General features: G+C 45.0%; 1 protein-coding gene across 1 annotated transcript; it reads right to left on the bottom strand.

Annotated features, from left to right (window-relative positions):
* Window positions 1–19,670: 19,670 nt before the first annotated feature.
* On the bottom strand, window positions 19,671–98,835 carry ACE (angiotensin I converting enzyme). Its single transcript, XM_073683163.1, has 26 exons — window positions 98,642–98,835; window positions 98,302–98,569; window positions 90,736–90,903; window positions 74,743–74,836; window positions 73,118–73,261; window positions 69,922–70,113; window positions 69,377–69,474; window positions 69,115–69,287; window positions 68,768–68,991; window positions 67,894–68,038; window positions 59,286–59,387; window positions 58,519–58,641; window positions 57,774–57,985; window positions 45,709–45,845; window positions 44,848–45,006; window positions 44,425–44,509; window positions 30,607–30,750; window positions 29,569–29,760; window positions 29,234–29,331; window positions 27,694–27,863; window positions 23,527–23,750; window positions 21,784–21,928; window positions 21,500–21,598; window positions 20,794–20,916; window positions 20,483–20,664; window positions 19,671–20,181 (listed from the first exon to the last, which is right to left on the bottom strand). The coding sequence occupies exons 1-26, from the start codon at window positions 98,818–98,820 to the stop codon at window positions 19,973–19,975; spliced, it is 4,089 nt and encodes a 1,362-aa protein (XP_073539264.1). The 5' UTR covers window positions 98,821–98,835; the 3' UTR covers window positions 19,671–19,972.
* Between the last annotated feature and the right edge of the window lie 37,266 nt (window positions 98,836–136,101).

Here is a 136,101-nt window from a genome sequence, read left to right as displayed (position 1 = left end):
AGGAAGGCCGATGCTGTTTGAATTAAAGGTAGCTCTGCAAGTATTGCCTGTCTGGAGACCTTTTTATCTTTAAGCTGGTCTTCCAGCTGTTGAAGCCACACCATCAAGGACCTCGCCACACAGGTGCTAGCCACCGCTGGTTTTAGGCCACCTGCTGCCGCCTCCCACGTGTGGCGCAGGAAGGAGTCAGCTCTTTTATCCAGGGCATCTTTTAGGACGCCAGAGTCCTCCAAGGGCAGGGAAGATCTCTTTGATGACCTTGCCACAGTCCCGTCCACCTTGGGGATCTTATCCCAAGGTTCCGCATCCTTCTCTTCGAAGGGGTACCTTCTTTTGGAGAAGGAGGGTAAAGCCCCTGATCTCTCAGGTCTCCTCCACTCCCGGTCAATGAGGCCCTGAATCTTACTGTTCACCGGAAATGAGCGTCTCTTCCGCTCTCCCAAGCCCGCAAACATGATGTCCTCCCGGGATTTAGATGCTCTCTCTTCCTCCAGACCCATGGTTGATCTTACTGCCCTAACCAGTCTGTCTGTATTCTCAATGGGGAAGCAGGGTCTACCGCCCCCCGATGAGGAAGAGGACGATGAATCCCACTGCTCCTCGGACTGGGAGGAATCAGAGACGGAGGAAACCTCTCTACGGGGCCTTTTCTTCCCTCTAAGGAACCCCTTCAGGGACCCCTGAACTTCTGCATGTACTATGGACTTTAAATTTGCAGCAAAATCCTGGGAATTCTCAGCTATGGTTTTGGTCACACAGCCCTGGCAAAGTGGTTTCTGCCACTCTACTGAGAGAGAAGCTTGGCAAAGGGCACACATCCTATGCTTTTGCTTGGCACTACTCTTCTTAGGCTCCTAAAAAAAGGAAGCACATAAGAGACTTCCCGTTACTAATCAGTGACATTCACGAAGCTCACTCACCCTCGGAGGTCACAAACGGGTACCGGATTCGGAGGCTGTCGCGGAACTGATGATTCCATTCTGGATGGTCCCGAGGCGCTCGAAGCCTTACTCCTGCGGCTGCCACTACGATTACTCGAGCGGCTGTCTGTATACGATGCATCCCTCTGCTTCTGTTGCTGAGGTGGGGGGGTAAGCTGCTGCTCCTGGCTATCTGGATCAGCCATGTCTCAGAAGCGCACCACGCTTCCAGGAAAGCTCCCCCCCCTTAAATATAGGGCCATCCAGCCTCCTCCGGTCTGTGGGTCCTCCCCCTTCGCCAGGCCGGAGCTCCGTTGAAAAAAACCGGCCTGGGACGCTCCGATGGGCGCCGCCATCTTGGATCGGCGCCGCCTCCTGACGTCACCCAGCGCGCCGCTCCCAGCGTGCCCTGCGCCGTGACGTCAGGCGCGTCACACACGGAAGCGTTCCACACTGCAGGGGGAGGACGGCGCCGCGGTCTCCGGGAGGACAGAGCCTGCCTCACAGCGTGCTCCCCGCTCGGCGCAGAGACCCCAGGGGAAGCTGCGGACGGCGCTTCTGGGATACTGAACCCGGTGCACAGGCCAGTGCCCGCTCTTCCACACCGGGACAGCCCCAGGTAAGTCTTCTTTCTTCCAGACAGGTTCCCCATCAAGGACAGGAAACCAACTGAAGCGAGGGAGAGGTACCGCCCTTTTATTTCAGACGGTTTCCTGTCCTTGGTGGGGCGGATCCTCTCTCTCAAGGTGTGCTGTCATGGGGGAGGGGAAAATATGGAGCATACCAATAAGCAGGTTGTGGGGACCCAGTGCAGGGTAACATGCATACAACGAAATGCTCCACTTTACAAGAGCAGGCGAGGCTTTCTAGTGATCTTAGATAACCGCCCACAGTATTCTATCCCAGTAATGACACTATTCTTCCTAGGAGAGACGTGCAAGGGAGATAGCTTAGAGCAGATCATACATTATCTTGTCACTCGGGCTCTTGTACTGTGAAAAGAGAAAAAGAAACTGGCACTAAGCTCAGGTTCCTCCGACTTCTGTACTACACATGCAACAATGCTGCTACGAGATGATGTCAAACCTTACCAGAAAGTAGATTAGGTGCAGTTTGCCAATATAGTATGTAGTCTCAACCTTTTAGCAAGAGTGTTAACTTAAACCCCTTCACCCCCGAGCATGCTTTCACCTTCAGGACCAGGCCAAATTCTGAACAGTGTCACTATGTGGCTATGTGGTAATAACTCTGGAACACTTCAACAGATCCCAGTGATTGACACTTTTTCCGTGACATATTGTACTTCACGATAGTGGTAAATTTTGCGTTTGGGAAAATTTCACGTTTGGAAAAATATTGAAAATTTGTAATTCTTATGCCCTTAAACCAGAGAGTTCTGTCACAAAATAGTTATGCGGTAAATGATATCTATTTTACATCAGCATCATTTTTAGAACTTTTTTTTTGTAGTCAGGGAGTTAGAAGGGGTAAAAGTTGATCAGCAAGTTATTGAAAAGAAAAAAAAAAAAAAATTGGTTTTGTAAAGGACCACATCACATTTGAAGTGACTTTGGGGGGAGCCATATGACAAAAGTTACTTTTGGGGTAACACCATTCTAAAAACTGCACTTCTCAAACTGTATTCAAGAAGTTTATTAACCCTTCAAGTGCTTCACAGGAATTAATGCAATGTGGAAGGGAAAACAAACTTTTTTTTTTTTTTTAAAGAAAATTTTATTTAGCCCCAAATTTAATATTTTCTCAAGGGTAAAAAGGAGAGTACGCCAATACCCCATATGTAAGGAAAACTACTGTTTGGGCACAAGGCTGGAGTCAGAAATGAAGGAGTGACGTTTTGTAGCACAGACTTTGATACTGTGGTCTGCGGGTGTCATGTCATGTCTGGGGAGCTTCTGATGTACCTAAACAGTGGACACCCTCCACAAGTGACCCCATTTTGGAAAATAGACCACTCAAGGAATTTATCTAGGACATGGGGTGAGCACCTTTAAACCACAGACGCTTCACAGAGTTTTACAACATTGATCTGTGGAAATGAAAAAATATTATTTATATATACACTGCTCAAAAAAATAAAGGGAACTCTCAAACAACACATCCTAGATCTGAATGAATGAAATATTCTCATTGAATACTTTGTTCTGTACGAAGTTGAATGTGCGGACAACAAAATCACACAAAAATCATCAATGGAAATCAAATTTATTAACCAATGGAGGGCTGGATTTGGAGTCAACCCCAAAATTAAAGTGGAAAAACACACTACAGGCTGATCCAACTTTGATGTAATGTCCTTAAAACAAGTCAAAATGAGGCTCAGTATTGTGTGTGGCCTCCACGTGCCTGTATGACCTCCCTACAACGCCTGGGCATGCTCCTGATGAGGTTGCGGATGGTCTCCTGCGGGATCTCCTCCCAGACCTGGACTAAAGCATCCGCCAACTCCTGGACAGTCTGTGGTGCAACATGACGTTGGTGGATGGAGCGAGACATGATGTCCCAGATGTGCTCAATCGGATTCAGGTCTGGGAAATAGGAGGGCCAGTCCATAGCTTCAATGCCTTTGTAGCGCCCCGAGGGTTCGGCCGCTACAGGGGTATTGCACCTCTGCCAGAGATGTGATATTCCACTCCCGGGTAAGGATGGAGTATGGACCAGGGCTTCGTTAGCTGCATGCATCACACACACCCCCCATTTCCGGGGGACAGCTCAACGGTGCTCCCATTTATATAGTAATGCAGGCACGACAGACCATGTCCCTGGCTGGAGTGGGGAGGGGGGAGGAATACCCAGTGATGTAGGAGCAGTAGGGGACGGTTTCTGAGCATAGGTTCATTGGTTGCTGGTCACCTGAGCTCACACACTAGGGGGAGGTATATAAGGTGGGCACCATCTTAGTTCTGGGTTGAGTTCAGTGAGAGAAGGAGTTCAGCCAGAGAAGGCTGACAGGGAGCTGTGCCTCAGCCTGGGCCCAGCTCCACGAGGCAGGCCGAGGGTGAAGGCCGGAGCCAGAGGAGGAGAAAGGAACAGAAACAGAAAGGAACAGAAGAGGAAGAGAAGTACGCAAAGTGTAGAAGGGCTCAGGAACAAGAAGGCAGAAGGGACCCTAAGGACCCAGGAAATTACGGGTGACGGGTCAGGCAAGAAAAGGGTACCGGATCCCAAGTTGGTGGAGGCAAATAATCCTCAGCCAAGAACCGGAGGTCGTGATCATCACTTGGTGCGACCCCCTGCTAAACCTTGCTAGGAAGGCACCATATAGGATAGCGGGAAACGGGGCTCACGTTTGCCCACATAGATCCGTGGCAGCTGGACAAAAGCTTGGTCACTGGTGGGGCACGAGCCAGAGGAAGGATAGAAGGGAGTCCTGTGCCATACTCCGGAATTGCCTGGGGGTTGACAGAGCCCCTCACCTGGTGGACGCAGCATGGCTTGGGCAGTCACTACCTGTACAGAAGTGGCTTGGAGTATACAAACTGACTAAAAGACCCTGGACTGCAACATGTTGTCTTTGTGCTTCTTACTTCGCCAGCACTAACGGTACTGGGACTCCCTGCACCATCACCCCCACCTTCCACTACATTTCCCTGAGGCTACACTCTTCCCGTGGGGAGTTATACTAACTCAGCTGCACACACCATCAGCCTCAGGGGACTGCCTTGCAGCGGCGGTTCATAATAGCCGCAATCCACGGGTGGCGTAGTCGGACATTACTTAAAACATATAAAAGACTGCCATTAGTCTGATCACCCTGAGCCACGGGACCGGGTCGCCACTACTACTCCCAGCATTGCCCTGAACCCCGGTTCAGAGTGCCCCACGGCCCAGGGGGCGAGTCACCTTCATCTTGCGGGAACTGCTGACACACTCCAGCCACATGAGGTCTGGCATTGTCCTGCATTAGGAGGAACCCATGGCCAACCACACCAGCATATGGTCTCACAAGGGGTCTGAGGATCTCATCTCGGTACTTAATGGCAGGCATGCTACCTCTGGCGAGCACATGGAGGGCTGTGTGGCCCTCCAAAGAAATGCCACCCTACACCATTACTGACCCACTGCCATCCGGTCATGCTGAAGGATGTTGTAGGCAGCAGATCCCTCTCCACGGCATCTCCAGACTCTGTCACATGTGCTCAGTGTGAACCTGCTTTCATCTGTGAAGAGCACAGGGCGCCAGTGGCAACTTTGCCAATCCTGGTGTTCTGTGACAGATGCAAAGAGTCCTGCACGGTGTTGGGCTGTGAGCACAACCCCCATCTGTGGACGTCGGGCCCTCATTTTACCCTCATGGAGTCGGTTTCTAACAGTTTGTGCAGACATGCACATTTGTGGCCTGCTGGAGGTCATTTTGCAGGGCTCCGGCAGTGATCCTCCTGTTCCTCCTTGCACAAAGGTGGAGGTAGCGGTCCTGCTGCTGGGTTGTTGCCCTCCTACGGCCCCCTCCACGTATCCTGCTAGCGCCTCCAGCCTCTGGACACTACGCTGACAGAAACAGCAAACCTTCTTGCCACAGCTCGCATTGATGTGACATCCTGGATGAGCTGCACTACCTAAGCAACTTCTGTGGGTTGTAGAGTCCGTCTCATGCTACCACGAGTGTGAAAGCACAAGCAACATTCAAAAGTGACCAAAACATCAGCCAGAAAGCATTGGTACCGAGATGTGGTTTGTGGTCCCCACCTGCAGAACCACTCCTTTAGTGAGTGTGTCTTGATAATTGCCAATAATTTCCATCCATTGTATATTCCATTTGCACAACAGCATGTGAAATTGATTGTCAATCAGTGTTGCTTCCTAAGTGGACAGTTTGATTTACTTGTTGTTATATCCTGTTTAAGTGTTCCCTTTATTTTTTTTTTTGAGCAGTATTCTCTCTCTCTCTCTCTCTCTCTCATTGTAGGTGGGTTCTTATTACAGAAATGCAAAACATGTGGAAGCTAAATCTGGTTTAGGTACCCTGCGGCATTTGCTAGTGTAGACTTCGCTGGATTTCTTTTGCAGTTGGTGGAGGGGCGGGGACGAGGAGCAATTTCGCTTTTCCAGAGCCTTTGCTCTACCAGTAACAAGGAAGCCCCCTATATTTCCATTGATATATGACAGACCTGGGTGGGGGCGTTTTTTGGAAACATTTTACATAACATTTGGGATTCCATTTTTCACGCCGTTCCTCGTGCAGTATAAGGGATTAGACGACTTTATTCTTCGAGTCGATACAATAACAGCAATACCAGATTTATACAGGTTTTTTGCAAAAACACAATTGCCACATTTGAGCTTTAATTTTTCCATATTTCTGCCAACAATTTTGTGAGTGCTTGTTTTTATTGTTTTTAGTTTTTTTTTTTTTTTTTAATATTGATACCATTTACTGTCAACGGTTTGATTGTTTTCTATTCAGATTTTTGGGAGGCAGAATGAACAAAAACCAGCAATTCTGGAGCTGTTTCTTATGCTGTTCCACATGTAAAATTGATAAGGCAGCTTTATTCTTCAGGTCAGTACAAAGACACTGATGCTACATTTATATATTTTTATATTTTGGCACTTTTAAAACAAACTATTTTATAGAAAATATGTAACTTGCATAGCTGAGAGCTATAACCATTTTCCATTTTTTGTGGGACAAGATGAGGTTTTCAGAGATAAATTTACATTAGTCTTTTTGATCACATCTTATTTCACAGAATGATGAAAAAGTGTTTTTTGCCTAGTTTTTACGGCGGTCACTGAATAGGTTAACTAGTGTGACAGTTTTATAGGTCGGGCCGTTCCACACGCAGCGATACCAAATGTGTACTTTTTTTTTACATAAAAATACTTCATGGGTACAATATATATTTTTTTAAAAAAAATGATTTTTTTTTGTTAGTCCCTCTATGGGACTCCCACTTTCAGCAGCGCGACTGCTGTTATAAAGCATTGCAATGTATTGTCAGTGCTGCACTAACACAAGTTTTGGACCATGCTGTGCGCATTGTCTAAGGGGCTTGCTGTAGCCTGGTGACCCCGATATCTTCATGACAGCCTCAGGTCATCATAACAACCATCCATAAGTGCCACCTCTGCTTTTGAAATTGTCTTGGACACAAGTGAAGCATTGAGGGGTCTAGTGACCCACTTCAGCTACCATGACATCATTACCTGCGAACAGTGAGGCTACACACCCCAGCAGGCCCTTCTGCAACATCTGGCACCTTCCCAGTTGCCTACCACACATATATACTTCAAATGTTGTGAAGGGGTTAGATCTAAAAACTATACATATAAAAATGGAACTGAGAAAACTTAAGATTCCATGATTGGGATTGTGATTAGTAGATATCTCGGCACCAGGACTGGCGCTGCTCTCTGAAACACAAGCGCTGCTCTCCAAGATTCATGACAGCCGAGCACAGCTCTCTTCCAAGCCAAAACTACATAAAGAGTCTATTGACCTGAATGCTGCCAACACTTTCATTATTCATAGCCATAATTTACAAAGTACCTCAAATATGAGAATTTTCACAGTGCATTTTTGTCCTGTAGAATATAAAGAGTTTCCAAAAAAAGCCTTAAAATGTAAGGCATCACTGTTGGAATAATGTGTCTGTCCTCCAATTTCTCTGTACAGTGATGAACTTTGGACGCTGCAGCAGTGTAAAAAAAAAAAAAAAGCTTCTCCTCCGTTCAAACGCCCACTGTACGTAAAGTGAGGACATTTCGCTAAAATACTTCTTTTGTATATGTCACTTTATGAGAGTGAATAAATTAATCCAAAGACCCCATGCGCAGTGGTCTTGGGCAAAATCTTAAGCATTGCAGGTAGGTCTATCAATAATGATAAATAATGTCCATTGTTAGTAGTAGACATACCCAAAACACGTAGTCTCTGCTCAAGACAGCAGCACATATAATCTGAAAAAGGAAGGTTAACTATCAATTCAGTTTCAAAGTACAAAAAAAAAAAAAAAATTTGAAGTAGCCATGTGCAACTGCCATGAGCAGAACCCATTATTGATGGACACACCCAAAACACATGGGCTCTGCTCATGACGACACCCTGCTACAAGTGTTTTTAATAAGGAGTAGTGTTGAGCCACCCCCGTAGTGTTCGAGTTCGGTTCGGTTCGTCGAACACCCGTGTGTTCACCGAACTGTTCGTCGAACACCTTCGAACACCGTTAAAACCAATGGCAGGCAAACAAAAACACATAGAAACACATAGAAAACACCTTCAAAAGGTGTCCAAAAGCTGACAAACTGCTCAGAAGACACAACTAACACATGGAAAAGTGACAAGTACATATAGTCATGCGAAAAGAAAAGAGGTGGAGGAGTAAAAGGAGGGGGAGACACAGATATAGGCATGTCATGCCCTTCTAAAATCCAAAAAGTGAGAAGCCGACACGGCCAGTCCGTTCCTGCCTGTGCCACCTCTGTGTCGCCGGGTTTGTGCCAGAGCCGCGGTGGACCCTGACGGCCAGCCCCCCTATCCCAATACTGGTGCCTGTCCGCCGGTGGGTCGAGGCCCCCCCACGGTGGGGGGGGGGGGGGGGGGAGGAGTAACATCTGCAGAAGAAAGACCATCTTCCAGCCAAACTAAGATGTCGACTTCTTTTCATGGACAATGTGATACGATCCCATTCTTACGGACACGCCCATCGCTACAAATTCTAGATGAGGCACAAAAACAGCAGGTGCTTCAACGGATATCAAGTGCTCCTTCAAGTGGGCTCTCCATCACCTCAATTTCAACATCACAAATACTCCAGTCCTCAGAGGTGTCACCCCAATCGCACTTGCTTCCTCACAGCTCCCAAGTCTCCAGCTGCCCATCTGAGTATGGGGTAACACAGATGGCCGAGTCTGCCCAGCTGTTTACTCATACTATAGCCTGGGAAACTGAGGTCTGCTCCAGAGCTTCTGTTAATCCAGATGAGGAAATGATCTGATCCGATGCCCAGAATCTTTATAAGTTGGATCCAGGACCAGATGAAGAAGGTTCTGAGCATAATGTAGACCCTTGTTCCCAAACTGTAACTCCTGTTGGTGGAGACAATGATGAAGACGATGATGAGACTCAAATACCTGATTGGAGCGACAACTTGACTTTTCGGTCAGGGCAGGAAGAGGTTGGCTCCGAGGGCGACGGGTGTGATAACACACAGGGTGATGAGGACGAGGTTGGAGATCCCACTTACTGTCAACCCACAGTCAGACAGTCGATGAGGTCAGCAGAGGAGGTGGAGGAGGATGTGACTAGCCCTGGGGATGGGGATGACTCGGTACCCGGGCATTTGCCTGGCCTTGGGGATGTCGCGGTGGTCGGCTCCCTGGCCCGTACCCTGGGGTCTCTTTTTAAAAGGGTGGATAATTGTTAATTTTATAAGAGTTCATGACGCCACCTGTGGTATCTGGTGACAAGCACCAGCGCTGCAGCAGTCCACTGAGGCCAGTGATAAGGCAGCTCGATGGTATAGCTCCCCACAGGTGGAGCTAGGTCTCAGGGCAGCATATGCAGGGGGAATGCAGGACAGGCGAGACCCAGCTGGGTCAGAGCAAGAACGGGAACGGACACGGTAGTCACTTCAGTACCTTTTACTGGTGGAAATTCAGGCACATCCCGGAGCACTGTAGGGTGAAGGGTGCATATCAGGATCCTCCCCAATGAGCGGGTGTAGGGCCTCCTGTTTCTTGCCTCTGCGTAGTAAGTTTCTGACCTGCCTGGAGCTAGGCCTAACTTTGTCTCTGTCCTGCGCTGGCTGACCTTGTGGTAGGGCCTTCTCTTGGAGTTCACGCTCCCAGTATGCGGGGCCTAAGCGTCTCCTGGCTCTGTTACATATCAGCACCTTAGCGATCCTGGGACTTGTAGTTCTCCAGGGATTCCGGTTATGCCTTACTGGGTCATAGAGATACTGGTAAATCCTGTGTCCGGTAAATGCTTCGGGTGAGCTGGTTAAGCTCCTCTGCCCCTTATGTACTAACTCGCCACTCGCCTTCGGCCTACTCGGGCCCTCACTAGGCTATACACACTAACGGCAGCTTGCCGCGCTTCACTGATCTTACGGCACCGGCACACCTTAAGCTCTATCTGGGCTCCCTGAATCTAGCAAGCAGGAGCCTCGTGCTCCACTGCTGAACTATTAACTGCGTTCTCTAGACTAGACTGAGCTCCACTGCAGACTGACCTCTCTTAGGCTTCTCTACTGCAGGAACTCTTCAGAGGAACTGAACTGCCTAGCTCCACCTTCCCTATTTATATCCCTAACAGGCTCCCTCTGCTGGTCTGAGGTGGAAGGTGGAGATGTGTGAATGTTTATGGGGGCCTCTTGTGGAGGATTCCATCAATGCACTCTTGTAGGATCTGTGATACCAAGCGCAGCGGGGCATCACAGATGCTATTGACGACGAGGTTAGGTTGCGCCTTCCTGAACAGAGACGGAGTACTGGAAGCACGTCAACAACTGCATCCTCAACCACAACTCTGCCTCTGACCACAAGTCGTAGTGGCTCTTCAGGTCACATGGGCTCTAAGCCTTGCATAGCCTGGGCATTTATTCAGATCGATAAGGATGACCCAACTCGTGTTATCTGTAATATTTGTCAGCAAAAGCTAAGTAGAGGCCAAAAAATACATAGTTTGAGTACTTCATGCATGTACCGTCACATGTATATGAAGCATAAGTTGCAGTGGGAAGCTCACTGTGCTACAATGCGGCCTAGCCGGCTGGGCCAACCACCGTCTGCCCCATCTTGTGCATCCGCAGCCTCTTCATCCTCTGTGACTGGGGGCACAGCAGTCACACATGTTTTTGGACGCAGACCTGCCACCTCTTTACCCGCAACAGCCAGTGTGATTGGCAGGTCATCATTTCATTTGGAAGTGGAAACACCTGCTAGTGTTGAGCGCTCTCCGACATCGAGAGCACCACCTTTGGATCAAGGCAACCTAACATGTCCGCCTGCATCTTCCTCACAGACCGGCAGTTGCCGGGGACACCCTACTCAACACCGTCTAAGCACAACAGCCAGCCCTCGGTCCCTCAGATGTGGAAAAGTAAAAGACCATTTCCTCCTAGCCATGAGAAAGCTAAGAGGTTGAATTTCACCATCTGCAAGCTGTTGGCTACAGAAATGCTGCCTTTCCACCTGGAGGACACAGAGGATTTTCAAGACCTTATGTCAGTCACAGTGCCCCAGTACCAGATGCCCAGTCGGCACTACTTCTCAAAGAAAGGTGTGCCTGCGCTCCACTAGCATGTCGCACACAACATCACCGCTTCTTTGAGAAACTCTGTGTGTGACAGGGTGCACTTCACCACAGACACTTGGAAGAGAAGGCATGGACAGGGGCGTTACATGTCGCTGACTGGGCACTGGGTAACTATGGTGACAGCAGGACAAGGGGCTGCTGTCCAAGTCTTACCGTCCCCACGAGTTGTGCGTCAATCCTCTTTATCTCGAACTTCCTCCACTGCTTCTGCCTCCTCAACCTCCTCTCGGTCCTCCACCTGCACCCAAAGCCTGTCTGGTAATGCCACCTGCTTTCTAACTGCGCAGAAGGAATCCTGCACACCTCCTTACTATGCTGGCAGCAGGGCTCAACGCATCAGTGTTTACTTTGAAATGTCTGGGAAATGTGAGTCACACAGCTGAGGAGTTTTGGTCAGCTCTGGAGACCCAGTTTCATGAAAGGTTGTCTCCACTGGACCTGCAACCAGGGAAGGCCATGTGCGACAATGCTGCAAACCTGGGTGCGGCACTTCGCCGGGGCAATGTCACACACGTGCCTTGTATGGCTCACGTGTTGAACCTGGTTGTCCAGCAATTTTTAGCCCACTATCCCGGACTAGATGGCCTTCTGCAGAGTGCACGGTCGCTGTGTGCTCACTTCCGCCGTTCGCATCCCGCAGTTCAACGACTTACATCTCTACAGAAGTCGTTGGGCCTGCCAGTTCACCGGCTGAAATGCGATGTGCCGACACGGTGGAATTCAACTCTGCACATGTTGCAGCGACTGTGGCAGCACCGAAAAGCCCTGGTGCAATACGTTCTGACGTATAGCCTGGGCCAACAAGATCCAGAGGTGGGGCAAATCACGCTGGAGGAGTGGTCTCAGATCAGGGACCTATGCACCCTTCTGCACAGTCTTGAAATGGCGACGAAGATGTTTAGTGCTGACAATGCCATTATCAGCATGACTATTACGGTGATTTACATGCTGGAGCACATGTTAAACAGAATTCGGAGTCAGGTGGTGGGACAAGAGGAGGTGGAGGAAGTAGAGGAGGAGTCGTATGCGGAAGGGATAACATCTCCAAGGTCCAGACGGTTGGCAGCACCAAGGCGGCAGGCATGGGAGGGTGGGGGAGAGGGATTAACCAGGGCGCATGGTAGCAGCCAAACTGTTGAGGAAGGTGCAGGAGCCGAGGAAGAAGTGGAGGACGAACTGGCAATGGGCATGGAAGACTCATCAGATGAGGGAGACCTTGATCACATTTCTGTTGTGCGAGGTTGGAGGGAGAGGGCAGAGGAAGGAAGCATGATTCTTACCTCGCTACCAACACAACAAGGACTTGGTCCTTCTGGATGCGCAAGACACATGAGTGCCTTCTTGCTGCACTACCTGCAACATGACCCCCGGATTGTCAGAATTCGAAGTAATCCCGACTACTGGGTTGCCACACTCTTAGATCCCCGGTACAAAAGTATATTTGCCGAAATAATTCCTGCCATAAAAAGGTATTGACGAATGCAGGAGTATCTGTTGCAGAATCTTACATGTGCTTTTCCACAAAACACCAGTGGTGCACGTAGTGAATCTCACAGTTCTAACTTGCCAACGGTGGGACTGTCGAGTCTTCATCACTCAAACAGTAACAGTAACACAGTATCTGCTGGTAACAGCAATTTTGTGGAATCGTTTCACCACTTTTTTTAGACCATCCTTTGCAAGGCCACAGGAGACAAGAAGTCTGACACATAGTCAATGCCTAGAGAGGATGGTACAGGAGAATCTCCAAGTGAACATCGAAGCCATGTCTGTGTCACTGGACCCTTGCTCATTTTGGTATTCCAATCTTGAAAAATCGCCGGAGCTCGCCACTCACGCCTTGGAGATCTTGTCATGCCATGCAGCCAGCGTTCTCTCTGAACGTGTGTTCAGCGCTGCTGGTGGTGTGCTGACAGATAAGCGCACGTGGCTGTCCACTGAGAATGTAGACAGACTCACGTTCATAAAGATGATCAAATCATGGATCCGCAAGGACATTTCTACCCCTGTGTCATCCTTGGGAGACTAAAAGCTTGGGGATTTGGTAAAATCACCTCACCAACAGTTTTAAGCAACAGTGGGGCAATTGATGCCACTTAACCCTAGAACGCATGACCATAAAAATCTACACTTTCACATACCTGGGGCCCTTTAGGCCCGTGTGCAAATAACACGGAATAACTCAAACTCAAATGACAAACAACTATATACATGAAGAATACCTAGAGTTTCAAAATTCTAACTAAAGCAATCTTGCAGAAAATAGAAAACAATTAACTGGGCGGGCCTGCAAGGCCACAGGTATGCGTTCTAGGGTTAAGTGGTGTCTGTGCCATAATTTTGGGAGTCCCCTTGCTTTGTCTTACGTGACGTTGGCATCGTCAATTCCAGGTGGGTTGGGTCGCACCCCCCCCCCCCTTTTAACTGTAAGAAACTACATACACTATGGCTTGGGGTAACACAGATGGTTGAGTCTGAAGAGCTGTTTACTCAGAGGTCTGCTCCAAATCTTCAGTGTCTGCTAGTCAGCGTAGAATTTTTAACTGCATCTAGCCTAGGCAATACTTTGGGCGTAGTAGCCCAGCTGCGAAGCAAGCTGCACCGCCTGTGTATCTAATAAGAATTTTTAAATTAATCTAGCCTAGGCAGACTGTGGGGACCCCCAACCAAACCCAGATGCTCAGCCCCCCCTACCGCCCCCCTTTCATGGACAACCCAATAATGTAACTCTTACAACTGGATGGGTGAGGATCGGTCACAGCTTTATTAACTCTTTATACTCATTCCATTAGAAAGGCATTTTATTTCTAAAATAATTCAGCTTGTTGCAGCATGCCCTGGGTCCCCACTCCGGCAAGTTGGCCAACAAGTGTAACTCTCCAACATGTCCTTTCTATTTCCAGGCCACGGAGGATCCAGCGTACTCGTATGCAGGACTCTGACCCCCACCCATCACTCTTAACGCTTGTTCCACTCCGTCCTGGAGTCCTGACAGGAATATGTCCAGTCCAATATCTATTAAGTGAACGCCGTCGGGCCGTATGAGGCCTGCTTTATCTCCTTCCAGTTGTCGGTGTCGTATCACTACACCGCCTCTGTCTCTTCTAAATTTTGCCATCCGAATATTTATTACCCGCCTTGTCCATTCGATGGCCGTGATGTCTCGCGCACCTTGCCATACCGCTATCGGCACAATCTCTGACCATACTATAGCTAATTTTGTGAAAAATTCTCTGAAGCGCTCAGTGTCTAGTTTCATTATTGCCATTAGTTATGCGCTCTTGTGATGACCTAGGTTGTTTCCCCCGGCCTGTATAACTAAGATGACCGGACCTCTTGCCTCTCTCCCTACCTTGATTACCTCCATTAGTACCTGTGGCCATAGCAGGCCTCTAATACCTCTCCAGTTGAAATATGTGTTATGAAACTCTAATTTCCTCCCGCCTGGGCGGACTTTCGCCCTTTTTTGTGCCCAATATATATACGAGTGGCCTATCACTCACACTGTTGGCTTAGCGTCACCTGTAAAAGAAACAAACCACGTTAGGATAACAAGTCCGGTCTTATGCATCTCGCCAAACACGTGGATCGCCATCTCCCTATCCTCTGAACTTCTGTTTCTGACAGTCCTGCTCTTGCTGCTTCTGTGGCCGCACCTATGCGGAATGAGTGCGTCCCGTAATCTTTGGGGTGGTTCCCTGCCGATGTTATGCATTTATTAAATATAGCTTGGAACAGGTATCTTGATAATGGTGTTCCATCAATGTGTGATACGAAGAAATTATTTTGTGATCTGATGGTTAGATATGTTTTTACTATTGTTACCCGTCTCAGTGTACCGTTTGTGGGTTGTAGAAGTACCCAAGTACCCCTGCGCGCTGGAACCGTTTTCGATTGGTGTATGCGTACACGTATTGCATTATTGGCTATGACTACTTCCTGGTGTAATAAGCGTCCACTGGTGGTAATTTTGGATTGAGGGACTAATTCGCTTATACATAGCGCCCTGAAGAAGGCGATCACAAATGCAGTAGACATTAGTGTTGCTTCAAATTGTGAGTGTCATGTTAATGGTGTTAGGGATAAGATGTGAGAAATCAGTTTTAGTGACACGGGACGGGACGTCTACATTCCTGACTTGGCTGACCCCTTTTCCACCCTTTTATGGATTGTCTGATGATGAATCTTTGTCACATCTCCCCAATTCAGTAGTTGGAAGTGAAATGCTACTCCGGTCAGACACCGCTGCGCTGACGCCCCTGATATGCCCCTCATCATTAGCTGGTGGAGAAATTCTATGGTGACTTGTGATCTGGCTTGTTCACATTGGTCAACCCGTCTGCCTGCTACTAGTAGTGTCCACTCTTCCCATGCCTTACCGTATGCTTGCCACGTTGACGGGGCAACTGACGCTCTGATTAATGGCATCAACTATTCGCCACTAGATCCCATAGGGAGGGTGGGCAACTGTTGCCCGATGGGTGGGCGTTGTGGAAGAGCTCTGTGAAAATCTGCCAATTGAATTGTTATAAAGCGTTAGCAGCAGCTTTATACCCCTCAGCATAGTGGCTAGCGCGGACCCATACATTGTGTTTTCTAGCCTGCGTAGTAGGCCTAGCACTGGGAGAGACGATGATGCCATCTTATTAATGCAGTGCTCAAGGCTGGTGTTTTGTGTTATGAAGCGTATATTTTTGTTAGCCAGGCGCGCGCCCCATATTTCTATTGCTACCACTATTGGGAAAAATTATTTTCAGGGCTAGATGCAGCTAAAAATTATTATTAATTTCAAAGCTGGTGGAGCTTGGTATAGATGGCCTAATACAATGAGTCCCACACACAGCTAGAAGCCCAATATTTTTTCAGAGGTACTGTAGATGCAGATAAAAATTTTTAATTTGCAACCTGATGGAGGTCAGTATAGATGGACTAATACAACAAGTCCCACACACAGCTAGAAGCCCAATATTTTTTCAGAGCTAGATGCAGACAAAAAATTATTTTGAATTTGCAACCTGATGGAGGTCAGTATAGATGGACTAATAGAGAAAGTCCCACACACTGCTAGAAGGCCAAATATTTTTTCAGAGCTAGATGCAGAAAAAAATTATATTCAGTTTGCAACCTGATGGAGGTCAGTATAGATGGACTAATAGAGAAAGTCCCACACACTGCTAGAAGGCCAAATATTTTTTCAGAGCTAGATGCAGAAAAAAATTATATTCAGTTTGCAACCTGATGGAGGTCAGTATAGATGGACTAATAGCATCATTCTATGCCCAAAAGATTTTACTTCAATAGGTGCAGTAAAAAAATTGGTATTCTATACACAGGTGGTATATCTTGCAACACAGATAGGCTACTCCACTGACTAACACACTCTGCAATAGGCCAAAAAGGATTAGCTTTGCTAGATTCAGCCAAATGCTGTGAAAAAAACTTGCACAGACCTGCCTGGCAAAAACTGATAGGAACTGATGTAACCTAGTCCTGAAAAGGACTCCAATTACAATTCGTCTTTACTCCCACAATCTATTTAAGAGCACAGACCTGCCTGATAAAAGTCGTAGGAAATGCTGGAAAAGGACTGCAATCACAACTATTCCCTACTCCCAAGCTATCTGTAGATTTGTGCAAAAATTGGCTTGAAATTAACAAGGTATAGCGCACACAGCAACAGTGGTGCCGTCTAACACGCAGCTGCAGCAGTGAGAAAATGGTGGCGACGGGGAAAATGGCTTGGTCTTATAGGGCAAGGACATGTGACATACACTGCCAATGACATGCCCTTGCTTGTGTGAAAAAAAGCACTTCGCTCCGTGTGTGCGCTGCTGATAGGCTGACAGATTGCACCTCCCCACTGCAAATGCGGGAAAGAGAAAAAAAAAATGGAGATCTTCATTATTCCTGCAGAGATCCATCCCCTGCCCCTCCCCCCACCCCACTGTACACTCAAACTGCGTATTAACATTAATTTTCATCATTACTGAGAAAAAATCCAGTTATGATTTTGGTGCACGAACCGTTATCGAACATAACCTCGAACAGCTGAATTTTTCTCAAATTGTTCGTGTTCGCCGAACGGCTCGAACACCGCCCAAAACAGCTCAAATTTGAGATTGGCGAACAGTTCGAGTAGAACAACGCTCATCTCTAATAAGGAGTCGAGCACATGATGTAAAAATCTGTTGTTATTTTTTGAGTTCTTGCATCCATTACTACTCCTTGGTCCAGAAGCTTCTATGCACCAGCTACTGAGATCATTACACAAGCTGCTAGCCTACTGAGCCATGCCCCCCTCTGATTACTACTAGATATCTTTTCTGTGCTGCTGGAAAATTTAAGATATTGCTTTGAGTGGTGGGCAGCGCCCTCTACTGAATTGCCTGTTCGAAAAAAAAAACCTCAAAATTGTTTGCAACTAATATGTATGGCATGGGATTGCCTATCCTCGAGTTCAGAGTGGGTCATCAATATCATTGTAGTTGAAAACCCCTTTAAAACAAACAGCCTACTAGAATAATACTGTGTGACTAGAACCTTGAAAGTTACATCTATGCACTAACACTTTATGGGCATAAGTGTTTTCTATACAGCTTTTACCTTTCTATATAGACAGACTTGTGAAAGGCACAAAGAAGGAAAGTGTCCATATAACCAGCCTAATTGTGACTTGACCAACAGAAAACACATTGTAAATTGGGATCTGTGATGCAGAGTTACACACATTTTATACAGCTTAATAGTATATTTGCAGGGGTTTTCCAATGAGCCAAAAAAAATTGGCACCCAATGTGATAAAATAGGTTTATTTTATTCTCCCAGCCAATCGTTGTTTACTTGACTGCAATTGAAATAGTTTTGTGCCTACTGTAGCAAGTCACTGATCTCAGTTCTCTTGGCTACAGCACATTGGCACATGATAGCTACCAAGTAGGTAAAGGCTGGCGATGAGCATAGTGGTGGCAAAGGGATATAGTCGCTTTGAATAGGTTTAGTTTATCCCATTATCTGGCTTTGGCCAAATTTGTTGTCTTTAGAAAAAAAGTGAAAAAACCCAACAATTTAGACATATGCAATACTCGCTCCTTTGCTGAAGGAAATCAGGAGGTTCATCAAAAGTAAATATTTTATTATCGCCTTGCTGTAAGTAAACTTTTTGAATTAGGGCTAAACATTAAAAATAAATGTTGCCTTTGGTTTTGCACAACAAAGAACTAGAATGAAGGATGAAACCCATTCTGGGGTTACATTAGATTCCAATGAAATAGCAATGTTGACAAGACTGCACTGGACTGTATTGCACATGCATAAAAAGGTATCCTGATATTAAAGAAGCACTCCTCCCATAAACATTTGTATACTTATAATATAGTGGAATTATATTACACAGCATTGTGTACTTACAATTGCTCATTTTGCCTTTCTACCCAGCTTCTTTTCCATTAGGTCTGACATCACGTGATTAAAAACGGTCTTGCTGAATCCTTCCTTCTAAGCTCCATGAAAACAGGATGTCTCTTTTCCCTGCAAAAGTTCTTGGCAGGAGGGATCAGCTGGGTCAGGAGTTGAACATGATTGATAAATGCAGGGACAAGAGACTTCTTGTTTCTACATCGAGCAGAGAAAAGAAAAATGAGCAATTGTAAGTACACAGTGCTATATAATATGAGGACTGCAATATATTAAGAGGATCAACACTTAAATGGGAGAGCTTTAACTTTTTTCCAGGTCCAAAGTTTTACAAAATTTTGTGAAATAATGTTTTGAACCTGGGTTTAGCCATGTGAGAAAATCCAAATGTAACTATTGTTACCAAAGTGTACACAATCTTTGTTATTTGCCACTCTGAAATGCACGTACGCAAGAGAATGAAGATTAAAAGACACGAAAAACAAATTTTTGGCAAGTCCTGTGAATAATTGATTTGCTCATTTAGCTGAAGCATGTGTTTTAGATGGTAGCCTGGGAATTGGTGACAACGCTAGCAGCTGTCTGCTCATCATTACAGATCACTGGGATTGTTGGCCACTTGCTCCTACTGTGTTCTTAATAAGAGTTGGCACTGAACACTACCCCTGACCCAATTAAATGCCAGTGACACATTTCTAATATTACATTTAGAAACCCCCTCATGACAGAGTCCACTTCATCACTTGCAAGGTTCTCTCCATCAGATGTCTGGACAGATGGGTTCAGATCTCCCTCAGGCTGGACTCAGTCTTAAAAAGTTTACAAAAAAGGACCATGAAAGATGAATATAAGAAGCAGAATGCATTTCTAGATTCTCACTGAAGTAAAAAAAAAAATATATATAATGCAGAAAATACTGTAGCGATACAATAGAAGACATCATTTGTATGTACTGAACCATTATACCGAAGGCTTGAACTACAGGTTAAATATCTTGAATACTGTTGTAGCCAAATGAGAATGCAACTCATGTTGTAAATAATTTCAAGATGGCAAAAATATAAATTTTCACTTACAATATTTATTGCTCCCATTGATGGTGAAAAGATCCAACATGATCATAACCCCAATAGAATTAATTATACCCAGTTACCTCCCTTCCCATCAGCACCTGTGTAAGAGTTCATCCTCTAAGTTTTGGTTTTGAAGGCGCTAGTGGATTGATCTTTCAAGGATGAAGTTCTTTGCATAGTCAAGATTTCCCCTGATGGAATTCACACACTGAGTGTCCCCAAGTGTCAGAAGGCTGGCACTGGCCCTTCTACCAAAGAGAGGGCACTCTGCTAGTTGTAGGCGCTCAACGTTATTTTAGCTCCAGTTCAGAAGAGGATTTCTTTGCCCTACGTTTCACTTTTGAGAACTTGAAACCCAGCACAATGGTGGTGAGAAGCAGGACTATACCAAGTGCCAAGAGGACCCAGGCCCCTGCCGATGCTTGCCCACTGCTCAACGACATTCCCAAGAAGTCAACACTGGACGGCTTCAATGGTTCCTCAATGACCGTGTTCACAGCTGGAAGGAGGAAATCATAATTGTTGATTTATAATAAGGGAACCACTCTTATGATGGTTCAAAGTGGGATTATTGCCTTTACTGCAAACATGTTTCAATTTTCATTGTAAAATTATAACCACCCAATCAGCAGGAATTTTAGTTTTCTACAAATTGAGTCCTGGTAATGCAACATTACTTTTCCTGTGCACCCCAATTATGCCATAGTTTGTGTAGTGCCATATATAGTGGCCCAGATTATTATACATTTATGGACTGATGACACCCAGAAGAAGTTGGTCTCATTTTGCATCGTACTCACCTGGAGTCCAGCTGTAATCTGGCCATCCAAGTGTCTCAGAGTTGTTCTTATTTTCCTTTTCCAACCAAGTGATCAGTGGTTTAAAGTATTCCACAAGGGGCTCAGCGGACATGCTAGTATTCCCAGTGATTGCCAGCATGACTTCAGGCCAAGGTTTGCTATTACCCAACTTCATGGCATCTCTGCAAACAGGGAACATACAAGTAAAGTATGATCAAAAGGTTACAAGGAATACAGAATAGACTATATAACTTAGGTTGGGCTGGGTTTAGTCTATACATATGAAGAATAGACAAGCTGTAATTTCTCACCCAAGTAATTTTCCAGCATCCAATGATTGATAGATGTCACATTTATGAAGGGGTCCAGTCTGACGTGCAGCTGCACATAAAGCCTTGTGGAACTGGAACTGAATCACAAAACTGATAAAGTACCTTAAAAGCAAGAGAAATGTAGAGGTGTAAGGTTACAATATAAAAAGATAACGCAACAAGATCAGGACAGTTATGACATTTTTTCCCCTTTAAAAAAAACAAAAAAAAAAAAACTAAAAAAAGCTAAAATTGTTCTGCAGACAACGTTATTTGTCAAATACCAGAAACATTTGTAGAAAGTAACATTTCCATTTGACATTATATGCTTAAAGTGAAGATCGCAATTACATAAAGTATAATCTCATTTTAATGTAAAGTTTGTCAATTGAGATTGTGCATGTCAGTTTCTTGGCCACTTGTCATGCCTGATTTTGCATATTTGTTGCTGATTTTCTGCAAGAGATGCCACTTTACACCATAGTTTTTTGGAAAAAAAACAAAAACTATTAAATTGGTATTTGTCAATATATTAAGACAAGCTTTCACCAAAAAATGGTTCCCACCCATTTGTGAACTAGTAACGCCCATGCATATCATAGTTGATTTTTCCCCAATTAAAGGGCAGCTAGACAATAAATGTTTTCAGAGGCCCGAGTGTCAAGTACATTACATATCCATTACTTTCTGAAACTGGTCTAGTTACCGGATGTATGGAACATTGGCTGGAATGTGGAACTTTGCCCCAGGATCAAAATCCTCTTCAGATCTGGAAACTGGAGGACACACGCCTTGATATTTCAGTCTAGGAGTTAAAAAAAAATTCTATTAAATTTGTTGGACTCAAATCATTTTTATGTAAAAAGGTTTAAATTTCTTCAACATGAAAAAAAACCCCCACTAAAACACAAAAGTTATACAAGTCAATTATCCTTATTTGCTAATCATATAACAGCTTTTTAATAGAGCTCAAGTTATAAAAATACTGACCTGAGGTTCCACCATTGCTGGTTATACTCAGAATCTGGGAATCTTCCATCAAACACCTTCCAACGCCATTGATCCATCAGGTATCCAAAGGGCAGGAAGGCGATTTTGTCTAAAGCGATGCTCATAAGGTAATTGATGTCACTTTCTAAAAACAAAAACCTTTGCCAGTTAGATTAATCTCTCTAGTGAAGTGTAGATGAAGGTAAATGAAACTTGGGAGGCTGGTCCAAGTATGCATAAGCTTCAAGTTGGTCTTGGGCCAGGGTATTTGTGCAGAAGTATTGTCATCAGCACACTCACCTCATGCAGAACTGAACAGCGCCAGATGGGCCTTTTAATGCAATGTGTACAGTGGGCTCAGATTTTGATCTAGGAGAGAACTGTGGAGTGGTTTATAGCTGCACAGTTCTCCATACCATTCTACCCTACGCTGCACAATTCGTGCAGGGCAAAAGGGGAAGCTTATGATTTCTCTGGAAGCTGAACGTGATATACATGATACATCACTGGCATTTAAGAAGGCAAGCAAGATCAAGTATGAATACTTTTTCAAATAAAAAGTATAAAATAATGACATATTACAAGAAACTAGTATGTTAAAACTCAAGCCTTAACATCTATTGGTATATAGGTAGTATTGGTATTAAATTGGGTGGAAATAATGGTGAAGTGTGGGCCAAAAAAAAATAAATAAATAAATAAAATGTGCACTTAGTCTGATTGGGTGACTTCTACAAGTAAGAATAGAGGCAGGGTGATAAACACTTTAGAATATTTGAGGAGTGATTACTATAGGCTATCAATAGTTTTTTTTTTTTTTTTTTTTTTTTTTTTTAAATGGGAGGTATGACCACAATGGGAAGGGGGGGGGGGGGGGGGTGGGGAAGTTACTATCTTCTGCCCTTCTTGCACTAAAAAGTGTCAACATTAGTGACAAACACTTCCACTACCCGTCTTTTTGGAGTACGTAATGGGTAAACAAGCCCTCAAAAAAAAAAAAAAAAAAAAGGAAATGACAATTTTTTTTTAGGCACTTTGCAACAAAATTGCAATTTTCTCTAAAGGAGTCTTATAAATACTGAAAGCCAGTTTTATATAGCTGTTTAGAGAATACTCATCTCTTGGCTCGATTGGAGCATAGTTACAAAATGTCTCTTGCTGTGGACCCCTCTTGTTTTAAATGAACAACTTTGATTGTAATGGGCAATGTGTAATGCTACATTTCCCCTGTGGTGGCGCTGTAGGCTTCCCCAAGTTACAGTTGAACACTGAAGGTCAAATATAAATTAGTACAAAAAAGGACAATACTTTAAATAGGACAGGGTTTGGAAAGACAGATTAAAGGGGTATTCCCAACTCAAAGATCCTATCCCAATATGTAGTAGGTGTAATATTAGCAAATACCTACAATTAGAAATGTAGTATAGTATTTTTAATTTGCTATGTCTATTTCCTCATGTGCAGGCATTGAAGGACCTTATGTATCCATGGTTATGACCACTGATAAAGTGACAGCTAGCTGCTAGTGGTCGTAATCGTGGGAGACGGAGACTACTACATATTGGGATAGGATCTTGGAGATGGGAATACCCCTTTAAAGTAATCTGCAGAATTAGAACAAAGCCAGAACAATGAGATCTGATGAAGGTAAAATGGAGCTTCAAGGTATGACTGTCCAGGGCAGAACTTTAAAGACTAGATAAAGACAACAAAATAAAGCTACCACTCTGGTGCATTTCTTACCATCATTTTCTTCAAGTTTTTCTAAGAGGCCAATAGAGTGGAGATGTTTTGGTGTGGAAACAGACAGGGCCATTACGTCACCAATAGCCTCATGGAAGCCAGGATTTGCGCCTTCTCTAAAAGTAACTGGTTGATCCTTGTACTGTAGGAAATATTGAACATGTCCCATCTCGTGGTGTACGGTGATCAGGTCATCCATGTTAACCACTGTACATTGCTTAATTCTGAATGGAAGGCAAAAAGTTATTGATTTGGCCGGTGTACAATGCTCATCTACATTTCACTTTAAATTCTCATTTTACATTAGGAGTCTTATTTTTTTAGTTTCTTGAATATAAGTATGCTATGGATTTCCTGGGAATACATACATATATACCTATGCAAATCTTCCTATGAATGCTAGGAGTGCGAGATGACGACAATTGTACCAATTAGGTAGAGAGACCATCATTTCTAATTACTTATTCACAAGGAGCATTTGTCCACTTGTTTCACTGCGGGAAGTCTTTTACGTTTTATCTAGAACACGTATAAGATTGTCCTTAAGCCATCTATGAGGAATTTGTTCTACAATTATTAAAATCCTTTGCATGATGGGCAATGGGATGGCAGATCATTTATAATCAGCAGAGCTTGGTTAGCATTTATTCTGATTATTACATAGCAGCCACTTAACCCATAGGGTAATCCATGGGTTCAATATACGACTGTCACAGTAAATGAGACCAGTAGGTCCACAAGATTTGTATTTTGTGATCATCTTCCATTAGATTTTAGTACTGGCATTAATGTTTCACAATACAAACTACTAATTAAATACATCTTAGACCTGATTGTCTTTCAAAATGTATTGTGCAGTCAAAGGTTTAACTCATTCTGACGAATATTCAGTCTTCACTGTCCCTCCTCTCTTCTGGAATCTCTCACTGCTCAGTACAAGCTGCAGCTGTCAGGCTTGGTGGGCAATGATTGAATACTCCTGGAATCATGAGCTCACTCACGCTAAAGCTGGACATATTATACTTAGTATTTTGTATCAGGATTATGCAGTCTTTCTGACCTGGATTTTCAAAGTATACCGGTCCCATCAGTTTTAAGCGCCAACATATGCAGCTTTCCATCGTGAAATCTGTTGACAGATTTCTTGAAATTTGAACAGCTACAACAATTTGCAGGAAGGGGTTAAAGCTGTTTACCACAAGTAGGAGTTAAAAGTTCCAGGGATGGCATGGGCAGAGGAGTTGTACCTGCACCATCCACAGCATGAGCCAGCTGTAATATACAGCCAAGTTCCTGCTACATGTACTGGGAGCAGAGCTAGCTCAGATTCCAGTACTTTAAACCCCATCATGCCACTGTCTATAGTGATAGTGACATGTGAAAAACTTGACAGCGAGATCACTTCTTGTCAGCTCATCTGCACCCCTGTAGTAGGATCACAGGGTGCTGGGGGTTGTTACAGATGGGAACTAACGGCCAAACAATGGCCTCCATATCTACTATATACCTTAGAGGCACGGTCTAATAGCCTGCCAGGATTTGATTTAATGCACTACTCCATTCAGAGAATCAAGGAGATTAAATGTTCACACGTTTGTCAACTTCAAAATATCAGTGTTAATAAAGAGATAGATTTGGTATTGGCCAGATTGTATAAACCAACTCTGTAAAACCATATTCAATAATAATAATAATAATTAATAATAATAATCTCTTTTCAAAAAATGAAGCCAGAAGTGATCAAAAAGTCATATGCATGCCAAAATGGTACCAATAAAAACTGGATTGGTGTGCAAAAATAATTCCTACTTCAGTGCTAAACAGACAAATTTAAGAGAACCCCACATTAACATGATTTTCTTGTGCAAAGATTAGTAAGTGATAGAAAAAGAAACTAGCAATCACTAATCGTATCAACCCATAGAATAAAGTTAAGAGGTCAAGTATACTGCAGTGTTCAGTAAAACAAAATTCCAAAACCCACCAATTCCATATTTTCTCATACTAGTCCGATTGAAGTAGATCGCAGCATTACGGGGGCAAGGGGAGGTGTTCGCGATACTCACCTCTCCTGCGGCTTCCTGGATGTTGCCATGACAACATCTGGGTCACCAGACAGATACTTTGGTCATGGACAGTGCATGACCAAAGTATCTTCTTCATCTGCAGGGTTGATAGCCTGTATAGCACAGGGATAGTGCTCCATCCCTATGCTATACAGGCGATCAGAGTAAAAAAAGTGAAAGTCTCATAGTGGGGGGACGACGACGACCACACCCACACACACGTTTTGTAAATTTTGTTGGAAAAATGAGAAATCACTGGTGAGCTTTTAACCCTTATGGCTCCCTAATAAAAGGTTTGCAAAATTGTACTGATGTAAAGTAGACATGTGGGAAATAACGATTTTGTGTGACATCTGATTTAAGGGCATAAAAATTCAAATTTTGAAAATTGCTAATTTTTTGCCAAATTTCCATTTGTTTTTTTTCACAAATAAAATTTCTTCAATATCACAATCATGAAGTACAATATGTCATGAAAAAACAATCTCATAATCAGAGGGATCCATAGAAGCGTTCCAGAGCAATTACCTCAAAGTGACAGTGGTCAGAATTGTAAACATTGGCCTGGTCATTAACGTGCAAATCACCTTGGGGGGGGGGGGGGGGTGGTAAAGGATTTTTTTTTTTTTATAAAGTGTAAACAAATCTATGAAAAATCCCACTAGGGGCTGGTGCAGATGGACGTATTATCGACCACAGTGATCTGACAAAGCATCAGACCAGACCAATGTTCATCTATGGGCCCGAGCACGTCAGATTTTTCTCCTTTGAAAAAAGAAGATGTTTGCAGTTTGTCCACTTGTAGTGTGAATATAAAAATGAATATTTTGAGTCCATATTGAAACAGAATGCATTCAAACCAGCATTGGTCTGGTTATATATTCATAGATGAGGCTCACTGTTAAAGCCGTACTTGAGGTTTAGACACAATGTTCATAGTAACAAAATTGAGAACCGTTTACATATTGTCTGGAAGTTCAACTCTCAAATAGTGCTGTTTATTGTTTGTTATTGTAAAACATGCTTTTGAATTATGTGGGTTTATTGACCCCCATTGTATGATAGCCTGCATCTCTCATTCATCTTTGACCGAAGACTGGCCACTGGAGGTTTAAAGGTGAACTAGACTTACTAGTGTAGCTTCACAATATATAAGGGCAGAGAAATTACTGACACAGAAGCCAAAGTTGTATCTGCATTTGTGTGTAGTGTTGTATGTGATACCTGCCCATGCAGTGTTGTGATTTGTCCAGGGGTTCTGTCTTGGTGGTTGTATCTGATAATCCAGACAGATGATGTTTAAAAGCTCCTTGATGATGTCATGAGTATATGTATTTAACCTTTGTATGTTAACATATACAAAAGTGTACACAATATCGTAATATACTATTCCTTTAATTGTGTATTCGATCTTTTAAATTATAAATAAAATTGCGTTATATCGCAAGGGGTTGCCTTCTTTAAAGCCGTATCTGAACCTTAGTGTTAAAAACTTGGCAAAACACCTCCACTTCCATGTTAAAGGGGTCTGCCAGGCTTGCTTCATTAAGATTGTATTGGGGGGTGACCCAGCCCCCATACTAATCAGCTCCATTCAGCCGCTGATAACAGCAAAGCAGCACTGTGCCATTAACTGTGTAATGGCTGTTGCTGTGAACCACAGATCAGCTCCCATTTACATCAACAGCAGCTGATAATAGCCAATAGTGTGCATGGAGTTGTGCACTTTACATCTGATCGCCAATGGAGGCGATAACACTTGATTTAAGAGGGTGCTAGATGTTGGACCCCCCGCCAATACAATATTGATGGCCTATCTATATGACATGTCTTTAATATCAAAAGCCCCTTTAAACATTCTATAGGTAAGAAGTCAGGCTGGGTACGGATTGCAAGACGATAGCAGAAGTCAGAATACAAGGGATTGTCTACAGTCCGTAAACTGAGATATGCTGGATTATTATTCCATTTTAAGGATTAAATCTAAAAATATTAAATTATTCAATTAAGTTTGGAGAATATAATGCAGCCCCTTGGTCCTGGAAATTAAAGTAGTTAATCTTGTGAATGTATTGATTTTTAAAGCTCAACATGACAGTACCTGAAGTCTTTCCTGTTGTAGAAATCCCAAGCAGATGCGTGACATACTACTTCTCTGTCAGCAGGCTTCTCAATCATGGATTTTTGCCAAAATTCATCTGGCATGGGAATAAGACCCAGAGACTTAAAGAAATTATCTGATTCTTTAAACATCCTTTCAGCGTTCCATTTCTGGGAAAAATAAACAAACAACCTCATACATACACATGACAAAATGGTGACCAAACTATTTTCTGTAGTTCGGACATTGTTGTGCAGTCATTGCAGAATACTAGATTGTTACTTCTTGATGTCAGGGCTTATTTCAAGGAAAATCATTTAATTGTAATACAAAATCAGTATATGAATAGCACAGGAGGTTCAATGAAAACAGAGCGATCCAAGGGAAGTTTATTTCAGAACTTTATGCACCTATTACTATAACAGTGTATTTTCCTACCGGACTAGTGCCTTTTTGGCTAGACAGCACCTTATGTTCAGATAGAAAGACATTTCCTAAATAATTAGGTAGATACCGGAATTCATATGTATTTTGAAGATCTTGCATTTTTAGTATTTTCATAAGTCATAATATATTACATTTTACATATTTTCATACCTATACCTGGTCATTTATTTTGAACACATTTTATGCATCTATAAGTTTCAGGTATTTAACTGCTTATTAAAGAAATGTTGTGACAGGTCACTCTCCAACCCCACCTCCAACTACATGGTCTTTTTGCCTTTAAAATGTATTGCGTGAATTGGAAAGCATTCAAGTACAAAGTCATAATTGTCCTTTTGCAAGATGAATAAAACTATTAACCAAGGTCAGAAGTCTGTGAAACTGTCTTCAGGTCTCCTCACATGAACGCAACAGCTTCATATAGGCCTATGGAGACTGTTGAGTTGGGAGCAAGAGACCCATGGCTAGCCTGTACTTGAACCATTTTCATGGCTGTCTGAATTCAGCCTTATTTTGAGTAAGTTTTGAATGATCTTTCCAAGGCAAGTTAATCAACGAGTGGAACAGGCTACCACGAGAGGTGGAGAGTTCTCCTTCAATGGAAGTCTTCAGAGTCTGGACAGACATCTGCCTGAGATAGTTAGCGAATCCTCCATTGAGCAGGGGGCTAGACATGATGACCCTGGAGGTCCCTTCCAACTCTAAATATAGTTATAAAATCAAAGAATGTTACTCAAGCAAGGTTATTCATCTGCCAATTGTATACAAATTCATTGATTCTCTCCATAATTGCTCACTCATGCAGAGTAATGGGAAAGGAGGAATTGCAGCAGATATTTTATGTGCACAAATGGACACCCCTGTGTATAACATTAAAAGGCAAGCACTTTTCTTCAAAACTCAGTGCCAGTTTAACCCCTTAGGTACTGCAGTTTCTATTTACCTTTGCATCCAAGCAGTTCAACAGAGGAACAAGCCCTCTGTCACCACACAAACACCCCTCCCTTCTCCCATGCCAGAGGGCTTCATAGCCGAAGTCTGAAGGATAAAATCTTCAGCGAAATGGATTGCTTTATATTGTTAAATAACCTACCTGAGCTATCATTGCAGGGGTAGCATCAACTTGTGCAGCATTAGGATATGGGACAAGAAGATCATATATGTTGGACCAGGACTGTGCCCACATATTACCTATAAAATAACTATATTTAGGAAATTGCGATTGGCCAATAATTCAAATTCCATGCATACATTTGTTATGGAGAAGAGTTTTATAGGTTAGCACTGAAACCACTTAGCGATCCAAGACATTGTTACACTACAGATACTGCTCACAGGTCAATTGTTCTCATCTTAGAGGAGCAGCCCAAAAAGATGTTATAATACTTCAGAGAAGAATTAAAGAATTAAAATTATTCTTAATCTCACCAAGCAGATGGGCAGGAATAGGACCTTTCAGATTAATTTTCTTGTCTCCATATTCCTTGTAGAGAGCACGGCGGACATAGGCATGCAGTTCATGGTAGAGCGGCTGTAGCTCATGATAAAGCCTTTCAACATCACTCTCCAAAGTTGGGGTTTCGTACCAGGATCTCCAGTAGGCTCCATTGTCCGCATGATCTAGGAGAAGAGATAAATCAGGCAGTAAAAAGGGGCTATTTCACATGTAGAAAGAAACCAAACATTTTAGGGTGATATTTTCATACACAAGTTTGGTCTATTACTTCAAGGACTTTCCCCATGAAAAATGGTATCTTGGAACTCCAAAGCAGGACATCTCACAAAGCTGACATACATATGTAAGAGTCTGTCAGTTTGAGAAAATTATATGACATTTATGACCTGTGAGAGACTTCCGCTTCTGAGATCCAAGATAGCCACTGTGTAGGGTAGAGAAGAGATTCCTCTGCATTATGGAACAGCAGAAGTAAACCCCATCACAGCTTGTTCCTCAATGTGGAGCATAATACTCTGTATGAAGATCAGACTCCTGGCGATGAGAATTTGTTCCATCATGTTCCACAACGGTGTGAAGTAGAGTCAAGTTTGGGGGTAGCGGGGGAGGGGGGGGGGTTGGAGTTTCAGGTAAAAACAAAAAGACATCATTTAGTACAGCAGCTTTTAAAATCAAGTAAAAAAAAAAAATACTAATTAAAAACCTGCCACAGAAAATGAGAAAAACTGCTGCCAGTGATTAGAATAAATTAACACGGCTTCCTTCCATAGAACCAAATATGTGCCATCCATTTTACAACGCCTATAAAAGCATAAAGGCCTTGATTTTTAATTTAATTTTTTTTTTTTTTTAAATAAGAGAATGACCTGGGCCCTCAGACTTCATCCTGATCTCTACCTAGTGGTGAGTAGCCAAAATGATATAATTTATCTTCATGGCTGTGTAGACGCAACAGGGTTTTTGGCAATTTTACACACTTCGTTGTGTACATCCATTTTATGCAGTCTTACCGTTCAGTGTTGCCGCTTCGTTCCCAAGTTCCACATATCTAATGTACTTTCCACGCATTAGTTTGCCAGAAGCATCTCTCCAGCCTTTCCAGGCAAACAATAGTTCATCGTAGTCTCGTGATTTGGCCATTATTTCCGTTAGATCTTAGACACAAAAAAGGACATGAATGTCGAGCTCTAAATGTGGTGCATGGTTTTACCAATTTTTGAAGGCCGTATAGCTTTGTCCACTGGATTTGTTACAATTAGGAAATAGCACCCATAGCATTACCTCAAGTGTTATACATATGTACAGATGTAGCACAGATTCAATTAATAATCCTAACCAGACGTTGACCAACAACTTGTGTAATGTTTACTTATCTTGTCATAAAAATCACAGACAGCACAGAGTCATCCTTGTAGGGTAGGTGAAACCTGACCTTTTTAAAAATAAAAAAGTGCTATTTGCATGTTAAGCTGGCAACATCATAGAATGGTGGCTGCAGAGCTGAAATTGTTTTTTTAATTTTCTCATTTCCAACATTAGCTTGTAAAGTTCATATGCCAATTTCTATAACAATCAGGGGGGAGATTCTTCACTGGGGGAGTGAGGACTTTCTGGTTAGTGTACAACATATATATTTAACTATTTATTCACTGTGAAAAAAAAAAAATCTAAGGAACCCACAACCTGAAGGGTAAACATTAGTGTTGAGCGAGCACTAAAATGCTCGGGTGCTCGAAGCTCGGGCCGAGCTCGCCGTGATACTCGGGTGCTCGACCCGAGCAACGAGCCCAATGTTAGTCTATGGGAGCCTCGAGCATTTTTGCGGTGGCACCCCCGGCAGTCTTTTAAAAGCCTAACAAGTGCCCAAAACGATAGCGACAGTGCTCAAATGACATGGGGACAGCATGGGGATCGCTGTCAACAACGTGGTCAGAGGTATTAAGCCACTTTTACAGGCTCACAATAAAAATGTTCAAAAACAAAAGTGAAACTTTTTTCCTGTGAAATATGTTAAGGAACATCCTTTCCAGGGTAAAGACTTGTGTATAAGTTAAAATAAATGACCAAAAACAAAAATACTCCTCCACACCTTTGGCTATGTTCACAAGTAGCATTTTTTATGCATTTTTTGCACTTTTGTATTGCTTTCAACTATGACAAATGCATTCACCGGGAAATGTCATTTTAACATTTTACCACCTTATCTGGCCATGTGCTGTGTGACACATGCATAAAGTGCTGAAAAGACATGGGAACAGCATGGGGAAGACCCCTGGAAGCATCTCTGACTCCCAGGTCACTGTCTAAAAGTGTGCCCATCATAAGTGATCCTTGCCGCATCAGAAGATGCAGACTTGCAACTATCTCCATGCAAGTTCTAGTCCCAGGGCAGTGTTCAATTGTACCTCCCCCATTCCTTGCAATACAAGCGCAAGTATGCAGCCTGCCACCCACCCACCCCCAGGCTGCAATACCATACTGCTTGCTTGAACTTGAAATTGGGTCTTTTAGGCATGTGGAGGCGGAATCTGGCCACCACGTCATGGCTGTGTTGGCGGCCTGGAATCCATACTCAGTCCCCAGCCGCCCGGGTGTCCATACTCTGTCCCCAGCCGGCCGGGGGCAGCCGGGTGTCCATAAACGGTCCCCAGCCGCCCCTATTTCTCCTTGGAACATCCCCCCCCCCACACACACTTTTCTTAGCCTGGCCTGCTTTAGGCAGCATTGGACGAGCCCGTCAGAGAACCAGACTCCTCCGGTGGGCCCTGACTTCTCCATCGGTGGAGTTGAGAGTGCCAAGGTGAGGAGCATGATAATGATGACAGAAGTTAGCATCTGCTATGTTTTCTTTTAATGCAAGTGTAAGTGTGCAGCCTGCCACCCACCCACCCCCAGACTGCAATTCCATACTGCTAGCTTGCGCTTGAAATGGGGCCTTTTAGTTTGGAGGAGGCAGAAGCTGGCCACTACCTCATGGCTGCTTCGGCAGCGAAGTATCCATACTCAGTCCCCAGCCGCCTGGTGGCCGGGTGTCCCCGCTTGCTCCCCAGCCTCCAGGGGGTGGCCGGGTGTCCATACTCTGTCCCCAGCCACCCCTATTTGTCCCGGTAACCTTTCCCACACTTTTCTTAGCCTGGCCTGCTTTAGGGCAGCATTGGCCGAGCCCACCAGACTATCAGACTCCTCCGGTGGGCCCTGGCTTCTCCATCAGGGGAGTTGAGAGTGCCAAGGTGAGGAGCATGATGAGGATGATAGAAGTTAGCATCTGCTTTGTTTTGTTGTAATGCAAGCGCATGTATGTAGTAGCGGCTAGGCCTGAGGTGGTCAGCGTTTTGGTGCATATCCTACCTCCTCCGAGGATTGCTGGATGTTTTCCTGCTCCTATCCAAGTTCTATGACTCCCGTTAAAACAAAGCTTCAGGTGATAAATGATGGATGAGGTAGTGGCAAAGGAGAAAGCAGGAGGAACAGGGACCATTCACATCAATATCAGGCCAGTCAACCAGATATGTCTTGTAGCATATGTTTCTGTAACAAAAGGAGCGGTTCGGCTACACAGTTATAGGGCATACAGTGAGTGCAATGCCTACCAAAAATTTCAAGGCACTCCAATGCCCCTTGGAAATGACATGGAGGTCAGAGGGCGTTAACTAAACCTTTTTTTCCCCATTTATAGCAACTGGGTCTCCCGTGCACTGTTGGCCTAAGCAGTGAATGGAAGGCTTTCCAAAAATTATGAGGAACTGCAATGCCCCTTACAAGAGCCATGTGTGGCACCCCAGGGGTCTGGTCACCACAGTAATAGAGATATTACGTCGGAGAGCAAGTGGGAGGTTTCCTGGTCAGGATCCCTTAAACATGCAACATCCTCCTGCCCCAATCCTGGGAGGGGAGAATTCTGCCCTTATAAACTGGATCTGGGGCAGGGTTGAGTGAGTCAGAGAACAGAGAACAGTCAGTCAGAGTGAGAGCAAGGGAAAGTAAGAGCAAGGAGCTCTGTAGGAGCTAGGAGCTAAAGACCAGGGGCTGGAAGCTGAGCAGAACTTGTCCTGGCAGAAGACAATAGGAACCGGACACAGGAGTCCGAGGCTGTGAGGACTTTTATATCCAGCAGCAGAAACCAGCCGGCAGGGGATTTCAGGTCCTCTGGCCATAGAAGCCCGGAGGCTCAGTCACCAGCAAGGAACCAGCACAGCTGTCGTGGAGCGGAGGATAACAGAAGGCCCCAAGTCACCAGCCATACGGGTGAGCACTACACGGTACACTCAGGGACGTGGGCTACTTCTACCCGCTTACAGCAAGGTAGCCAGGAAGAGTGCAGACAGACAGGGAGGCCTACAACTCCACCTGGCCAGGGGAACTCCTGCTTGGTCACAGACTGACCAGGCCTCTTATGCTAGCCAGTACTCCCGGGAGGGTCTACCTTATCAGTAAAGACCCTGAACTGCTGCGCTCGTGCACCATCACCCCCATCATCCACACTCACTGCCCCGAGGCTATACTCCTCCCGTGGGGAGCTATCCCATTCTCTGCTGCGCACACAACACCAGCCTCAGCGGTCTGCCTCGCAGCGGTGGTACTCCCTGACCGCAATCCACGGGTGGCGCAGTCGGACAATTCACCTCAAAACCTAAGAAAGACTGCCACTGGTTTGACCAGCCTGAGCCACGGGACCGGGTCACCGCCACAGAGACTACAGACCCCAGAGACCCGGGTATCCCACACACGTGTACACACGGCCCAGGGGGCGCGTCACATGCAGTACAGCATATTACAAACATAAGTCCCATTATTGGGGAGTGGGTCTCCCATAGTATTTGCTTATGCCTTGCAAGCAAAAGCTGCCAAAAATTAGGACGGAGCAACTTGCAATGCTGGCACCCTGGTGGTTTAGTGGTGGTGGAGGCTGAGGATAAGGAGAAGAAGATTAAACAGCCGAAACGAGGAAGCGTATACCCATGTGTGGGTGTGAAGCGGTGCATGTGAATACACCTCCCGAAATAACACAGTGGATTTGACTTTATGTTACTCTGCTGTCATTTGGTGGTGATGAGAAGTCTGGCCCAATCCAGCCCTTGTTCATTTTGATAAGGGTCAGCTTGTCAGCATTGTCAGTTTACAGGCGAGTGCGCTTATCAGTTATAATTCCCCCAGCGGCACTAAAAACACGCTCCGATAACACGCTAGCAGCAGGGCAGGCCAGGACCTCCAAGGCGTACAGAGCGAGTTCATTCCAAGTGTCCAGCTTGGATACCCAATAATTAAAAGGCACAGAGGAATTACAGAGGATGCTGGTACGGTCGGCAAGGTACTCCCTCACCATCTTTTGAAACTTTCCACTCCTTGTGAGAGTACCCCACGCCTCAGGGCCTGTAAGCTGGGCGAGTGTCAGAAAACTGTCCCAGAACGTTGACAGTGTTCCCCTGCCTCTGCTGGATTGGAGTTGCATCTCTCTCGCCTGTAAGCCTTGGTTGGGCAACGAACTGTGACCTCTGCCGCTAGAGTGTTCAGATGGGAATTTTTTTTAAGAGTTCTGCAGCAAGGGCCTTCTGGTACTGCCCCATTTTTGTAGACCTCTCCACCTCAGGAATAAGAGAGTGAAAGTTCTCCTTGTAGCAGGGGTCTACAAGTGTCACCAACCAATAATGACTGTCACCCAACATTTTGACAATGCGAGGGTCACGGTTAAGGCAGCGTAACAAAGTCAGCCATGCGTGCCAGACTGGTAACGGGCAAGATTTCCGTGTCCTCACCAAGATGAGGACTGACCATGCTCTCCTCCTCCTCCCTGTCCTCAGGCCACCCAACGAACAGACGGTATGACACTTGTACAGATACTACCGTCTACAACGCATGACTACTACTCCTCCTCCTCTTGGGATGAGATGAGGCTGGGCTGTGTGTAATCGCCCGCTACGGCTTCTTGATCCATCTCATCATACTCTGGCTGCAATGCCTCCTCTTTAATTCTCTGCAGAGAGCGTTGCAAAAGACAGACAAGTGGGATGCTGACACTAATGATGGCGTCATCGCCACTCACCATCTTGGTGGCCTCCTCAAAGTTTGTCAGGATGGTACATATGTCAAACATCCAGGTCCACTCCTGAGGTCATGTGTGGAGTCTGACCTGAATATCGATGGCCTTGTTGCAGCTGGTACTCCACAACTGCTCTCTTCTGCTCCCACATGTTGCAAAGGATTTGTAACATGTGGAGGGTAGAGTTCCAACGTGTGGGGACATCACACACCAGTCGGTGTGCCGGAAGCTGCAAACGCTGCTGTAACACAGCAAGGGCGGCGGAAGCTGTAGCCGACTTGCGAAAATGAGCTGACAGGCGGTGTACTTTCACGAGCAGATCTGGCAACTCGGGGTACGATTTAAGAAACCGCTGAACCACGAGGTTAAGCACATGAGCCAGGCATGGTACGTATGTGATCTCACCTCGCCTCAGAGCCGCCACCAGGTTACGGCCATTGTCACACACGACCATGCCGGGATGTAGGTTCAGCGGTCTCAGCCACAGATCTGCCTGCTCTTTCACAGCTGTCCACAACTCACAAGCAGTGTGAGGTTTATCACCTAAGCTTACGAGTTTCAGCACAGCCTGTTGCCGCTTGGCGGAGGCAGTATTGCAATGCTTCCAGCTTGTAACTGATGTGGTGATATCTGAGATGGAGGCTGAACATGAGGAGGAGGAGGATGCGCAGGAGCTGTACACTGTGGGGCAACTGACTGACATAGGGCCCACAATCCTCGGTGTGGGGAGGATGTGTTCCGTCCCAAGGTCCAACTGGGTCCCGGCTTCCACTAGGATTACCCAGTGTGCCGTCAGAGAGCTGTACCGTCCCTGGCCACAAGCACTTGTCCACGTGTCCGTTGTCAGGTGGACTCTCCCAGTAACTGCGTTGTTGAGGGCACGGCAGATGCTTTGGGACACGTGCTTGTGTAGTGCGGGGATGGCACACCGGGCAAAATAGTGTCGGCTGGGGACCGAGTACCGAGGGACGGCCACCGCCATAAGATTGCGGAAGGATTCCGTCTCCACCAGCGTAAAAGGCAGCATTTCCAACGCAAGCAGTCATGAAATGTGCGAATTTAGGACTGTGGCCTGTGGGGCGTTAGCTGCGAATTTCCGCTTTCGTTCAAAGGTCTGGGATATGGACAATTGAACGCTGCGGTGGGACGTGGACGTTGATGCTGTTTCTCAAGAAACAGCCATAACAAGTGAAGACTGAGAGGAGGGGGCATCTTTACATGCAGTATGGACAGGGGATTGCCTTGCACACACAACAGGGGGTTCTATTGCACACACAACAGTGGAAGAAGCAGTGGTGACACCCGCTGACACTGGTCGTGGACCCTGGGTTTCGCCCCACAAAGTTGGGTGCTTTGCTGCCATGTGCCTGATCATGCTGGTGGTGGTCAGGCTGGTAGTTTTGTCACCCCTGCTGATGCTGGCATGGCAGGTGGAACATATGGCCTTTTTGGGGTTATCAGCAGAGTCTTTAAAAAAATTCCAGACTCTGGAAGACCTACCGCTTGTACTGGCAACGTCCCTCGTGTTGGTGTTACGGGGAACGGTTGCCTGCCTTCTGTCTGCGGCCACCACACTGCTTCTTCCTGCCTGTTGGGGTACTCTGCCTCCCTCCCCCTGTGTGCTGCTGGCCTCACTCTGCATGTCCTCCTTCCACGTTGGGTCAGTTACTAGATCATCCACCACCTCCTCCTCTTCCACTTGCGCACCACGATTCTCCTCCTCACTTCCTGGCAATTGTGTCTCGTCATCGTCCACCTCTTGTGACAGATTGCCAACGTCGACTTCCTGTGGCCGTGGCTGTTCAAATATTTGGGCATCGCAACATGGGATTTCCTCTTCCACCACTTCAAGCGTATCAGGCGAGGGGCCCAAATATGGAAATGGACCAGTGAACAGCTCTTCAGAGTGTCCAAGTGTGGGATCACTTGCTGTCTGACGACACTCGGCATGGTGGGAGGAAGGAGCATCAGGGTGAGGAGGAGTATGCGGTCGAGACTCACGGCTACCAAGTTGACCGTGTGGAAGACAGACCGAGGTGGTGGTGCCCAGGTAACTGGAAGTATTATCTGCTATCCAATTAATAACCTGTTCACACTGATCAGTTCTCAATACTGGTGTTGTTCTGTGCTTCCCTAGTAATTCGGTCAAGAAGTGGGAGCGAGAAGATGTGGCTGTTGGTTGTGGCACATTTTCACCTTGGCCACGGCCCCGTCCTCTGCACGAACCATCACCAGAACGTCCACTTCCACGTCCCTTGCCCATTGTAAATGAAGTAAAATGGCTAACACTTGCACTATCAATGGAAAAAGGGTAATAAAGAGTAGATTAGAACCATGGAAGAGGAAAACCAGTTATTGTTTACTGGGGGTATACCACACTTTTTTAAATAGAGATATTTGCGGCTGAACAGTGAGCAACACACTCAAACTGCTTTTTTTTTTTTTAGATACCAAAGGCCCAAAACTGGATAGTACAGCGATTTGACCCGTGGAACTGCGAAACCACACTGGGATGTTGGGCCTACACAAGACTATTTTCAACAGATATATTTTTGTGTCACAACAGTCAGGAGACACTACTGTTTTTCTTTACGGAAAATATACCAAAACCTGAATAGAGATTTTTTACCGTGGGATGGCAAAACCACAGCTATTGTTTACTGGGGTATACCACACTTTTTTAAATATATAGATTTGAGGCTGAACAGTGAGCGACAAACTTTTTTTTTTTTTTTTTTTTTAAGATACAAATGGCCCAAAATGGATAATACAGAGGTTTGAACCGTGGAAGTGCAAAACACTTCTGTTTCTCTAGCCTACACCAGACTATTTTCAACAGTTATATTTGTGTCTGAAAAATCAGAGACACGCTTTTTTTGGGGGGGGGGGGGGGGGGGGGGGGGGAAGAGACACACCAAAAGGTTAATAAGACAGGTATTTGTACAGTGTGAAGGAGGGAAAAAAAAAAAAAAAAAAAAAAAAAAAGGAGGATTTAGATGAAAAAGAAAAAAAAAAGGATTTTTCCTGGCCCCCGACACCTGGTGCCAAGTCCAGCAATTTCAGCAACAGGAGCACACAGGACTGTAATGCAGCGTTTCCTGGTATAACCACTGTGTCTCCTATACAGCCTGCCTGGTATCTGGGATGGATATTAGTCCTGAGAAGGACTGTTTGTTTGATCTGGCAGTCTTTACAGACCCTACACTAACTATTTCGCAGTTTATATCTCTCCATAAATCAGCAGCGCTGTCCCTACACTGTCTAATCCGGAGCGACTGTGTCCTAGATGGCGGCGCCCCGTTTTAAATACTCGAGGTGACGCTGTGCGGCCAGCCAATCACTGTAATGCCCACAACCAACATGGCTGCAGCATTACAGTGACTGGCAGGCAATTCCTGCATGTTTATTGGCTCTGTAAAGAGCGCCAAACATGCAGGGCGGAGACCCGAGCTTCCGCCCGAGTAACCCGGAAATGCTCGGTGCTCGCCGAACATCCCGAGTAGCGTGATGCTCGGGCGAGTACCGAGCAGTGTCGAGCAGGTTCGCTCAACACTAGTAAACATCTTAACGTGAGGGAATCTTAGAGTGCCGTCGTTGTTCCAAAAAAACACATTACTGGTAAGTAATATACACGTTTGTTACCATGACAGCACCATAGGAGAGAATTAGAGAATGTATGTGCATTAGGGAGGGACCACCGCCTGTAGAACCCTTCTACCAAACGCGAGTTCAGAGGAAGCAGATCCAGCCTGTAGTGATTATAAAGAGGTAGAGGGGGATGACCAAGTCGTGGCCTTACATATCTACTCGATGGATACTCCTGATCTTTCTGCCCAGCATGTTGCCATCGCTCTTGTACAGTGGGCTGTTATTTCTGATGCTGCTTTACCTGCCCCTAGGTAGGCCATCCTGATGGTTTGTTATCCACCTAGATAAAAATACTTGAGACTTTCAACTCTTTCCTAGGACCATGAAAGGAGATGAACAGAGCGCTATCCTTCCTCCAGGATTCTGTGGACACAAGATACTGCAAATGGCACCTTCTAACATCTAAAGTGTGAAATTTCTGTTCCTTTTTATTCCTAGGTTTAGGACAGAAGGAGGGCAAAGATTTGAGACCTATGAAATTTAGTCACTACTTTAGGTAAGAAGGCTGGGTCTGTATTTAAAAATTACTCTATCCTTTAGTATCCTAGTAAAGGGGAGATCCGCTGATCTGTATCTCACCTACTCTACGGGCAGATGTTAAAACCATGCTCCTGATGGCTCTAAGTATGATTATTTTTATCAACCCTGCAGAAAGGGTCTTGAAAGGAGCTTCTGTTGGGATTTAAACCTAGTGTTAAATGCTCTAAGGGGGAGCTCTTGCAACTGGGATAGGTTTAGCTCTAACGCATGCCTTGATGAACCTTGCCACCCACATTCTCAGCTAGCTCGCAGTTATAAAAGTGCCCCGAGGGCCAATACCTGAACCTTCAGGGTACTAACTGAAAGCCCCTGTTTCCATCCCTTCTGGAGGAACTCTAATACTGCTTTAAGGGGTACCTTTCCTACTGGAGAGGACCCTGTAGATGACAAATTTTCTCCAGGTCCTACCGTATATTTTAGTAATTGTTTTCTAATACCCAACAGGGTGGAAATCAAGCCTGAATAGAATCCCTTACCTTCTAACAATGGCTTCTCAAGTTCCAGGCTGTCAGATGCAAGCCTGTTACTTGGAGATGAAAAATGGGTCCTTGAGACAGGAGGTCTGGGATCTCCGGGAGGATCCAGGGCTCCGTGATAAACATCCTCCTTAGCCAGAAGAACCAAGGTCTCTTAGGCCAAAATGGGGATATCAGAAGCACCCTGGCTCTGTCTTGTCTGATTTTCAACATCACTGGCAGACAAACTGGAGGGAAGGCATATGTGAGACGGAAGTCCCAGTCGATCAGGAACTAGTCTACTGCATGGGAATCTTCCCTCGGGTTGAGCGAGAAAAACCTTCCCAGCTTCCTGTTTAGCCTGTTGCCAAAAAGATCCATTTCTGGATGGGCCCATCTGTCCACAATCTGTTCGAACACTGACATTTTCAGTGACCATTTCCCCTGTTGAAGAGGTCTGTGGCTCAAGTAGTCGGCTTTGGTATTGCACTTCCCCCTTGATGTGTAAGGCAGATAGAAACATCCTTTCAGGCTCTGCTAGGGAGAATATTTGAGCTGCAACTTGAATCAGGGATTTGGAGTGAGTACCCCCCTGATGATTTACATAAGCCACCGAAACCCAGTTGGAGTGTACCATCACCTAGTGACCCTGCAGGAGGGGCAGAAACCCATTCAGTGCATGTCGTACCACCAGAAGTTCCCACGTTCTTCCCTTGACCATGTACCCTGAATTATGTGGTTGTCCAGATGGGCCCCCCCACCCTCTGGGACTGGCATCTGTGGTGAATACTCTGGTGATATTGGAAACACACAGTACCCCCTCCTGATTTGAGCCTACTGCTAACCTGAGATAGATAGGAGAGCCTTCCAGATTCTGCATGGGAATCTGGAAGGATGTCTTAGAATGTCCCACTGTAGCTGTTGTGTATGGCCTTAGGCCCACTTTACCGCAGGAATGCGGGAGGTGAGGGAGCCGAGCAGGGACACTGCGTTCCTGAGGGTCAAAAGATTTTTGTATCCCCCCAGAAATTAGACCCACTAATTTAATTTTTTTTGATCCAGCAACCAACACTCCTGATGATCTGAAATCTAGTACAAGTCCTAAGAAAATTTTAGATTGAGGGTCTGATTTTGATTTCTCCAGGTTTAAACACTAGCCCAAGTTACTTAGTATGGGGCAAATGTCTTACTTGAACCTGGCAATGTTTGTATGAACTTCCAACTATGAGGAAGTAGTCCAGATAAGGAATTAATCTGTTCTCTTAGGTGGGCAATGACCTCAGCTATTAAATTTTGTGAACACCCGAGGTGCTACTGCCAATCCTAAGGGAAGGGCCATGTACTGGAAGTGCCTCCTGACCCTCAAATAGATACTGCCACCCCGAGGTACTTTTGGAAACTCGCAGGCATTGGGACATAATATGCGTCTTTTAAATCTAGTACCGCCAAATAGCAACCGGGAAACAGGTTTTATTGGTCAATTTTATTGACGCCATCTTGAATTTTGGAGTTTTCAAATATTTGTTTAGGTGTTTTAGATTTATTATATAGTCCTGTAGGAAGTGTTTTTTTTTTTATTAAAAAACAGGGGAGAATAGAATCCTTTCCCTTCCTGTTCCAGAGGTACCTCCAGAAGACTTAGGATTTCTGTCTCCAGTGCCAGCTGTTCCGATGGGAATTTTCTTGGAGTCAACATAAACCTGACCGGAGGTGGTTTTAGAAACTCTAGGGTCAGTCCTGATCTTATCAGTCCAAGTATCCAGACACTGGAGGATATTTTTTCCCAGGCTGGAAGGAAGAGGGAGAGCCTTCCCCCTGCCCCCACCCAGAATATCAAGTCATTTGGGTGGCCTCTTGGTATCCTGGGAGGGACCACAAAGAGGAACCCCCTTTGCTTCCTCGGGCCAATCTTCCCACTTGTCCTGCTCCCTAAAACATCCTCTTTCTAATGAATTTCTTCCTCCAAAAGGGATGCTTGAAGAAAAGAGGGCTTTGGGAAAGTCTCTTATCCCCACATTTTCAAGGATGTTATCTAGGGCAGAACTGAGTAGATATTCCCCTTCGCAAGGAAGAGAACATAATTTTGCCTTTGCTTTGCAAATCTCCAGGTCAACATTTTAACCATAAATCTGGCCGCTGCGCCTTTTATTACCGGGAGTGCCTCACTCTTCAGTTGATCTTCTAATTTACTTAACCAGACCACTAGAGATCTGGCTGTACATGTTGCCGCTATGGCAGGTTTTAAGGCCCTGGCTGCTGCCTCCCATGTCCCCTTCAGGAAGGTGTCAATTTTCTATCTAGGGGGTCTTTTAGCATCCCAGAGTCCTCAAAGGAAAGGGCTGACCTTGAGGCTTTCGATATCGCAACATCTAGTATGGGCGCTTTATCCCAAGAAGTTGCTCCCTCCTCAAAGGGGTACTTTCTCTTAAAGGCAGAAGGAAGGGGACCTTTCTTCTCTGGCTTCCCCCATTCCTTGTTAATGAGTTCCCGAACCCTTTTATTAACATGGAAGTTTTTAATGTTTGTTTAGGTCTAGAGTCCTGAACAGGTTATCTTGAATGGACTTTTGTTTTACGCTCGACCAGCTCCATGTTAGATCTTACAGCCTTCACTAGGTTATCTATCTCTTCCAGTGGGAAGCAATGGCCGGTTCCTGAAGCACTCTCGAGGAGGAAGAGCTTGCATCAGATTCCTGTATAGTTCTGTCCACTGACAATAGGGGTTCTTTACACCATGTAGATTTCTGAGTGGGATCTCATGTTTTCTACCTCTGACTTTATAAGGGACTGCAGGCTGGCCGGCGTTCCCCTTCTGGTACATGCCCCGGCAAGCATCTGAGCGCGACCTCTGGTTCACAGATGTGACTTCCGGATTCACGCTCCACGACCTCGCGCCGGGACGCTTGGCTGCTGGCCACCTTACTGTGAAGGCGCGGCAGCCCACGCTTCATCCAGCAGATGGAACCCCATCGGGCCCGGCATGGCTCTTAGTTTGCCCGGCGCTGCCTTGACAGAGGCTCTGACCTGCCGGAACTCCGACAGCCCAGGTCTGGGAATCTTTCGTCACCATATCCGGAGGCTTCCCCGTCAAGGATAGGAAACCACTGAGGAGAGGCGACGCCATTTTCATCTTGAAGGTTTCCTTTCCTTTAAGAGTGGATCCCCCCTCTCGTATGGTGCTGTCATGGTGACAGAAAAAAAAAGTTTGTGCTCTGCAGAGTCTGCATACAGCTGAATTTCAACCCCACAATATCAAAAGGTGGGCTACAAGGGCTTATTTGATCACATTAGCAAATGAAAAAATAGAGTGAAGGTATACTCATGCATACAGCACAATACAAGCAGTGCACAACACAGTTCTATGCCTTTGGGCCTGCTGTTTGTCGGAATTTCAGTAATTGCACAAGGAGAGGGAAAACAACAAAACAAAAAAAAAAAAACTACGTGCCGCTGATCTGACCTCATTTTACCGCTCACCAGCCCCCTCCACTCATCTAACATCCCCATCTCATCATACGCAAGCCCTATGCTAGCCAAACTGTTAAAAACGCTGTATTTGCCCCGCACCATGTTCCTGCACTTATTTGCCTACGGGACCAATTTTCCCGAATTTAAGTAAAAATGTTCGGCTTCCCGATCACTAATCCAAATGTGCCACATTCGTGCAGAATTTAACTTTTGAGATCGGATTTCGAACATATGCGCGCATCACTACTCCCCAAGTCACACACCTCACTTTCAGCAGTAAATACTCTCCAGTGAAAAATCTATGCCAACGTCCCCTTGATTATAGTGGAGATTAGCATATAAAACTTTAGATAAGCTCTCCAAAATGGAGATAAAAAGGGTCTTATTCAGCTTTGTTGCCACCCACCAAGCCAAGGTCTGCAACATGCCCCTTTATTCAAATATAATATATTATATACTGTAAAATGTTTACAGCACATTGATTGCACAAGGATGACAATGCGTGCTGCCTGTTATTTCTACAGACCCATAGACTTATGTCCATTTTTGTTCAGAATGTCCATGTCACTTGCACCATAGAAAAGTTTGGCATCTAATTTTTCACATAAGTGTTATGAATGAGGCTTTATAGTCAATTATCGTAGCTTATAAAGGGCAAATTACCACAACACACAATCTCACCTGGGTCAAGAGGCATACACTTGTCACCTTTGCATACTTTAGCCTTGCTATAGATGGTTTCCATATCTGAGACTATTTGGTTGTACTGAAATTACAAAAAAGGTTTATAAATCCAAACTAAAGCAGTTGTCCAGGACTACAATATTGTTGACCAGTCCTTAGAAGCAAATTGTGGGGATCTGACATCCAATTTAAGTGGCCAATATTTCTAAACCTCACTCAGTCGGAATAGATTTAAAAAGTGGATCTTTTCAGCCAACATGCATTGCAGGTGTGAGAAAACAAGGGTTCAAGCAAACAAATCAATCAGTAAACACTACAGGAAGACTTTGAAACTGATTTTTTTTTATTCTAGGCATCTTAAAAAAGGGGAGAACAAAAAGCAAAGAAAAAAAAAACCACTCGTGCAATAGCAGTGCTCACCTCTTTCTGCTTATCTTCTGTCAGAGCAGCCTTATCGATATCACTGAGCTTCCTCAGTAACCGCTGGGTTTCAGAGTCCGTGAAATCACTGAAATCAAAGTTGCGTGCCTGTCTTCCATAGTTCAAAGTATGATTAGACATTGCTAGGTTCTTTTCCAGCTGTAAACAAATAAAAGCAGTTACATCCTCCAAGCCTTTAGTTTAGCTTTCAAAAATTTATAGGAGGCCCCCCCCCCCCTTTAGTACAAAGTTTCAAATTCACTCAAACCCATAAACTTACATGATTGGATTCAAGCGGCCAGTATCCAGCACTTGCAGTAGGCTACTGAAGACTAGGTTGTATGGCTTTCAATACATAAAGGCCAAGGCAATAACCAAGTAGTGGACAAACTCTGAATTATTTAGACAACCTATTCTCAATGACTATATTCCCTCATGTAAGAATATGCCTGTATTCCCCTCATGTTCCATTCCAGCGAGGTCAGGTCTCCCGATGCTTGCGTGACATTATGTCATGTGAGCCCTGCAGTCAGTGGCCACCTCACGTCTTCCAGATGTCAGTTTCTTCAGAAGAAACTGACAGCTACTGCTGCTCTGACTTACTCCAGATGTCGGTAACATTTGTAGGAAGGGAGAGTGAAGCGACGCATTAGTGGCTGCAGGAGTTCAAGTGACAGGACACAACATTCCCAGGAGCCCTGATGTCACTGGAACCGGTAGATATTGCAGGTTGCCATTTTACATGGGGGAATATAGTAATTTAGAAGGAGGTTACCCAAGTAGTGGACAACCACTTCAAATAAATACTTAGTTACCCAATATGACGACATTTACAATCTACTATGCACCCCCCCTCCTCACCATAATTTGGTTGTTCTGTTCTGTGATGTCCGTGTTATAGGCCCATGAAGCTTCGGTGTAGGCATTCCACACCTCCTCTGCGGTACTGTTGTAAACACTTAGGAAATCTTCCGCTTCCCTCTCATTAGCATTTTTCTCTGAAAAGAGAAACCGATCTCAGGATATGTATCCAGAACTAGCGGCAGTTAACGTGTCAAATAAGATGTCAGAATGGTTTAGTTGGCCTTGACATTTGCTTACTATATTATACAAGGAAATCACAAAAATACATGGTTTTTGGATGACAGTTACCCAGCTGAGATTCATCTATACAATGTAGGTATTTGACACCTCCAGCTTTTGACATCCTATTAAAATCCAGACACATTAATATGGAGTTGGTCCCCACTTTGCAGATAACTGCATCCACTCTTCTGTGGAAGTGTTTAGAAGATTGGAGGAGTCTGCTAAAATTTTTGCCCATTTCATCCATAACATTTGAGGTCAGACGCCGAGACAGGCCCTCTTCTCCAACATCAGTCTATGTTGCAACTCATACCAAAGATTTTTGATGGGTTTGAGGTGTGGAAATTGACTGCAGGCACAACCATGCCTTTATGGACATTGCTTTGTGCACAAAGCAGTCATGCTGGAACAGAAAAGGACCTTCAAACTGTTCCTACAAAATTGGAAGATTCAATTGTCCAAAATGTCCTAGTATGCTGAAGCATTAAGGCTTCCTTCATTGGAACCACGTTGACTAGGCCAATCCTTTAGAGAGAAACCATATTCCTTCTCCAAACTTTACAGCTGGCACAGTGCAGTCCAACAAACTGTCAGAAGTGCAATTCAGCACACCACACGTTTTACCGGCTCCAGAGTCCAGTGATAGTGGCTTTATACCACCAGCTATGGAAACTCATGCCATAAAGGTCTTGGAGCACAGTTTGTGCTGATAACAGCAGAGGAGGTTTGGACTCTGAAGCTGACACTGCTGGCTGAGTAACTGCATTTATGCACCTGAACACTTGGTGATCATGTTCTGCAACTAAAGAATCTCCATTTTGTGACAGAGTCTTTTTACGATTCCTAAGTGCTTCCAAAATCAACTGAGTAGTATTAAAAAGAGGGAAGAATGTTCAGGAGATTTAAAAAGGAGACAAAGGGCATGGTTTTGTGGACAGGGAGACTTGCTTGAATTGTACTTGTTGAATGCTCCTAAACGTTGGCGTAAATATTTGGCAATCCAAGAATAAATTTGTTTACATTATTCCTTTTTGTGAAGCAGGATAAACTAATCAGAGTCGGTTCTACCCCTAAATGCTACCAATGAGGACTACAACTAGTGTCACAAAACATGTCCACAAAGCTACGTCGACTGGGGGTGGAAGGTGGGCCGGTAGTACAGTTACAGCATGGAAGTGGGCTGTGGTCAGTGAAAGACAGGTTGAAAGCATGTGCTATATTGCTGAAATGTAGCTAACAAGTCATGTGTTGCCTCAACAAGCTTTGTATATACACACACACTTTCCACCAGTGAAGTTCACTTTGTTTTTATAAAATTGACTGAATTCTTATTTGATAGTCATTTACATTTGGGATCCTGGTGTCATCTGAGGGTATATGGACTGAGCAAGAAACAATCAGCGAATTGCACCAACCCCCGCCCCCCCACCCCAGAGGAACCCATGTCACTGGTGCCTAGTCGCCACAGAACACCTGCGATCCTTCTAGTAACATGTTGATTCCCCTCCTTAGGCCTTAGCACACATGGGACACAGGTGTGAATGTCAGGTTTTTCCACTGACCATCTATAGGATCATTTACATCAAGGTATTTTGTTGCATAAAAAAAACAAAAAACAAACACGAAAAAAAAAAAAAGTTTAATGGTTTAAAGTCTAGCCGACAGTGAAAAATGGGCTGCATTTGGTGTGCCATTTCTTACCTTTGTGGTGTAAAAAAAAAAAAAAAAAAAAAAAAAAAGCCTTAGTTACTTACCGGTAACGGGATTTTTCGGAGCCCATGACAGCACCACGTGAGAGAGGATCCGCCCATCAAGGACAGGAAACCTACAGGTTAAAAAGGGCGGCCCTCTCTTTCCGCCTCAGTTTAGTTAACAGAGCATGAGAGTACCGCCAAGGTTAGTTATAACAAAACATAATCACATTAAGTACATTACTTTTCATCAATTTCCCGCAAGGGTGCACAAAAAGAAATCAACTCTACGGGAGTGCACAACACCAGTGAAGGGAGGGAATATACAGGTGCTGTCATGGGCTCCAAAAAAATCCCGTTACCGGTAAGTAACTAAGGCTTTATTCGGTCTCCCATGACAGCATCGCGTGAGAGAATTACAGAGACGAAGGAAGTTAGGGAGGGACCACAGCTTGAAGCACCCTTCTCCCGAAAGGGAGATCTGCAGAGCCACCCAGATCCAATCTATAGTGCCTATAGAAAGTAGAAGGAGAAGACCAAGTGGCAGCCTTACAAATTTCCTCAACGGAAAGCCCTGTCTTCTCCACCCAGCAGGTTGATACCGCTCTGGTAGAATGCGCCCTCAATCCCTCCGGTATCTCTTTATCCCCTGAGGAGTATGCGAGGGAAATGGCCTCCTTGATCCATCTAGCGATTGTAGCCTTTGAGGCCTTACAACCCTTTCTAGCCCCCTGATAGCAAATAGGGACTTATCCTTTCTAAATCCACGTGATACTTCTAAGTACTTTAGTACGCACCTCCTAACGTCTAAAGTGTGAAGCCTCTCCTCTTTTTGATTTTTGGGCGGGAAGCAAAAAGTCGGGAGAACTATCTCCTGGGTTCTATGGAATAGAGTGGCCACTTTAGGAAGAAAGGCCGGATCAGGTTTTAATATAATCCTATCGTCCAGAATTTGCGTAAATGGAGGGCATATTGAAAGGACCTGTAGGTCACTGACTCTCCTGGCTGAAGTTAGGGCTACTAACAGGACCATCTTTAGGAAAATAATTTTGGGGGAGACTAAATCTAGTGGCTCAGAAGGAGGACTGGTCAAGGCATCCAATACAAAAGTCAAATTCAAGGGAGACATCTTTACCTTGGTAATGGGTCTACACCTAAAGGAAGCTTTTATAAAACAGGCTATCCAATAGTTATCTGCAATACTGGAAGAAAATAAAGCCCCCCCAACGCCAACACCTGTACTTTCAAGGTACTGGTAGAGAGACCCAATTCTAAGCCCCGCTGCAGAAATTCCAGAATTTTCCCAATAGGGGGCCCCTCCTCCACCTTAACTTCTGCAAAGGACAGAAACTTCCTCACAGGTCCTGGCATAAATACGGGTGGTAACAGGTTTTCTGCTAGCCAGGAGAGTATTCACTACATTTGCAGGGAATCCTTTGTTGGTCAATAACACCCTCAAATTCCACACCGTCAAATGTAGACTCTGGGTTGGAGGATGGGAAAGTGGCCCCTGAGTGAGGAGGTCCGGAATCTCCAGAAGAACCCAGGGATCTGATATGGACATCTTCCGGAGACAAGGGAACCACGGTCTTTTGGGCCAAAAGGAGCATATGAGTATCACTCTGGCCCGGTCTGCCCTGATCTTTCTTATTACCGCTGGGAGCAGGATCATGGGAGGGAAGGCATATGCCAGAGGAAATCTCCAGGGAACCATGAAGGCATCCACTGCCATGGGTTCTTCTCTGGGGTCTAAGGAACAAAAATTTTGCACTTTCCGATTGGCTCTTGTTGCGAATAAGTCCAGTCGGAAGGCCCCACATTTCTACGATTCTGGAGAATATTCGCGTATTTAGGGACCACTCTCCCTCTTTTACGGAAGTACGGCTGAGGAAATCTGCTGTGATGTTTTCCTTCCCTTTTAGATGAGTAGCCGAAAGAGAGGGACAATGATCTTCGGCTTTCAGCAGAAGTGCGTTTGCTACCCTCATCAAGTTTCTTGAGCGGGTTCCCCCCTTGGTGGTTTATGTAAGCTACCGTGACTTGATTGTCCGAGAGTATACGGACATGCTGGCCCTGTAAATATATAAGGAACTCGTTGAACGCATGCTGCACCGCCAGAAGCTCCTTAACATTTGATGACAACTGTTGCTCACTGCTTGACCAGGTTCCCTGCACTAATCTCCCTTCAAAGTGAGCTCCCCAACCTGTAGCACTTGCATCAGTGGACAAGACTGCAGTTGGACTACATTCCCAGGGAACCCCTTTAGCAAGATTGTCTTGTCGCAACCACCAACGAAGGGACCTTATGGCACGAGGACCTAGCGAAGACTCACAGTCTAGATGCCCCTCTAAAGCTGCGTTATTGTACAACACATCCCACTGAAAAGCTCTTGAATGTAATTGTGACCAACGAACCGCAGGAAAAGTGGAGGTGAAGGTTCCCAATAGTGACATGGCCTTACGGAGTGACATAGAAGGTTTACGTATACATTGTGCTACCAACCCCCGGATTCTATCAATTTTTTCTTCTGGAAGACAACATAGCTGTTTCCTGGAATCTAATATGACCCCCAGATATTGTTGTACCTTGAGTGGAGATAGTCTAGACTTTTCTAAATTTAGAAACCACCCCAAGCTCTTTAAGACCAACATGGTCTCCCGCAGGTGGGTCTCGCACGGAACCAACGAGTTCCCCACTATCAGGAGATCATCCAGGTAAGGGATAATTAGAATGTCCCTTTCTCTTACATGTGCCATAACTTCCGCCATTACTTTAGTAAAAACTCGCGGGGCTATAGCTAAACCGAAGGGGAGTGCAGTGTATTGGAAGTGTTTAACCACCCCGTCAATTTCAATGGCCAGCCTCAAGTATTTCTGATAGTGACTATGAATTGGGATATGGTAATATTCATCTTTGAGATCGAGCACTACCATATAGCAGTGGGGAAAAAGTAACTTTATTACGGATTTTAAAGACTCCATTTTAAAGGTGTGTATTTTAAGGAAATTATTCAGGGATTTCAGATTTATGATTGTCCTGAAACTTCCATCCGGTTTCAGAACCAAGAAGAGCGGGGAGTAGAAACCAAGACCCTTTTCAGCCTCCGGAACCTCAATCAGGACGTGCTTTCTTATTAGGGTTTGTACTTCCGAAACGAGGGCAGCCTGGCGTTTTGGGGAAGAATTGGGCTGATTGTGTATCCCCTGGCTTCTGCTCAATTTTTGGAGACCGACCAAAGAGTAGACCTCTACCTTTTCGACCCCTTTCATCAGACTTGTCTTGTTCCCTGAAATATCTCTTCGTTCCGGAAGAGGAAATTTTCCGGAACGATCTCTTAAAGGAGGGTAGAGGTACTGGTGGAAACCCCCTCTTAGGGTCCCCAGCTTTCTCCAATAAGTCATCCATGGTCTGACCAAAGAGGTATTCTCCTTCGCATGGGATTGTGCACAGTCTGGATTTAGTCTGTAAATCCCCTGGCCAGCATTTAATCCACAAGGCTCGCCGAGCCACATTTGACAGTGCTGCTGATTTTGCAGCCAACCTTACCGAGTCCACAGATGCATCCGCAAGAAAAGCTGCCGCCCCCTGAACTAGTGGAAGGGAAGAAGTAATGTCTTTCCTAGAAGTCCCATCCTTCAACTGACTGTCTAGCTGTTCAAGCCACACCATCAGGGCTCTGGACGTGCAGGTAGCTGCTACTGTTGGTCTCAGTGCTCCCGCAGCTGTCATAGAATGGTAGAGTTGGAAGGGACCTCCTGGGTCATCTGGTCCAACCCCCTGCTCAAAGCAGGATTCACTAGATCATCTCGGACAGATGTCTGTCCAGCCTCTGTTTGAAGACGTCCATTGAAGGGGAACTCACCACCTCTCGTGGCAGCCTGTTCCACTCATTAATCACCCTAACTGTCAAAAAGTTTTTTCTAATATCTAATCTGTGTCTCCTCCCATTTAGTTTCATCCCATTGCTTCTAGTCTTTCCTTGTGCAAATGAGAATAAAGATGATCCTTCTACAATGTGACAGCCCTTGACATATTTGTAGACAGCTATTAAGTCTCCTCTCAGTCTTCTTTTTTGCAAGCTAAACATTCCCAAATCCTGCAACCGTTCCTCATAGGACATGGTTTGCAGACCAGTCACCATTCTGGTCGCTCTTCTCTGAACTTGCTCCAGTTTGTCTATGTCTTTTTTAAAATGTGGTGCCCAAAACTGTACACAGTATTCCAGATGAGGTCTGACCAAAGAGGAGTAAAGACCGATAATGACTTCACGTGATCTAGACTGTATGCTTCTGTTAATACATCCCAGAATTGTATTTGCCTTTTTTGCTGCTGCATCACACTGTTGACTCATGTTCAGTCTATGATCTATTAGTATACCTAAGTCTTTTTCACATGTACTGTTGCTTAGCTCTATTCCTCCCATTCTGTATATGCTTTTTTCATTTTTATTGCCCAGATGTAGTACTTTGCATTTTTCCCTGTTAAAAACCATTCTGTTGGTTGCTGCCCACTGCTCCAGTTTATTTAGGTCTTTTTGAATCCTCTCTCTCTCTTCTCTAGTATTAGCTATCCCTCCTAGCTTTGTGTCATCAGCAAATTTAATCAGTTTACCCTCAATTCCTTCATCTAAATAATTGATAAAGATGTTGAACAATACAGGTCCCAGGACGGAGCCCTGTGGTACCCCACTTGAGACATTCATCCAGCTGGATGTGAAGCCATTTACAACCACCCTTTGAGTCCGATCACTAAGCCAGTTATGAATCCACCTAACAGTTGCCTGGTCCATTGCATACTTGGTAATTTTTTCAATAAGGATGATGTGAGATACTTTGTCAAATGCTTTGCTGAAGTCAAGATATACTATATCTACAGCATTTCCCTGATCCACCCAGTCAGTGATTCTGTCATAGAAGGAAATTAAGTTAGTCTGACATGACTTGTTAGTTACAAACCCATGCTGACTCTGGTTAATCACTTCATTCTTATCCATGTACTTACATACATGTTGTTTAATAATTTGTTCAAAGATCTTTCCTGGTATAGAAGTCAGACTCACCGGCCTATAGTTCCCTGGGTCCACCTTCTTCCCCTTTTTGAAGATAGGAACAACATTTGCTCTTCTCCAGTCTTCTGGGACTTCTCCTGTTCTCCAAGAATTTTCAAAGATTATGGAGAGTGGTTCTAAAATTTCTTCTACGATCTCCTTCAGTACTCTGGGGTGTAATTCATCTGGACCTGGAGACTTGAACTCATTTATGTTAGCTAAATATTCCCTCACAATCTTTCTGTTTACAGATAACTTGGATTCCTCTATTCCTTTAAAAGGACAGTGAAGATCAGTTGATGTTACATTTTCTTTCTGAGAGAAAACAGATGCAAAATAGGAATTAAAAAGTTCGGCCTTCTCAACATCCTCTCTTACCATTTCTCCATTTTCATCCTGTAAAAATCCTATAGCATCTTTGACTTTTCTTTTACTTTTGACATACCCCCAAAATCCTTTATTGCTTTTGACATCTCTTGCAAGCCTTAATTCATTGTCAGCTTTAGCTAACCTGATACGTGCCCTGCAGGATCTGCAGACTGCATTATAATCTTCTTTAGATATGCCTCCCTCTTTCCATTTAATAAACATTTCTTTCTTTTTAGCATGTGTTTAAGTTCTGTGTTCATCCATCCTGGTTTCCTTAAATGCTTCCCATTCTTCCTACTTTTCGGGATTGTTAACGATTGTGCTTCGAGAATCTCATTTTTAAAAATTTCCCATCCTTCCTGGACATTTTTGTCCTTAAGGACATCCAGCCATTGGATCCCTCCTATTCTCTTTCTGAGTCTCTTAAAATCTGCCTTTCTAAAATCTAACCTTGAAGTTTGAGTCTTCACATGTCTTCCTCCTCTAGTTATCCAAAATTCTATAATAGCATGATCGCTGCCTCCTAGGGTCCCAGCCACCTTTACCTCCTCAACCATTTCCTCCCTGTTTATAAGGATTAGATCCAAAGTAGCAGATCCCCTTGTTTTCTCCCCTACCTTTTGGAAGATAAAGTTGTCAGCAAGAGAGGATAAGAATTTGCTTGACCTGTTAGCTTTACTTGAGAGAGATTCCCAACAAATGTCTGGATAGTTGAAATCTCCCATGACCACTACGTCATATTTTTTGGAGAACTTGGTCATTTGATACATAAAGAGTTCATCCATATCTTCAGCTTGCCCAGGTGGCCTGTAGTAAATGCCTACAATGGTGTCCTTTCCGTTGTTCTCTCCTTGTATTCTTACCCAGTTTCCACAGAACTCCCAGTCTCTGAAGCTTCCATCTCTGTGCAGATATACGCTTTTCTAACATACAATGCAACACCTCCTCCTCGTTTATCAAGTCTGTTTCTTGCAAATAAGTTGTATCCTTTTAGCCTTTTATTCCAATCATGTGTATCGTCCCACCAAGTTTCAGTGATTCCAATGACATCATATTCCTTTTCCTGCATTAGTAGTTCCAATTCTCCTTGTTTGTTGCCCATGCTTTGTGCATTTGTATAAAAACATTTTAGTTTGTGATTGGTTTCTCTTCCTCCCATATTTTTATTATTTAAATTGTTTTGTCTTTGTTCTTCCTTTCCACTTCCAGTAGCAGAGATCTCAATAGTATTTGTCAGCTGTATGGCTTTTTCTGGCCTTTTGCTTCCCTTCCCACATTGTTCTAGTTTAAAGCTCTTCTGATGAGTGTAGCAAGGCGACTTCCAAATACATGTTTTCCAGTCTTCGTAAGGTGCACCCCATCTCTAGCAAGTAGTCCATCGTATAGGTAATTCATTCCGTGATCCAGAAATCCAAATCCTTGTTGACGGCACCATCGACGTAGCCAGTTGTTCACCTGTAGAATCTTATTCCACCTCATTGTTCCATGGCCATCCACTGGGAGGATGGATGAGAAGACCACCTGCGCTCCCAATTCTTTCACTTTCTTGCCTAAGTCTTCAAAGTCACTGCAGATGGTTTCCAGGTCCTTTGTTGCGGTGTCATTTGTCCCCACATGTATTAGCAGGAATGGGTAGTGATCTGTAGGTCTGAAGAGTCTTGATATCCTGTCAGACACATCTTTAATTTTTGCTCCTGGAAGACAGCACATTTCTCTTGAGGTTATGTCTGGTCTGCAGATAGCGGCCTCTGTTCCTCTCAACAGGGAATCCCCCATGACCACCACTCTCCGTTTTTTCTTCACAACATTCTTCTTTCTCCATCCAGGAGGATTCTGAGGGCTTACAAGGTTATTCATTGCTGGCAAAGTCTTATCTTGCTGTATTTCTTCATGGTGCTCCTGCGAGAGAGCCTGGTACTGGTTCCTGAGCAGTATGGGTGCTGACTGCCTCTCGATCCTCCTGCTTCGGTGGGTCACATGCTTCCATTCCTCTGTTTCGTCAGGTGCAGTTCGAATTTCTTCTCTTTCTGAATCATGAAGAGATAATTCTGCTCTGTCTAAGAACTCTTCACCTTCCTTAATGATTTTCAAGGTAGTTAACCTCTCTTCTAGATTTCGCAACTTTTCCTCCAACAGGGACACAAGCTTGCATTTCTGGCATGTGAAGTTTGGCTTTTCCACTGGCAAGTCTGAACATGTAGCAGGATATGCAGCTCACCAAATGGCTCCTGGACTCTTCCATGTTCTTATTGTTAATGTTCTGAAAACAGTGAAAAAAGCTTAAAAAAAAAAGCGCGCGGTTTACCGATGTCCTCTTTTCAGCTCCAACAGCCAAAATCCAGTGTTCTTTGAGCTCGCGGAGACTCTTCACTTACCCCAAAATGCAGTGGGAATATGCAAATTATCTCCTCAGGACTCCTCCCCTGGGCTGTCTCCCATGCCCCTTTCAAGAAAGTATCAGCCCGTCTGTCTAAGGGGTCTCTCAATGCACCCATATCATTGAACGGGAGGGAAGTTCTTTTCGCTGCTTTGGTAACAGCAACATCCAGCTTGGGTGCTTTTAACCAGGAGGAACACCTAGCATCCTCAAATGGATATTTCCTTTTAAAAGCATGGAGGAACACTACCCTTCTTGTCAGGTTTCCTCCACTCCTTATCAATGAGGTGTTTCACCTTTGAATTTACCTGAAAGACCCTTCTTTTCTTTAGCCCCAGACCACCAAACATAACATCCTCAGCTGTTTTCTCTGCCCTCGTGTCCACTATCCCCATTGTAGATCGGACAGCTTTTACTAGGGCATCGACCTCCTTCAGGGGAAAGCACTGTCTATCTGGCTCACTATCAGAGGAAGAGAAGGCGGAGGAGGAGGCGACCCACAGTTCAGAGTCTGAACCCGGCTGGGTTTCTTGAGGAATATGCCCAGACTCTGAACCCTGCAATGCTTTGCCCATTTCTTCCCTTATTAAAGTTCTTAGGCCTAGGGAAAAATCTGGGGTTTCCTCCGACATCATTTTGCTAATACAAAGCTGGCATAACCTCTTGCTATATGAATCAGGGAGTGGACAGCTGCATAAGGCACATTCTCTGTGCTTGGATTTCGAGGAACATTTCTTGCTCTAAAATAAAGATAGATAGAAAGAAGGAGAAAATATTAGTAGAACTTTCACGAAGATTCCACTCACCCCACAGAGCCTTCGGTACCGTAGAAGCAGAGGAATCCAACATGCATGGCAAGGAATCACGCCGCATCGGACCGTCCTTCCTGCTCTTAGTGACAGCTCTTCTAGCTGAACGACCAGACCCTAGCCGGGAATGGCGCTGCGCCACTAGTTGTGAGGGCTCCCCAGAGGGCTGCTCCTGCAGCAGATATTGTTGCCTAGGTGACAGCTCTTGTGAAACTTCCATAATTACAGTGTAAGAATGGGCTGGGAAGCACCTCTGTATGTTACCAGACCCTTTATATACTGGCCATACACCGGTACCATGTGTGGGTGTGTGCTCTTTTTTTTTCCCCAGGAGGGCGTTACCTGCTCCTTGGTCTTCCTCCCCAGGTGGCCAGGTGGGTTCCAGGTGGGCTCCTCGTCGCCAGGACCTTAATCCCCCGGCGTTCAGCTGCTCGCGTGCAAAATTCAAACGAGCTCCGCCCCTTCCGGTGTCGTCACAGGGACTTCCTGCCCGGCGCACCAGAAGTCACGTCAGTAGGTCGCGCCTGTCACGTGCCCCTCCGGCGCGACCTGGATCTCCTGCAAATTGTAGCGGGGGGAGGAAGCCCGCTAGCGGCCCCACACCTGGCGGACATCTACCTCCCCGTGAGGTTATGTCGCGCCCGCCGCAACGCTCACGGAGGCGCCCCACTGAGCCCTACCGTGGCGTCTCCAGAGGACCGGGACGGACCGGCTCCAACCACCTGCTGTGGCCATCTCTGGGACAGGAGTCCATCTTCTGCAGGTAAGCCTGCGAGGTCTCCCATTATGGACAGGAAACCTAAACTGAGGCGGGAAGAGAGGGCCGCCCTTTTTAACCTGTAGGTTTCTGGTCCTTGATGGGCGGATCCTCTCTCTCACGGGGTGCTGTCATGGGAGACCGAATAAATTATATATTTATATTAAATACACTGCTCAAAAAAATAAAGGGAACACTCAAATAACACATCCTAGATCTGAATGAATGAAATAATCTCATTGAATACTTTGTTCTGTACAAAGTTGAATGTGCGGACAACAAAATCACAGAAAAATAATCAATGGAAATCAAATTTATTAACCAATGGAGGCCTGGATTTGGAGTCACCCCCAAAATTTAAGTGGAAAAACACACTACAGGCTGATCCAACTTTGATGTAATGTCCTTAAAACAAGTCAAAATGAGGCTCAGAATTGTGTGTGGCCTCCACGTGCCTGTATAACCTCCCTACAATGCCTGGGCATGCTCCTGAGGAGGTTGCGGATGTGTTATTTGAGTGTTCCCTTTATTTTTTTGAGCAGTGTATATATATTTATATTATATACATAGCGCACTGATGGCACCAAGTGCAGCGCACTTTTCACTGACTGTTAGACTTGAATCCTCCAGGTTTTTTCATGCAAAAGAAAAACAAATACACAGAATAGACAGATGAAAATTGATCCAACAGATGAAAGCTGTCCAGAACAGTTCAGCATTTTTTTTCCCTCTGTGTACAGAACATGCAGCACTTAAATTTCTACGTTAACGTTCCACGTGTGATCTTACCAATGTCTCCAGGATATCCATCAGGAATAGGGGGTGTCCATGCAAAATCTGGCCAGCCAAGTGTCTCGCCGTTCTTTGTGTTCTGTTCTATCAGCCATTCAGTGACCGGCTGGAAATATTCCAACAGTGGCCCAACACTCATTTTATCTGTGCCAGTCATTTCCTTGAGAATCTCCTGCCAAGGCTTAGACAAACCAGCACGGAGAACATCCCTAGTAATATAAAGCATCACTTTAAATCTTCCAGAATGTTTATGCAAGTTTTTTATTTTTTTATTTTTAATATATTTGCATTAGTGAGGATTTATAAGAAATTTGTTGCATGCGATGGAGAAAGTCCATGGAATAGTATTACTGGGTAAGGAGGTAATAAGTTAAGTCTACCTTTGACTCCCACTACTGCATTAAAAAATTATATAAGGAATGCCTTATGCAAGACCTTCAGCTATAGCTAGATTGGAGAGAGTGTTTTTTGCCATGTAGGGCCCAACCTGCCCATGCATTACATTGACTTATAGAAACTAATATTTTAGGTTCCCCATAGTGGTACTGCAGAAGAATTAAAGACTTGTTACCAAGCTTCCTAGCAAAGCTGATCTATGGCAGTCTGCAGCAGAACACGCTGTGATCAGGTTACCATCAAAACACCATTTTTTTTTTTTTTTAGGACTATCCAATTCTGATAACTAGGAAGCAGAATACAGGTATTGTGTATGCAAGCAGATAAATATGGACTTTAGACTCACCCAAGTAATTTGCCGGCGTCTGCAGACCTATAAATATCACATGTATGGAGAGCGCCAGTGTGTTTGGCTGCTCCACAGAGTGCCTTATGGAACTGGAACTGCAGCACAAAGCTTACAAAGTATCTGAAACACAAGATTAGACAAATGAGCTATTCAGCCAGAGTACAAGAAGATAAATCAAATTAGTTCTAGATTTGGTTGAAGGGGTTATGAAAGATTAACAGGTTGGCAATGATTTTTCAAACAAAAAAAGAAAAAAAGTGCGTGGTACTGCAGCTCATTTCAATAGAGCCAAGTTGGAATATCCGACAACCCATGGACAGATGTGGAACTGTTTCTAGAAGAAAACCTTTACTCAACTTGGGCTTTAGAGAGAACCTGTTATGTTGTACACAGTCCAATCTGGACAGCACAGTATAGAGAAGAAGCCAAGCAGAAAATTATATTTATTGGAAAAGATTCAGTAAAATGTATTTTATTCATTGAAATCTCTGGTGTTTGTATGGACTGGAGTCCAATGGGTGAATGACAGTTCTCTGGAACAACAACAACAGGGAACACTGTCCATCAGTCGGACTGCCCATTGGACCCCTGCGTACAAATCAAAGAATTTCAATAAATAAAATTAAAGTTTTACTGAAACTCTTCCCACAAAAACAAATTAGCTATCAATTTCAACATTACTTTCTTTTTAAAAATGGTTATTTATAAATTTCTCATACAACAGTTAGTAAAGTGTCAGAATTAAAAAGTACGCCATAAATCACCGAATATAAGGGGTGTTGCCTGGAATGTGATATTTTGCTCCAGCGTCAAACTGTTCTGTATCATCACGGGGTACTGGTGGACAGATTCCTTGATACCTTGTTCTGAAACACAACACATTACGTAATGGACACAATCAAATCTTCAACCCATTGCCTTTCAAGTTCATTAACGAAGAGCAATAACTTTTCAAAGGGTGTTTTTTAAAATTCACATAGAAAATGTCAAAAATACTCACTTCCTATTGATTTTAATGGAAAAACGCACATGTAAAAAAACATAACATGTCAACTTTTAAGGCATTGCTGCTTTAAAAATAAATACCCTCTAAATTTGGCTCTGGAATGATTTACAAGCAGAAGAGAAAAAAAGTGAAATGCATGCAAGGATTTAAAAGCTCCCAATGAAAGGCACAGTTAGAGGTGGTAGTGTTTACAACGGCCCCTTCAGACCGCCTCCACGTCACAAATGGCTTGCTTTTATCGTTACAGACTTCATGGTATTGTGGTTTTGTCCCAAAGTTAGATTAGGTTCGGTTATATGTTGGACAGTAAGTTTTCATATGCTTTTTTCTTTTGATTTATTTTTTTGTTGTTGGAAGTGAATATATAAAAGGGTAAAGAAAGGAGGAAGGGGAGCAATAGAATTGGAGTAATTTATGTTACACCTTACAGAGAAAACATTTAATAGAAAGAGGAACAACCACCCCAAAGGGTTCTTATTTTATGTGGGAATACATTACTAGCAGACATGCAATTCATACAGTGACCAGCAGATGGCTGTATACTAACATTTTTGAAGCAAAAGTTGAAGACTAGGCGTTTGATGTGACTGCATCATTAGGTTAGTGGATAACGCCTGTATACATGCAGCACCCATTGCAGAAAACCTTCATATAACAAAAAAGGACCATCTCCTGAACATTCTGTTTTAGTAACTACTTGTATTCTCAATGTGATAAATTCTAAAGCATGTTTTCAAAGAACTCTGTTCTGCAGTTCATCTATTCCTCCTAGAAATAAGTGGACAATCGGATGTTACCATTCCCATTGTCAAGAAGGTGTATCCCTCCACAGACTGATGAGTAGTGTTGAGCATTCCGATACTGTAATATCGGGTATCGGCATTCCGATACTTTTACAATATCGGATACCGGAATCGGAAGTTCCCATAATGCCTGCGCTCTGCAGTGTCTGTGAAGGATGACAAGTTGGATGGCAGCGCGATCCAGCCTGTCATCAGAATGCCATCCCAGCGGGGGAGAATTCTCCTGATTGTTTAAAAGCCGGCGGGCGGTATAAAGCCGGCGGGTGGTATAAAGCCGCCGGCTTTTAAACAATCACACAGCCCCATACTGCTTCCCCGCAGCCTCCCACCCCGATCCTCCACTCCCCTCGCCACCTCCCATCCCGATCGTAAGTTAGGACCGGGCGGGGAGCGCAGCTCCAAGGAGCGGGGAGTGAAGGACCCGGGCGGGGAAGCCGGCAGTGAAAAGACTTCACCGCCGGCTTTCCCGTTCTGTGCTGCGCTTTCCCGCCGGTTATTTCAAATGAACAGCTGAGGTATCAGGTGATGCCGATCAGCTGTTCATTTGAAGTCGCCGCGTTGCCCTCAGAGGGTTCATGTGAGTTCATGCTTGACTGCATGAACTCACATGAACTTTCCCACGGCCGCACAGGTCAGCCTCACCTCCCAGACCCGTCATGATTAGTGTGTGTGCGGGGTGTGTGTGCGGGGTGTGTGCGCGATGTTTGTGCGGGTGTGCGCGGTGTCTGTGCGATGTGTGCGGGTGTGTGCGGGGTGTGTGTGTGTGCGGGTGTGTGCGTGCAGGCAGACATAGGCCGATGTGACACTACTACTCCCATCGGCCTATGTCTGTCCCCCGTCCACTCCTGCCAGCAGGATCAGCTCGACGGGAGCAGTAGTTCCCATCAGACTGATCCTGCTATTTAAATTGCCCTACTGTGTCCCCAATAAATTTTAAATACATGTCATTGGTGGCCAGTGGTTACCTAAAAGAAATTAGTTTATACATTACCTGTCCCCGCCGATCGCCACCTAAAATAAAGTAAAAAATAAAAAACTACACCTATACTCACCAAGACACCTAATTCCCCGAAGCCATCGATCTCCTGTAATAAAATATAAAATAATAAACCACAACCTTATCCTTACCCCTCCGTAGCAGTCCACGAGTGTCCCACGAAGATCTCCAGTTCAGAGCAGCCACATAGAATGTGACCGCTCTGAACCGCTGCCGCCGCTAGAATGACGGGGCCGTAAGGGTTCACCGGAGTTCAGGCAGCGCTGCTCCGGTTAGCTCCTTTACGGCCCTGCTGTATCGTGAGAAATTCCCACGGTACAGCAGTGCCGTAAAGGAGGTCTCCGGAGCTGCGCTGCCTGAATGCACTCCGGTGACCTCAGTCAGTGGCTCCCGCTGCCGGGAGCGGACGTGTTCCCGGCAGCGCGAGCTTACAGCAGCCATGCACAGCTGTCACCATCTCCAGATGTGACAGCTGTGCATGGGAGATCAGCGCAGGAACGTGGACAGGTAACTATTATTTTTAGTAAACTAAGAATTAAATAAAATTGTGTGTTTTATTTCAAATAAATTATTTTTTTCTGGGTGTAGTGTGTTTTTTCTTTTTAACACTTTGTAGGTTAGTAATGGGGGTGTCTTATAGACGCCCATCATTACTAACCTGGGCTTCATGGCAGCTGGCGCTGACATGAACCCCACCACTATTACCCCCTGCCACTGCACCAGGGCAGCGTGGAAGAGCGAGGCTAAGTGCCAGAGTTGGCGCATCCTATGGATGCGCCATTTCTGGGGCGGCTGACGACTGGTGTTTCTAGCCTGGGAGGGGGCCAATATTCATGGCACCCTTCCTGGGCTATTAATATCAGCCCCCAGCTGTCTGCCTAGCCTTTGCTAGTTATTAAAATAGGGGGGACCCCACGTCATTTTTTTGGGGGGGGGGTCCCCCATTTTAATAGCTAGTAAAGGCTAGGTATTCAGCTGGGGGCCGATATTAGTAGCCTGGGAAGCTCCGTGGGTTTTACCCCCTTCCCAGGCTTCAAACATCTGCCCCAGCCGTCTGCTTAACCTCTGCTAGAGACTAAAATTATGGGGGATCCCACGCCATTTTTTTTTTTAAATAAATCCATTATTTTAACACTAAATGACATTTGAGGAGTTAATAAAGATGCAGTCCCTAAATTATTATTTATTTTTAAATTAATTTTTCCCAAAACTTTTGACGTGGGCTTCGCCATATTTTTGTATGCCAGCCAGGTACAGCATCCAGCTTCTATGAACGCGCCATTTTCCGGGGCGGCTGCGGACTGCAATTTTCAGCGGGGGGCAGAAAGCTTGGGCCTCCCTGCGCTGCAGATTCCATCCCCCAGCTGCCTAGTTGTACCTGGCTGGACACAAAAATAGGGAGAAGCTCCACGGTTTTTTTTTTTTTTTTTTAATTATTTCATGAAATTCATGGAATAATTAAGAAAAAAAAGGGCTTCCCTATATTGTTGTGTCCAACCAGGTACAAATAGGCAGCTGGTGGTTGGGGGCAGCCCGTTCCTGCCTGCTGTACCTGGCTGGACCCAAATATAGTGCAAAGCCCCACGTCAATTTTTTTTTAAATTATTTCAGGAAATTCATGAAATAATTAAAAAAAAAAAAAAAAAAAAAAATACGTGGGGCTTCGCCCTATTTTTGTGTCCAGCCAGGTACAACAAGGCAGCTGGGGGCTGGAATCCGCAGCGCAGGGAGGCCCAAGCTTTCTGGGCCCCACCCGCTGCAAATTGCAGTCCGCAGCCGCCCCGGAAAATGGCGCGTTCATAGAAGCGCCATCTTCTGGCGCTGTACCCAACTCATCCAGGGCCCTGGTGCGGTGGCTCACTGGGTAATAAAGGGGTTAAGGCCAGCTTGGCATTATTAGCTGGCCCTAAGCCCGAAATTCATGGGGTCACGCCAATATTAGACATGACCACCATGAATTTCTAGTAAAGTATTTAAAAAAAACACAAACACCCAGAAAAAAGTCCTTTAATTGAAATAAAGACACAATTCTTTATTGTACTAAATTAAACCATATTTACAGTCACGCCCATTCCAGCTGAAGCCAACGATCTCCTGCAATAAAAGTAAAATAATAAAGCAACCTCATCCTTACCTTTCCATGGTTCCCAGGACAGCTTCAGCTCTGCTACATCGAGATGACAGGCTGGACCGCAGCAGAACGCTGCCATCCAGCCTGTCATCCCGCAGACACTGAGAAGCGCAGGCATGCTTGCGCTCCTCAGTGTCTCGCTGTGACGGCATCCAGATGAGCCGAGGTCATGTCCAATGAACTCAGCTCACCTCATGCACGTCACTGACAGCGTGGGAAAATTCTCACGCTGAAGCGCTGAGTGCAGGAGAATTCTCCCACGCTGTCAGTGACGTACATGAGGTGAGCAGAGTTCATTGTCGGCTCATCTGGATGCCGTCACAGCCAGACACTGAGGAGTGGAAGTATGCCTGCGCTTCTCAGTGTCTGCGGGATGACAGGCTGGATGGCAGCGTTCTGCTGCGGTCCAGCCTGTCATCTCGATGTAGCAGAGCTGGAGCCGTCGTGGGAGCCATGGAAAGGTAAGGATGAGGTTGCTTTATTATTTTACTTTTATTGCAGGAGATCATTGGCTTCAGCTGGAATGGGCGTGGCGGTAAGTATGGTTTAATTTAGAACAATAAAGAATTGTGTGTTTATTTCAATTAAAGGACTTTTTTCTGGGTGTTTGTGTTTTTTTTAAATACTTTACTAGAAATTCATGGTGGTCATGTCTAATATTGGCGTGACCCCATGAATTTCGGGCTTAGGGCCAGCTGATAATGCCAAGCTGGCCTTAACCCCTTTATTACCCAGTGAGCCACCGCACCAGGGCCCTGGATGAGTTGGGTACAGCGCCAGAAGATGGCGCTTCTATGAACGCGCCATTTTCCGGGGCGGCTGTGGACTGCAATTTGCAGCGGGTGGGGCCCAGAAAGCTTGGGCCTCCCTGCGCTGCAGATTCCAGCCCCCAGCTGCCTAGTTGTACCTGGCTGGACACAAAAATAGGGCGAAGCTCCACGTTTTTTTTTTTTTTAAATTCATGAAATTCATGGAATAATTAAGAAAAAAAGGGCTTCCCTATATTGTTGTGTCCGGCTAGGTACAAATAGGCAGCTGGTGGTTGGGGGCAGCCTGTTCCTGCCTGCTGTACCTGACTGGACACAAATATAGGGCGAAGCCCCACATCAATTTTTTTTTAATTATTTCATGAATTTCCTGAAATGATTTAAAAAAAATTGACGTGGGGCTTCGCACTATATTTGTGTCCAGCCAGGTACAGCAGGCAGGAACGGGCTGCCCCCAACCACCAGCTGCCTATTTGTACCTGGTTGGACACAATATAGGGAAGCCCTTTTTTTCTTAATTATTCCATGAATTTCATGAAATAATTAAAAAAAAAAAAATACGTGAAGCTTCTCCCTATTTTTGTGTCCAGCCAGGTACAACTAGGCAGCTGGGGGATGGAATCTGCAGCGCAGGGAGGCCCAAGCTTTCTGCCCCCCCCCCCCCCCCCCGCCCCGCTGAAAATTGCAGTCCGCAGCCACCCCGGAAAATGGCGCGTTCATAGAAGCTGGATGCTGTACCTGGCTGGCATACAAAAATATGGCGAAGCCCACGTCAAAAGTTTTGGGAAAGATTAATTAAAAAATAAATAATAATTTAGGGACTGCATCTTTATTAACTCCTCAAATGTCATTTAGTGTTAAAATAAAGGATTTATTTTAAAAAAAATTGACGTGGGGCTTCGCCCTATATTTGTGTCCAGCCAGGTACAGCAGGCAGGAACAGGCTGCCCCCAACCACCAGCTGCCTATTTGTACCTGGTTGGACACAACAATATAGGGAAGCCCTTTTTTTCCTTAATTATTCCATGAAATAATTAAAAAAAAAAAAAAAAAAATGCGTGGGGCTTCGCCCTATTTTTGTGCCCAGCCAGATACAACTAGGCAACTGGGGGCTGGAATCCGCAGCGCAGGGAGGCCCAAGCTTTCTGGGCCACCCCCGCTGCAAATTGCAGTCCGCAGCCGCCCCAGAAAATGGCGCGTTCATAGAAGCGCCATCTTCTGGCGCTGTACCCAACTCATCCAGGGCCCTGGTGCGGTGGCTCACTGGGTAATAAAGGGGTTAAGGCCAGCTTGGCATTATCAGCTGGCCCTAAGCCCGAAATTCATGGGGTCACGCCAATATTAGACATGACCACCATGAATTTCTAGTAAAGTATTTAAAAAAACACAACACCCAGAAAAAAGTCCTTTAATTGAAATAAACACACAATTCTTTATTGTTCTAAATTAAACCATACTTACCATCACACCCATTCCAGCTGAAGCCAACGATCTCCTGCAATAAAAGTAAAATAAAGCAACATCATCCTTACCTTTCCATGGCTCCCACGACAGCTTCAGCTCTGCTACATCGAGATGACAGGCTGGACCGCAGCAGAACGCTGCCATCCATCCTGTCATCCCGCAGACACTGAGAAGCGCAGGCATACTTCCACTCCTCAGTGTCTGGCTGTGACGGCATCCAGATGAGCCGAGGTCATGTCCAATGAACTCAGCTCACCTCATGTACGTCACTGACAGCGTGGGAAAATTCTCCTGCACTCAGCACTTCAGCGTGAGAATTTTCCCACGCTGTCAGTGACGTGCATGAGGTGAGCTGAGTTCATTGGACATGACCTCACCTCATGTATGTCACTGACAGCGTGGGAGAATTCTCACGCTGAAGCGCTGAGTGCAGGAGAATTCTCCCACGCTGTCAGTGACGTGCATGAGGTGAGCTGAGTTCATTGGACATGAACTCGGCTCATCTGGATGACGTCACAGAGACACTAAGGAGCGCAAGCATGCCTGCGCTTCTCAGTGTCTGCGGGATGACAGGCTGGATGGCAGCGTTCTGCTGCGGTCCAGCCTGTCATCTCGATGTAGCAGAGCTGAAGCTGTCGTGGGAACCATGGAAAGGCAAGGATGAGGTTGCTTTATTATTTTACTTTTATTGCAGGAGATCGTTGGCTTCAGCTGGAATGGGCGTGATGGTAAGTATGGTTTAATTTAGAACAATAAAGAATTGTGTCTTTATTTCAATTAAAGGACTTTATTCTGGGTGTTTGTGTTTTCTTTTAACTTTGACTATGGGGTTAGTAATGGGGGTGTCTTATAGACGCCTCTCCATTACTAACCTGGGCTTGATGTCAGCTGGCATTATAAGCTGACATCAACCCCAACCCTATTACCCCCTGCCACCGCACCAGGGCAGCGTGGAAGAGCGAGGCTAAGTGCCAGAATTGGCACATCCTATGGATGCGCCATTTCTGGGGCGGCTGACGGCTGGTGTTTCTAGCCTGGGAGGGGGCCAATATTCATGGCACCCTTCCTGGGCTATTAATATCAGCCCCCAGCTGTCTGCCTAGCCTGTGCTAGCTATTAAGTTAGGGGGGACCCCACGTTATTTTTTTTGGGGGGGTTCCCCCATTTTAATAGCTAGTAAAGGCTAGGTATTCAGCTGGGGGCTGATATTAGTAGCCTGGGAAGCTCCGTGGGTATTACCCCCTTCCCAGGCTTCAAACATTTGCCCCAGCTGTCTGCTTAACCTCCGCTAGAGCCTAAAATTAAGGGGAACCCCACGCCAATTTTTTTTTAAATAAATCCTTTATTTTAAATGACAAGTACAGTAATCAACACTGTCACAGTACTTCATATATATGTGACTGACATGTTTCTATCTATCTAATCTATGTGTGATTCTCTATTCTTTCTATTCTAAATTGTCGGGTACAGATGCTGAATTGCCGGCCGGCTTTTTTAAAGAGACGGTGCACAAAAACACTAATATTTTTTTTTAATAAATCCTTTACACTAAATGACAAGTACAGTAATCAACACTGTCACTGTACTTCATATATATGTGACTGACATGTTTCTATCTATCTAATCTATGTGTGAAGCTCTATTCTTTCTGTTGTAAATTGTCGGGTACCGGTGTATGCCGCTGATGAATTGCCGGCTTTTCATGTCATTCTACATTATTCTTAGTTGTTTTCCTTCATGTAGAATTAACCTACAAGGAAAGAAAGGGTTTATTTTCATTCCGATATTTGTGTCCCATTGACTTGCATTGGTTTCCGGTATCGGAATCGGCGATATCCGATACTTTTTGGGTATCGGCCCGATCCAATCCGATACGATATTTCCTGATATCGGAAGGTATCGCTCAACACTACTGATGAGACCACTGATCGGAAAGTCCCAAAATGCGCATAGACAAACCCAACTACTGGTGGCATCAAGTTGTCACTTTGTAAATTACTAGGAGGAACAACTAAAAAAAAAAAGAATATATTTTGTTATTTCATGAAGACATTTACCAAAACAAACTTGTCAGCAGTGGTGGCCATTCCCCTTTAGCCTCCTTGTAATAAAAGTGAATTATTTTGAAGCTAAAACCCATTAAACCACTACACTGCAAATATTTATAGGAGAATAAAATACATAAAGTAATTGCTCAAATTTACCTTAGATTCCACCAGTCATAGTTGTATCGACTTGGAGAAGTGCGGCCATTGAATACATTCCACCTCCACTGGTCAATCAAGTATCCAAATGGCAGGAAAGCAATCTTCTCTAGAGCCATCTTAAGGAGATAATTAATATCACTTTCTGCAGAAGACATTTGAAGGGAAACAGTAGATAAAATTAGTTTAAAAAGGTAAGGGTCACAACCCCCCTCCCCAATGGTCTATTTAGAAGGGCCAATAATTGGGGGCCAGGACAAACATAGGAAGGCTAGTTTCTGAGTATCAGCCCATCTAAAGACAGACCGGCAAACACCTGATGAAAGAGCGAAATCTAATATCAGGTGCAATGATTTAAGCCGACAAGAGACCGTTCTTGACAGCACATCATCCAGTGTAACAGATGTGCTGCCGACAACATGAACAAATGATCATACAACAATTGTTCTTTGAGCATAGAAGGTTTCTCAGTTGGTCTAAATAGGCCAGTAAGTGACTGCAGATTGGCACGTATATAGCTAATTGGTAGCAGTTTAACAGCTGGGATGACCCCTCTAGACAGGTTTAATACCCTGCCTTCACAAGTGAAGAACACTTTAGGGACTATAGTTCCTTATTTGAAAGTTACTAAACATCATGTTACAAGAAAATTCAGACTATTGTCTAGGAGAAAATCTAATATGTCCATTGGATAACCAGTCTCCCTTGCATCTATTGAGTACGGGCAGATCCATAGACCATATATTTAATAGGATGCTCACAATGTGACGATTGGGGGCGTCATGAAAGTGAGGCCAACAAAACAAGCTGGATCTGCAGAGAAATATGGGAATTCTATGGCCAACTTAACCAGTATGCAATAAAGATAATGCACCTTTATCCTGCACGACATTGTCCAACAGTCCAATTTTCTGTAGGTGGGCTGGGGTGGACACCGAGAGGGAGAGCACATCTCCTATAGCCTCGTGGAAGCCTGGATTTGCACCGCGGCGCAAAGAGACTGGAAGGTCTTTATATTGCAAGTAATACTCCACGTGGCCCATTTCATGGTGGACCGTGAACAGCTGCTCCATAGTAACGGTGGTACACTGCTTTATCCTACAAGGCACAGAATCGTTAATTGGACAGCATACGCATTTCAGGTGGATATATGTTTGCAACCAAAAGTAACAGAAGATCTAAAAAAAATTGGGTTGTCACTAAGGTTTTAAAATAACCCACCTGAAATCTTTCCGGTTGTAAAAGTCCCATGCAGACGCATGACATACTACTTCTCGACCATCACTTGGCTTCTCCAACATGGACTTGCTCCAGAACTCTGGGGGCATTGGAAGGAGACCCAGCGATGTGAAGAATTCCTCAGAAACTTCAAACATATATGTTGCATTCCAGCCCTAATTAGAGAAGATGCAATAAGGAAGAGAGTCCATATATAAAAAAGGTCTAGAAATTGTGAAGGGTCCATACACAAGTCACTTCTTACCTGTGCAACCATAGTACTAGTGACATCTACATTGGTTTTGTCAGGGAAAGGAATCATCATATCGTAGATATTATTCCACTGCTGTGACCACATGTTACCTGCACAATAGAGAAATTTAGGATAAGCAACATGCAAGCTATAGAAAATCAGTTGATATTGCAAATGTGGCTTTTTAAATGCATATTGTAGGGGGCTATCTGAAGCAGCTCACTTCCTTAATGGAGGCGGTAGATCCAGATGACGTTTATGACTCCGAACACCTACAGAGATGAGTGCATGATCAACATGTTTTAGTGTCCTGCTCGTTAGGACACATGCACAAGTTTCAAACATAAAATATCATTTTGAAGTCTAACAAGTTCTTTGGTGCCTGCTCCATTAGTTTTGACATTTTAAGATCTAAAAAAGTATTAATCTGTGGATGAAGATCACATTGCTGGATCAGTACTATCCTTTTAGAGGCTCATCATACAACAGCTGCACTCTTACAATCACAACTAGAAGTTTCCAAACTTCTGTCAGTAAGGACTGGTGTATAGACTCACCCAGTAAGTGTGCAGGAATTGGCCCCTTCAGGTTAATGTACTTTTCTCCATATCGTTCATACAGTTTTCTGCGTACAAAGGCATGAAGGTTGAGGTACAGTGGCTCCAGCTGCTGGTACAATCCCTCTAGGTCTTCCTCAAAAGTGGACGAAGCATACCAAGATCGCCAATATTCTCCTGTGTCATGGTATCCTGTATAAAAAATTATAAATATATATATTCTACTCCGATAATACACATACACCTGTTGTATGTTCAGGTAACTGGTGTCCTGAGTTAAGGAGACAATGAATATTACTACATCTCTGCCATAACAAGGCCGAACAGGGATGTAGACTAGTGGGTGCAATGCCTGCAGTCATACAAGGACCCTGAAACCTAGAGGGGGGCCAAAAGGTTCCATTGACCCATAACACACATGGCCCTGTTGGAGATTTTGCTTTGGGGGTCCACAAATTTCAGGTTAGGCTACTGAGACAAAGGGTCTCCTGAATGGGCTTCTCCAGTGTGGATTACTGACAGTACACGTTCAAATTTGCACTACTATTGGGTTGCAGATTCCTCTATGCAATTAGGATATAGGCAGAAATATTTGTCTAGAACAATTTTCTGGGCAATTTAGTGCGCTAGTATAAAGATGCCAGCCATTCCACGTGAAGGTTCTTGGCCAACATTCCTGAGTTACCAACTTTAGGTAGGTTTGACTAGGAGGGGGGGGGGGGGGTCCATGGAGGAGGATGGAGTGGGGCTTGTTTTTGAAACTTTGCAGCAGGTTATTCTTTCGTCAGAACGTTGGCAACACTGGATGGACACTTAACATTTACATGCTCGGCTCCACAAGAGGGCAGAAGTTGTAAGAAATAAAGTGAAAGGATACAAAAGAAGCAGTGATCCAAAGAGCACTACTAGCAGCTTATGTGGGAGTCACAAAAAAAGAAAAAACCCAACAATACTGTATGCAGATGTACGAAACGGTCCTGATTAAAGTGTTACAGCATTCAGCACTGCACCATAGTGAGGGACTAATGAGAGGGGGGGGGGGGGGCAGTGACTGCAGTAGTAATAGCAGGACCACCCTGCATATATTGTAGAGCAGAAGGGCTGTTTGCAGCTGCTCCCAAGGCAAGAACAAAAGGAGACACACTGGAGCAGGCAAAGTACACCTGCCCAGGGAGAGGCCCAACAACGAACCCCATTACCAACATTCCTGTAACACCCCTCAAGGTCTCTAACTATACAGAGTGTGGACTGTGAGCAAAGGGCACAGTTCCACAAGTATTACAGGAGCGATGTATATAAGCGCTACTATTGTATTCCTACACAAACAAAAATAAATAAAAAAATAAAGACAGTTATGTCCAGGAGGACAGCATTAAAATGTATGCCGTCTTGCTACACTCATAGAATCTGAGAATGTTACTAGGATGCGTGTGCATGTGCAGTGTAAGATGTGCTCCTGATGGATATACTTATCTCAGCACCCTCGATACCTCCAGTGTAATAAAGCAGTGCTCATATTAAATTCTGCCATTACCTCTGAACAAAAAGAGGATTTTTTTGTTTCTTATTAGCAAAAGTGTATTGCAGAAATGTAATTCTATAATTCCTAACAAATTCCTTTTTATATTCCTAGGAAACTGGAGGACAGCTAGAATGTCCAATATTACTAACCGTAAGGGGAATTCTGCAGTTATGTTGTCAATATCAAAGACCAAATACCTGGGAATAAACCAAGCCCATGATGGTCCAGTAGTATACACTGCAAATTATGTGGAATGCAACAAAGTACAGGCTGATAAAGGATTAGGACAAAGTCCTAAACAAGTTACTAGTGAATAATTTCTCAAAATAACTGCAATTCGTTAGATGAGGCACGATACGGAGGTGTCCTTAGAGAATATGGCGTTCAGCCAAAAGCTCCCTGGAGTAATACATGCCATCTTTTTTAATAAGCATGGTGGATTTTTTTGAGCGGTCTGAGTTTTAAACTCCTCAAAGTGACCAACATGTCTAAGTGGAAAAGGGCAGGGAGCGGCTTAAAAAACCTCACAGAACACCAAATAAAAAATTATGTTTGTTTCAGGAAAGCCTTGAATGACCGTGTTGAGTACTAGCTCTGCAGGGTTTGATTAAAGGCACCTGCCTAGCTTTATCTTGAGCCAGGCCCTGTGTCAGTCTGTTGGGTGATGCTGACCAGAGTGGAGTGTGTTGGAGCTGGTGAGTGACCAGCAAATGTGAGCTGTATCTGGAAGGAAGAAAAGACCTCTTGTGTTGGCAGTGTCAGCTAGAAGCAGAGAGAAAGGGACTAATCTGGGTGGGTGAGACTGCACTGACATGCGCTTGCTGAAAGCACCATTTATTTGCAGTTCTACCTTTGTGCACGGATGAGGCAGTTTTATTTTGAATCCTTTGGAGTTTTATGAAAGCAATAAAACTGCATGTTTGGACCAAGCTGCATTACCTGTGTGAACACCATCTACTGCTGAGCGTGAATCCCTGCAACATTATAATACACAAACACTATTAGCCCAAGTAGTAAGCCAACTATTAAGAGGTTTACAGTGTGGCTCATGCTGAAATAAATCTGGTGTTAAATCAATTTGAAGATGCACATTTCAGACTGTATTTAAAGGGGTTCTCACTAACAAGTATTTTAATAAATAGATCTTGGAATAATAATTTCCACAATTAAAAGGTGCTTAAATAAAGTGTTCCTGTGCCGAGATAATCTTATAAAATGTGCCCCTGCTGTGTACTGTGTAATGGTTGTGTCTTGCCGTGTACGGAACATGGTCTCATCATTCCACATATGCTGGGCATCTCCACATCTCACAAGAAGAATTACTTGCGATCTAGTGCTGTAATGTCTGTATAGTCTTTTGCTTCCTCCCCTGCCCAGGAGCTCTGGTATGATCAGACCATGTTCCTGAACGGTAAGACACAGCCATTACACAGTAGGGATGCATTTATAAGATTCTCAGCACAGGAACATTTTATTTAAACATCTTTAATTGTGGAATTATTCCAAAACCTATTGATTAAACTGAACTTATGTTTAATTTGTGGTCACCATAAACTTAAAGGGGTTTTCCCACAAACAAAAGTGAATCTACCCCAATGTATGCATTTTTATAATAGCGCCAGGTCTGATCTTTTACAATGTTGAAGATTTGGCTCTGTACATTTCCTTACTCACCATCCAGATCATACGCCTTATTGCTGAGTTTCACAAACTCTGGGTATAGCGCCCGTAAGGGCTTTCCAGCAGAATTATGCCATCCCTCCCATGCATAAAGCAGCTTCTTGTAGCTCCTGGAAGTAGCCAGGATTTCAGTCAGATCTAAGACCAAAAATAATGGATAAAAAACAAAACAAAACACATTGGTAAAATTTTTCTTCAAAACAGGTTTTAATGCACTCAAGTCTTCAAAAATTAGTACAAGCCTTGTAAAGGTTGATGAAGACATACAAGAAGGTGGACACCTGCATTAAAGAGAACCTGTTAGCATGATTTTGTAATGTAAAGACATGGCTGTAACAGATTACACTGATACCTTTGATGAAGAAGTCCACTTTGTTCTGTAATCAGCATTTGACTTTTTCAACTAACTAGGTCTTTTCCCTGTCTGATTACCCAGCCCCTCTGATCTGTGAATGACAAGTCACTGCTGTGATTTGAAATAGTGGAGGCAGGCAGAGGGGCCAGGGGATCATAGACATGGAGAAGACCCAGTGTACAGTCTGGCCCCTGTGCACCAAAATCTAATTTGCAAAAAACTAAGTGGTGATTAAAGAGAAACCACAAGGCTGATTTCGTCAAAGGTATCAATGTAATCAGTCTTACAGCGCCATTAAAGTGCTGACAGGTTCTCCTTAAACCGTCTCAGAAACATTGTCATACATAAATTAGTCTAATTTTTTCCTTTTTAAACATTCCCATTGGCTGCACAGTTCAAGCTCTCATGTGGGCAAGAAGTGATGAACCACTTTAATACTCCCATTCTTGCACAGAATTCACTTTCAGCTTAAGTTTCAATGACTTCTTGCGTGGCCTAGTTTCAGACAGATAAGCATTCACCGTAGAATCAAGATGGGAAAGTACGTACAAGACATGCCCGCTGCTGCGAAATTAATTCACATGGATGTGCAAATAAATCACTTTGCTTGGCTACGCCAGTTGGACCTTTGAGTCCAGGTTTGCATTTGTGAATTTTGTTTTGCCTCAACTAGTTAAAACTTGTATATCAAGACAGCATCAGTTTTGGGGCTTTATCATGAATTTCTATTGTCAAATCAGAGCTGAATTAAAAAAAAAAAACAAAAACAGCATTTTTCCAAACTGGCTTCTTGAAGAGTCCAGTGCAACGATTGTTGCACCAGATGAATGCAACAGATACCATGGCAAATTATGGATCAGTTCTTGCAGTTTTCCTTAAGCGCATCACTGCCACACCAGAGAAGAAAAAATAAAAATCCACAGCCAGATAAATGGAAGGACCAACTTACTGATTTTGCTATGCAAATACTGCAAGTTTACATAGATCAAGAAAATACACTGAAATTTTGAATTTTAAGTTTGCAGCATAGTTAAGGTTGACCTGTCAAGTCAAAAGTAGCCAGATTTTGCTTTTGTTTCATCCTGCAGGTTCCCCGATAATTAGTCAGGGGAGCATCAGGAATAAAACCAGAGCAAAAACTGGCCACTTGACAAGTCTTCATAGCCAATCACCATACTACCTGCAGTCCACAGCGAATTGTACACTAGAAGCAGCAAAATATACATCAGATGGTTCACCTCTTACATTATAGAAGTGGTCCTACCTGGGTCTAGAGACCAGCAGTTTGTGGTTTGCCCCGGCGGACAGACTTTTGCTTTGGAGTAGATTTCTTCCATCTGGCTGAGAATGTTATTGGTCTATAATAAAATATCTATAGTTTAATACAAGCTAATGATACGCAGAATATGAAACTGGTCCAATGCAAGGTGAACCCATAGGTTGCTGTATCCAAGGACAACAGATTTTACTTTCTCTGCATACATTACAAAACATGGGAGATGCAAGGAGGTGCGACTTGTTGTGGAAAATAAGTTTTAGTTCATGTTTATTACAAGAGGAAAATCCATAAGAGATGAACGCCGATACTCAAGAATGGCCAATACACAGTGTACAGAGCAGAGGCATCTTGGCACTGTTTGCCTGCAGATCCCTTGGCAGTGGGAAATAGTCACCTGGTGCTGATATTTAGGTCATGTCCCCCAAGTATAGATCAGAATTTTAACCTGTGATAATCCCTTAATATATAAAAAAATAAAAAAGTAGTGTTTGTTAAGCAATTCAAACTACTGTATTTGTGACATCCCTCAATTTTGCCCATGAAGTAGATCTTTTAAGCAGTTCTGGACCACTCAGACTTCATCCATGCTAGTTTAGAAACCTAAAACAAGAAAATTTTAGAGTACATGTACCTTGAATTAAAAAAAAAAAAAAAAAAAGGTGCATGGGAGAAAATGACCTGGCCCTGAATTATGTAAAATGTCTTCTGAAAAAAAAAAATAAAAAAATTATATAATGCAGCATGGGATTAAGATCGTTCTCATACCTTTTCTCTGGTGTCAGTACAGGGCTGAGCAGACATGTTTGTGAACCTTCTCAATATGCATAGCATGTTTCTTCAATGTCTCCCTTCAGAAACCAAATATTTTATGACAAGGCTTCTAGTGGTTATGAGGACTATTGCTCAGCTGAGCACACTTCATGGACACAACCACAAATAGAAGGCACATTCAGACAGTCTAGGGCACAACAGCTTTGGTTTATCACTGGGACGAGACAACACTTCTAGTGTTCATAAATCCAAGCTGTTAGGTTTTTTTGCTTAAGAAGCAACGTCATGGTGCCAACAAGGTGAACCGCACCATTCTAGAGGCAAAGTATGGATGAGCTAGGACACTAGTTATCTGCAGTAACATGGTATTCATGCAGATTATGCTCATCAATGCTTCCATAAAACAGTCACGCAATGTACAGTCCATTGACAGTTTATCATGATACTGCTATAAAGTAAGTTCAAAGAATTAACTATCACTTAGCAGTGAAAAATAACACTGCTGAAAGACCCATTAGGAAAAAGGCAACTTTGTACATTAGATAGATTAATTTTCCAGATGAGCATTTGCTCAACACTTGAATCGTTCTACCGAACAAGCCACACAAATCTCAGTTGATAACCACTTACTGTAGCCCAAATAATGACCAGAGTATATTCTTTATTCAAATGTAAAATTCATAATATGGCACAGGCCTTCAAACGCAGATATAACCAGACCCAATAAGAGTGGTAGCCAGGACCATGGTATGTACAAGAAAGAATAGACCATGTACACCAAGAGTGCAGATGAACTAAAAAGTATCATACAAAGTGCCAACCCAGTATCAGAGGAAGCAGAAATAGAAAACGCAGAGCAAAATGCACACTGGAGGGCAGAAGGGAAGGGTCACTGGTAACAGAACCACAAGTGTCACCTATGTGTATACTACTTTAAAGGGCAGGTTCAAGATAAGCGCAACACACACACACACAGTCCAAGTGCCATCTGTGAAAGAGTGGGCCATACACAGACCAATGTTATTTAATAGGACAATGCAGATTACCATTTTCTTCTCCCTACTAATTGAATCTACGTTAAAAAACCTGGTGCTGCAGTTATGTCCATGTGTAGGATTATAACAACTTTCAGTCTATGGGTATGCAAAAAAAGAAAAAAAAAAAAAAAAAAGCCATAGGGAGACATCGTACAATTTTCTAATGTGAACTGCAACCCAAGATAAACACACTGTCTGTTGAATTTCAGCTGAGAGATGTCTGGCAGAGGCAGACTCCCACCTCCCCATTCCAAATACGGCCATCTTGCGATATACTGTAGAATGGGGCAGGGCAGCTAGCTGTTGGCCAAACATACGTTCAATTATCTATGGCATGGAGGCTTTATTTAGGACTTGCCCTAAAAATTACAGGTTTTAACTCTAATTTATGTCCACTTGGATCAGATCGGCTTTTAATTTCCTAAATTGAAAATCTACATCGTATTACAGCATTTGCAAAATTTTCTCCACATGTTGTAGAGAGATTGCCACAAGTTTCTGCAGATTTTCACATTAGTAAATCCAGGGCATATACACAGTCTGCACGATCTGAAGCAGATTTTTCAGCCGAGGATGATCTGCAGCATCTGACCTCGTAGGTATGCGACGCCCAGCTGTGCTTGGTATCACAAATACTAGAAGGGTGTATTGAAGGATTCCTCCACAAGAGGCCCCCCATAACCATTCACACATCTCCACCTTCCACCTCAGACCACCAGAGGGAGCCCGTTAAGGATATAAAAGGGAAGGTGGAGCCAGGCAGCAGCAAGTCTATTCAGGTTTAGCAGCGAGTCCAGTGCAGTCTGAGAAGAGTTACCTCAGAGGACAAAAGCCTGTTCCAGCTCCTGCAATTGCTAGCCTGCAGTGGAGCTTCCAGATCAAGACTGTAGCTCAGATAGGTGAGCTTCAGGTGTGCCGGCGCCATAAGATCGGTGAAGCGCGGCAAGCTGCCGTTGGTGTGAGTAGCCTATTGAGGGCTGGAGTAGGCTGAAGGAGAGTAGAGAGTTAGTTCATAGGGGGCAGAGGAGCTTAACTAGCTCACCCCGAAGAAGCAGTTACCGGACACCGGGTCCGAAGCTTACCGGGATCTCCATGACCCAGTAAGATAAACCGGAATCCCTGGAGAACTACAAGTCCCAGGATCGCTAAAGTGCTGATACGTACCAGAGCCAGGAGACACATAGGCCCCGTAGGTCGGGAGCGTGCACTCCAAGAGAAGGCCCTACCACAAGGTCAGCCAGCGCAGGACAGAGACAAAGTTAGGCCTAGCTCCAGGCAGGTCAGAAACTTACTACGCAGAGGCAAGAAACAGGAGGCCCAAAACCCGCTCATTGGGGAGGATCCGGACATACACCCTTCACCCTACAGTGCCTGAAATTCCATCAGTAAAAGGTACTGAAGTGACTATTGTGTCCGTCCCTGTTCTTGCTCTGACCCGGCTGAGTCTCTGTCCTGTATACCCCGTCCGTACCCTGCCCTGAGGCCTAGCTCCACCTGTGGGGAGCCACACCATCTAGCTGCCTTATCACCGGCCTCAGTGGACTGCACAGCGCTGGTGAATATCATCAGAAACCATAGGTGGCGTCACGAACTTTCATAAACTTGATATCTATCAACGCCTTTTTAAAGAGACCCCAGAGTATGGGCACGGGAGCCGACCACCGCGACCTCCTTAAGGCTAAAAGGCCCGGGTAACCGAGTCATTCCCCATCCCCTGGGCTAGTCATCTCTTCTGGCGTCACGAACAGGATCATGTGCCCGCTGCAACAACGCCGCGTTTTGCCCGTTGCCACCGGGTACTGTGCGCCTTTTTTCTGAACTGTGTACGTAAAGTTGTGGTGAAGGTAGCCGCCATTGTTGGGCAGGTGAGCGAGAAGGGCGTAACCGCGGGAAAATAAGGGGCGTACCTGCAAAAGAGCATGAAGTCTCGGACACGCCCCACACCTCGAAGTCAAATCAGGAAGCGCCAGGTCCTGTACAGAGCGTTCAGCGACGCTCCGACGTAGGACGCAAGGTCCTCAACACAACCGTCACCGGCGGAGCTGCGGCCTACCGGAAGAAAAATCAGAAGGTAGGCCATGGTTAACTAGGGGGGCGCTAAGATGTCCGTCGAACAGCAGAACGCCGACCTACCGGTCAACGTCCCTGAAGTTCAGCCCGGGCCCGATGATGAGCAGGCCGAAGCCGCCGCTCCACCGGCAGCGCCTGTAACACCTGTGATTCCCATGACTTTACCGTACATTCCTGGAGCAAAGTGGCTCCCCCAGTACAACGGCAAACCAGATACCCTGTCTGGATTCAAACGGAAGATATGTGGTATCCTGGACATGTACTCTATGACCAGCAAACAGAGCTGCCGTTGTATTATTAGGACAACTGACCCATGCTGCGGAGCAGGAAGTGGAAACCTGGTCAGCCGCAGACCAGTAGTCAGTGTCCGCAATATTCCAAAAACTACAGACTATTTGAGGGCCTTACTGAGGTGGACCTCCGAATGAGGTTCTACAGCTGCTCCCAACAACCAGAGGACAATGTTCGGGACTACGCCTGGCATCTCCAAGGGGCCCTGCGGGCTCTGAACCAGGTTAGTCCAACCAGCGTTGAGAATGAGAACAAAATGCTGAAGGAACAGTTTGTCCGGGGACTGAAGTCTCCAGAGGAGAGCAGGACTGTGCGTTGGTGGTCCCTGGATCATCCGGATGCCACCTTTGACAATCTTAAGGACATGGCTATAAAAGGACTGCAGCCCCTGGAAACAAATGCCATCCAACGTTACCAGGGTGGGGCTACTCCAGTGCCTGCTACACCCACCTTATCCCCAGTGGCTGCTGAAGTTAAAGTCCCAGCAACGTCCCCTAAAGAACTGGACAGTCTGCACTCTGAGGTGCGTCAGTTGAGCAAAACTCTGACCACCGTGCCGAGTGCTCTGCAGATGGAGCCCGAGGAAGGAGGGAAGATCCTGATAGCCGATAGCCCTGAGGATGTCCCCTGGGTGCACAGGAGGAGGAGGCCAACACCGCCCTCACCGAGGACCAGTGACCAGCGTCGTCCACCGAGGGACCAGACCTGCTACCGCTGCCACAAGACCGGACACCTCGCCCAGAAGTGTCCTTTAAACGAGAAAACCCTGGGTCCGAGGGCAGACACCCAGGAGTAGACTCACCAGGCCCATCAGACTGGTACAACAGGTTCGTCGGAGGAAGATCTTTCCTGTTCATTGTACTGGACGGGATCACTACGCATGCCCCGCTGGACACAGGATCTCAGGCAACCATCATGCCTGACGTTCTCTACAAGAGGTTCTGGTCCATGGACGACTTAGTCCGCCAGCTCCAAATTTGACTGTATATGCCTCAAATGGACTCCCCCTTAACCTACTCGGGGTTAAGAATGTGACTGTAAAGGTGGGGAGAGTGGAGCTGAAGGACCAGGGACTAATAGTAGAGACCAATCCTGATGACACTAATCCGTATATGGTACTTGGCACTAACATTGTTGGTAACCGTTTTGGAGAGGTTGTGTTCTTAATCCAACAGATCGCCGACACTGCCAAACCAGGACAGAGAAGGGCACTGCAAAGGGAGATCCGAGTCCTGATGTATCAACAGCAAGTAAGACTAAGACGGTGAAATCGGTAACGTGAGGGTAACAGACCCCATAACCATTGTCATCCCCCCAATGAGTGAATTGCTCATCTTGTGTAGAGCTGCCATAGGTCTTAGAGGACAGAGCTATCAGGTGGTAGTAGAACCCCTTTGCTCCGAGCATAGACCCACGCTCTTAACCGCCAGGGGAGTGTTAGATGTACGTAATGGGAGGGTGCCTGTCAGTCTTCTTAACCTAGGGGAAGATGAGGTCAAACTGCCATGTTATGCCACTGTTGCCAAATTACATGCTGTCAATAATAACTGCATCCATGAGGCGGAGTCCTTAACCTCACCAGATGAAGTAGAGGATAATGACCCTGCAACCCAGGTGGAGGATTGGTGTCAACAGCTCCATGTTGGGACAGACCCCACTCCTGCCCATCAAAAACAGGGTATACACCGGGTGGTTCAAGAGTACTCGCAGTTGTTCAGTAAACATCCACTAGACTTTGGGAGGATTAAGGGGGTTCAACATCATATCCCCACAGGCAACCATTCCCCAATCAAAGAACGTTATAGGCCTATATCCCCAGCTCACTACCAGAAGGCAAAAGAAATTCTTCATGACATGAGGAAGGCGGGAGTAATTAGGGATAGTTGTAGTCCCTGGGCGGCTCCCCTAGTGCTGGTTAGGAAAAAGGACGGGAGCAAGAGAATGTGTGTAGATTACTGTCAATTAAATCGCATTACACATAAAGATGCATACCCTTTACCACGCATAGAGAAGTCCCTAGCTGCCTTGAAGTCAGCAAATTACTTTTCCACCCTTGACCTCACTAGTGGATACTGGCAAGTAGCTGTGGAGGATCGGGAGAAGACAGCCTTCACCACCCCGATGGGACTCTGCGAGTTCAACAGCATGCCGTTTGGACTCTGCAATGCCCCCAGAACGTTCCAGAGATTGATGGAGTGCTGCCTGGGACACAGCAACTTCGAGACTGTTACTTTACCTGGATGACGTAGTTGTGTACTCCAGAACGTACGAGGACCACTTGAAACACCTGGCAGAAGTATTTGAGTCACTGTCCCAGTACGGGATGAAGTTGAAGCCCTCAAAGTGCCACCTGCTCAAGAAGAAGGTACAGTACCTGGGACACATTGTCAGTCCGGAAGGCGTTGCACCAGACCCGGAGAAAGTCACAGCCATCCAGAAGTGGCCGGAGCCGAAGAACCTCAAGGAGGTGCGTCAGTTCTTGGGACTAGTAGGATACTACCGGAGGTTCGTAAAGGACTACACAAAGAAAGCAGCTCCTCTGCAAGACCTCCTGGTAGGGCAGTCCCCCAAAGGCAAAAACCCTCCATTCCACTGGGGTAAGGAGCAAGCTGAGTAGTTTCAGGAGATGAAGGAGATCCTGACAGGTGAGGAGATCCTAGCCTACCCTGACTACAGCCAACTGTTCCTGCTGTATACGGATGCCAGCAACGAAGGCCTGGGCGCTGTCTTAAGTCAGAAGCAGAATGGGCAAGAGAAAGTCATCGCATACGCAAGCAGGAAGCTCCATCCGACTGAGAGGAACCCAGAGAACTATAGCCGCTTCAAGTTGGAGTTCCTGGCCTTGGTCTGGGCCATCGCTGAACGGTTCAAGCACTATCTAGCCTCCACTGATAACAACCCATTGACCCATCTTGAAACAGCTAAGTTGGGGGCTCTGGAACAACGATGGATGGCTCGGCTGTCAAATTACCAATTTACAATCAAATACCGGGCGGGCCGCAAGAACGCCAATGCCCTGTCTAGGATGCCTCACCAGTCAGACACAGAAGTGGATGACCTGGAAGAGATAGAGCTACCTGCCTTTCACCGGAGTGGGATGATCCATGAGCAACGAGCCTCCAGGAAGCAGCGTGGAAAGACGTTAAACCCCCTGCCTCACCACAGCTGGAAAGAGACCCAGGACAGTGACCCGGTTGTCAGCTGCATTAAACAGCTGATAACCCAAGAAGGTGCCTCCCTGGAGAAGGAAGAGTCTCTGCAAGCAAAGCAGCTGTGGAACGAGAGAAGCCGGCTGTTTATTTACCGTGAGAAGCTGTGCCGGAGGTACGTTAATCCAAGAACCCATGAGATGGTATGGCAGATAGTAGTCCCTAAGACAGACATCCAGATGGTATTAGAAGCTTACCACGATCAGGCGGGGCACTTTGGCTGGAAAAAGTTGGGAGACCCTGCTGAAGTGTCGATTCTACTGGGTAGTAATGCGTAGCTCCATTGAAAGGTGGTGCCAGGACTGTGGACCCTGCGGCCTAAGAAGGAAAGACTTCAGCAGCCAGAAGGCACCCCTGCAGCCCATCAAGACGACTTGGCCCCTGGAGATCGTGGCCCTGGACCATGTCAAGCTCTCCCCCAGCTGGTCAGGGTACTCCTATGCTCTGACCATGGTGGATCACTACTCACGTTTCTTGGTGGTCGCCCCCGTCAAAGACCTGGACGGCAGAGACAGCAGCAAAGACATTTCAAGCGTATTTCTGCAGACCCCATGGTTACCCTGAGCAGGTGCTGACGGACCAAGGCCCGGCCTTTGAGGCCAAGTTGTTCAAGGAGTTCTGCCATCTCTACGGGTGTAAAAAGATAAGAACTACACCTTACCACCCACAAACAAACAAACGGACTCTGTGAAAAGATGAACAACATCATCATTGACCTACTGAAGACCATACCACTTGAGGAGAGAAACCAGTGGATCTGTACAATCATATACCAGTCAGTTCCACCAATTGCACTCCGGCATATCTCATGCAGGCAAGGACAGGAAAGCTGCCCATGGATTTGGAGCTTCGTGTTGTTGAACCTGAAGCTGATATAACCACTGAAGACTGGGACAAGACCAGACAAGAGCAGTACAGAAGGGTACAAGCTTGTGTCAAGGACAGTCTTACTCGGGTGAGGGAAAAGCAGGAAATGCACTACAACAAAAACGCACCAGTAGAACCTTTCACACCTGGTGAAACAGTACTAAAGGAAAAGACGTAACCACAAACTTGATGACCAGTGGGAAAAAGACCCCTACACTGTGTTACCGTCAAGATTTGACAACAAAAAGACTTGTATAATCAGTCGAGATGGAGGAAAAACATCTACAACAGTGTCCAGGGACCACCTAAAATGGTGTCCAGATTTACTGAAATCCCAAGAAAAAGTGCCTCGCACAATCCAGGAAGAACCTAAAGAAGCGGTGATACACACTGACCTTGGAGACTTCCCAGCTGATTGGCCTCAGATAGGAGGTGCAGTAATCATTCCAGTACTCCAATTCTATGAACAACCAGAAAACCCTCCACAGCAAGTTGTACATGTAAGTGCTGCAGAAAAGCCAGCTCAAGAAGTATCCCCGGATGAAGGATCCCCGGCAGGAGCAGAGCAAGAGGGCCCAGCCAATGGTAGACTTGCCAGTCCAAGAGAGGTTAAGGCAGTTTTACAACATGCTTACACGTAGAACTGAGAGTAACTGAGGATACAGACACTGACACTCCACCAACCACAGCACTACGCAGATCAGTACGCAGCACGAGAGGTAAATCCCCTGCTAGGTACACTGAGTAAAGTAGCAAAATTTCAGAGAGTGTAGATAGTTACCCCTGAGGTATTGTATATTAACTTGAAATCTACTGCATAGTTGTATAATTTCATGCATGCTTATCAATTTGTGCTTTTTCCTATTAATTCTTTATGCCTACATAATGAACTTCGTGGCTGAGGACTGTGTGCAGCCCAAAAACTTTTAATTGTATATAATTGCGCTCGCTGGAGTGCCCTTTAGGTGACCTCAGAAGGAAAACCTGTCTGGAGTGGCTCTCTTGGAGGTCCAACTCGGGATATTCATGTCCTGCAGCCACCCCAGGGCCTACTTAGAGGGTTTAGGACAGGTCCCTCAAAACCACCAAAGTACTCTACCTGGTGAGATGGACATCCTTCTTGGGAACCTCACCACAAGAGACTTGGATTCTGAGGACACTCTGTATTAGTTTTATTATGTAACGTTTAAGATTTGTGCCTCCCATAAAGGGAAGATTGTTTTAGTATTGCTTATATTTCCTATTGTTACTGTTTTTTTATAAAATGTACTTCAGCCCGGGAGTGCCGAGCTTAACTAGGGGGGGAAATGTGACACCCAGCTGTGCTTGGCATCACAAATCCTAGAAGGGTGTATTGAAGGATTCCTCCACAAGAGGCCCCCCATAACCATTCACACATCTCCACCTTCCACCTCAGACCACCAGAGGGAGCCCGTTAAGGATATAAAAGGGAAGGTGGAGCCAGGCAGCAGCAAGTCTATTCAGGTTTAGCAGCGAGTCCAGTGCAGTCTGAGAAGAGTTACCTCAGAGGACAAAAGCCTGTTCCAGCTCCTGCAATTGCTAGCCTGCAGTGGAGCTTCCAGATCAAGACCGCAGCTCAGATAGGTGAGCTTTAGGTGTGCCGGCGCCATAAGATCGGTGAAGCGCGGCAAGCTGCCGTTAGTGTGAGTAGCCCATTGAGGGCTGGAGTAGGCTGAAGGCGAGTAGAGAGTTAGTTCATAGGGGGCAGAGGAGCTTAACTAGCTCACCCCGAAGAAGCAGTTACTGGACACCGGGTCCGAAGCTTACCGGGATCTCCATGACCCAGTAAGACAAACCGGAATCCCTGGAGAACTACAAGTCCCAGGATCGCTAAAGTGCTGATACGTACCAGAGCCAGGAGACACATAGGCCCCGTAGGTCGGGAGCGTGCACTCCAAGAGAAGGCCCTACCACAAGGTCAGCCAGCGCAGGACAGAGACAAAGTCAGGCCTAGCTCCAGGCAGGTCAGAAACTTACTATGCAGAGGCAAGAAACAGGAGGCCCAAAACCCGCTCATTGGGGAGGATCTGGACATACACCCTTCACCCTACAGTGCTCCAGGGAGTTCCTGAATTTCCATCAGTAAAAGATACTGAAGTGACTATTGTGTCCGTCCCTGTTCTTGCTCTGAACCAGCTGAGTCTCTGTCCTGTATACCCCATCCGTACCCTGCCCTGCCCTGAGGCCTAGCTCCACCTGTGGGGAGCCATACCATCTAGCTGCCTTATCACTGGCCTCAGTGGACTGCACAGCGCTGGTGAATATCATCAGAAACCATAGGTGGCGTCACGAACTTTTATAAACTTGATATCTATCAACGCCTTTTTAAAGAGAGACCCCAGAGTACGGGCCCCGGAGCCGACCACCGCGACCTCCTTAAGGCTAAAGGCCCGGGTAACCGAGTCATTCTCCTTCCCCTGGGCTAGTCAGGTGCACTAACAGCAGTCACATTTAGTTACACCTGCATCTCCCATCAGAAGTTTAATGGCGCTGTCTGAGAATGCACCATTATGCAATTTATTTTCCAGGACAAGGAAACATGATTATGTATGGATGGCAGGTGATTGCAGCCATATCTGAATTTTAGGAGTGCACGAAAGCAGACCATGCACACTATTGTTAATGGTCAAACATTAGTTCACAACATGCTCATTTGGATGATGTAGGAGACTTCCGAGAGCAGCTCATCTCAGCAGAACAAAGGATGCTCACACCTTGTGACACGCCCCCTGGGCCGTGGGGTACCCGGTGCCGGGCCGGAAAATGCTGGGGGATGTCAGTGGCGGTGACCTGGTGACCCAGGGCGGTCAGTAAAAAGGGGTTATCGATAGGGGATTTATAGCGATTGTATAAAGTTTGTGACGCCACCTGTGGTATGCTGCCTGGGGGAGCCACCGCTGCGGAGCAGGTCCTCTGGAGCTGATGTTACTGCAGCAGGGATGGTGTGGCTCTCCACAGGTAGAGCTTAGCTCCAGGGCAGTGTAGATGTTATAGGTTATGCTGGGTGTTGTAGTGCAGGGTTTGATGGCGCAGCAATGATCAGTCCACAACTTAATGGTGGTTTCCTCTTATCTTTACTGGTGGTGATTAGACAAGCCGGGACTAGGGTACTGGCTAGAAGTGGAAGTCCGGGCAGCCTGGAAGCAAGTAAAGAATCCTCCTTGCCAGGTGAAGTTGGAGGCCTTCCGTTTCCACTAAACATTTTGGTCCTGCTGCTTGTAGCTGTGCGGTGGCAGTCGTCCCTGGGTGCAACGTTTATGCTCACCCGTATGGCAGGCAGCTTGGGCCTTGCTGGTGCGTCGCTCCCACATGGCGGTGCTGGACCCTGCGGTGTTGCCGAGCCCCCGGGCGTCTGATGGGGCCAGGAGACCTGCAGTCTCCGGCCCTCCGGTTTCTGCGGCTGGGCCTTCAGTGCCCCGCAGCCTCGGATTCTGGCTCTTCTGTATCCCTCTGGGGTGAGCTGCCGCGCAGCTCCACTCCCCAGCTCCTCTCTCCTCGACATCCTGACTTCAACTCCTCACACTAAGTCTCACTAACCCCGCCTCCAGATCCCAGTTGCCAAGGAGAGGAACTCCCCTTGCTGGTCTGGAGCCAGGAAAGGGTTGCATGCCTAGTAAAACCTGATTAGGGGACCCCTGCTTGCTTCCAGGCATGGCATCACCTCTTGTGAGGGAGGCAATGCCACTGTGGCAACCGGACCCCTGGAGTGCCACACTTGCCTCACAGGTTGTCTGCTGTGAAGGAATAGAGAAGACCCCAAATTTGACTGTTGGCTGGATTTAGCCTTTTTTTTTTCCATCCAATGGGTGTTGACAAAAAAATTTCCAATTGTGCTTTTAACCCCTTAATGACTGCCAACACATCTTTTTACTGACCTGCAATACAAGACTAGCATTCCCCGACAGGTGACAATCCAGCAGCTGTCATGCTGCATCAGCCATGATCAGTGTTTGCAAAGACCATGACAGTTTTATTCCTTAGATGCTGCTGTCAATAGTGACTTAAGCATGTTAATGGTTATTGGGGTGCTAATGGAGCTGAAGAGGGAGCCCCTACACTCAGATCTTGATTGTGTGGTCCTGATGTTTGCCATGGAAGTTCACGGCCAAATAATGGCCGTGAGTCTGCCTGCTATGTGACCTGCTCAGAAGTTATCCAAATTGAGTTGGTAAAAATAGACTTCATTTCTCTCTCTTAATTCCAGAAAAGCACCTGAAGTTGTTAGAGCTACCAGAAAGCAATTTTGAATACATTGAGGGGTGCGGTTTTTGAAATATCACTTTTGGGTGGTTTCCAAAATATACAAGACCCCCAAAGTTACTTCAAAAGCTGAACCTATAAAAAAAAAAAAAAAAAAGTTTTTTCTTCAAGGAATTTTCCCAAAAAATTAACCCAATTTTAAAACCTTCTAAAATGTTAACATAAACATTTTACAAATGGTGCTGATGTAAAGTAGACATGAGGGAAGTGTTATTGGTGTCCTATGACTATCTGGATTAAAGGGATAAATCATTCAAAGTTTGAAAATCACCAATTTGAAATGTATCAAATTTCTGAATTTATAAACAAAAAACATACCTAAAATTTACCATTATTGTAAAGTATAAGGTGTCCAATCGATAGAATATGTTGAAGTGTTCCAAAGTTACTACTACTTAAAGTGACAGACATCTATAGCTATTCATTTTTTTTTTTTTTATTTTATTTTTTTTTTTAAATCTGACAACTTAGGGGGTTAATATACCCATATATTCTTTGGTGCCGGGTATATAGCTCAAATGTGAATATGTCAGTCGGCTGCAGCTACTGGAGTTTAAACTCATTAAATGCTTGAATCATTTCCCTCCGAAGGGCTCTGACAATTCCTGACATTTCTTACCATGCGCCTTATGTCTGTTCAAGGTCAGACATGAACCAACCTCACAATAACAGCCAATAATGGGAGGAATGAGGAATGGGGGCTGTTAAATGCCTGAATACTCAAGGAGCAGGCATTTTCTGTAATCCCTCCCTATTTCTAGAGAAGGCAAAGTAACTTGTATGGAATATTCTGCATTGTATAAATTGTTAAAGGCCATTAGGTACATGTGAGATATGGTTAAGGATAAAAACAGTTCTGTTAGCCACCAGAAATTAATGGTCCACTATTCTAATCATACAGGAGGTGGGTGGAAATCAGGAATTGTATTCTATTGATTGTTTAGGCAATCAGACACCCAGCGATATAATTGTGGGAAAATGCCTCTAAATGTTTATTCAAAGATTATTGGATGTGTTTAAAAATAATGTTCCTGTGCCGAGATAATCTTATAAATGTGCCCCTGCTGTGTACTGTATAATGGCTGTGTCTGACCATACCACATCTCCTGGCCAGAGGGGGTGATGCAAAAAGAGTATACAGACATTACAGCAGGGGATCACAGCTGATTCTGTGAGGCAAGACATTGCTTAAAATCAGGCTTAAATTTCTTACCTCACCAAAAGAATCAGCTGTGATCCCATACAGTAATGTCTGTACACCTTCCTTTCCTGCCCGGGAGATGTGGTATGATCAGACCATGTTCCTGTACGGTCAGACACAGCCAATGTACAGTACACAGCAGGGGCACATTTATAAGATTATCTCAGCACAGGAACATTTTATTTAACGCATCCAATTATTTTTATTCCAAGATCTATAGATTAAAATGTACTTTGTTGGAAAACCCCTTTAATATCCATCCTATGATTAGGTGTTACACTTAGTGGGAATTCTATTTAATAAAGTATGCATTGCACATATATTGGTGGCTAGCACATCTCTCCAACGCAACAGTCGTGCTACATTAGAGTGGCCATTCTACTGAACAGTCATTCTAAAGGGTATAGCTAGGAGAGAACAAAACTAAGTGAGCAGGGCAGATTGAGGCATTAATTGGTTGTCTAGTTTGGAAATCCATTTTCATGGAACAGGAAATTGTAACACTTGGGATCATTCTTGGGTCTTTGCAAGAAGATCTGATGTCAATTAATTAAGTCAAAAGTTTGAACTGGAGGGACGAACTCGGGTATCCATTATGCCACCTGGCAGATACTTCAGCTACTTAGAAATATCCCTTCCAAAAATTTTGGAGACTGTATAGCTCTAAATGTGAGACTTCAGCTTTCACAAGCAGATAGAATTAGCATTTTAAAGAACGCTCCTACAGTTGTTTGCAAACCACCCCCCCCCCTCCTATCTGGATGTGGGCAGTTTAATTTTCAGATGGCAGATTCAATATGGAGAGGTGAATCATGTAAAAATACGACACCTTAGGAAAACCACATTTAGACAAGTGTGAAGTTAACTTCACCTTGCATTTTAAGTTAAAAAAAAAAAAAAATTGAACCTACCCAATTCACATGGCTTATATTTACAAAATGTGTGATAGAAAAATTTTGCAAGTTTGGAGGCTGGACAACTGAATCCCCATTTCACATTTTCTAAAGTGGGGAGGGAAAAAAAAACCACCAAAAAAAAAAACAAAAAAACACAGTAATGATTTCCCCCCCCCCTTCAAAACTGAGAATGAAAGTGATGCAAGATCAAGGTGAATGGTCTTTGCTCTCCATGAAGGGTGATAAATGCCCTTTTCCATGCCATTTATACAACAATGGTGGAAACAAACATTAGGAGGTTTGAGAAATTCTTGTAACGGAGGCATCTTGGAATTCTGACAGACCTTTTCCATAAGTTTGTCTTGTCCAGGGGCTTTGGACTTGGTCATGAATGGTATTATACTCTTAATTGACCAATTATTTGCAATTGTTTTAGAAGAATAGTGGACACGTTTAAGACACTTTACATAGGTGGTCATAGTCAATCTTTTGCCCATTACGATAACCATCCGCTCCATCACGTAAAAGTTAAGATTTTGTATAAATTTGAGGGTGGGGGCATTTTGTGATCAACCTACTGTCAAACAGATCTATTCATTCAACTGACTTTTGTACATTAGAACATAACATTAGGGTATGTGTACACACAGTCTTACACTGGTAAACCCACCAAGTTGGCCAATAGGAAGGACAAGACAGCAGGTTTTTGTCCTGAAGCATCGTTAGCTTCCTATGCATTTGTACTTAACCCCTTGTTTTTTTGACAATTGAAAAGACTGCTAGCGTTTTCAGAAGCCAATACACTCAAAAAACATCCAGGCATGTTTTTGAACCTATGCTTTGACTTGTAAGTTATGGAGCATCTACTTAACAGAAACTGCCTGAAGAATGGTCAGGTCACATCTTTGGAAATATTAAGAGGTTAAAAAGGAAGCTCAAGAGACTTAACATTGACAGTTCTATGCAAAAACAACTTACTGTTCATTCTTTAGAGCACTTTTTGGTGGACTTCAAAAGCAGAACCACCTGAAAAACTAAGATACTTTGCACATGCTCTTCTAGTACATCCAGGAAACCCACATTTCACAGGTGGTTTGGGCAGAGGTGGTCATTTATCCTTCCTTACAGGCGTCTATGGACTACATCTATATTCTCACATATATTTGCATTGTGGCCGAATTGACAATCAGCACTATAGAGTATAAATAAGTAGGAAAAAAGACAAACTGAACAGGAAAATTAGAAGTGTTCATTTTAATACATTTTTTACCTTGCAAACATCTGAGTGAGGTAGTATTAGCAAGATGAATAGAAGTGTTTGATAGAGGATGGGGGGGGGGGGGGGGGGCACTCACCTGATTACGTTCACTTTCATTAAGGTTAGCAACACCCAGAGTCCAGATAGACTCGATTATTTTTTTCAGCTCCAGGTCTGTAAAGTTACTATAGGTTTCAAGGAAAAGTTCCTTGGCTTTTTTTCCCCAAACATAATTAAATTCCTGCTCTATACCCGCAGCTTCCACCTAAAACAAAGAAATATCAGATTATGTATTCAGAAGCCACTCACTCATCAGCTTTCTTCATGAGAAAAATTACAAAATACTGAAGCTTTCATGTACTCCTGCAATAGAGGAGATAGAAGGGTGGAAATCATAATATACTCATGAATATTCCAGATTGAAAACAGACAGTTCACTTATACACCCCATCCAAAACTAGTGGCGAGAGTTCTGTGGCCGATGTAGGTTCCTGAACCCCAGAATAAACAGATTTGCTGCAAATTTATTTTGGGTTTTCCAGTGCACGCTTTAGGATTCAACAGGAGCAAGAATAATATGGGCCCTTTGCAGTGCAATAGTTCAGAATGCACACACAAGTCCACCTGCTTCGGTGGTGAAAGTGGACCAGTTATAGTTCAACACAAAATAAAACTTTCATCTCAGTGGCCAGAGATATGGTGAAGAGGGTTGTCTTAGCTATTAAAATACTCCTGTCAGCTTGCCATCTAATACATAAACACTGCTCAAGTATATCCACCCAACTTACCAATATTGGGTTACCATCAAAGTTGTCCTGCTGTCCGTAGCAGGTGTTTCCTTGCCAAGCTTTGTGTCAGGTCACCAAAAAAAAAAAAAAAAACCCATGAAGTTGGGTGGCTTAGCTGTTGATTAATCTAGTCAGCCAACCCCCTTCATAAACATTATTCATGGCAACACCAGGCACTGGGGCAGCTCACTTGTCTCAAAAATGAATGAGGAAAGGCAGGTGTCGAAATCAGTGCAATACAATTTTGCGGTGCTTATTATACAAGTATTACAGGTTCTCCTTCCTCACAAGCTGCTCTGTCACAAAATGGCCACTGGCAGAGGAACATGTGATCACATCTGTCCATCAGTTTCCTCCAATTGAAAAACCATTGCAAAGGCTGGTGGTACCCCCCCCCCCCATAAATTGGATGAGGCTGCAAGGCAAAATGTCATCTCCTCCATCAGCCACCATGTTGAGAGGAGAGCTGTGCAGTCTGAGGAAGTAGAGGAACATGCAATACCAATATTATAAAAAAGGTGCCACAAAATCATGTCACCAACTTGTGAAGATCAGGCCAAAAACACAAAAAAAAAAACCGAGTGATGTGGTACAGTCACCAGGGGTTGTATCCTAAATTGCAAGTAATTAATGTTTCCCTGAGCTTTCGGATATTACATAAGGTCTGTTTAGACAGCCGCTATCTCAAAAGAAGAAATGGCCATGTTGATAAGGATGGTTATTTGTATAGCACAATGTGGAACATTTTTCACAAGTAGCACAAACAGAGGGGCTGGTGATGTTTGGCTTGGCATAGATAGAAGGTGCAATTTCATATCCTCCAAGGCTCTGGTATGAAGTACATAAACATAGCATTTCCAGAAATTCCATAAAGCTTTCTTGTGATCTTGTATTATATGTAAGGGGGCAAAAATCAGCCACTAGTGATTATTCTGTCCTCGTTCGTCAGCTTGTACAAAGCAGCATCAAATGTGTTGTATATAATTAAACTGAGACAGTTTAATCGTCTGAAATATGTATGTTTGTATGATGGTACAATTGGTTAGCACTTGAGGCCCCACTTCATTTTTTGTCCAGGGCCCTAGGATCTGCAGAGAACGGTGGTGGAAACTCACAAGGAGATTTTTGGAGTGGAGAGTCTTCAGGAAAAGGCCAAAACACATTAAACAAGCCACGTAGATTTATACTGGTCAGATACAAGATGGTCGAGACCAACTGTCCTGGGTTTAGGTGGCACAGTGCTAGATGACCTAGCTACACTGATGATCCAAATAAGAAAAGCTGACATTTTAAATATATTGAATGAAAGAATAAAAACAAAATATGGAAATGGAGTCTTCAGAGGACTCCAGCACCACCAATATGATTTAGCAGCCCTACAAGTCAATATTGACCCTTTAATGAGCCTTGCCACATAACTTGGTGTAAGAAGCCAAGCCAGGAACTCCATTTGCAGACAGGTTTTTCATGATGGTGCTAGAGTTCCTGTCTAGTGTTGGGCGAACATGCTTGGATAAGGCATTATCTGAGAATGCTAATGTGCCAACAGTGTCTTCGGCTTGCTCGAAAAATATGTTCGCGACGCTGCACGTCTCACGGCTGTTAGGCATCCCTGCATGTGTTATGGCTGTAACGGCCGTGATACATGCAGCCATGGCGACTAACATATTTAGAGCATGCCGAAGCCACTTCGCACACGAGCATGCTCAGCAAATGCCTTATCAGAGCACGTTTGCTCAACACCATTTGTCCTCCTCTTCCCTGAAGAAGCCATTCACATATTTAAATTACAAGATTGGCATTGCATGGCCTAGAAGTCTCCTTACACAGACTTTAAGTTCTCCACAAGGAGAAACATTAACAGGAGTCTGAAAATACAGCAAATTTTTTGTAGCGAAATAAAGTATAGGTATGGCCATAGCCTGAAAGCCCCTAAGCAAATTAGATTAAAGTCAACTGAACCCATTGGGTTTTCCTCACATGATGTAGAGGGTATGGCGGAAGGATTTTCACACTTTCAATTTCAACACTCAAGCCCCTTATTCCCCTGGAAGGTAAGCAGCTATCTGAGGTGATGGGCAGCAACTTTCTTCTTTCTCCCCATTGAAAACAGTAGAATGTAGTTAAGAGATTGATAGACTAGAGTTAGCCACAGGAGAGAAAAAAAAACAAAACCTTTCCCTGTAACAGAATATGCTAGCTGGAGTAATGATGACTGTTCCCTTTCATCAGTTTTCTAGATTTATATTTTTCTCAGCAAGTTTACTAAACAGTTTGACCCATGACATACAAAGAGACAAACTGTTAGCCCCAGGGCCTAAAATGAAAGTCACACACACACCAGGTTGGACGCAAAGTATAAATAACATTGGCTCCTTCACTATGGCATCCTGTTGTGCCAAATTTCTGTAACCAAAGCTTAGGAAAATCAAATGCAGACCAGGCATCCTTATTTCCTAGAGAGATTTTACATTCATTGGGGCTTAATTCGTTATCTCTGCCCACACAAGTCTTAGGCTATGGCCCCACTATCAGTATTCGGTCAGTATTTTTTTCTCAAGAGTAGGAGCCAAAACCAGGTGAGGAACAATCAGAGAAAAGGTATAATAGAAACAAGTCATCAATTCTGCATGTATCACCCACTCCTGACAAAATACCGATAGTGGGTCCATGGTCTTAAGATGTTGCTGGAGTACGATGTGCGGAATTCATCCTCAGCACGCCTCCCCAGAAAGGCTAGGCCAGTCTTAGCATTTCCAGAGTACAAAATAGCATTAAAACACTAAGGCGCAACATTTTTTGAGCTTTGCCTTGTGTAATCAGTTTGTGACTTTTCAAAAGTGTTTCATGGCAGTTTTCTGGTGAAAACCCGTTTAATGAATCGCCCTCATTGAGTTTCATTTTTCTGACGAAGTTATTGCGAAATGCGCATTGAGTCTTTGATGGGTGACTAAGCAACTCCATTATTTTCTATGCGTGATTCATTCATGCTCTTTGATTGAGGGACACTATTTACACTGCTATACATCAATGCTGATTATATGCACCTCTACCATAGTCACTTGACATATGTATGGCACAGTCTGATCAGTTATATTGTATCATTTTAACTACGTATTGTGGGGCTCCCTCAGCCTCTCACCCATCTTTGTATGCTGGATTTTGACAGAAAAACAAAAAACACAATAGAATTTAATATAGAATTACATTTTTATTAAAAAAAAGTATATAAAAGATAACTAGTCCTGGCATCTTCTCTTTAGGATTTGGGATTCATTAATCTGTCTACAATAAAGTCAGCAATTATAACACGTCAGCACAAAATGACTGCTCAAACCAAACAGGTGCACCCTTGGCAGAGCTAGATTGAAAATAAGTCTGTGGGAAGGTGCACTGTACTGTTTGGCCACACCAAGGGTGCACTTTATTTCAACAGTCATTTTATGCTGACAAACTACCTTTTAAAAAAAAAAAAAAAAAAAAACAAACACACACCAGTGTGAATGACAATAGGTCATCATGATCAATGATGTCTACATAAAGGAATATTAAATGGCAAGAAATACACATTGTGCCTTCCCACCACTTCCCAGGGGTGTTGTAAACTGATTAAGGCATGATCATCATGTCTAGGATGCAAAAGTACATTTTGTCAAAGAGAAGAGGGTTAAAGCATTCTTGCCCACAAATTAATCCTCCATATGCATCCTGGTTTCCTGTAAACATCTGTAATCCTGCCCCAGAGTCATAGCACTGTGCTGCGCTTTCTCCATCCAATTAGTGTTTAATCGCCGTTGCGTTCTGCTGATTACAGCTCTTCGCTCATTACGCAGGAAAATCAGCTCATTTTCAGATTTTTTTTCTCTTCCTGATGTTTATTTTTTCATGTTTGGTCCCATTTCTTGTACAGCTGGACGTACTATAGCATTTAACGCTTAATTGCCTTCTTTATCTATGATAGCTTTGGTCTTCCTGGCATTTGCGGAATGCCTATCAGCAATGTGCAGCTTATGGTTCCTTAATACAGGCCTTTCTCCCCTTCATTGATAGATTCTTCATAACTGGACACTTTACATGCAGCTGGGAAGGAGGGGGGGGGGGGGGGTTCGATCCCAGAAATGTGTAATGTTATGCATTAGGGCTTTTCCTGTAACTTTATATTATAAGACTCTACATTGATTTGTTCATCATGCAGAAAATTGTTCTTTATTTTTATTGTCTCGCCCCTTGGCACATTTCACTGCTAAAATGAGAATGGCAAAGAGAAGGATGGTCCTTTAGCTACTACATCACTAATAAAATACTGAATTTCTTTGTACACTGCCCCATAGAGAAATTCAAATTCCAATATTGCAAGTCCATAAGAGAAACATGTATTTCAGTACACAGCAGCATCCTTTAAACAAATCGTATAAAAAATAAGCAGCAAGTTTTGTTGGACGTTATGCTTATATTCTATGATATATTGATGCTGATATTGTCCTGGTCATGTATTTTTGTAATTAAAAGTTTAACATTTCAATATTACCCACCCCCCCCCCCTCAAAATTCAATCAGCAATATGGTCAGAGATTTTCCAGGATTCACTATTACACAAGTTCCACTTTTGCCTCAGTTTCTACTGTAAACCTCATTCTTTAGGCTGCAGATTCAGTTTTCTTAAAGGGAATCTGTCACCAGGTTTTTGTCACCCAAACCAAGAACAGCATAATGTAGAGAAGAAAAAAAAAAAAAAATCTGATCCCAGTGATGTGTCACTTATTGGGCTGCTTGCTGTACTTGTGATAAAAATCTGTTTAATCAGCAGGAGACCACCACTAGAGGACTAGTAAAACTGCTGCCATGTACTCCTCCCTATCACTCTGCCCCCACTATTGAAGTTTTCTGCCTATGCAGAGTATACACAGCTCATGAATATGGAAGACTATATGGCAGCAAGTTCACTAGTCCTCTAGTGTTAAAAAAAAAAAACAACAACAATGTTTTATCAGCAGGAAATTACCAAAATTGCAGCAAGCAGACCAGTTAGTGACATCTCTGGAATCAGGGTCTGTCGCTACATCATGCCACTCAGATGAGGTAGCAAAAACATGGTGATAGATTCCCCTTAAAAGATACCTTCTGGTTAAAAATGGTCACCATTCTTTAAATCCTCGTGATAAGCACAGTACATCCATTTTTTGACACGTGTTTTCTAAGGGTATGTTTACAGATCTGCTAGTGGATAATCCACACAATATTAGCAAAAAAAAAAAAAAAAGTCGTAAATTTCACCTGCTATACAGACTTCATATGTCCATTTATGCTTTGGGTTTTTAACAGTGGATGTCACAGTTGGCAAGTGCATCAAACTCTGCACTTCGTACATGTGATTGTACCCCTAGGACACTTCCCATTGAACCTTTCAACTGCTAAACTACCTGGAGCAGAAGATTTGATTGCAAAAAAGCAGCTACATTTGTGTCTAGGGTGAAATCCATGGTGATATCTGACGCATTAAGTAATTTTTACTTTACACGCCATGAGGCTGAAAATTCTTCAAGTCTAATCCACAATGATGGTACTGGTGATCCAGCAATTTTGCTGCAGAAAATATCCATTGGACAGTCCCCAACATGCGTCTGGGCTAAAATAATCCTGATTGTACCCAAAACCTGGCAACCTTACACATTAGGAAACTTAGGTGACGTTCACACATTCAGTATTTGTAAGCCAAAACCAGGAGTGGGTGAAAAATGTAGAAGTGGTGCAGGTTTTTCTATTATTCCACTCCTGATTTTGGCTTACAAATACTGATGTAAAATACTGAACGTGTGCACGTGTTTAAAGCGAGATTCAGCAAACCATCCAGTAAACACCAACCGTTCTTCTCAGTTTTGCTTTCTTTTTACACACAATGCGCTTTTACCAGAGGCAATTTTTCAATTCCCCTTTCTATTTACATGTTATTTTTGGCATCTTCCGACCCACTGTAAAACTGGATCATAGAGCCTGAAATTCAACCCTGCGGTTTGAGGAGGATGTGTGCATAATTCCTTGAAGCATAGTTAATCACAGCATGGATATTCTGATGTGGTGGGGGTCAGGCATTAAAATACTTCTGAGGGGGTTCTAGAACTACAGCACTAAACAAGCGTTGCATATTGACAAAAAAGGTATTTTTCATTTTGCTTTAATAATCTCCATATATAATAGCAGGTTAACAAACTCGTTCTGTTACTGGGAGATGAGGAAGAGGTGGAGGACTTCCAAGTCAGACCTTTATTTTTTACCCAACTCCCTCCCAAAATATTCACTGTACTTGCAATAAATATGGTTATTATATGGCTCCGGGAAATAGCTTCTGTATTTTCTACACAGCATTATTTTATGCCATGCTAAAGAGGAACCATGCATAAAGAGTGAATATTTTACAAGTCTTTAGTAAAAAAAAAAAAAAAAAAAATTGAAGAGTTGCTTTGGGTAAGGGGGGAATGGAGGAATCATTCTGTCATGATGCATACAGTAAATTCTTGCACTTTGGGATCCAGTGTAAAGCAAAATGGAATGGAAGAGCCAACGTCTGGAATTCTAGGGATTGGCACCTCATCAACATTGATCTAGGTTAGAACAGGATGAATGGATCTCATCAAAAAAATACACCAAAACTATTCTGGGAGGAACATCACCCTCACCCATTGTTAGGTGGGTGCCTATTGAGTTGAGTGGACTCCAGCTAAGCCCTTAGCTGGCACCATGTGTCTGCCCAGGTCTAATGAGAATGGTGCCACTACAGGGTTCAGCAGAGACTGGCAACTTCACAGCAGAATCTGACTAATCCTGTGATGGGCACAGTGGGGAGCCCCCAGCAGCTGGCATGCAGTGCTGCCCCTTACCTGCTTGGCAGAGTTGTAGTCCGTTAGGTTGGTGTTGTAGTTCCAGCTGGCTTCCACACTCATGTACAGCACTTGCTCCGCTGTATGGTTGAAATCACTGGCAAACAGTTGGGCAGCTGCTTCATCTGTCCCATAATTGTCTTTTGGCAGCCAGGCACTGTCCAGGGCTGAGGTGCAGCCCACCAGGAGCAGCCCCAAAAGAAGAGTCCTGATCATCTCCAGGCTCGGCCAGCCAGGTGGTCCCAGGTTCACCTTCATCCCCCTCCCCCTGTGGGTGAAGCAAGAGACACTGGTTACAAGGTATTTTATAAAGAAGGAGAAGCCAGCCCTCTGGTGCTACCTCCTGCCAGAGATAAGACGACACAGGCTGCCCCTCTCCATCCTAAAGAAGCAATGGCACACTTCACAGGGAGGAATCCAAAGTCCTTCACACACCTCAGCCACCTCCTGACAGACGCCGCTCCGTCTCCCCTCCCTCCTCACAAGGAGCAACATCTTAACTCCTTCTTGTGAGCTCATGTTCTGCAGGGGGAGCACACAGCGCTCTGCTACATCCTGACAGTGCCAGACAGCCTACAGGTTATTAGCACATATAGGACCTTTGTCCTTGTGACATGTCACCTTGTACATGTAGTCCATCAGTACAAGAGATCCTGTATAATCAGCTTGTACACAGCATTATAAAGGAAGCGTGTTCGTATATAACACAATAAATCAAAAACATACATCACAATTCCTATACAATACACCATGTACAAGGTGATTATAGCAAATCTCTTGTTTTAAAAAGTTATAATTTTTTTTATACAAGAGATTTGCTATAATCACCTTGTACATTGTGTATTGTATAGGAATTGTGATATTTAGAGATACACACACCTGTACCAGAGATCCTATGGGTGATATACATGTGTGTCAGTTACATGCATTAGTACCAGAGATGGAGCCTATGTATACTGTTAAGTGTACTAATCAACTTATATAATGCTTTGATAATATAGCACCATCATATTCTGCATTTGTGTCCCCATTGGGGCTCAATCTAGATTCCCTATCGGTAGGTCTTTGCATAAGAGGAAACCCACACAAACACTGGGAGAACATACAAACTCCTTGCAGATGCTGTCCTTGGTGGGATTTGATTCCAGGACCCCAGCACTGCAAAGCTATAGTGCTAACCATATAAGCTGATCTAATCACTACCAGACATCTCATACAAGTCACTATAATGTACAGGGCGACACATTATACACATACACCATCATAAATTCTATCTGGTACTCTACTGATGCATGTCAATGATGAAATCTGTTGTTTTCAAAATGCTTGCCATTGTGGGAATGGTTTAGGATTTCCAGATATTTTTCACCCTCCAGTTCATCTTTTGCAACTTTTCAATGATTCACAAAATTCATCTTAAAATTATTGTAACCACAACTCCATGGAGTGATTTTATGCAAGCCAGATATTTTGACATTAGCGAGAAGTGTGATTTTCTACACCAATTACCATTAACTTAATAAGCCTTTTTGACTTTGCACAAAATTTTCAACAGACAATGCTACAAAAGAAAGGGACTAAAAAAATAAAATAAAAACACCGGGACACTTTAACACACGTTGCAAATTATGAGTCAGTCAAAAACATCTGGAAGAAAGCAATGCCCACAGTGGCAAAAAAAAAAAAAAAAAAAAATGCAAACAATAGATTTTAAAGGGAGTCTGTCAGAATGACTGTTCAAAGCAAGTACAGGCGTTCTGTATACCATGGATGTGGCCAAGTATTTAAATGCACCTGCCCACCTACTTGTTTTCCATCCATCTCTGCCTTTTTCTGGCTCTATAAAGCCAGAGCAGTCAATCAAAATGGGGGGGGGGGGGGGGAATTGAAAATAGAGAGAAAACAAGTGGGAAGGTGCACTTAAATCTTTGGCCAAATCAAAGACTGGTGTGAACAGTCAGTCATTCTGTGCCGACCCCTCAAAATACACTCATCCAAGCCTTTTTCTCCTTAAACCCTGAACTATTACCACTGAGCCACACAGGAGCTCAGTCCATCCTGGCAATTTATTGGCAGTTAGAACTTTGCACCGCGCTGGAAATGCTGTTGTCAGACTGACAGTGGCATCTGATAGGTTAACTGCAGGTGGAGGGTCACTGCACTTGTGACTGTTATAGGCAGATGGCTGAATAATACAGCCATTATCTGCCTGGAAGGATGAAGGATCAGCTCATGAGCCAGCATCAAAGACATGGAGCTAACAATGGATGTACCAGTGTCCTAAGTTGGTAATAGTGAATGCAAGAGTCAGCCTTATTACACAGAGTTTTTTGTTTTTTTTTTAAAGTTGGCACATTAGCTTTGGGTCATCACACAGAACCAGGCACTAGAGTCTCTAATGATGTATAGGGGCCCAGCCATAACAAATTTAATAACCCTTGAATGCAGCCCAACTGCACTGAGGACCTTGTTCACATAGATTTGATTCCAAGCTACATTAAAATCAACATTCATGAAACTGACTAGATGTGATGTCAAATCAACGGCACTGGGGTCAAGCACAGCCACCCCTTTCTTTGGTATATTGATATTTCATTATTTTGGCTAGAGTAATTTGTAGGATACATGTACAGGGTGACAATAACCGTACCAGAGGACAGACACACACACACGTTGGTTTCCATGCCAGTTTCAAACAGCACCTCCAATTTTGGCAAAACTGTCGTGAAAATGTCAAAAGTCAGGAATTTTTTTGCCATCACGCTCTGTAAAAAAAATAAATAAAAATAATATAATATATATGCACGACTAAGCGTTTTGTGCCAGATGTCTGACAAACACTAATGAATCAGGGCCTACATGTACATGTTTAGTCAAAAGAATAAAAACATTCATTTCTAAAACAAACAACTTGCTGTTCATATATTCAGGCTTTCGAAAGATGCAGAGACCCCAGCTTCAGCAAAGTGCTCACGCTTTTGCACAAAAATATAAAAAAAACACTGTAAAAATTGCTAAAAAATGTTGCAACTGAGTCATGATAATGTCGGTCAGGTCAGCCGGAATGGCTGACCTGACCGATGGAGTTGCAGTGGCAGTGTTCCTTATGCCAGAAATATTACTCCAGTCCCTGACATTGAGTAATATTTCTGATGAGCGTTGCAAAATTCATTAAGTAGCATGCATATTCCTGCAATGTCGCTCATTAAAACTGGCTTAACAACGCCAACTTAATGAATGGAGGTTTAAGTGTTTAAGAGAAGTAACATGTACATATATCAGGCTTCCACTTGTAAGACAGTCAATAAGAGGGCTAAAGACACCAGGGCTTTTTTTTGTGCCACGTTTTTAACAGCTTTCACCACAAAAAAAAAACAAAAAAAAAAAAAACCTTCATTTTCTATTAGTAAAGGGAGTTTAGAAACAGGGGAAAAAAAATATTCTGTTATAAAAAAATATTTTTTTGATATAGCACAATGTTTAGCTTCTTTTAACTAGTCTTTAAAACGATGCCAAGACAACCTGTACATCCTCCAGGCATTTTCTGCAAGGAAAACATCAGATACAAGTCAATGGAATGACAATAAAGAGGAACAATTTTTTTTTTTTTTATTAGTTTATTTTTATTTTTTTTTTAAGCACTTCCGTTACAAAAACAGTCAGGCATCAGCCAAAACCACTAGCCGAAGATACTTTAACCCCTTTACAACCCAAGGTGATTTGCACATTAATGACCAGGCCAAATTTTTACAATTCTGACCACTGTCACTTTATGAGGTAATTACTCTGGAACGTTTCATCAGATCGCCCCGATTCTGAGACTGTTTTTTTCGTAACATATTGTACTTCATGATTGTGGTAAAAATTCTTCGATATCACTTGCGTTTGTGAAAAAAAAAACAGAAATTTGGCGAAAAATTTTAAATTTTCAAAATTTGAATTTTTATGCCCTTAAATCAGAGATATGTCACAAAATAATTAATAAACAACATTTCCTACATGTCTACTTTACATCAGCACAATTTTGGAACCAAATTTTTTTTATTGGGGAGCTATAAAAAGGGTTAAAAGTTGACCAGCGATTTCCCATTTTTCCAACAAAATTTACAAAACCTTTTTTTTTTTTTTTTTTTTGGGACCACATCATATTTAAAGTCATTTTGAGGGGTCTTTATGACAGAAAATACCCAAAGGTGACACCATTCTAAAAACTGCACCCCTCAAGGTGCTCAAAACCACATTCAATACGTTTATTAACCCTTCAGGTGCTTCACAGGAATTTTTGGAATGTGGAAGAAAACAATGAACATTTAACTTTTTTCACAAAAGTGTTACTTTAGACACAATTTTTTTTATTTTTGCAGGGGTAACAAAAAAAAAAAAAAAAAAATGGACCCCAAAATTTGTTGTGCAATTTCCCCTGGGCACGCAGATACCCCATATGTGGGGAAAAACCACTGTTTGGGTGCACGGTAGGGTTCGGAAGGGAAGGAGCGCCATTTGACTTTGATTGTAAAGTTTCCTTGCATAATTAGCAGATGTGCCTAAACAGTGGAAACCCCCCCCCCCCCACAAGTGACACCATTTTGGAAGCTAGACCCCTCAGGGAACTTATCTAGATGTGAGGTGAGCACCTTGAACCCCCAAGTCCTTTACAGAAGTTTATAACGGAGCCGTGAAAATTTAAAAAAAAAAAAATCAAAAAAAAAATCAAAACTTTCCACAAAAATTATGTTTTAGCCCCAATTTTTTTATTTTCACAAGGGTGAGGAGAAAATGGACCCCAAAAACTGTTGTGCAATTTCTCATGAGTACGCCAATACCCCATATGTGGGGAAAATACAGTGTTTGGGCGCACAGCAGAGTTCAGAAGGGAAGGAGCACTGTGTGACTTTTTGAACGCAAAATCAGCTGGAATCGAGAGCGGATGCCATGTCGCATTTGGAGAGCCCCTAATGTGCCTAAATAGTGGAAACCCCCCCACAAGTGACCCCATTTTGGAAACTACACCCCTCAAGGGGGGGAAAAAAAAAAAAATAAAAAAAAAAAAAAATAAAAAATCGCTCGTGCATGGCAGGTAATCCCGGCGAGGATTTTTTGGCCGCGAAGAATATGGGGCGGAGACTCGAGCACCCGCGATACTCAATGCATACCCGAGCACCCGATGCAAACTCAAGTAGCGAGCACTTGCGTTCAACACTAGCTGCCATATCGTCCCCCCCCCCCACCTTTTGAAAAAAACAAAACAAACCCTAACCCCCCAACCCCAGCCCTAGCGTTTATTTTTTACGCCGTTCCTAGTGCGGTATAAGTGATTAGACGACCTTATTCTTCAGGTCGGTGCGACTACAGAGATACCAGAATCATATCGGGTTTTTATGATTGATAGCCGTCACACACTAAAAGACGCATTTTGTAAAATCTATAGTTTTTGCATCGCCATATTTTGAGAGCTATAATTTTTTCCATATTTTAGCCGACAGTCATATGATTGCTTGTTTTTTGCGGGATGAGTTGACGTTTTTATTGGTGCCATTTTCAGGCACGTGACATTTTTTGATCGCTTTCTATTCCAGCTTTTGGGAGGCAGAATAAACAAAACAACAATTCAGGAATTGTTTTTTTTTTTTTAAATTTTTTATTCTACTCCACATGTGGTAAAATTGATAAGGTAGCTTTATTCTTCGGGTCAGTACATTTACAGCGGTACCACATTTATATTGTTTTTCTATGTTTTGGCGCTTTTACACAATAAAAGCCATTTTATAGAAAAATATTTTTTTGCATCGCTTTATTCTGAGAGCTATAACTTTTTGATTTTTTGGATGATGGAGCTGTATGGCAGCTTGTTTTTTGCGGGACAAGATGACGTTTTCAGCGGTACCATTTTTATTTATATTAGTCTTTTTGATCGCGTGTTATTCCATTTTTTGTTTGGCGGTATAATAAAGCATTGTTTTTTTTTTTGTTTTTTTTTTTTTACCGTGTTCACTGAAGGGGTTAACTAGTGGGACAATTTTATAGGTCAGGTTGTTCCGGACCTGTCGATACCAAATGTGTACTTTTATTGTTTGTTTTATTTCATAATATTTATTGATGGGTACATTATGTTTTTGGTGGATTTTTTATTTATTTATTTTTTTTCCTCTTTCTTTCACTGACAGTTTTTTTATTTTTATACTTTGTCCCACTATGGGACTTTCACTTTTTTTATTCGGATCGCCTGCATAGCACAGGGATGGAGAACCATCCCTGTGCTATGCAGGCTGTCACCACTGCACAGCGAGAAGATCGTTTGCTCATGTACTGTGCATTACCAAAAAAAAAAAAAAAAAAAATAAAAAAATCTTCCTGCTGTCTGGTGACCCGGATGTTGTCATGACGACATCGGGTAGTCAAGGCAACACCCGGGAAGCCGCGGCAGACAGCGCTGGAGGCCAGAAGAGGTGGTGAGTATACCGATCACCTCCCCTTAGCCAGCGCAATGCTGCGATCGACTTCGATCGCAGCATTGCGGGGGTTAATGTTCCGGGAGCGGTGCAGTATCGCTTCCTGCACATAGCCGACACCCAGTACTGACACCCGGCGGTGATCGCGCCCGCACAGCCTGTGTGCACGCACGATCGCCATGACGTCCTAATACGGGTCAGGCTCTTAAGTCCCAGGGCACAGACGCGTATTAGTACATCGTGGGCTTTAAAGGGGTTACGTTTTCAGGAAACTCCTTTTCTCTAGAGTTTTGGAGAGCTCTTTGAAAAATGGTCATTTTTAAACATCAGGAGAAAGAAAAAAAAAAAAAAAAAAAAAAAAAAAAAAAAAAGGGAGGTTCAAGAAGCTTGCTGGTCATTCAGTCTCTTGGGCATTTTTTTTTATTTTTTCCCCAAAACACCTGGTGGGAGAAAGGAAAGAGCTGGTCACACCTTTGGAGGCATCTCCTGAGGAATATGTTCCAGAGTAGCCACTGTAAAGTCAAAAAGTACTAGAAGAAACTTAAAACACCACCAAAAAGTTTCCAAAGAGGAAGGGTCTTCCACTTGAAGACACTATTTGCCACAATCCCATTTAAGCACATGAGAAATTCTGCCTCATTCACATGAGCTTTTCTCATACGGGTGCTATCTGCACAGATAGGACCACATACACATTACAATCCATGGGCACATCCACTTTTTTGCATAGAAGAAAATCAAGTGCTATACTGATGGTAAAAACAGATATTGACCAGGAATGGCTAAAAATCCAGGCTAGAAGACAGATGAAAGTGTGTTTTAGTTCAAATAAAAAAATAATAAATGTATGAGCCAGACTTTCCTAGTCCTTTCATTCTCTTACCTGCACTGGCTATATTGTTCATACATCTCTGTAGCCATTGAGAAAATGACAATGAATCTAGGAGGCTAGAGCCGTATGTGATCTTACAGGGGACTCATGTTCAGCATAATTAGGAACCTTGAACAAGAACAGACATCCTCATCTGTGTAGGCGTCACATTGATGACTATATATGAGCACCTGAAGGAGGTAATTAAATGAATTAACCTCTGCACTACCAAGATGAACTTCAGGGTCAAGTTCAGACAAAAAAAAACTGAGACGTTCATCTTTTATCCGAGTCATCGATCAAACTCACCAATGCAAGTTAATGGATCCCAGAAAAAAATCTGATAGTGCAGGAATGCCATCCATGTGTCATTGTTGTGCTGTCTGTATGTTACTGTTTAAGGCCACATTCACTTATTTAGTATTTGGTCAGTATTTTCCATCAGTATTTGTAAGCCAAAACCAGGAGTGGGTGATAAATACAGAAGTGCTGACGTGTTTCTATTATACTTTTCCTCTGATTGTTTCACTCCTGATTTTGGCTTACAAATCCTGAGGTAAAATGCTGACCACATACTGAACGTGTGCACGTGGCCTTACTGTTTCATCAGTGATTTTCATCAGAGTTTGGTCCATGTTTCAGCATTTTTTTCACTGATGAGAAAACAAAAGTTTCTCCACCTTCTTCACCTATCTGTCAATAAAAAATGGACACTACACGGATAGAACCTTAATTCTGTCAGATTTTTTCATGTACCCATAGACTTGTACTGAATTTTGTTCTGACACTTGGATCAATATCAGACATGTCTCTGCCATTTTGCATGGACCACTCGGTCTGAGGGAAGAAAATCTGACATGTGACCAGTACCATAGACTATCACAGGTACAAGTGCAATCCGTGAAAAAAACAGATAGCACTTGTACGTGAAAAACTGACATGTGAATGAGGCCTAAGGGCTGCTTCCGACCTCCATGTAAATCGGCCCAGTCATGGAACACAATGAACGGACTGGTTGTGGCTCTCCCAATCCGAACGCCACAGTCTCATAGACATTCATGAAGCTGTCAGTCATGAGTCAGGAGACTTGCAGCCAGTTTGTGCATCATGGTTTGTGGTCAGACCGACTTGCACAGACATGAAGCAGCCCTAAGAGGTCTTGGAGACTGGTGTAAAAGTCTGCCAGTTGTGTGTTGTTCAACCTATTCACACTTAGTCGCTGACCAATACCATATCTCTAACGCCACTGCCTAAAATCGTGTTCATCAGACGTGATCCGATATTACTGCCGTAATAATCGTGACTTTTTTTGGAGCGTGTCAAATATTATACTCCAGTTAAGTCTGCCAGTTGTGTGTTGTTCAAGTTGTTCAACCTATTCACACTTGGTCTCTGACCAATACCACATCTCTAACACCACTGCCTAAAATCGTGTTCAACAGATGTGATCCGACATTACTGCCATAATAATCGTGACTTTTTTTGGAGCGTGCCAGATATTACACTCCAGTTAAAGTCTGCCATTTGTGTTGTTCAACCTATTCACACTTGGTCGCTGACCAATACCACATCTATAAGGCCACTACCCAAAACCGTGGTCATCAGACGTGATCCGATATTACTGCAGTAATAATCGTCGCATCTTTTGGAGTGTGCCAAATATTACACTCCAGTTAAAATGGGCAAGGCGCGTGGCAAAGGACGGGGAAATGGACGTGATGCTGATGGTGCACACAGAGGCCGAGGCCATGGGCAAGATGAAACTCTGCCTGCTGAGGGAGCACAACAAACACTTGTCACACATGGTGTGGGAAAGACTAAGTGCAACACAAAGGGAATAGGGGAAGGGAGCCCAGACTCTAGGGAAAGGGGGAAGTGGAGACCTCCTAGGCTGATCTGATAATGTAGCACCCCAAGGGCTTGGCTGCTACAGGGGTATTGCACCTCAAACCAGAGGTGTGATATTCCTCTCCCGGGTAAGGATGGAGTGTGGACCAGGACTCAGTAAGCTGCATGCACCACACACACTCCATTTCCGAGGGACAGCTCAACGGTGCTCCCACTAGACAGAAGTGCAGGCACGACAGCATCTGTCCCTGGCTGGAGTGGGGAGGGGAAGGAAAACCCAGTGGTGTAGGAGCAGATAGGGGTGGGTCTCTGGGCATAGGTAGGAGCCCATTGGTTGCCAGTCACCTGGGCTCACACAGAGAGGGAGGTATATAAGGTGGGCACCTTCTTAGAAGTTCAGACAGTCAGAGGAGAGGAGTGAGAGAAGGAGTTCAGCCAGAGAGGGCTGACAGGGAGCTGTGGCTCAGTCTGGGCCCAGCTCCACGAGACAGGCCTGGAGTGGAGGCCAGAAACAGCAGAGAGAACAGGAACAGAAGAGAAAGGAAACAAGGAACAGAACATTAAGAAAGGCCCAGAGACACGAGAGAAGAAGGAACCCCATAGGCCCAGGAGATTGCGGGTGACTGGTTGGCAGAACAGGGTACCGGATCCCAAATTGGTGGAGGCGACTAATCCTCAGCCAAAGACCGGCGGTCGTGACTATATCTCGGTGCGACCCCTCACTACACCTACCAGGAAGGCACACCACATAGGGTCAGGGACGCAGAAATCAGCATACCAAGAGAAGGCCCGAGGCAACCGGACAAACGTAGAGTCACTGGTGGGGCACGGCCAGAGAAGGGAAGAGAAGGGAGCCCTGTGCCACGCTCTGGAATTGCCTGGGAGTTGGTCGAGCCCCTTGCCTGGTGGACGCAGCACGGCTTGGGCAGTCGCCGCCAGTGCCGAGGTGACTAGGACCAGTAAAGAACTGTGAGTAAAGCATTGGAAACTGCAACCACACGTCTCTGTGCTTCTTCGCCGCACCAGCACCACCAGTGCTGGGACGCTCGTGCACCATCACTCCCATCATCCGCACTAACTGCCCTGAGGCTATACTTCTCCCGTGGGGAGTCATCCCATACTTGGCTGTGCATACAACATCAGCCTCAGTGGGCTGCATTGCAGCGGCGGTCCCCACTGACCGCAATACACGGGTGGCGTAGTCGGACAATTATAATACTACTAAGTCTGCCACTGGTTTGACCACCCTGGGCACGGACCGGGTCATCGCCACGGAGACTACAACCCCCAGCGATCCGGCTCCGGGTATTTCCCGCATACACGTGCACGCACAACACAGGCCCAGGGGGCGAGTCAATATCACCTGGTCTCCCCTACCATCCCTATATTGGTTCTTCACCAATCGCCGCACAGGAACCTATCCCTGTATTTTCCTAGCGCTTGGCCCTAGATAAGGAAGGGGGGGTGAGCACTAGTCGATCCCCACTAACAACTAAAGACAACAAGGTAGACAGACATGGGGGAAAAATAACTTAGCTTGAGCCGACTACAGAGAGATAACACACACGTCCTCTTAGCACCAGAGAGGAAGTAAACAGACTCGCTCCAAGCATTCACAAGGAAACATGTGAATATCACCACCAATGCCCTACAGCAAAGTGATACTATTTAAACACCCAGGATAGTATGTCAATTAGAGCAGGAGGGAGGTAGTCGCTGGGTCCTAGAGTGAAACAGCTAAGAAGGTGTCTGTAATGCCAAACAAAGAGATCTTCTGCAACCAACTGCAGGGCGACTGTCTGTCACATCTGACACACCCATGACAACACCCATATCATGTCGAACTACTTTCCTGTCCCAATTTCTAGGGGGGCGTGGAACACAACTCTTGAAGCCAGAGCAGTATGAAAAGGTTGTTGGTTGGATAGCAGATAATGCTTCCAGTTAGTTTGCCACCACCACCACCCTGTCTTTCACACGGTCCAGTCTCTGTAGCCGTGAGTATGGACCATAAATTCCTCACCCTTATCCTCCTTCCTCCCACCATGCCGAGTGCCCGGAGACAAGTGATCCCACACTTGGACACTCCGAAGAGCTGTTCACTTTTCCATTTATAGATTTGGGCTTCTCTCCCGGCCCACTTCAAGCGGGGCAAGAGGAGATTGCATGTAGCGAAACCCAAATATTTGAGCAGCCACGGTCACACGAAAGCGATGGTGGGAAACTGGATTTACTGTTACAATAAGTGGATGTTGATGATGAGACACAATTGCCAGCAAGTCAGGAGCAGGCCCAGGGTGCGTACCTGGAAGACAAGGTGGAGGACGATGAAGTCACTGACCCAACCTGGCAAGGTGATATGCATAGCAAGGACAGCAGCACAGAGGGCAAGGGAGGCATAGCACCACAACAGGCAGGAACAAGCAGTGGGGTGGCCACAGATAGAAGACAGGCAACCGGTCCCCAGAGCACCAACACGAGGGAAGTTGCCAGTCCTACTGTTCTGTCTTCCAGAGTCTGGCTCTTTTTTAAAGACTGTCCAGATAACCCCAAAAAGGCCAATTGCAACCTCTGCCATGCCAGCATCAGCAGGGGCAGCAAAACTACCAGCCTGACCACCACCAGCATGCTCAGGCACATGACAGCAAAGCACCCGACTAGCTGGGCCGAACGCCAGGGTCCAGAAACAGTGTCTGCGGGTGACACCACTGCCTGTTCCGCTGTTGTGTGTGCACGCCAATCTCCTGTCCATGGTGCAGACGAAGATGCCTCCCGCCCTGCACCTGTCGTTGCACACTCGCAACCATCACCACTAGCAACCATGTTCTTGTCCACGCACAGCGCTCAGTTGTCCCTACCCCAGTCCTTTGAACACAAGCGCATATACGCAGCCAACCACCCACAGTCCACAGCGCTAAACTGCCACATTTCTAGATTGCTTTCACTTGAAATGTTGCCTTTTAGGCTAGTGGAGACAGAATCTTTCCGCAACCTCATGGCGGCGGCCGTTCCTTCGATACTCGGGCTCCACCCACCACTATTTCTCCCGGTGTGCTGTCCCGGCCTTACACAAGCAGATGTCCCAGAACATTACCCGTGCCCTCAACAACACAGTTACTGGAAAGGTGCACCTAACCACTGACACATGGACAAGTGCTTGTGGCCAAGAACGGTACCTCTCGCTGATGGCACACTGGGTTAATATAGTGGAAGCTGGGACCCAGTCAGACCCGGGGACGGAACACGTCCTCCCGACGCCGAGGATTGCGGGCCCTGGGTCAACCAGGGTTGCTCCTACATTCTACAGCTCCTTCACCTCCTCCTCCTCTTCAGCCTCCATCTCCAAAATGACCACATCAGTCAGAAGCTGGAAGCACTGCAGCACTGCCTCGGCCAAGTTGCAACAGGCTTTGCTGAAGCTAATTGTAACATACCTGGCGGCGTCCTTGCATGGTGGTCCATCTCCCACTGTGCAAGAGAGCGCACTTGATCTCCTGTCCAGAGTGTCTCTCTGGCTTCCCTCCATGCTGTCTGTTTGTGTCTGTCTCTGCTGCTTAAGGGCGGCGCCCGATCACTTCCTGCTTTTTGTACCTGCTGTGGGTCACACCCCTTGTGCGTCCTCAGCCTATTGCTGTCTGACACTTGGTATATAGCTCAGCAGCTCCCTTCTATCCCTGCCTGAGCATAGTGTTTTCCTTCAGTGTGTGCTTGCACTCTGAAGGTGCCAGGTCCCGTCTTTGTTCCTTGTCTGCCTTTCCTGGAGGCTGTATTTCCAGGCCTGTCTGAACTTAGTCCTGTATGTCTCCTGCTTTGCGGTATCAGCTCCCGTGTCTGAACTATGTCCTGTATGTCTCCTGCTTTGCGGTATTAGTTCCCGTGTCTGAACTAAGTCCTGTATGTCTCCTGCTTTGCGGTATCAGCTCCCGTGTCTGAACTGTGTCCTGTATGTCTCCTGCTTTGCGGTGTTAGTTCCCGTGTCTGAACTAGTCCTGTATGTCTCCTGCTTTTCGGTATTAGTTCCCGTGTCTGAACTGAGTCCTTTCTGTGTATCTTGTCTGTCCTGTCTGAACACGCTCCTAGCCTGTTCCTCCCGCCTTCTAGGGGCCGATTACCTAGACCCGCTCCTGTATTTTGTCTGTCCTGTCTGAACACGCTCCTAGCCTGTTCCTCCCGCCTTCTAGGGGCCGATTACCTAGACCCGCTCCTGTATTTTGTCTGTCCTGTCTGAACACGCTCCTAGCCTGTTCCTCCCGCCTTCTAGGGGCCGATTACCTAGACCCGCTCCTGTATTTTGTCTGTCCTGTCTGAACACGCTCCTTGCCTGTTCGTCCTGCCTCTCTGGGGGCAGTATTCCCAGACCCGCTCCTGTATCCCGCTGCAGTGTCGGTCCCCTCCGTACACTCAGTTCCAGTCTGAACTCTCTCCTATCCTTTACCTGTTTTTCCTCTATGTCCGTTCCCTTCCTTTTTCTGCAGAGTCTGAACTTGTACCTAACTCCTGCCTGTTGTCTCTGTACTCCCGTTTGTGAGTTTGTGGTCCACTCGCTACTTCACTGCAAGTACCCTGTGGGTGTCTGGCTCTGTCTTTCCCTTCCTGTCTGTTCCGTGTGTACAGAGTCCTGTCCTGCCCTGCTTCTGCCCGCTGCTCCGGCAGTCCTGTCCTGCCCTGCTTCTGCCCGCTGCTCCGGCAGTCCTGTCCTGCCCTGCTTCTGCCCGCTGCTCCGGCAGTCCTGTCCTGCCCTGCTTCTGCCCGCTGCTCCGGCAGTCCTGTCCTGCCCTGCTTCTGCCCGCTGCTCCGGCAGTCCTGTCCTGCCCTGCTTCTGCCCGCTGCTCCGGCAGTCCTGTCCTGCCCTGCTTCTGCCCGCTGCTCCGGCAGTCCTGTCCTGCCCTGCCTGTACCCCTCTGCCTGTGGTGTTCCTGGGTCCCAGTGTGTACTGGGCCCTATCCCGCCTGTGTTCCTGCCTGCTAGTGCCTTCCTGTCTGCACTCTAGCTGTGCTTGCCTGTACCCCCCTGCCTGCTTACCCGCCTGCCTGCATACCAGTCGTGCCTGCCTATACCCACCAGTCTGTGTGCCAGCCTACCAGTCTGTTCCTGTATTCCCCTGTGTGGGTCAACAGCCGTGTCCGGGGTCTGTCCTGGAGTAGCACCTGGTCCCTCTGCTCGGTTCCTCCTTGGTGCACTGGCGTCGTATGCCGTCGTGCGACCCTGGTCGGATCGGGTGAATACCTAGTTACGCCCCTCCAGGCATTCACTCTCCGGCACGGTCCAGTGGAATCACTACCAATCACACGCACACGCCGCTTAGCCCGGGCGTGTGCATAACAGCATGCTCAGGCCATGGTTCCCGTTGAGCCCCACGGCCTTCGCCCTCTGAGAAGTTTTCCAGCGAATATATGCATTAAAATAAATAAATAATTTTTTTTTCCCTTAGCTGAGTTCCAGGCGAATTACGCACCGTCCAGATGGATCTATCAGCTCTCGTTCCTGCGGATCCGCCACGTTACTATGGGGATCCAAGACAGTGTCGTGCATTTGTGGAGCAATGCATGCTACACTTTAAGGCCTACCCTCTTTATTTTCCTTCCGATTGGGCTAAAGTGGCCTTTATGATGTCTTACCTGGCGGGTGATGCCTTGGAATGGATCAACCCCCTATATGAAACACAGGATCCGATCCTCCGGGACCTAATGGCCTTCCTGGTGGCCTTTCTAATGGTCTTCGATGATCCTAACCCGGAGGCTCCTGCTGAAGCTTCACTTCCCAATATCCCGGAGCAGCCCCGATGGGTAATGTGTGTGGGTAGCGCAATAGTCCTCCAGCCCAATGAGACTACTGCCCACCCAGAATCCTCACAGGGTGACTACGCTTTCCGGAATACTTCTCTCAACCTCAAGAGGCAGTCCAGACGTGCTAGACTTAGAGGCAAGCCGTCACGCCAGGGTCTGTCCTCCCTAAGACCTCCTGACCCCAACCTTGAAGTCCCTACTGAAGCTTCATCTCCCTGTATCCCGGAGAAACCCCAATGGGTAATGTGCGTGGGTAGTGCACCAGTTCTCCTGCCCGAAGAGACTTCTGCCCATCCAGACTCCACACTGGAGAACTTCCTGCACCCAGCATCAGTTGCTTCTCTCTCTTTAACCGGTGTGCATGTCCAAGGATGCTCCAAAGCTGTGGTTACCTCTGAGTCTGTGCACCTCTACTACCTGGCGGAGGATCCCCTGTTGCCTCCTGAATCCTCCGGGATACCACTCGATGACAAATGGAGAGAGACTTCTCTACACCCGGTACTCAATACTTTGTCCGCTTCGTCCTGTGAGCCTGACAATGGGTACCCCAAAGTGGTAGTTACCTCCGAGTCTCTACACCCCTCCGACCAGGCGGAGGATCTCCAGTTGTCTCCTGAACCCTTCGGGGTGCTACCTGGTAGCGAAAGGACAGAGACTCTCCTATACTCTGTACCTGATACCTCGCTCGCTTCGTCCAGTGAGTCCAACCTAGTGTACTCCGAGGCAGAGGTTACTCCTGAGTCTCTACACCCCTCCGACCAGGCGGAGGACCTCCAGTTGTGTTCAGAATCCTTCGGGGTGCCACCTGGTGGTGAATGGACAGAGACTTTCCTATATCCTGTACCTGATACCTCGCTCGCTTCGTCCAGTGAGTCCAACCTAGTGTACTCCGAAGCAGAGGTTACTCCCGAGTCTCTACACCCCTCCGACCAGGCGGAGGACCTCCAGTTGTGTTCAGAACCCTTCGGGGTGCCACCTGGTGGTGAATGGACAGAGACTTTCCTATACTCGGTACCCGATACCTCGCCTGCTTCCTCCAGTGAGTCCGACCTAGTGTACTCTGAAGCAGTTGTTTTCTCTGAGCCTCTGCACTCTTCTGACCCGGCGGAGGACCTCCAGTTGTTTCCTGAATCCTCCGGGGTACCACCAGATAACAAAGAGACAGTGACTTTTCCTCATTATGTACCTGATAACCCGTCTATTTTTTCCCGTGTGCTTGACAAGATGTACCTCGAAGCAGAGATTACCCTCAAGTCTCTGTCCCCCTCCAACCCAGTGAACGACTGGTCCTCGAATTCCCTGCGGAAGATTCTGGCAGGCCTGAAGAAGAGGGGGCGTAAGGGGGGAGGTACTGTAACATACCTGGCGGCGTCCTTGCATGGTGGTCCATCTCCCACTGTGCAAGAGAGCGCACTTGATCTCCTGTCCAGAGTGTCTCTCTGGCTTCCCTCCATGCTGTCTGTTTGTGTCTGTCTCTGCTGCTTAAGGGCGGCGCCCGATCACTTCCTGCTTTTTGTACCTGCTGTGGGTCACACCCCTTGTGCGTCCTCAGCCTATTGCTGTCTGACACTTGGTATATAGCTCAGCAGCTCCCTTCTATCCCTGCCTGAGCATAGTGTTTTCCTTCAGTGTGTGCTTGCACTCTGAAGGTGCCAGGTCCCGTCTTTGTTCCTTGTCTGCCTTTCCTGGAGGCTGTATTTCCAGGCCTGTCTGAACTTAGTCCTGTATGTCTCCTGCTTTGCGGTATCAGCTCCCGTGTCTGAACTATGTCCTGTATGTCTCCTGCTTTGTGGTATTAGTTCCCGTGTCTGAACTAAGTCCTGTATGTCTCCTGCTTTGCGGTATCAGCTCCCGTGTCTGAACTGTGTCCTGTATGTCTCCTGCTTTGCGGTGTTAGTTCCCGTGTCTGAACTAGTCCTGTATGTCTCCTGCTTTTCGGTATTAGTTCCCGTGTCTGAACTGAGTCCTTTCTGTGTATCTTGTCTGTCCTGTCTGAACACGCTCCTAGCCTGTTCCTCCCGCCTTCTAGGGGCCGATTACCTAGACCCGCTCCTGTATTTTGTCTGTCCTGTCTGAACACGCTCCTAGCCTGTTCCTCCCGCCTTCTAGGGGCCGATTACCTAGACCCGCTCCTGTATTTTGTCTGTCCTGTCTGAACACGCTCCTAGCCTGTTCCTCCCGCCTTCTAGGGGCCGATTACCTAGACCCGCTCCTGTATTTTGTCTGTCCTGTCTGAACACGCTCCTTGCCTGTTCGTCCTGCCTCTCTGGGGGCAGTATTCCCAGACCCGCTCCTGTATCCCGCTGCAGTGTCGGTCCCCTCCGTACACTCAGTTCCAGTCTGAACTCTCTCCTATCCTTTACCTGTTTTTCCTCTATGTCCGTTCCCTTCCTTTTTCTGCAGAGTCTGAACTTGTACCTAACTCCTGCCTGTTGTCTCTGTACTCCCGTTTGTGAGTTTGTGGTCCACTCGCTACTTCACTGCAAGTACCCTGTGGGTGTCTGGCTCTGTCTTTCCCTTCCTGTCTGTTCCGTGTGTACAGAGTCCTGTCCTGCCCTGCTTCTGCCCGCTGCTCCGGCAGTCCTGTCCTGCCCTGCTTCTGCCCGCTGCTCCGGCAGTCCTGTCCTGCCCTGCTTCTGCCCGCTGCTCCGGCAGTCCTGTCCTGCCCTGCTTCTGCCCGCTGCTCCGGCAGTCCTGTCCTGCCCTGCTTCTGCCCGCTGCTCCGGCAGTCCTGTCCTGCCCTGCTTCTGCCCGCTGCTCCGGCAGTCCTGTCCTGCCCTGCTTCTGCCCGCTGCTCCGGCAGTCCTGTCCTGCCCTGCCTGTACCCCTCTGCCTGTGGTGTTCCTGGGTCCCAGTGTGTACTGGGCCCTATCCCGCCTGTGTTCCTGCCTGCTAGTGCCTTCCTGTCTGCACTCTAGCTGTGCTTGCCTGTACCCCCCTGCCTGCTTACCCGCCTGCCTGCATACCAGTCGTGCCTGCCTATACCCACCAGTCTGTGTGCCAGCCTACCAGTCTGTTCCTGTATTCCCCTGTGTGGGTCAACAGCCGTGTCCGGGGTCTGTCCTGGAGTAGCACCTGGTCCCTCTGCTCGGTTCCTCCTTGGTGCACTGGCGTCGTATGCCGTCGTGCGACCCTGGTCGGATCGGGTGAATACCTAGTTACGCCCCTCCAGGCATTCACTCTCCGGCACGGTCCAGTGGAATCACTACCAATCACACGCACACGCCGCTTAGCCCGGGCGTGTGCATAACACTAATATTCTTAGGACACAAACCGCACACCGCTGAGGAGTTGTTGGCAGCTGTAACAGAGCAGGCAGATATGTGGCTGGCACCGCTGAGCCTACAGCCAGGCATGGTCGTGTGTGACAATGGCAGGAACCTGGTGTGGGCTCTGAAGCTTGGCAGCCTCGCACAAGTACCATGCCTGGCCTATGTGCTCAACCTAGTGGTTCAGCAGCTTCTAAAAACCTACCCAGATCTGCCTGAGCTGCTTGTCAAAGTACGCTGCATGTCTGCCCATTTTAGAAAGTTACCTACAGCTTCCGCTGCCCTTGCCGTGCTTCAGCAGCATTTGCAGCTTCCAGCTCGCAGACTGGTGTGCGATGTCACCACGCGTTGGAACTCAACCTTGCATATCTTGGGAAAGATTTGTGAGCAGCAGAGGGCAGTTATTGAGTATCAGCTTCAACACACCCGTCGGAATTCAGGTCAGCCTCCACACATAAGAGCTGATGAGTGGGCATGGATGTCTGACACCTGTGCCGTCCTCCAAAACTTTGAGGACTTCATCAAGATGGTGAGCGGTGATGATGCCATAATTAGTGTCACCATCTCAAGTCTCAGTCTATTGAAACGCTCGCTGCTCACAATTAAAGAGGAGGCATTGCAGGCGGAGCACAATGAGATGGAGAAAGGAACTATGCAGGGTGATGCCACACAGCCCAGCCTCATCTCATCTCAACGCGGATTGGGTGATAATGAGGCGGAGGAAGAACAGGAGCTGTTTTCTTGCGGTACAGTCGGTACTACCCACACAACAGTCATACCGTCCGTTCAGTGTGGATGTCCTGAGGAGAGGGAGAACGAGGAGGATGATGAGGAGGAGAGCATGGACAGTCGTCCTCTTGGTCAGGACAGGGAAGTCTTGGCTGTTGGTAGTCTGGCACACATGGCTAACTTTATGTTCCTCTACCTTTCCCATGACCCTCGCGTTGTACGCATTTTGGGAAACAGTAATTACTGGTTGGTCACACTTCTAGACACACACTACAAGGAGAACTTTCTATCTTTCCTTCCCGTGGCAGAGAGGTCTAATAAAATGGTGCATTCCTTGTTGAGGAATTATTTTAAAAATCCCACCTGAAAATGCACACGGCAGAGGTCACAGTTCGTTGGACAACCAAGGAGTACAGGCGAGGGAGGCACAAATACGATTTAGCAGAGGCAGGGGAACACTGTCAAAGATTTGGGATAGTTTTCTCAGACCCTCCCAGCGCCCAGGCCCTGATGCATGGGGTACTGTGACAAGAAGGAAAAAGTTTTGGAAGATGCTGAAGGAGTACCTTGCAGACCGTACCAACGTCCTCCATGATTTCTCTGTGCCTTATAACTATTGGGTATCCAAGCTGGACACGTGGCATGAAGTGGCTCTCTATGCCTTGGAGGTCCTGACCTGCCCTGCCGCTAGCGTTTTGCCAGAGAGGGTTTTTAGTGCCGCCGGGGGCATTAGAACTGATGTAACTAATAGGCGTATCCACCTGTCAACTGAAAATGCTGACAGGCTGACTCTTATAACAATGAAAAAGGGCTGGATTGGGCCAGACTTCTCAATACCACTAATGATAGCAGCCAAACATAAAGTCAAATCCAGTGGGTTTTTTTGGGGGTGGGTCTATTTCCATGCACCGCTTCACACCCAGACATGGGTATCCGCTTCCTGATTTTGTCTATTTTCTGTTGTCCTCCTCCTTCTCCTCCTCATCCTCCACCACCATATCACCAGGGTGACCGTGATGCAACACCCACATAATTTTTTTAAGGATGTTTATGATGCCCGTAGGAAATTTTTTTAGAGGCATACCTCTAACATTCTGTATGTTATACAGCATGTTCATGTATACCCCCCAGGGGTAAATGTTTTTTAGCCCATGCACTTAGTGCATGGGCATTACCAGTGTAGGAGACCCACTCCTTAACAATGGTAACAATTTTTCAAAAGAGGACCTCCTCTACGTCTCTTCAAAGGGGTATTGGAGTGCGTTCAATTTTTTGGCAACCCTTGCAGTCACTGCATGGGCATTACCACTTTAGGAGACCCACTCTTTAATAATGGGAACAATTTTTTTTTAATGAGGACCCCCTCTACGTCTCTTCAAAGGGGTATTGGAGGGCATCCAATTTTTTGGCAGCCCTTGCAGTCACTGCATTGACATTACCACTATAAGAGTCCCACTCCTTAATAATGGGAACACTTTTTTAATGAGGCCCTCTGAAAGTGCAGCGCTGGCTGCTGCATCTGTGAAACAAGATGTCATAAGGGGGTGGAGACACCATCACCACCCCACTGCTTCTAGCACTGCTGTCAAGTTGTCATCAGGGGGCAGTGCTGGTGTCACTCACTGCTTCTATCACCACCTCCTGTGATATCTTATTTCACAGTTAGAAGAATGTTAGGCTGTTCAGATGACCACATGGGAAATGTTCCACATGGGAAAAAAAATCAAATGAAGCACTATTTTCTTATATATCGGATGATATGTGCGTGAAAGCAAAATCAGAGCCCATATAGATTAACCATATAGAATCTGATTCTTATGGATAAATTGCAATTCTTAACATATGAAACAGTATTTGGTCTTGTAAATTTTATTAATTGCTGATGAAAAAAATGCCATACAGATGAATAATCATAATTTTTTTCTATATGAAAATCAGACATTTTTGTATAAGTACTGTGAGCATAGGCTCCCAGAATTCTGGCGTAAAACAGTTTAATAAGTCACAAAATTTTTTCACAACTCGAAGTTGCGTAAAGATTTTGCGACTTTTTGCCATTTCTATGCCAGTTTCCCAAGCTCTGACATAAAATGGGCAGAGCATGAGTGGGATGTGGGCGTGACACCACTATTTGTCTAATTAATGATGAGCTGTAGGGTACCTTACACCACAAATCTTACTCCAGTCACTGACTGGAGTAAGATTTGCGGCAAGGCACACAGAAGCTTTTCAGATACTCCGGAAACATTAAAGAGTAAGCGTTGATTTAATTTTTATTTTATAAATCAATAATACTCTTGAAAATAAGAAACTTTTTAATATATCTTATCAGAGAAATCAGATATTTTCTCCTCCTGAACTGATTTTTCATTTATAAAATTCTCATTTCACAGGTAAAATCTGTATTCAGTGCAGACCGATAGTTACATTACTGAGATAGGAGATGACAGATAGTGCCGATAAGATTCTATGCAGATATGAGGGAGTAGGAGGCGGGAGGAGCTCTGCCGCCAGAGTCTCCCTCCTTCTTCTCCTCCTTCCTTTGTCATGGTATCTCATAAGTAGCACCTGCCCTCTTATATCTCAGTAATATCTCCAGTGAATACAGATTTTACCCATGAATTAAGAATTTTAAAAATCAAGGATCAGTTTAGAATCAAGAAAGAAGCGGATTTCTCCAAAAATATATATTACAAAGTTTATTTTAATGTGTACTATTGACTTATGAAATCAAAAGGAACACATCTGTTCCTTTTTAAGAACAATGCTGGACTTGATCTTTTTTGTTTTTTTCATATTTTTTATTTGATGGGTCTCGAAAAATGGCGACACGACCAAAAAATATTTTTTTTTTTAAATTTCTGATTTTTTTTCACCCCTAAAATAATAAAAAATCTTGGCATGTTAGATATCACCATAATCGTATTCATGAGGAGAATCATATTAGAAGGTCATTTTTACCACAAAATGTACACCGTAAAAAAATATATATTTTTCACAATTTCACCGCAGTTGGATTTTTTTTTCCCATTTTCCAGTACACTATATGGTAAAATGAATGGTGTCATTCAAAAGTACAACTAGTCCCATAAAAAAAGCCGTCATAAGTGGACAGAAAAATAAGAGTTATGGGAAGAAGAGGAGGAAAAAACGGAAACTTAAAAACGGAAATTGGCCGCAGCATGAAGGGGTTAAATAATTACAATTCAAGTTATACTGAATCTTTTCTCACAAAGCTATACGTCAATGTACTCCACTCCCCTTGCTCTATAACATGGTGCCTGCGGATTGGACTGCATTTCATGTTCACTTTAAGTCTTTTCATGTGGATTTTTATGGCTGAAAAATACACAAAAAAAACACTAATTGGACTGGATATTAAAATTTAAAAAAATCTGAAAAACTCTAATAATAATCTTTATATAGCACCAATATATTCTGCAGCACTTTACAATTTACAGACATTATCAGCATTGTCCCCATTGGGGCTCACAATCTAGATTCCCTATCAGTATGTCTTTGGAGTGTGGGAGGAAACTGGAGAACCCAGAGGAAACCCACACAAACACAGGGAGAACATACAAACTCCTTGCAGATGTTGTCCTTGGTGGGATTTGAACCCAGGACCCCAGAGCTCCAAGGCTGCAGTGCTAACCACTGAGCCACCATGATGCTCTAAACTCTATGCTCTAAAAAAAACAAAAAACGTGTGAACCTAGACTTACATCTGGCTGCACAAAAAAATGGTAAAAGGAAAATGTCATGAAAAGCACTGTGAATCCTGCCAGCACCAACAAAAACACAGTGAAAACCCCGTGTGTGAATCCAGCTTTTTGGATATTTCATCCTGGTTATTGATGTGTACAAAAGTGCATATGTCACACAGGATGTTTACGTGTGTGTTTCTACTTTTTACTCTGGTTTATGTTTTCTCATGTGTCTGCTTTTAATTAAATCATCTGACTGATATTTGTTCAGAACACAATTTCGAGACTCTCATTTGAGACTCATTATGGAAACTAATTTTTAGAAGACCTTGTAACAGGAATGTAGAAATAGAGTCGTTATAGTACAAGGAGCACAAGTGAGACACTCATTCAGGCAGATGTGTTCAGCAGTAAATGCTGCAAATTTTGCTACATTGTATCAGAAATTGTTGCATCTAGTTTTAAACCTATTTATTATGAGTTTTCCAGTGTGGCAGGGGGCATGACTTATGGGAAAGGGCAAGGCTTAATATCCAGCAATGTGCACCAAAAAAGTTGTACAAAGTATAAAAACCAACAGGTAAAATTAAACAAAAGTGTCTAATGGTGCCCGGAATTCATCCAGCATGTACCCATGTGCAACCTTTGGTACATTTTCAGATTTTCCAGTCTAAGTTACCCTGTCTGCGTATTTAACAGTATTCCTAAATATACTCCATTGTGATTTCATAGTTCAGAAGGTTCTTTTTTTCCAGAGACTATCATAGTCTTGGCAAAGCTGTATTTTTTACTAAAATGTTGTGACTTTGCTAAGATTATATAAAAAAAAAGTCAAAATAGACCATGAGAACTCATCAATTATTTAAAACATATTGTCAAATGGCTCTAATTCACGTAATCCAACTCCAACACGTTTCGAACTGTATAACAACTGTGAGAACAAGAACTTATCCAGTTCAAAACATGATGGAGTTGGAATATTGGAGTCAGAACCATTTGGCAATATATTTTAATTTTTGAGAAATGAAGAACACAGTTTTAAATGGAAGTGCTGGATACTTTTTCTTATCCAAGCTGCAAAGCTAATAGAATCCGCGCACCTACTAATAAAGTCTGTAGTACTGGCCCATGCAATCACCGTGTGTACGTATGTTTGCATGAGGCATTGCTTCTAGGGAAGAATAAGGGATTGTTCATATGCTGCGTTTTTCAAGGGTAAAAAATGCTGCACAATATAGTATCAGCAAAGCATTTTTTCAAAGCTGCAGCATGTCAATTCTTTCAGTGTTTTTGCAGTGTTTTAATTACCTTTTTAAATGAATGTGAAAAAAATGCAAATGCATTTAAAATTCACATATTTTCTGCAGTTTTTTCCCTGCCAATACCCTGGTTTTTGGTGCAGAAAAATCTGCTGCAAATATTCAACCAATTTTATCCAAAATGCTTCAAAAAATCTTCAAAACTGCATCAGAAAATGAAAAACTCCTTTAAAACCTCCCAAAAAGGAACATTTCCAGAAGCTATAATTCCAATGATATGTCACTAACTGGGCTGCTTGCTGTAGTTTTATCAGCAGGAGATTATCACTAGAGGACTATTAAACATGCTATCTTGTAGTCCTCCATATTCATGAGTTCTGTATAGCCCCGCCCCCACCACTCATTGGCAACTTTCAGAAAGCTGCCAATCAATGGTGTGGGTGGGGTAATACAGAGCTCAGCATTCAGAGAACTGGTAGACCTGCAGCAGAGAAAACAGTGATTTTTCTTAAAACTGCAGCAAGCAGCCCAGTAAGTGATATATCGCGGCAAGCAGGATCACAACATCATGCTGCTCTCAGTTGGGATAGCAAAAACCTAATAATGACAGATTCCTTTAAGTGTCAAGTTTGGAGCTGCTTTAAAGAAGGGACTAGTCCCTTCTTTTATTTCACAGCAAGGTTTTCAAAACCTGGGAGGAAAATAACTTGTAAGATCAGATTTTCCATTGAAGTGAATAGGGAGAGTAGTCAAAGAGTACTGTCAAATTCATGTAAAGTGACGGTGTTTCTTAAGCCAGAAATGTTTCTCCAGTCCCCGACTGGAGTAACTTTTCTAGCGAGGTGCACAGAGGTGAACAGTCACCATCGATAAAGTGCACCAAATTTATTAAGTGGTGTATGCCTCCTGATTAATTTTGCGCATCGTATTCCTTCATGCCCCTCATTAAGACTCGTGTAGGAAATGCCGCTCTTAATGAATCAGGCCCTCAGCGTATTGAAATCCATGACATGCCATGTGCGCATGTGACGTCGTTCTTTTATGATTAAAAAACATTTTTTGAGATTTTCTAGGAAATTACATTACAGTATCCCTCTTGTTCCGAAGCTCACATAACACACACATATGTATACTGCACTCCGTCTCTGTCCTGAGCTGGACTAGGGCGGAATGTACCACAGAAGGACGGTTGTTTATAACGCAATATTGTATTAAGACGTTGTTCTCCTCCAGATGGGATCTGTTTACGTGATCTACAGCCGGTGATATCTCTGGAACTACTTGAAATGTAAGCCATCCTAAATACGTACCATGATTTCACCTACCATTCTCTAAAATTCCAAAGAGATGCATAAAAAGACATAATATTACATAACAGCAGAGTTGTAAATAATGTCATCATGTTATATACATTACACATGCTTTATTAACGGGAACGTTGAACCCTCAGCATGATTTTGCAGGCTCGGTTGTGTTCGTGGTATGGGTGTAAGGGAACCAGTGCTGGAGGTAGTTGCTGTTACTGGGTTGTGAAGCAGTTTCAAGCGCCTTGATTAGACAAGGTCTTTATGGTGCAATATTCCCTATGATATATGAGATAAAACCACCACTGTTATATTTTTTTGAAGTGTAGAATTGCGGACACATGGCTTCACCCAAATGGCACCCAAATGGAGCTGAGCTACAATATCAGATACAACCCACGTACAGGTGTGATGGTATGTATGGAGGAATGTAGCCACAGGATCCAGAATTCTGGCACATGTAAGGGTGATGGACAATGACAGTCGCGTTCTTGCCCCTGAAGACACTGATCGCATCATGTGTATTGTGTAGTGTGCCCTGTGAAGTGTAATATATAATGTAGGATGTGATAATGTAAGGTATTATAATGTACAGAGTATAAGATAGGATGTAGATAGGTATCTGTAGGTTAGGTGGTGACATTAGGGTAGGATACAGTGAAGGAAATAAGTATTTGATCCCTTGCTGTTTTGTAAGTTTGCCCACTGACAAAGACATGAACAGTCTATAATTTTAAGGGTAGGTTAATTTTAATATTGAGAGATAGAATATCCCAAAAAAATTAAGAAAATCATCCAATATAAATTGGATAAATTTATTTGCATTTAGCAGTGAGAAATAAGTATTTGATCCCCTACAAACCATTATGAGTTCTGGCTCCGACAGACCAGTTAGACTCTCCTAATCAACTCGTTACCTGCATTAAAGACAGCTGTCTTACAAAGTCACCTGTATAAAAGACTCCTGTCCACAGACTCAATTAATCAGTCAGACTCTAACCTCTACATCATGGGCAAGACCAAAGAGCTTTCTAAGGATGTCAGGGACAAGATCATGGACCTGCACAAAGCTGGAATGGGCTACAAAACCATAAGTAAGACGTTGGGTGAGAAGGAGACAACTGTTGCTGCAATAGTAAGAAAATGGAAGAAATACAATATGACTGTCAATCGACATCGATCTGGGGCACCATGCAAAATTTCACCTCGTGGTTGATCATGAGGAAGGTGAGAGATCAGTCTTAAACTACACGGAGGTAACTTGTTAATGATCTCAAGGCAGCTGGGACCACAGTCACCAAGAAAACCATTGGTAACACATTACGCCTTAAAGGTTTAAAATCCGGCAGTGCCCGCAGGGTCCCCCTGCTCAAGAAGGCACATGTGCAGGCCGGTCTGAAGTTTGCCAATGAACACCTGGATGATTCTGTAAGTTATTGGGAGAAGGTGCTGTGGTCAGATGAGACAAAAATTGAGCTCTTTGGCATTAACTCAACTCGCCGTGTTTGGAGGAAGAAGAAGGATGAGTACAACCCCAAGAACATCGTCCCAACCGTGAAGCATGGTGGGGGAAACATTATACTTTGGGGGTGCTTTTCTGCAAAGGGGACATGACGACTGCAGCGTACTGAAGGGAAGATGGATGGGGTCATGTATCGCAAGATTTTGGCCAACAGCATCCTTCCCTCAGTAAGAGCATTGAAGATGGGTCATGGCTGGGTCTTCCAGCAAGACAATGACCCAAAACATACAGCCAAGGCAACAAAGGAGTGGCTCAAAAAGAAGCACAGTAAGGTCATGTAGTGGCCTAGCCAGTCTCCAGAGCTTAATCCCATAGAAAACTTATGGAGGGAGTTGAAGCTGCGAATTGCCAAGCGACAGACTCAAAATCTTAATGATTTAGAGATGATCTGCAAAGAGGAGTGGACCAAAATTCCTCCTGACATGTGCACAAACCTCATCATCAGCTACAAAAAAAGTCTGACTGCTGTGCTTGCCAACAAGGGTTTTGCCACCAAGTATTAAGTGTTGTTTGCCAGAGGGATCAAATACTTATTTCTCACTGCAAAATGCAAAAAAAATATCTAGGTGCGCGTGTGCCCCTAGTAACCCACTGTTTATCATGGTTAAAAGCCTGATCGCTGGTCCCGCTGGTCACACACAGCGATATGTGCTGACCAGCGGGAGGGCAAAGATCAAAAAAAGGTCCAGGACATTTTGCAGCGATCAGCGACCTCACAGCAGGGGCCTGATCGCTGCAAAGTGTCACACATAACGATATCGCTGGTGAGGTCGCTGTTGCGTCACAAAACTTGTGACTCAGCAGCGATCTCGCTAGCGATCTCGCTTAGTGTGACGGGGGCTTTAGGGCAAGGGAATAGTGAGATCCTGAAGTTATCTACGAGACAGAGTAGTCTTCTGGAAAGGGTCCTTGAATAGGACAACGAGTCACAAGAAACCCTGAGCTTGAAAATGCCAAAGCTAACAGACCCAAATAGGACTTAGTTCGTGGGAAAAGGGGGGTCCTGAGCGGTAGATTCAGAGCGCCAGTAGTGGAAGAAATAGGATGTGGAACCGCTGAGCGAGTAGACAGATTCTCTGATCTGGACTGTGGCATAACAACTGGGCTGTGGTGAAATAGGGCAAAACAGTGTGCTTTACAAGCCCTAGTGTAGACTACCGAGGAATGATACTGTGTTAGTGAAAATGCTTTGTACTGCAAAGGAAACGTCCATAAGACTTTGTACCCACTATCCCTTGTTTACAACCCTTACCAAGTAACCGTTCAGTAAAGACTGTGTAGATGGTAGTCTCCTTCATTGAACTTGCGGAATCCATGGTACTGGCCACCCAACACCACCAGTTACAGGCGGCCTGTATGGGCATAAGGTCCTCACAGCACGAGTACAAAAACCCAGCCAGGACCCACACTTTCATGTAGCCCCGGGGCGTAAAAGGAGGAGACGAGTGCCTTGCCCACGGCTGCCGCTCCTAGCCGAGTTACACACACATGCCATGCGACATATTTGTTAAAGGGGTTGTCCTGCAAGCAAAGAACATTTTAATAAACAGATCTTGGAATCGTAATAAGTTACACAATTGGATGTGTTACAAATGTTCCTATGCTGAAATAATTTTATAAATGTGCCCCTGCTGTGTTCTGTGTAATGGCCGTGTCTGACCGTACAGGAACATGGTCTGATCATACCACAGCTCCTGGGCAGGGGAGAAAGCAGAAGAAAGTAAACAGACTGGACAGCACGGAATCGCAGCTGCTGCTTTCTGTGAGGTAAAACATTGTTTAAAATCAAGCAGCAAATTTTTACCTCGCAGAAGTACTCAGTTGTGATCCCATGCTGTCCTGTCTGTATACTCTTTTTTGCTTCCTCCTCTACCCAGGAGATGTGGTATGATCAGACCCTGTTCCAGCACGGTCAGACACCGCCAATACACAGTACACAACAGGGACACATTCATAAGATTACATGATTATCTCAGATTTATCATCCAGCGCTAGTCACTGTGATAAATTTGGTTAATCTTAAAGGGGTGTTCTCAAGTTTGAAATTTATCCCTTATCTTTTGGATTCTCGAGATTGGTTCTCAGGATCACTGGGACCCCAGCACTCAGATCCCCACCGATTGGAAAATTATCCCCTATCAAACAGATAGAGGATAAATTTCAACCCCTCTAAAACTAAGTTCATATGAGCATATTTTAGTTCATATTGTGTTCGTACACCAAAAGGACTGCACAGATACTAATGTTACTAATGTTAATGATACTAATCTCTGTTAGGTGCATACACGGCCACAGGCTCCTGACCAGAACTCAAAAGCCTAATAAGCGTATATGAGACTGTCTAGTTTGGGACAGGAGACCTGTGGTCAGTCCATGTATCAAGGTCCATACTCGCATCGCGAAACACAGATGTGTGAATCCGGCCTTAATCAGTGTTGCAGTTCACATAAACATTTTTTCACACACACTCCGGATGTTGGAGTGGAAAAAAAATGCTGTTTTGGATGACTCCCCTGTAGATTAAAAAAAAATAGATGCCATAAGGAGACTATCCATATAGCATCCGTTTATAACGGAATCATTACAAAGAGTACATAGGAAATTGTAGGCCTTTTAGTATAATTTATTTTTATTTGTGGAGGTAAAAAATGGATATCATACGAATGACGCACGCACTACCATCGATAAAAAAATGTCCTTTTTTGCACAACTTCATTCAGTGGACTTTTTGATGTTTTTATTTCCTGGATTGGATTTTTACACTGGATTGGATTTTAAATTAAAAATGGATTACAAGGTAATGGAATTTTCCATCTCAGAATCTGTAATGAATCTGTGGCAAATCTGCAGCCAAATCCACATGTGTACATGCAGATTTGCTATGAATTTCAGACTATGCATTGCAAAAGGAAAAATCTGGGAGAGGGAGAATCGACACCTTGCACCAAAAATACTCTGCATATTTGCTAAGTCTGAACATACCCTAATGTTTACCCTTAAAGGGGTTGTCCTATTGTAACAAGTGATCACCTGTCCAAAGGATAGGTGATAACTTCTAGATCGGTGGGGATTAATGATGAGCACACGTGCTCGTTTATCCCTTTCACAGAGTATGCTCGGGTGCTTACCGAGTAGCTTCAGCATGCTCGTATATTATGTTCGAGTCCCTGCATCTGCATGATTTATGGTTGTAAGACAGCCTCAACACATATGAGGATTCCCTAACAAACAGCAATCCCTGCATGTGTTCTGGCTGTCTTACAGCTGTAAATCATGCAGACGCAGGAACTTGAAGATAATATACGAGAATGCCGAAGCTGCTCGGTAAGCACCCAAGCATGCTCGGTGAAAGGGTTAAACGAGCACGCTCGCTCATCACTAGTGCGGATCCATCCGCTTTGACCCCCACCAATAACCAAAACGAGGCACTTTTAAACCCTTTCGTCTGCTGCTCCATTCATTCTCCGTGGCACTGCCGATGCACTGCACTTGGCTTTCTAAGGTAGTATCATAGAGAATTAATGCAGCTGTGGGAGTCTGCGAACATGGAGATATGAGTTTGAGACCTGGGGAGACCAGAAGTGGATAATACAATTAAATTTATGCACTGAGCAGCGAGCATCCCCTCCTCCAAGCTTGGGAGCTGTGTCGGTGGGGTCCCAGCGGTCAGACCCCAACAGATATAAAAGTTATCACTAGTGTTGAGCATTCCGATACTGAAATATCAGGTATCGGCCGATATTCGCGGTATCGGAATTCCGATACTTAATTCCGATACTTTTGCAATATCGTATACCGGAATCGGAAGTTCCCATAATGCAATGAGACATTTTCATTTTATTCAGCCAATGAGGATCCTAAGAAGTGTGGGCACATCCTGTTAGGCATGTAGGCATCTTAACTAATGGCATGGCTGTAATTGGCTGCTGAAATGATGTCATGATGCACTATAAAAGCCACCGCCGCCATTTTGAGCTCACTCTGCTGTGAATTCAGTTAGGGATAGGACGCTGTTGTTCTGAGGGACAGTTTTAGCTACCTATTTGCTCTATACTGCTTTACCCAAGCTACTTTCTAAATCACTGTGCCTTGCAGTGCTAGTGCACAGTTCCCTGTGCTGTTCACCGCTGTCTGCAAGGTCTGTGTGTGTGAGTGCAGCTCACCCTGTAGTGTGTGCTTCAGCCAAGTCTGGTTGTAGTGCACTCAGTGTGTGTCACTGCCTCATACATTGTCCTTTTTTGCCAATTCATAATTTTTCCTGATATCTCCTATTAGTGTGGTGGTTCCATCTGTATTCAGCTAAATTGGTTCCAAACACACTATATAGGAGTAGATAGAGACATTTTTTTCCGTCTTGCAGCACTAGTGCACAGTGCTCTGCATCTGTACTGTTCACCGCTGTCTGCAAGGTCTGGTGTGTGAGTGCAGCTCACCCTGTAGTGTGTGCTTCAACCCCGTCTGGTTGTAGTGCACTCAGTGTATGTCACTGCCTCATACATTGTCCTTTTTTGCCAATTCATAATTTTTCCTGATATCTCCTATTAGTGTGGTGGTTCCATCCGTATTCAGCTAAATTGGTTCCAAACACACTATATAGGAGTAGATAGAGAAATTTTTTTGGTCTTGCAGCGCTAGTGCACAGTGCTCTGCATCTGTACTGTTCACCGCTGTCTGCAAGGTCTGGTGTGTGAGTGCAGCTCACCCTGTAGTGTGTGCTTCAACCCCGTCTGGTTGTAGTGCACTCAGTGTGTGTCACTGCCTCATACATTGTCCTTTTTTGCCAATTCATAATTTTTCCTGATATCTCCTATTAGTGTGGTGGTTCCATCTGTATTCAGCTAAATTGGTTCCAAACACACTATATAGGAGTAGATAGAGACATTTTTTTCCGTCTTGCAGCACTAGTGCACAGTGCTCTGCATCTGTACTGTTCACCGCTGTCTGCAAGGTCTGGTGTGTGAGTGCAGCTCACCCTGTAGTGTGTGCTTCAACCCCGTCTGGTTGTAGTGCACTCAGTGTGTGTCACTGCCTCATACATTGTCGTTTCTTGCCAATTCATAATTTTTCCTGATATCTCCTATTAGTGTGGTGGTTCCATCTGTATTCAGCTAAATTGGTTCCAAACACACTATATAGGAGTAGATAGAGAAATTTTTTTCCGTCTTGCAGCGCTAGTGCACAGTGCTCTGCATCTGTACTGTTCACCGCTGTCTGCAAGGTCTGGTGTGTGAGTGCAGCTCACCCTGTAGTGTGTGCTTCAACCCCGTCTGGTTGTAGTGCACTCAGTGTGTGTCACTGCCTCATACATTGTCCTTTTTTGCCAATTCATAATTTTTCCTGATATCTCCTATTAGTGTGGTGGTTCCATCCGTATTCAGCTAAATTGGTTCCAAACACACTATATAGGAGTAGATAGAGAAATTTTTTTGGTCTTGCAGCGCTAGTGCACAGTGCTCTGCATCTGTACTGTTCACCGCTGTCTGCAAGGTCTGGTGTGTGAGTGCAGCTCACCCTGTAGTGTGTGCTTCAACCCCGTCTGGTTGTAGTGCACTCAGTGTGTGTCACTGCCTCATACATTGTCCTTTATTGCCAATTCATAATTTTTCCTGATATCTCCTATTAGTGTGGTGGTTCCATCCGTATTCAGCTAAATTGATTCCAAACACACTATATAGGAGTAGATAGAGGAGCCTTTCTGCAGCCTTGGGCCCTGCAGCCCCAGCCAGATTAGTATTAGCCTATTTTTTGCAGCCTCATCTATTGCATTGTAGGTTACCTTCCTACATTGTAATAGCTACAAAAAGTTTGTGATACTATTGTTATTACATCTTTAGGCACATCCAGTGTCTTTTTGTGACAAAAAAAAACCTAAATAAAGTTCACCAAACACTCCACTTTACAGTTGTGTAGGCCACATTAGCTCATATTAAAGTCTAGTCCACACTTTATAAAATTAGTGTTTCTTATACCTGTTAGCAGCTGTTCAGGAATAAGCACACTAAGCCCTTAGTACTTTTCTGCCTATCTTTATCAGTCTACCAAGATGAAGAAGGCAGGGAGTAAGGCATGTGGTCGTGGGCGTGGAGTTTCTGCAGGGAGAGGACGTGAGGATTCTGTGCCTGCAGGGAGAGGACGTGGGGATTCTGTGCCTGCTGCGGGCACCAGTGACTCAGCATCCCCCAGTTTTACCAGGGAACAGTCCTTTATGCGCAGCTTTGTAGGAGCTAGCCGTACCCCACTGCTGCGCGAGGACCAAATTGAAGCCGTTGTCGGATGGATGGCAGCTAACGCATCGACTTCAATTAGTTCCAGATCCTCTCAGGTCCTGAGCACTGAAGAGCACCCATCTGTCTCTTCACCACCTGCCAAATTGCCCAGGCAGTCAGAGAGCCCTGGACAGGAGCCATCTCTACTTCTGTTCTCTGAATCTCTTGGCTTGGAAAGAGGGGGCCAGCCAAGCAGAATTCGAGAATTTGAAGAAGAGGTAGTATGCAGTGATGCGCAACCGTTTTGTCTCTCTGAATCTGAAGAGGCGGGTGGGCCAGTGCCTATGGTCAGCAGCACACCTCAGTACGCATCTGATGATGAGACTCAGGTGCCACTTTCTGGTGCGTACTGTGCTGTCGAGACTACCCAGGAGAAGCAGTTGTTTGAAGAGGGTGGTGTAGATGATGAGGTCCTTGACCCATCATGGCGTGAGGGACAGGAAGGTGGTGGGAGCAGCTCTGAGGAAGAGATTCCCCGAACGGCCCAAAAAGGAGGGAGAGGGAGGGGGCAGACTTGGTTGCCTGTAGCCTCCACTTCGGCACCCATTAGGAGCATGGCTCTTCCAAAATCCAAAGCGGGCGCTCCCAAGACTTGCAGTGCCTGGTCCTTTTTTGACACAGTTGCAGATGACATTTGCTTTGTCAAATGCAAGCTGTGTAATCAGAAGGTGAAAAGAGGGAAAAGTGTCAGCAACCTCAATACCACAAATATGTGGAAACATGTGCGGACCAAGCACGTGGTGGAGTTACACAAACACACTGAAGACCTAGGCCAACCTACAGCGCCACCTACCACCTCTTCAGCTCGTGTTGTAGCCTCTTCCTCCAGCTCACACACAGCTGGTTCGGCTTCCTCACAGGATCGCCATGGAAGAATCTCTGGCACTGTTGTACAGAGACACAGTGTAATTCCACCCACAGCACCACTTTTCCAGTCATCCTCACACTCCCAGGCCAGTCTACAGCCATCCTTAGCACAGGCATGGGAGAAAAGGCGCCCATACTCGGCAAACCACCCCCGAGCACAGGCTCTGAATGCTGGCATTGCTAAACTACTGGCCCTTGAAATGCTATCATTCAGGCTGGTGGAGACTGACACATTCCGTAACTTTATGGCATTGGCAGTCCCACAATACAACGTGCCCAGCCGCTTTTATTTCAGCAGGCAAGCCGTCCCTGCCCTGCAACATCATGTGGAGGGAAAAATTAAACATGCGCTACAAAACGCCGTCAGTAGCAAGGTCCACCTGACCACTGATGCGTGGACCAGTAAGCATGGACAGGGACGATACCTTTCCCTCACTGCCCATTGGGTAAATGTTGTGGAGCCGGGTACAGATCTTGAGAGTGGCGCTGTACGTGTTCTGCCAACTCCAAGGATTGCAGGAATCCAGTCTGTACACATTGACTCCTCCTCATACTCCAGTTCCTCTGAATCAGCGCTGCAGGAGCCGTCACGGTCTACCTCCACATCGACCCGTGAACGGTTACCTGTTATGATGACCGATATGAGCACAGCCGTGGCCAAACGTCAACAGGCCGTATTAAAATTAATTTCTTTGGGGAATCGAAGCCACACAGCGCAGGAGCTCTGGAATGCCATCAAGCAGCAGAGTGACGTGTGGTTTGTGCCAGCGAATCTCCAGCCAGGCATGGTAGTGTGTGACAATGGCCGAAATCTGGTGGCAGCTCTGGGCCTAGGCAACCTCACTCACATCCCATGTCTGGCACATGTGCTCAACTTGGTCGTGCAGAGTTTTTTGAGGGACTATCCGGATCTTGATGCACTGCTTCACAAGGTCCGCATAGAGTGCGCTCACTTGCAGCGTTCCAGCAATGCAAGATCACGCATTGCAGCTCTGCAGCGCCGATTATGTCTTCCGGAACATCGCATCATATGTGACCTACCCACCAGGTGGAATTCAACGTTACATATGTTGGAGAGGTTGTGTGAGCAGCAGGCAGCAGTAATGGAGTACCAGCTGCAGCAGGCGCAAACAAGTCGCAGTGCGCGCCGTTCACACTTCACCACCACTGAGTGGGCCTCTATGAAGGACATTTGCCACGTTTTGCGTGCCTTCGATTATTCCACGCGGATGGCGAGTGCAGATGATGCACTAGTCAGCATGACTATCCCCCTTATCTGCCTGCTTGAAAAAACACTGCAAGCACTAAGGGACGAGGTTTTGGAAGAGGTGGAGGATGAGGAGTCACAAATGCCATCTGCTTCTCTACAGTCTGCGCAACGTGGTTCCTCACAAAGGCCTAGGCAGGGGACACTTTGTGAGGAGGATGAGGAGGAGTCAATGGATGAGGAAGACATCTGTCCAGAGGAGGGAGGTACACAATGCTCTAGTAGTCAGTATCTAGAGCGAGGGTGGGGTGATGGCAGAGATCACGCCTCAAGCAGGGGACAGCGTTTCTTGGCCAGTTGGCAGTCTGCAGCACATGGTTGATTTCATGCTGCAGTGCCTGAGAAACGACCGCCGCATCGCCCACATTCTCAACACGGCTGATTATTGGGTGTCCACCCTCCTAGATCCTCGCTACCGGGACAACTTACAAAGCCTCATAACACCGTTGAACCGGGAGCGTAAAATGCGGGAGTACCAAGACGCACTGGTGCATTCCATCATGTTCTCCATTCCAACCGAGAGCAGTGCTGCTAGTGCTTTACAAAGCAGCTCAGTGCGTCGAGGCAGTGGAGGAAGCTCTGCACAAAGAGGGAGCAGAAGCAGCGCCTCAGCACAAGGCAAGACCAGTATGGCCGAAATGTGGCAAAGTTTTGTGTCCCCGCCGCCACAAATGTCTACACCATCACAGACGGCTCCAGTCAGCAGGAGGCAACGTTTCCGTCAGATGGTGACAGACTACATGTCTTGCCCTCTTAGTGTACTCCCAGACGGCTCTTCTCCCTTCAAGTTTTGGGTCTGTAAGCTGGATACATGGCCAGAGCTTAGTCAGTATGCACTGGAGGTGCTAGCTTGCCCTGCTGCTAGTGTATTATCGGAACGCGTCTTTAGTGCCGCAGGTGGTGTACTAACAGACCGTCGCATGCGACTATCCTCCGATAACGTTGACCAGCTTACTTTTCTCAAAATGAACAAGGCCTGGATCTCTCATGAATTTGCCAGTCCTCTTCCAGAATAAATAATTGGTTGGCAACAGTATCCAGGTCTCCTGTTCTGTTCATGTTTCTACCACCTGAACTGTAATCCCTGAGCTCCAACACCGCCAGTTGGCGCTCGGAAGTGCCGTCTGCACAGTCAACACTTGCTGCCATGTTATTGGGGTTCAGTAACGTCAGCTGTTCCCCTGCTGTGCGGACGGCAATTTCTCCTGCTCTGTCCACATCCACTGTACTACTGATTTAAAACCTCCTCCAAATACACCTCTGGCTCCTCTGTTTTCAGTATTATCCCTGAGCTCCAACACCGCCAGTTGGCGCTCGGAAGTGCCGTCTGCACAGTCAACACTTGCTACCATGTTATTGGGGTTCAGTAACGTCAGCTGTTCCCCTGCTGTGCGGATGGCAATTTCTCCTGCTCTGTCCACATTCTCACTACTACAGATTTTAAAGTTGCTCCAATTACACCTCTGGCTCCTCTGTTTTCAGTATTATCCCTGAGCTCCAACACCGCCAGTTGGCGCTCGGAAGTGCCGTCTGCACAGTCAACACTTGCTGCCGTGTTATTGGGGTTCAGTAACGTCAGCTGTTCCCCTGCTGTGCGGACGGCAATTTCTCCTGCTCTGTCCACATCCACTGTACTACTGATTTAAAACCTCCTCCAAATACACCTCTGGCTCCTCTGTTTTCAGTATTATCCCTGAGCTCCAACACCGCCAGTTGGCGCACGGAAGTGCCATCTGCACAGTCAACACTTGCTGCCGTGTTATTGGGGTTCAGTAACGTCAGCTGTTCCCCTGCTGTGCGGACGGCAATTTCTCCTGCTTTGTCCACATCCACTGTACTACACATTTTAAAGTTGCTCCAATTACACCTCTGGCTCCTCTGTTTTCATTCTTATCCCTGGGCTCCAACACCGCCAGTTGGCGCTCGGAAGTGCCGTCTGCACAGTCAACACTTGCTGCGGTGTTATTGGGGTTCGGTAACGTCAGCTGTTCCCCTGCTGTGTTCACGGCAATTTCTCCTGCTCTGTCCATATTCACTGTGCTACTTATTTAAAACTTGCTCCAATTACACCTCTGGCTCCTCTCTATTTTTATTCTTATCCCTGGGCTCCAGCACCGCCAGTTGGCGCTCGGAAGTGCTGTCTGCACAGTCAACACTTGCTGCCGTGTTATTGGGGTTCGGTAACGTCAGCTGTTCCCCTGCTGTACGGACGGCAATTTCTCCTGCTTTGTCCACATCCACTGTACTACACATTTTAAAGTTGCTCCAATTACACCTCTGGCTCCTCTGTTTTCATTCTTATCCCTGGGCTCCAGCACCGCCAGTTGGCGCTCGGAAGTGCCGTCTGCACAGTCAACACTTGCTGCGGTGTTATTGGGGTTCGGTAACGTCAGCTGTTCCCCTGCTGTGTTCACGGCAATTTCTCCTGCTCTGTCCATATTCACTGTGCTACTTATTTAAAACTTGCTCCAATTACACCTCTGGCTCCTCCGTTTTTAGTATTTACCCTGGGCTCCAATACCGCTAGTTGCTGCTCAGAAGTGCCGTCTGCACAGTCAACGCTTGCTCCAGTGTTATTGGGGTTCAGTAACGTCAGCTGATCCCCAGCTGTGTGTCCGGCAAAGTCTCCTGCTTTGTCCACATCCACTGTACTACG

The sequence above is a fragment of the Phyllobates terribilis genome, unplaced genomic scaffold (assembly GCF_046119375.1).
Source record: "Phyllobates terribilis strain yellow unplaced genomic scaffold, ASM4611937v1 Scaffold_5__5_contigs__length_657084704, whole genome shotgun sequence".
Taxonomy (NCBI): Eukaryota; Metazoa; Chordata; class Amphibia; order Anura; family Dendrobatidae; genus Phyllobates; species Phyllobates terribilis.
This window is presented reverse-complemented; position numbering and strand designations above follow the sequence as displayed.

What these genes read in the sequence shown, in the direction of transcription:
- ACE (XM_073683163.1), bottom strand. Translation starts at nt 98,820, where the DNA reads ATGAGCTCACAAGAAGGAGTTAAGATGTTGCTCCTTGTGAGGAGGGAG. An exon ending in CGTCTTATCTCTGGCAGGAG is followed by an intron (nt 98,570 to 98,641) that starts GTAGCACCAGAG and finishes CTTCACCCACAG; the next exon opens with GGGGAGGGGGATGAAGGTGA. An exon ending in GCCAATGTTCCATACATCCG is followed by an intron (nt 20,917 to 21,499) that starts GTAACTAGACCA and finishes CTTGCTTTTAAG; the next exon opens with GTACTTTATCAGTTTTGTGA.